General features: G+C 46.7%; 1 protein-coding gene, 1 long non-coding RNA gene and 1 pseudogene across 3 annotated transcripts; 1 reads left to right on the top strand and 2 right to left on the bottom strand.

Moving 5' to 3' along the window:
• Positions 1-26029: 26029 nt before the first annotated feature.
• Positions 26030-37036, bottom strand: LOC129547106 (uncharacterized). Its single transcript, XR_008684014.2, has 3 exons — positions 36977-37036; positions 29883-30060; positions 26030-27371 (listed from the first exon to the last, which is right to left on the bottom strand). It is a non-coding gene; the product is annotated as an uncharacterized LOC129547106 (long non-coding RNA).
• PXYLP1 (2-phosphoxylose phosphatase 1) lies at positions 36520-116828 on the top strand. 2 transcript variants are annotated; one of them, XM_055412747.2, is made up of 7 exons: positions 36520-36678; positions 37077-37225; positions 75496-75627; positions 99802-99960; positions 100781-100907; positions 109619-109758; positions 114468-116828. In XM_055412747.2, the coding sequence occupies exons 3-7, from the start codon at positions 75549-75551 to the stop codon at positions 115403-115405; spliced, it is 1443 nt and encodes a 480-aa protein (XP_055268722.1). In that variant the 5' UTR covers positions 36520-36678; positions 37077-37225; positions 75496-75548; the 3' UTR covers positions 115406-116828. The 2 variants fall into 2 exon arrangements, with proteins under 2 accessions (XP_055268722.1, XP_055268728.1); XM_055412753.2 differs by lacking the exon at positions 37077-37225 and having other exon boundaries at positions 36521-36678.
• Positions 85678-86279, bottom strand: LOC148778872 (large ribosomal subunit protein eL15 pseudogene; annotated as a pseudogene).
• Positions 116829-118069: the final 1241 nt, after the last annotated feature.

Below are 118069 nucleotides of genomic sequence, written 5' to 3'. Positions count from 1 at the left end.
GACATGACTGAAGTGACTTAACACACTCGCAAGCCTTTGGAACTGAGTTTGGGGACTCCCTACTAGGTGGGTTAGGCAAGCTGGACTAGGAGATCTTCCTTTCTCAGCTTCTTTTGCCACCAGAGACCATCCTAAACCCCACTCTGTTGGTCATACACCCTGTGCCATCCCATGGTTCTGAAGTTCATGATGTGAAGAAACAGGTCCCCAGGGGATCAACTCAGCAAGGGTGGTGGTAGGGGGTAGCGGAATGGGGGAGCTCAGGCAGCAGCATATAGGGCCCCACAGTTCTGCTTCTCAGAGTGATCCAGGCATTATTCCTGACCTGAAGCTGCCTTGACTTGTTCTGACTCACTTGGAAATCCTGTGAGTTATATAAATATGTTTATTTATTTCGCTGTGCTGGGTCTTAGTTATGGCACGTGGGATTAACTTTAGTTGCAGGATGCGAACTCTTAGTAGCAGCATGTGGGATCTATTTCTTTGACCAGGAATTAAACCCCAGGTCCCCTGTCTTGGGAGCTCGGAGTCTCAGCCACTGGACCACCCGTGAAGTCCCTTCTGTGAGCGATTTAATGTTCTCTAAACTTTGCTACATGGACAGCAGCACAGGTATCACCTGAGAGATTATCAGAAATGCAGACTCTCAGGCCCCACCGCAGACCTACTGAATCTAAGTGTGCATTTTAACAAGATCGCCAGTGGCCTGAGTTTGCATTAAAGTTATGAAACTAACAAATTTCTCAACTCCTCCTAAAGTTTTCCATGATTTGTGATTAAGAATCCACTGATGGGGGTGCACATTATTGGTGCCCTCCATGTCTTAATCCATATATTGAAAAGATTGGACTAGATGATTTCTAAGGCTCTTCCCATCATGACCTTCTGGCTTCTTTGAATTTTAAAAGCCTCTCCCTAAGGGGCTCACTCACTTTCAGCCTTGCCAATCCTTTTTCAACCTAAATCTCAATCTTGTTGCTTCCCAAAAAGTACAGCTATTTATCTCGACTTGTGTACAGTGCAAGCAGGCATCCTTGCACCAGGCAGTTGTGGTTCGGTCTTGTTTTTCTTGTTTGTTCGCAAAGTGCTTCATTTGGATCTAAGGCGACAGGTTCTTAGAACTGACACAAAAAGCATGATCCATAAAAGGAAAAAAATGATCAGTTCAGTTCAGTTCAGTCGCTCAGTCCTTGGATTTACATAAAATGTAAAACCTTTGCTCCTTGGATGACTCTGTAGGGAAGATAAAAAGACAAGCTACAGGATGAGAGAAATATTTGCAAACCACATATTCAACAAGACTAGTAGTAGTATTTATAATAGAATATATAAAGAACCCTCAAAACTCAACAGTTAAAAAAAATACAGTTCAGTTTGAAAATGGGCAAAAGACATGAACAAACATTTCATTCATATACAAATGGCAAATAAGCACATGAAAAGGTGTTCAACATCACTAGCCACTAGGGAAGTACAAATGAAAACCAAAATAAAATATCACTGCACACCTATCAGAATGGGTGAAATAAAAATCAGGGACAACACCACTGGTGAGGATGTGGAGAAAAGGGAACCCTTGTGCGCTGTTGCTTGCATGCTAAGTCGCTTCAGTAGAGTCCAACTCTTGGCAACGCTATGGACTGTAGCCCACCAGGCTCCTCTGTCCACGGGATTCTCCAGGCCAGAATACTGGATTGGGTTGCCATTTCCTTCCCCAGGGAACCTTCCCAACCCAGAGATCAAACCTGTGTCTCTTAAATCTCCTGCATTGGCAAGCAGGTTCTTTACCACTAGCGGCATCATGTGCAGTTAGAATGTAAATTGCTGTAGGCATCGTGGAATACAGTGTGAAGGTTCCTCAAAAAATTTAAAAGCGGAAACAATCCAGATGTCCTTCAACAAATGAGTGGTTAAACAATCCATGTCACATGCACACCATGGAACACTACTCAGCCATATAAAGGGATGAACTATCAATCCATGTGCCAACCCAGATGAATCTCCAGAGAATGTTGCTGAGTGAAAAAGCCTATTCCAAAGGCTACACACTGCTTGATTTCACTTATATAGTACTCTTGAGAGGACTAAATTAGAGAAATAGAGAACAGATGAGTGGTTTCCAGGACTAATGAGACAGGTGGCGGAAGGGAATTAGTGTAGCTAACAGTCGGCATCACCGACTCTGTGGACATGAGTTTGAGTGAACTCCGGGAGTTGGTGGTGGACAGGGAGGCCTGGCGTGCTGTGATTCATGGGGTCACGGAGAGTCGGACACGACTGAGCGACTGAACTGAACTGAACTGAACAGTCACAGCAGCACAGGTCCTGGGAGTGGTATTCAGTATCTTTACTACAGTCACGTCAGTCTCCTGTTCGTGACCTTGTTATATCATTCTACAAAACATTACCATTCGGGAGAAGGGGGTAAAGGTACTGAGGATTTCTTACAACTGCATGTGAATCTATCTATACTTATCTCAAAATAAAATGTTTCTTTAAAGTGTCCAGTTTAAAGAATAATATACGATCATAGTACTTACAGGGAACCACAGTGACCCGACTTTGTTTATGTCTCCAACTCCCATCACCCAAGGCTGAGGGCTGGCCTAAGGCATGTGCGAGTAAATAAATGTGCGGGTTCCTTCGATCGCTCAGCAACATCTGTTTCCTGTGCTTCAGGTGGATGCGCTCTGGGTGTTCGGGGGGTTCTTTAAGAATTTTTAAAAACCATTTTATTTGGGTACCTCTTTATCGGTCTGGGTCAGGCCTTAGTTGTGGCGGGCAGAGTTTTAGTTGCAGTATGTGGGACCTGGTTCCCTGACCAGGGATGGAACCCAGGTCCCCTGCACTGGGAGCATGGAGTCTTGGTCACTGGACCAGCAGGGAAGTCCCCACTCTGGGTGTTTTTAATTTTCCTTCTAGCATGCCATGTGCCTCCACCTAACTGAGACCACAGTGCATTCTGTCAGCTGGGGACATCTGAGTTACTGGCACCATGTTTTCAATGTATTCACTGAGATCTTCATGGTTTATATACATAGATAGCTCAGTGGCTTGCCACCCCCTACACACACACTGGCCTGCCCTTTCCTATGGCTTTGCCAGCTCTGGTGTTTTGGGGAAGGTCAGGAGACAACTTCCATCAGGCAAAGTTACCCCAAACTTTGAATACCCCAAGTGACACACCTGCCTGTGTCAGGTGTGACTTCCTCCTGGCCTTCCTGGAACCTGTCTCCACCTGCGCTATCTCTCAAAGCAACAGGCTGCCTTTGGGGAACAGGATGTCCCACTCGGTTTTAAAGTTCTCGTGAGTGTCTAGACTTTGTTATAAGATCCAAGTCCAGGGACTTCCCTGGTAGTCCAGTGCAATATGCGGGATGCAGGTTCAATCCCTGGTCAGGGAAATAAGATCCCTCATGCTGAGGAGGAAACTAAGCCCATGCATCACAGCAAAAGAGCCCATATGACCAATGAAGACCTAATGCAGCCAAAAATAAAAATAAATATTAAAAAAATCCAAGTCCTATTCTTCATCTTCTCCATGACTTGACACACTCTGTTAGTCCTTAAAGATGAAGAGGCAGTTTTGGGGAGTCTCTGTCATTTAAAAATCACTCTCTGCTCTGTGTTCCAGCCCCTTGATGCTATTCACTTGCTGCAGAAAAGATTTTCCATTGTGTCCCTGCTGGACACACAGGATTTTAGTACAAGGGCTCACCCTTCAGGCTTCCCCTCCTTACTGATTTCAAAACTTTATTCACTCCAACCACTGAAATTTACATCTGTTCCACAACACTCAAGAGCAACAAGGCCTCTGTGACAGTCAGCCTTTGATATCATGGATCTGAAGATTCAACTAACTGAGAATAACAAACATTAAGGAAAAAATATATTCCAGAAAGTTTCTAAAGCAACACTTGAACTTGCCACATGCTAGCAACTATTTATATTCTAAGTATTTCATAGCTTTTACATTGAACTTGAAACTATTTACATGGCATTTATATTGTCCGTCAGTCAGTCAGTTCAGTCGCTCAGTCATGTCCGACTCTCCGCGACCCCATGAATCACAGCACGCCAGGCCTCCCTGTCCATCACCAACTCCCGGAGTTCACTCAAACTCATGTCCATCGAGTCGGTGACGCCATCCAGCCATCTCATTCTCTGTCATCCCCTTCCCCTCCTGCCCCAAGTCCCTCCCAGCTTCAGAGTCTTTTCCAGTGAGTCAACTCGTCACATGAGGTGGCCAAAGTATTGGAGTTTCAGCTTTAGCATCAGTCCTTCCAATTAGATAGTATAAACAATCTAGAGATGATTTAAATACACGGAATTCCATGGGATTTTCCAGGCAAGAGTACTGGAGTGGGTTGCCATTTCCTTCTCCAGAGGATCTTCACGACGCAGGGATTGAACCTGGGTCTCCCTCACTGTAGGCAGATGCTTTACTGTCTGAGTCACCAGGGAAGTCTCTATTCTTTTAACTCAAGTGTAACCTGGCTTTCAGCCCCCACTTAGTAGGACAGTGAGATCCCCAACATAACTCATGTTTGGGGATACCCTCTCTTTTCCAGGGTCATGCAAGAAGCCAGTGGGATTTACACAGTCCTAAATTTGGCCACCTCATGCGACGAGTTGACTCACTGGAAAAGACTCTGATGCTGGGAAAGGTTGGGGGCGGGAGGAGAAGGGGACGACCGAGAATGAGATGGCTGGATGGCATCACCGACTCTGTGGACATGAGTTTGAGTGAACTCCGGGAGTTGGTGATGGACAGGGAGGCCTGGCGTGCTGTGATTCATGGGGTCGCGGAGAGTCAGACATGACTGAGCGACTGAACTGAACTGAAAAACTTGAGGAAACATCTCTGGACTTCAGGTCATCACAGCCACCACTGAGATTCTCATGGTCCATGTTATCCATTTAAAATGGGTGAGGTCACCTCCTCCTGCCTTGCTTGGACACAGCATTTGCTCACTGCTGCTCCCGAGTCACATATACTAAGGCCCCCTCCCTGATATCTGTGTGCCTTCCCTCGGGACCGCTGGCCTGAAAGTGAGGTGTCATCCCATCCCCTGAAGTCACCCACACCCAGATTCCAGCGTCTACTTGTCCCCCTCATGGAGAACCAAGCTTAACCCCCTCCACGTGGCTCTGTCCATCTGGTTCTGGGTCACTGGAGGTGGTCTGCTCCTCACACTAGTACTCACCTTTCTGGGGAAGCCAAAAGCATCTTCCTACAAAGTCCCCGAGACTCTGCCCAAGGGCTTCTCAAGGTGCAGGAGAGTGTGGGGATGCAGGCCAGAAGTGACCAGATGCTAACGCCCTGGGAGCAACTTCAACCAATGACAAATAGCCCTTGGCAGATAAAAGTCCACCAGCTCCTGACAAAACAGTGCTGTATCTCTCACAATCTCCCAGGTGTCTGGGGGTGGGGGTAAGTGATTTCCCTCCAGCTCCTGCTTCACTCCCCAACCCGTGACTCTGGGGATTGCTTTCCAGACTGTCCCAAATCCTTATTCTTGGGACCTGCTTCTGGGGACCCTTACTGAAGACTCCTGGAAGTTTCTGTCCTGGACTCTGAAACCCCAAAACATTGACATCCCCAGAGGTAAGAAGCCCAGGCCCTGTCTGCCCTTATCTGTTCAGAGAGGCAGAATGAGGGAGAAAAATGACCTTCTCCTTCTCCAGAGGGTCTCCTGCTGCAGAAAGCATACAAGAAATGAACAACCAATCCATTTTCTTGCCATAGAACATTCACTCACTGAACGTCCAGCCTGATCCCCTGCCACCACGGGGAGAGAAAGAAGAAAAGTGAGACAATGCAGATGACCCAGACCTCAGAAGAGCATTTACATGTGTGGGGTGGGAATGGATACTAGCGGAGCACTTTGTCTGCTATATGTATTATACTCACCACCCCTGGTATTTGTTGGGACTCACAGGAATGCCATGATGTGCTCAAGCTGAAGGTCCCACTGTCCTACCTTGGGAGGATCAGGCATTGGCCAGCAGAGCCTACTGTGCCGATACATGGTCTCTGGGCCGCTAGGAGGGCACATTGACCACAGCGGGACTTAATTTGACAGGACCAAAGCTGGATTCTCTGCCTTGGCTGAGTTTGTTTGTTTGTTTAATATTTATTTATTTTATTTGGCTGCACTGGATCTTAGTTGCTGTAGGCCAGATCTTTGGTCTTCCTTGTGGCATGCAGAATCTTTAGTTGTGGCATGTGAACTCTTAGTTGCAGCTTGTGGGATCTAGTTCCCTGACTGGGGATTAAACTTGGGACCCCTGCACTGGAAGCACAGAGTCTTAGCCACTAGACCACCACTGAAGTCCATTGGCTGAGCTTTATAAAACCACATACTCTAGCCCCACTTAGTCCTTCTAAGGAAGGTGTGGTTCAGAGAAGATGAAAATGACCACTCATAGGACAAGTCAATAACAGTGCAGGGAACACCCGATTCACTGCCCACCTGAGTGACCCAGGAGTTCCAGGGGTCACACACAGCAGAACTGGTAGACACCATTCTGTAATTCCTGGTGGCTCAGACAATAAAGAATCCACCTGCAATGTGGGAGACCTGGGTTAGATCCCTGGGTTGAGAAGATCCCCTGGAGGAAGAAATGGCAACCCACTCCAGTATTCTTGCCTGAAGAATTCCACATATAGAGGAGCCTGGTGGACTACAGTCCATGACGGGTCGCAAAGAGTCAGACATAATTGAATGATTTTCACTTTCACTTTCATTCTGTAATCAGGTCAGCAAAGGTCAAAGTCACTGAGTTTGGGGACTCAGAGTCTTGTCGGTGCCACTATTGGTGGCTGTCCCCTTATACTGGCCTCCCCGCCTGTTTCTTGTGTAAGAGAGCCTGGCGGAGCTGGAAGTCTCTGCTGAGACAAAGTGTAGGCTGTGTTTGGTTGAGCAACTTCTCAAAGACACAGTCTGTGCAGAGTGTACCTTCCCTGGCTTTCCCCTTCTAAGGACCAAGAGCTTGCAAATAGTGCAATGTGAACCATGCATTAAAATTTTATACACTAATATATATTTTACTGAACTTTTTAATAACCCAGGGAGAAATGGTTTTAAATAATTCAATATGGTGTTGGCCCCCAGCTGAACTATGCTACAAGTAACCATGTATAAAATATGACACTCATATTGCATACCTTAATAGAACAAATGTTTATCTTGATAATAAGCCATTTGAATTCGAGTAATGTGGGAGTTACGGTTGCCATGGCAAGGTCTTGTTAAGGTTTTACACGAGACGTCAACGGCAATGGCAACATAAATGCATGTGTTCACCTTTTGCTGTTTATAAATGAACCAAGTGGACAGTGAATGGCTTATTCATCAATAAAAGTTTTAAATGCCATTTATGAAGCAATTGAATGGCTGAAGAAGTGTGTCGCCAGTGATGTATGTTCTTTCTCGGAGCCAGCTTCAGGATTTTACAGAAAGAGCAGTGTGAGGATGGAGGGTCCCTTCCCCACCCAACAGGAAGGCCATTGTCAGAAGAAGGTGACTCGGCACACAGTAGGTGCTCAGGAAATTCTCATCAGATGACTCTTTAAACAACTGCCTTAAGAAGAAGAATTTAAGAATCTGAGTGGTTTCCAAACCTGGCGACGTATCAGAACCACCTGGACTTTGCATTAGAAATACAGATGTCTAAGCCCCACCCAGACACCGAGTCAGACTCTCCAGATCTGCAGCCCAGAAATCCCATCCCAAGACCACGGTAAATTTGCCTTTCATTACATTTCTGTAAGATTTTTAGGCAGAAGATCTTAGAGTTGGAAGAAACCCTGGAGATGACCTAATCCAACCCTTAAAATCACAGAGCAAGTTTGTGGGAAAGCTGGGACCCAAATCCAGTCTTCTGGCTCCTATGCCAAAGTTCTGAAATTCTTTCCAGTAAGACTGGGCCTCCTAACTGGGGCATGTGTCCATGGGTTGAATTAGTTAGAGCTCTGTGGGTTACAAGTGAAAGAAACCCAATGCAAGCCAGTTTAACCCCCCAGATTATACAGCTTCAGGTATAGCTAGATCCAGGGACTTACACAGCCCATTGGGACTTTTCCTGTTTCTATGTTTGAATTCTGCTGTGCTTTGGATTGATTCATTCCCTAGTTTTTCTCTTCTAGGCCCCAAAGTGTCCAGGCTGTCTCCCAGCAGTTTAGCCATTCTAGCAAGAATAGGCCTTCTTATTCTGAGACTGGAGATAGATGGGTTCCGTGCTGAACAATTTCAGAATTATTATGGACAGAAACTCCATAATAGCAGAAACTCCATCATCCAGGATGATGGAGACGGGGTCTTGCTCAGATGAGATAAAAGATCACATATTCCTCATTCTCAAAGTCAAGAAGACTTCCTCAACTACACATGCACTTCCTCAAAAGGGGAGGGGGCATCACCTTACAGTAAGTAAACTACCCCTAAGCCTCTTTGCTAGAATTCATCTTGGCTAAGAAACACACACACACACACACGGTGGGAGGATCTTGAGATGAACTGAACATGGACTCAGAACCAGGTAAATCAAAATGACTGGCCAAAGGGGATCCAGAAGAAATGCCCCATTAAAGTGATTCAAGCTACCATGAGGGTGCGATTCTCTGAATCTGGCAGTGTCTAATCACACATACTCTACTCTTTCCTCCTAATAAACACATTACTTGTTTCTCTACTTTCTGTCTTTGTCAGAATTCTTTTCTGCAAACCCAAGAAGCCAGGGCCTTGTCACTGACCACTGGTTTAGTAGCTAGGATTCAGTGCTCTCACTTCAACAACCCAACCTCAGTCTCTGGGCAGGTAGTGACGTCACGCTTTAAGCCGCTGCAGGCCGAGGCCACTGGACACCCACCCCGGAAGCGGAAGCAGAAGTCCTAAGACTGATGCAGATTGGCTCAGCATGGGTCACGTGTTCACTCCTGAGTAACCACTGGGCTCAGAGGAAGGAAATTTGATTTAGGAGGTCTCGCCCCCAGGACAGAGGGCAGCATCTGACTGTGGACAGAGTGGGGAAGAATGGTTCCCTCAGAGAGAAACGGAATCATCAGTACCAGAAAGGAAGGGAGACAGAAAAATAGCAGAATGGCTGTCTCCACACGGTGACTGCGCTGGCAGGATGTGGAGTCATAGGGAAACTCGGACCTCCTTCTGCAGCTTCTGTTTTACTTACGGAAAGAAGTTTAACACACAGTGTTACGTTACAACAAGCCCAGAAGTAGAGTGCAAAATTCTCATGAATTTTTAAGACATAACAGGTAGCGTAAAAGAGCCCCGGAGCTGGTAGCAGGTGGTACAGGCTCACCCCAGACTTCCAGGAGCCCCAGGCAGGGCTCAGAAGATCCGCTCACTGGTGGAGTCTGGGTGGGGTGGGGAAGGTTGAGCTACAGGGTCTGGTCCTGATATGTGACTTTGAATTATTCATTATTTGTTCTCATGATAAATCTAGTATCTCCCCATCCTGGTTATAGTCACTCCATGGCAGTGCCTGTTCCTTCTCTCTCCCTTTGGGTAAAAGAATTTCAGAGGGACTTCCCTGGTTGTCCAGTGGTTAAGAATCCACCTCCCAGTGCAGGGGACACAGGTTCGACCCCTGGTTAGGGAACCAAGATCCTACACGCCGCGGGGCAACTAAGACCCAACACAGCCAAATAAAGAAATACTTTTTAAAAAAATTTCAGAAACCACTCGCACCTCTAGCCTCAGATACTTTGCCTAGACTGAGTCTCACAAAGGCAGAAATGGAGTGCCCCAAGCCTGAGCTGAGGAGAACTAGAGGTTGAAGGTATAGCCCTGGCCCCAGCAGGCAGGATGTGCAGTGCAGCTGTGCAATAAGGCTCCTGGCTTCCCTTGCTCTTACTTTGGCATCTGAGCTGGAGAACACTGGTGTGATGCCATCTACTCAAGCCACGAGGTGCCAGGCCCTGTTCTTGGACATTGAGCTATTAAAGATGAATACAACAGTATCTTTGTTCTCAAGCCGACCCCCTCCAAACTCCCACTAGTCTGAGAGCTGTTTTTGTTTGTTTTGTTTTTGCCAGAAAGCTGGGCAGGTTCTTCAGTGTCAGGATCTCCATGTACAGTTGTGCAGGTTGAGCACTGCACCAAGGCCCCAACTGAAAGGCAGTGGGATTGAAGTCCAGTCAATACTCCTCTTGCTTATTTATGAATCCTGACCCAGGCTGTGTCTGCCTGGAGGAAAAGGCACAAAACCACCCCATGGGCTAGCGGCAGCCCTCACGGGACCATGTTCCCAAGACCTGTGTCAGAGCTGAGGAGGAAGCTGGACAGCAGAACCATGGGGAGCCTTGAGATGCTAGCCCAAAAACCAGGATCTCCAAACCCAGCAGCAGGGAGAGGAGATAGCAATTGTGTGTCAGTGAAAAAGGCAGAAGCTTTAGTCAGAAGCTAGAAAGAGCCTGGAAACCAAGACACACGAAGTCAAAGGAGGTGGGTGAGGGGGCAGGATGTGGGGCAATCTACCCAGGAGGGGAAGGGCAACTGCCCATTGGCTCTCTGCCCGATCCTGGGCCCTCTCCTGCCCTGCTCAGTGCTTCAAGGACTGCCTTCCCAGCCCCTCCTGCCCTCTGGCTGCTGGGCAGTGCTCTGTGCAAACTCCAGCCCTGGCCGCATTCCCTTTCCTTCATCTCCACCAGCCTCACTGTTTCAGAACTCAATCCAGGGGGCACCTGGCCGAGGGCAGCGTTTCTAGCTCACAGCAGATGGTACATCTCTCCCCTGGTCCCCATGGTCCCCCATGCTTCCCTATAGCAACAGACAGGCAGCGTTGTTGTAAATTGTAAATGGACTGATCTGTCAGTCCCCTCCCCACCACCCAGCAGGGGAGAGGGGCCCAGTTTCTTTGAGGAGAGTCTGAATGGCAAGATTTCTCAGCAAAGCTATCTGTCAATAAATTTTCAGTTCAGTTCAGTTCAGTCGCTCAGTCGTGTCCGACTCTTTGCGACCCCATGAATCACAGAACGCCAGGCCTCCCTGTCCATCACCAACTCCCAGAGCTCACTCAAACTCATGTCCATCGAGTCGGTGATGCCATCCAGCCATCCCATTCTCTGTCATCCCCGTCTCCTCCCACCCCCAATCCCTCCCAGCATCAGAGGAGTACGTCAAGGTTGTATATTGTCACCCTGTTTATTTAACTTCTATGCAGAGTACATCATGAGGAACGCTGGGCTGGAAGAAGCACAAGCTGGAATCAAGATTGCTGGGAGAAATATTAATAACCTCAGATATGCAGATGACACCACCCTTATGGTAGAAAGTGAAGAGGAACTCAAAGGCCTCTTGATGAAAGTGAAAGAGGAGAGTGAAAAGGTTGGCTTGAAGCTCAACATTCAGAAAACAAAGATCATGGCATCTGGTCCCATCACTTCATGGGAAATAGATGGAAAAACAGTGGAAACAGTGTCAGACTTTATATTTTTTGGCTCCAGAATCACTGCAGATGCTGATTTCAGCCATGAAATTAAAAGACGCTTATTCCTTGGAAGGAAAGTTATGACCAACCTAGATAGCATATTAAAAAGCAGAGACGTTACTTTGTCCGTCTAGTCAAGGCTATGGTTTTTCCCATGGTCATGTATGGATGTGAGAGTTGGACTGTGAAGAAAGCTGATCGCCGAAGAATTGATGCTTTTGAACTGTGGTGCTGGAGAAGACTGTTGAGAGTCCCTTGTACTGCAAGGAGATCCAACCAGTCCATTCTAAAGGAGATCAATCCTGGGTGCTCATTGGAAGGACTGATGCTGAAGCTGAAACTCCAATAAATTTTAGATTTCAGAAATTGCCATGGAACGCAGAATTGCCACAGTCCCCACCTCAAACATTTTAATCACGCAAAAAGCTCCATTTACTGCTTTGGACTTTTTAGCACATGCACCATCAAGAAGCATAGAGGAACTTGTAAGGAAAGATGCCAGCCACCCTCCCGGGCTCTTAATGGGGCTACTCTGAATTCTTCCAGCTGCTCTGCTGGTGGTTCACTCTATATCTCAAGACAGTATGACTTTAACGTGCTTTCTAGAATGATCAATTTTAGATGTCTATTAATCAGCTTCCTGATTAATCTGAGGTCAGATATTCATATGCATTCCTTGTTTGGATGACTAGAAAAGTATAAATACTACCTTTATATTTCTACTTCTAGACCCATCATCCTTCCCCACTGCCTTTTGACTTTCCCTTGGTGAGATGAAAAATATTCATTTCCCTCTCTATGCCTTCCTCCCAGCCCTGCTAAGCTTTACTTTATTTTTTCAAGATTGATGTTCTGTTCCACAACTATAAATAACATTTCTATTCTTTGTTTACAGGCCGAGTCTAAAAATTGAAAATGGAGGAGCAGTTTTTGCATGACTGTGATTAGGCCAATACTGATGGTGGTTCAGCCAGTCACTGTAACAACATACTATGAACACACTGTCTTTCCTGTAAGCCTTTTATTTGTCCTGGAATTTCTGCTTGCCTTTCTTTTCTTTGTCCTATTTGTCTATTTCATAAGCTTACTTTTATTTCCAAACTTTTGCTCATAACAGATACTCTAATGAGCAGAGAATTATGCTGAAAAGATTTAATCACTAACCAACCCAATTTAATTCAATATATGTGGATTATTCATAGCAGATAGTGACCAGAATGGACAAAGCACTAGCCCCCAAAGCCAGGGGCAGATGGTAGAAGCCCCTCTGTTGTGCCAGGTATTAACTCCTGGAGTCTGGATCTGCATCATTGCAAGGTCCAGCTGCCAGGAAGAGGCTGGGCAGGGAAGAAGCGTGGCTCACGTTAGCTGCTATTTAACAACCAATTCAGAAGTACTTAAACTGGCACATCCTGGCTAAACATCGGGCCTGCCAATGAGTCATTTTCCCCTAAGTCCTCCAGCCATCAGCTCCATCTGCACTGGCTACTTTCTGGGCTTGCTGTCCAGCAGCCATTCTGAATTCCCCTGCCCAGCTGTGCTACAGGGATCCCCTGTGACTCAAATTCCACGTCTCCTTTCTTGGTTGACCCTCAAGTTTTGCTAAATATAAAGCCCAGTGTTGTCATATGATATTCAGTACAGGGGATGATATTAAACATATTTAACCATCAACTAATTCAGAAATCTTGGTTACTCAGTATCTTGTTACAAAGTCACACAAAGATTTTGCTGCTTGAAAATCTTGCTTATATAAACTGACATCAGTGACACCACAGTTGAAGAATTACTGTATTTTCAATAGCTTGAAAACCATCAAACAAGAGAGAGGTTCTCGGGAGTTCCCTGGAAGTCCAGTGGTTAAGACTCCCCACTTCCACTGCAGGGGGCACAGGTTCGATCCCTAATAAGGGAACTAACCAGGGATCTGCATGCTGTGTGGCATGGCCAAAAAAAAGTGAGAGAGAAAAGGGGTTCTCAGCAGTCCAACCATAGGTGGAAACTCTCATCCTTCTCTCAGGAGGCCTCAGCTACTAGGAGTAAGGCAGGACTATCCAGTACGTCAGCAACACCATTTTCAATCTCGATATAAAATACCAGAAGATGATCAACTACGTTCTTGCTATTGAACTAAATACTAGAGTGCAAACAGAAGTTCTGAAATGGTCTTTCTGCATTCCAGTGGATAGTCTTAGACCATCCCTGAGTGCCCAGCTCCTACTTTAGGCGCCAATGCTTTATTAACAAGCATTTACTGAATGTCTTACATGGTCCAACTTCCCACCCTCCGGGAACTCGCTGTTTAGAAGAGAATATAGGCCAGAGAACAGACCGTTATAACACAGTGCTCAGTGATGTGACAAAGGGAACACAAATGACTGTGGGAGCTCTCCAGAGGAACTTCACCCAAAAAGGAAAGCATAAGCAGTTGTTTAGATGGATGCACAGGTAAGTGGTTGGATGGGTAGATGGATGAATGGGTGAACTGATAGATAGGTAGGTCGATAGTGGGCAAATAGGTGGATGGATGGAGGGGTGCGCAGATGAATGGGTAAATCGGTGGGTGGGTCTATGAATGCACATACGGGTGAGGCGATATCAGAGTTGAGTGGGGATGAAAATGCAGTCCTGATTCTTCTCGAGTGTAAATACCCGAAAGTCGACTCAGCACCCTCAGCCTAGTCATCTCTGTATTCCAGGGCCTACCACAGGCCTGATACATGAGGAGTATTCAAGAAATGTTTGGCGAGTACGTGACTCCATTAGAAGTAATGAACATCAGCCAGTTCAAAGAGTTCAGCCAAATCTCACCCCCTTTTGGGTCTCAGTTCCTTGTGTAAATCAGATATGAAGAGACCTGCCATGGGAATTTCTAATGTTTTTGGTGCTAGAGAAGGGAGAACGGGCTTAGGGACCTGTTTTAGATGCGCCATGTGACAGACCTCAGGCCGCCAGCATCTTTCACTTCACCCCCTTTAAGCCACACATCCTTGCCCTCTCTGAAGCACTTCACACATTTTATCTTATCCAACACTGAGACAAGTGTTACTATAATTATGTCTCTTGAACAGATGAGGTGACTGAGGCTCCGAGCGGGTAAGAAACTTTGAAGTTGGATCCATTGGTGTTGAAATTCTGGCTCTACTATGTAAACTTGGGCAGGTGATTTCACTTCTTGGAACCCCTCACCAATGTAAAGATGAAATGGGATAAAACATTTAGAGTGTTCGGTCTACAGGAGATAATTAAAAGTGATTTTCTTTGTTGGCCAAGCCAGGAAGGTGCAGAAATGAGGTTCTGCTCTTTTTACCAACCATGCTGAAAACTTGAAGTCAAGAAAGATTAAAGTTCTGCTTAGGCTATGGTGCTTCAATTATATGTGAGGAAGATTGCAGTAATACATTTCAAGACTTGTAATGTTTAGAATAACTAAAACAATCAATGAGCTTCTGTACCTACCCCAGCCCTAAGGTAATGGGGTTCACCAGTCGTTTGAAAAAAGCCGCCTCTTATGCGACCCTTCTGTGCTATTTCTTTCCCCCGCTTGCCCTCTGGTGGGGAAGGTAGGCACAACAGGTTCAGTATCTAACCAGCGTTCCATTTAAGCCTGCCCCGCGCGCGACTGCTGCCAGATGCCGTCCAGCGGCTGTTGTTAACACTGCAGCTCAGGAAAGGAGTTTGTGCAACGGAAAGGATTGAATGTCCCTTGCCTGAACATCACTTCCGGATTTGGTCCCTCACTGGCTGTGGGACCTTGGGCATATCGTTTAACTTTCCCGAACGTTCGTTTCCACATCAACAGAATGGGTACTACACCTACCTCAGAGAGTTTTCTTGATGAATAAGATAACTGAGGCACAACTCCTAACAAAAGGTAGGTGTGCCATAAAATTTAGCTCTTCTTCTAATAAAATGAAAATGTTAAATAGCATGATTGTATTATCACAAACTCGCTTACTGATTTCATGGCAGAATAATGCGCCACAGGGCAGGGCCGTTTTGAGAACAGGGGAAGGAGGGAAAAGGAGATTGTTAGGAAAACCCAGGGCTTCAAGCACAGTTGGGGAATGTAGGTGCAGAGTGGGGAAGACATTCAAGACCCAGCCAGTGACCTTGAGATGTGACCTCTACTTGTGTTTTTAGGACACAGGTATGTGAAAATCACAGGACACAGCAGAATCCAAGGCATGAATGGCAGCAAGTGTTCCAAGAAGGAATATGGGCCAGGCCAATCATGGAGGGCTCCCTGGAGATGGGGGTATTTAAGCTGGGATGGGATTTGGAGAATAAAGAAAGGCTCTAGGGGTATCCCAAATCAGGGAGGGGAGGAAGGATGAAACAGAGCAAAGGGTCCAGCATCTTCATGAAGGAGACCAGCAAGAGAGAAGGCAGGAGCAGGAGGTCAGATCAGACCACCTTGGGGCCAGGAGCTTCACCTGGGCCCTCTGGATGGGGAGAAGCCAGTGCAAATGTTCAAACAGGAGCTGGCATTTGCAGACACTGTGCCCAGCTGCTTAACTTGGCATCTCTGTATAGGATGGATGGAAAGAAGACAGACTATATTTGGTCAAATGCACAAAGAATTCAAAGTTACAATCCCTGAACCTGGTGTTAGGGAGGAAAAACAAAGGGACACAGCTGTCTCCTGGAGCTTCCACTTTACAGCAGGCTCTCCTGGGCCTACTGCTGAGTGTTATTCTTTCATACTTGGCCGGACCCCTGTGGAAGGCTGCAGCTGCCTCATCAGGGGCAGCCAAGCAGCAACCCCTCCCTGCTGCACTGCGGCAGCAGCTTCTATCACCTTGAGGCAGTGGGACCTGATGCAGGGCCAGTCCTAGCCCAGCTGAGCATCAGGGTCATCTGGGAGACCTGGGGCCCTTGTGGAAACACAGACTCCCAGCTCCAGCTCCAAGCAACCAAAGCAGAATCTCTGGGATTTGGCCCTACACTCAGAATTCCTTTTTTGTTTTTTTGGCCCAGTCATGCAGCATGTGGGTTCTTAATTCCCAACCAGGGACTGAACTCACGCCCCTTGCATTGGTAGCATGAGCCTTAACCACTAGACCACCAGGGAATTCCCTGGACTTAGAATTTTCTCTCTTTAAGTATCCTAGAATGCAAAGTCAGTGTTATTTTTTTGAAGTTTACTTATTTTTGGCTGTGCTGGGTCTTTGTTGCTGCACAGGCCACTCTCTAGTTGCAGAGCGAGGGCTTCTCATTATGGTGGCTTCTCTTGCTGTTGATCACAGGTTCTAGGGTATGAGGGCTTCAGCAGTTGTGGTTCCCAGGTTCTAAAGCACAGGCTTAGTAGTTGTGGCACTCAGACTTAGTTACTCTGTGGTATGTGAGATGGTCCCAGATCAGGGATCGAACCCACCTCTTCTTCATTGGCAGGCAGATTCTTTACCACTGAGCCATGACAGAAGCCCCTAGACTCAGAATTCTAAATATCTCTACAGGTGATGGACATCCTTATCCAGGCTCAGGATACTTGGTGAGCAGGGAACGAGCAGCGATCTGGAGTCAGACAGAGTCAGGTCCCATTCCTTTCAAGCTGTGCTGCTCTGGTTGCTCTGGGCAAGTCATTTCACCACTTTAATGCCAGTGTCCCACCCACAAAACTGGCCTGAAAAACTCTCCTAGAGGATGATCGAGGCTGTCAGCAGGGAGTCCGGCACACAGCAGGTAGTTAGTAGATGAAAGATTAAACCTGGGCATGCCCAGGGGCCCTGACTGTCCTTACTTACTCTCCATACATAGAGCCTATGAACTGATAATTCAGTCTCCCCAAGAAGAAGTGGCTGGAAATGACTTTGGGGGAAAAGAGGGAAGTCCCCAGGAAGGGCCTGACGCAGCAGATCTCAAAAGCGAATGTTGAGATTTGGCCTGGGTTTTCCATTGGGTGTGACACCATCCCATCTGGCTGGACCTGGAAGAAACAGTGGGGCAGCCAGGGCTTGTCCCTAGGGCCTCACGTCCCTTCAGGGGCTCCTCTTCCCTTTGCTCAAGCAGACTCCCAGGCTCTCTCACCAATGCAAGTGTGTGCATTCATTCTTTTTTGGTTTTGTTTAAATGTGGTTCAATTATCACTGCTGACATACCTCATTAACATGAAATTCTTCACCATACATACTAATCGCAGTAAAGTTACCCTCTCCCTTCCATGGGGGTGGGGAGAACAAGAACTACTCTGAAAGATAATTTTCACTGAAATCCAAACAAACTTTCTTAAAGGGACAGTGACAAGATTATAAATGATATGAAAAATGACATTTTAACATTTGGCCATCAACTTAAGGAAGTGGTTTGCTTATATAAATTTTTGTTTCCTTTTTGGCTGTGCTGGATCTTCAGTGCTATGCATGGACTTTCTCTAGTTGTGGAGACTGGGGGATACTCGTCCTTGCTTCTCATTGCAATGGCTTTTCTTGCTGTGGAGCACAGGCTATGGGCCCACAATCTTCAGTAGATGTGGTGCATGGGCTTAGTTGCTCTGTGGCATGTGGGATCTTCCCAAACCCCAGGGCTCAAGGGCTCAAGCTCGTGTCCCCTTCGCTAGCAGGCAGATTCTTAACCACAGGACCACCAGGCAAGTCCCAAATTTTGTAATTTGTCAATAATTCTACCGTCACAGTTCCCAGACGCCTTCACCTCTCCGTCTCTCCTTTCACCTCTGGCTTAGTTCCCAGGGTCACTGCCTGTATTCAGCAGTTTCCCAGCACCCAGGGAACCCAGGGACTATGGGTGGTTGTGGAGTGACAGTTTAGGGTGACCTGAACCAGGGGCTAGAGGCAGTGTGCATCCTGAAATACAGTGAGGATCTGATCACTGGCTGGGTGTAAGAAGACAGGAGGGAATTGAACCCTAAATATTCATTGGAAGGACTGATGCTGAAGCTGAAGCTCTAATACTTTGGCCACCTGATGTGAAGAACTGACTCGTTAGAAAAGACCCTGTTGCTGGGAAAGACTGAAGGCAGGAGGAGAAGGGGACGACAGAGGATTAGATGGTTGAATGGCATCACCGACTCAACGGACATGAGTTTGAGCAAGCTCCTGGAGATACTGAAGGACAGTGAAGGCTGGTGTGCTGCGGTCCACGGGGTCGCAGAGTCAGACACGACTGAGCGACTGAACAGCAACCACTTCTGGTCTGGACAGGGGAAAGCCAGGAAGGGAATGGGGTGGGAAGGGTGTTAAGACACACAAGAGAGGGACCAGGTTTGGGATGGGAGAAGGTCATTAGCTTCTCAATGGGCAAGAGGAGGAGAGAGATATATCAGGATTCCTGTTGACTCCCAAATTCAACAGATTCAGTACGGACTTAAACACACGGTGCGGTGTTCTGTTCTGTATGTATGTTTTCTTCTCCCATAAGAGAAGTCCAAATGAGCATGCAGGGCAGGTGTTGAAGTGCGGGCAAGCTATCCAGGATCCAGACCCCTCCCATCATTTGCGATCTACCACTCAGAACGGATCCTTGAAGTCAGGTCATGATCCAAGTTGGCAGTGGGGTCAAACACGACATCTCCCTCCAGTCAGTGAAAAGGAGGAAGGGGAAACCCAAGTGGAGGTGACCCCAAGGGAAGTCTTCCCCACTCCCTGCTCTGCAGCGTGACGAGTTCACCTCAACTGGACCAAGTCATGGAGCCACAACCACAGGCAGCGGAGGCTGGGAAATACCATCTTTTTGTGTGGACGACAACGTATCCCGGTAATCATCAGTGATCCGTTACTAGGTAAAAAGAGGAGAGTAAATGCACCCCGCAGTCCCTGTTATAATCATCTTCCCCAAGAGGCCAGAGCTTTCCAAGGAGAGGCGTGGCGTCAGAAATGATGGTTATGACACCAGCGTTGCTCAGCGAGAGCACCCAGAGTGAAAAGATGCCTGGAGAGCCCAGTAGAACTGCTCTTTCAGGGGCGGGCGGGGAAGAGCTGAGATGCAGGAGGGGTGAGGTCGCGAAGCCCTAGGACCCGGGTCTGGAGGCCAGGCCGAGTTTCCGGCTTGGAACTCAGCGGAGAGGGGAGTGGCTGCGGGGTGGCCGCTAGATGTCGCTGCAGAGAGGGCGCCCGCGGTGTGAACCGAGCCGGTTTCGGTGCAGCGGAGACCGCGGCGGGGGCCCGCTGGAAAGGCTGCGGCTCTGGTGCCTGGACCATGAGCAGAGATGACTTTTCCAGATCTTGGCTGAGGACAAGAGGAGAAAGATAGGGCAGCAGCTGGAAATGGATCACGAGATTTAAAGAGGGCTTGGGTTTGTGTTTTTCTTTCCCTCTCCCAAAGACCGAAAGAGAATCGAGTCTTTAAATCCAGATCCAAAGAAGTCAGTGGAGATAGTAGTTGAAATGCAGAGAAAGGAGAAAATAGAGGAGTGAGGAGGCAGAAGAGGTGAGAATTGCAGACTCGGGAGGTTTGATTCTAGGAAAAGGAGGCATCTCTTCCATTGAGGGAGACGGACTGCCGAAGGGGCTGGGCATGGCGGAGGCGGCATGCGAGGCCGGTGTCCCAGGTTAAACAGTGGTTTCTAAAATCAAAACGGGAGCTTCAAGTGGCGGTACAGTGATTGGGATTCCGCGCTTCCAGTGCCGAGGACGCGGGTTCCATCCCTGGTCAGGGAACTAAAATCCCACATGCCGCACTACAATAAAAATCATATAAATAAGTAAAATCAAAACTGGCTGTAGTTCCTTCCCCACCACCATCCTCCCCGCTCTGACCCAGAGGGTCAGAGGCGGGAGGAGTTTCTCTTCTTCCCCTCCTCCTGGCAGAGGCTGGGGCACCGCAGGGACTCACAGGAGGTGCCCCGTTGCTTAGCCGGAATACGTGGTCTTTGGCCACGATGTAAAAGGACGACTGGATGTAGGTGTAGAGTCTGGGGAGGGCTACACTGCTCTGAAAACGAGGTGGGGAGGGGTGCTGCCACTGCTGGGCTGTGAACAAAAGCAAAGCAGAGGGGAAGGGAGGAACTTCCCTGGCGGTCCAGTGGTTAAGACCCTGCACTTCCAATGCAGGGGACGCGGGTTCCTGATTGGGAAACTAAAGATCCTGCATGCCCTGCGGTGCAGCCAAAACAAACAAATCCAAAAAAACAGAGGGCAAAGAAGAATGGTGCCCTGGAGAGGTGCTCTAATTGGCAAAAGTGGCTGAGGGAATTTTATGAACAGGAAATCCTAATGTTCCACTTTGGGTCGGACACTACTGAAGTGACTTACACAGCACAATAGTTGATTTACAATGGTGTGTTAGTTTCAGGAGTACAGCAAAGTGATTCAGTTATGAAGTGTTAGTCATTCAGTTGTGTCTGACTCTCTGTGACCCCACAGACTGTAGCCCGCCATGCTCCTCCATCCATGGAATTCTCCAGGCAAGAATACTGGAGTGGGTAGCCACGCCTTCTCCAGGAAATCTTCCCAACCCAGGGATCGAACCCACATCTCCTGCATTGCAGGCAGATTCTTTACCATCTGAACCACCAGGGAGGGCCCTGATTCAGTTGTGCTGGTACCTATATTTATTCTTTTGACAGACATAACTAATGGATCATTGCACTCTTCTCTGGTGAACCTTAAAGCCGTCTCAACCGTTTTCCTGGGAAGTCAACACCAATGGATTAGATCAGAGGTCAAAAAGTATGGTCTTCAGGTAAATGTGACGCTCTGCCTGTTTCTCTAGTAAAGTTTTACTGGCGCACAAACACACCTGTTCATTTACTTACTGTCTGTGACTGTTTTCCTGCTACAAGGGCAGAAGTGCATAATTGTGACAGAGCTGGTATAGCCCAGAAAACCTCAAATATTTACTCTCTACCTCTGAAGGAAAATGTAGCTTGATCAGAGTCTGCATGAGAGATTAAATACAATTGATTTCCTTGGATTCAAGGAATACTCTGCTCAAGATCAACTGAATTTTAAAAATTTTTTCCTGTTTTTGTTTTCTTTTTCAACATTGAAAAAGTGTGCCTTTGTGCTAAGTTGCTTCAGTTGTGTCTGACTCTTTGCAGCCTTATGGACTATAGGCCACCAGGCTCCTCTGTCCATGGAATTCTCCATGCAAGAATACTGGAGTGGGCTGCCATGCCCTAATCCAGGGGATCATTCCCACCCAGGGATCAAACCTACCTCTCTACATCTGAATTGGCAGGCGGGTTCTTTACCAGCTGAGTCACCTGGGAAGCCTGAAAAAGTGTGACAAAGTAAATTGTCAAAAGTGCAGTTTTTCAATGTACAACCAATAAATTTTCACATATGAATATATTCACGTAGCCACCACCCAGATCATGACAAAGTATTGAGTTGACCTAAAAGTTCTGTTGAATTTTCTCAAAGGAGGTTTTGAAAACCCTGAATGAACTTTTTAGCTAACTTAATACATGTCCCTGGGTCGGGAAGATCCCCTGGAGAAGGAAACGGTAACCCACTCCAGTATTCTTGCCTGGAGAATCCCATGGACAGAGAAGCATGGTAGGCTACAGTCCACGGGGTCGCAAAGAGTCGGACACGACTGAGCGACGGAACGGAACAGAACGGAATACATGTCCAGATCCCAGAAGGTTCCTTTGCACCCCTTCACAGTCAGTATTCCCCAACTGGAGGTCACCTCTACTCTGACCTCTATAACTTACTATTTTGCCTCTTCTTGGACTTCATGTGGATGGAATGATACAGTGTGAGCCTTCTGTGTCTCTTTTCATTCATTGTATGTCCATAAGATTCATCTGTGTTGCTGCATGTATCACTACTTTATTCTTCTTTCCTGCTGTGTAATATCTTATTGTATAGATATCCACAGTATTTTATCCACTGTCCTGTTGATGGATACTTGGGTTTTGGGCTATAATGGAAAAGGTTAGTATGAACATTCTTTTGTGGGATGTATGCGTTCATTTCGCCTTATTATAGACCTAGAAATGGAATTTCTGTTTCGTGGAGTACTTATCTTTAGCAAATACTCCCCAAATTGAATCAGTTTATTAAAGAAAGTGAAAGTGTTAGTCACTCAGTCGTGTTCAACTCTTTATGACCTCCATGGTCTGTAGCCCACCAGGCCTCTCCATCCATGGAATTCTCAATTTATACTTATGTGCAAAACTGCACTTAAACAGCATGGAAACCTTAGTTGCTGGAGGGATGGCTCCTATGGAAGAACACTCAGGTGTTATTGAATAAATAAGGGAAATGGAAGAACCAGTGGCCCTGGAGATCACAGCAAGAAGGTGGCCGTGCTCACCTGGTACAAATGTGGATCAACTGGATGTCATTAATGCAGTACAAAATAGACCGTGCCTCCTTGGGCCACCGGAACCTGAGGAGTCCGGATTCCAGCTGGTCTGGAATTCTCTGGCCACTCAGGATGATGCCTTTCAACACTGGCTCACAAAGTCATATTCACAGGGGACTGATGTACCCCTCTTCCCCTGGAAGGGGGTATATTCACAGAGTGGGCTTCTGAACTGGAGTCAGGAAGGCTCTGACGGAGTCAGTGGGCTTAGAAGGCAACATTTTAATCATTCAGCTGCTTAGGAAGCACGAACCTTAACCAGAGAAATCTAAAATAACCTCCCACCCCATGGCTAAGTTTCCTCTCTATGGCAGGTCTGTCCAGGACCCTCTCCAGGTCTCCCTTCGTTGGATAATAGCATAGTTTTCTGCCTGAGGCCTTGGTTTTCTTTGCCACTTAGTCTGCCTCTGCTGCTGCTTCTTGAACTTAGTTCAGTTCAGTTCAGTTCAGTTGCTCAGTCGTGTCCAACTCTTTGCGACCCCATGAACCACAGCACACCAGGTCTCCCTGTCCATCACCAACTCCTGGAGTCCACCCAAACTCATGTTCATAGAGTCAGTGATGCCATCCAGCCATCTCATCCTCTGTCGTCCCCTTCTCCTCCTGCCCCCAATCCCTCCAAGCATCAGGGTCTTTTCAAATGAGTCAGTTCTTCGCATCAGGTTGCCAAAGTATTGGAGGTTCAGCTTCAACATCAGTCCTTCCAATGAATATTCAGGACTGACTCCCTCCCCTGAATTAGCTTGAGTCTCTCTATGCTACTCTGGAATGCCCACAAGATATCCCCTGTGGATTTCATTCATCAGATTTTAGGGTTTGGGGACTTGATTTTGTACTTGCCATGAGCTTGGTTTAGGACACACTGAATTTCTGTCCCTTTTGGGACCTGGGAGTCCAGCAGGAAAATAGACACACAAGTCAAGGGCTTAGGAAATCTAGTAGGACCAGGATTCAGATTTGGTAAAAGAAGAGACTGAGATCACCCAAGGTACATAAAGGGGAACAGTTAGAAATTAACCCTGGGGAACACATCAGAATTTTAGGGCAGAACCAGTAGAGGAACAGAACCTAGAAAGAACCATACACTTTTAAAAACTAAGAACATACTCATCAATCTTGCCAACATGTCATAACTATTCAACGCACTTGAATATTTGCTCAGAAGCCTTTGTGTTATTAGTATTGGTACCTAGAAGAGCTTCTCTGTGAATTAGGCATCACAGAGGACTTGGGATCTGATGACCACTCTGAGACCGCTGATGGTCCACTCTGACTACAACCACTCACAGAGTGATTTGAGGAAATCTCTTGCATTCTGGTCCCCAAGACTGGAGAGCAAAGTTTGCTTGGACATCCCCCAGCAAGGCTGAGATGTGTGACTGCATGATTGAGAGCTCCAGAGCAGTGAGGACTTGCTGCTTGAGGGACAGTACCCAGCTTTGTGTGAAGAATAAAGATTTACTATGTGAAGACACAAGCCTTGTCTGCCTAATCTCCATGTTTCCATTACACATCTGACCCTGTTTGGTGCTCCTGAAATACTTGTTGGATGGATGGATGAACAGATGAACGGATGGGTGGATAAGTGGATGGATGTTTGAGTGGATGGATGCATTGTGTGGATTAAGGGATGGATGAGGGGATAGATGGAGGGCAGGGTGAGGTTTTAGTCATCTGTTTTCCAATATGGTTAGGTTTCCTGCCTTACTCCTCTCCCATGGTCCAAACAAGCTGGACCCACCAAGAAAACATAGGCCCTTTACTTAATATGTTTAACTTCAGGGATGATACAGATTTTGTTTTCAACAAAATGTTATGTTTACTCAACAAAAACATTGCATGTGTGGAACTCAAACCTTACAAAAATAAAGGTTGAGGGATTAATAATAAATGTGAGTATAAAAACTTCTAATACATTTATTAATATATAGTCTTTAAAAGAACAATAGAGTACCACTCAAAAAAAAAAACCCAACATCTTAATGGCATTTGAAACATTTTAGGTTAGCAATAACCTAATATATAATTAATTCACAAGAAATACTTTCAGAATCTAGTTCTCTGACATTTCAAAAAGATTCTTGTACATCTGCTTGCCTTACTGAAATTACTGAGCATGAAAAACACTGTTTTTCATCCGCTTCATTCCCCATGCAAATATTCACATCTTTCTGACATTATGATCAGGGTCCCCAAGTCATATCTGAAGTGACACACCATTTGTCCTGGTTCCATTCTAATGGGGCTCCTGAGTGTGGAAAGGGGACTCAGGAGTCCAGCCACATGGATCAGCCTTTTGAACTAGAGGGATGCAATTGGGGAAGAATTCCTGTACCTGCCCCACCTAGTCCACAAGGCTTCTGGGAGAATCTCTGAAGAAAAATAAATGAGAGACTCTTAGTCACTTTCCAGGCCCTATGTAGCTTCTGTGCAGTTTATGTTATGGGTATTAGAAGAGGATCATCCTTCCAGACTGACTGTTACTTTCAGATCACATGATGTCACTCACCTGCTCAAAGGGCTTGGGCCTGTCCTCTCACATGGTGAATGTAAAAAAGCCCTCCCCATGGCCTGCAGGGCCATCTGTGATCTGACCCCACTAACTCTGAGCTCAGCTCTTACAATACTTCCTGTACTAACTGGGCTACAACCTGCCAAATTTGATCCCACCCCAGGACCTCTGGACTTGCGATTCCCTCTGCCTGGAATGCTCTTCCTTCTAATATACCCACTTCTTCAATTCTCTGCTCAAAGCTCCATCCTCACAGACAATTACTCTTCAGCCCTATCTAAAATACCATCAAAATACCATCCACCTCCTCCTCTATTCTCTTGCCTTAATTTCTTTTTCTTCATGGCAGTAATTTATTAATATTCTTATTTCTGTCTCCTCCACCAGAAAGAAATGTCCATGAAGGCAGCAAACTGTCTGTCTTGTGTCCATGGCACTAAGAACATGCATGCATGCTGCTGCTGCTGCTGCTAAGTCGTTTCAGTCGTGTCCAACTCTGTGCGACCCCATAGACAGCAGCCAACCAGGGTCCCCCATCCCTGGGATTCTCCAGGCAAGAACACTGGAGTGGGTTGCCATTTCCTTCTCCAATGCATGCAAGTGAAAAGTGAAAGGGAAGTCGCTCAGTCATGTCTGACTCTTAGCGACCCCATGGACTGCAGCCTACCAGGCTCCTCCGTCCATGGGATTTTCCAGGCAAGAGTACTGGAGTGGGGTGCCATTTCCTTCTCCAAGAACATGCATAGGTGCTTGTAATAGTTTTCTATTGCTGTGCAACAACTGATCATAAAGCTAGTGGCTTAAAACAACACACATTTATTATCTCAGTGTTTGTGTGGGTCAGGAATCCAGATGTGGCTTAGCTGAGTCTTCCTCTCCAGGATTTCTCATGAGGCTGCAGTCAAGGAGTTGGCCAGGGGTGGAGTCTCATCTGAAGATATGATTGGGGTAGAAGCTGCTTCCAAGCTCACGTAGTTGTTGGTAGGATTCAGTTCCTTGCGGATTGTTGGAACGAGGCCCTCACTTCCTTTCTGGCTGTTAGTGAAGTGTGCCCTCAGTTGTCAGAGGGTCTCTCCATAGTGTAGTTCACTACACAGCATCTTGCTTCATCGAAATCTTCAGTTAACAAGATAGAAGTTACATTTTATGTAACATAATCACAGAAGTGTCACCTCCTTTGCCATTTTCTACTGGTTAGAAGCAAGTCACAGGTCACATCCTTATCCGTACAAGGGTGTGAATATCAGGAGGTGGGGATCACGGGATATTTCAGAGTCTATCTGCCACATCACTTGCTTCAGTTCAGTGCAGTCGCTCAGTCGTGTCCGACTCTTTATGATCCCAGGGACTGCAGCACGCCAGGCTTCCCCGTCCATGACCAACTCCCGGAGCTTGCTCAAACTTATGTCCACTGAATTGGTGATGCTATCCAAACATCTCATCCTCTGTCGTCCCCTTCTCCTCCTATCTTCAATCTTTCCCAACATGAGGGTCTTTTCCAATGAGTCAGTTGTTTGCATCAGGTGGTCAAAGTATTGGCATTTCAGCTTCAACATCAGTCCTTTCAATGAATATTCAGGACTGATTACCTTTAGGATTGACTGGTTGGATCTCCTTGCTATCCAAGGGACTTGCAAGAGTCTTCTCCAACACCACAGTTCAAGAGCATCAATTCTTCAGCACTCAGCCTTCCTTATGATCCAACTCTCACATTACTTGCTTAGTAAATACCAAATATTATTAACTCCAATGCTGAAAGGTGATACTGGGCAGGAGAGCTGTAACATTTAAGCTTTTTCAATTCCTCTCTTGTACAATATAGAACAGTGAAATTGAGTTGTTTTTTGTTTTCTTTCCCCCTCAGCCTCCTTCTAATGCTTTGTGATTAGCCTCATCTACTAGCTTGTGTAGACTGCCCCAGGTTTTGAGGACTCACTCAAGAGAAGTGACGCACATACACTCAAGAATCCTACAACCCGAAAATCACCATTCACAGAACTTATTCTTTATCTGCCAGGATCTCTGGAATTAATGACTTGTATCTTATTTATTCCGTGCTGGAAGTGGTGTTCTTCTTGAATGGGCACTTTGCATTTATGAGGTCTTGCAGCTAGCCAAGTTAATAATGCATCTAATGAAAAAGAAAGAAAGAAAGAAGCATGGTTCAGTTGGATAGATCTTATTAATATGATTCCATTTTAAAAGGGCCATTACTTCAGAGTCTTCATGTCTGGGATGCCGTTAAAGAAATTTTTTTTTCAGAGTCACCATGACAACAGAGAGATTTCCCCCACTCCCCCTCACACACGTACTCCCCTGAATCAATTACAGATTTGTCCATGTAAGGTACTGGAACACATCCAGCTTATTGGGAATTCATTTTTGCCTCCTTTGGCAAAAACTCCAACTTGTCCAAAGTGAGCAGGAGCCTCAAATCCATCAATATTTACTGATGAAGTCATCGCCATTCATTAACAGGGACTTGATCAGCAGACGTTTATTGATTGCCAGGCATGTGCAAGGCACTCTGGGGAATTCAGAGCCATCACTATCTGAGAAGCTCACAGGCCCACTGCTGTGACAAGCCACAACCGCATGAAGCAGCAGGAGCTGAGTGGGGTCTACCTCTGGGTGGCACAGACCCTGCTCGGGCACTTGGGATCTGCACACATGACCTTGCTGGAGAATCATGATGTCATGATGTGCATGCTGAACACTTCTGCCCTGCAAGAAGGGGGCAGGCATCTTGATCTGGAAGGGAGGGCTGTCCTGATGCAAAGCATGAGACAGGGTCACAGAAACCTGCCCTGGGCCTTGATGTTATACAGACTCAACCACTAAATTGCTGGGTCATCCAAGCATGTCACTTAATCTCTCTAGCTATTGCTTTTATCCCTTACATGAAATGGGATTATGTTTTTTCCTGCTGAACCCACAGGGATCACAGTGCTGTCTGCTGCTTGTTTGACCAGATGTCTCCCCAGACAGGCCTAGGAAGCTGCTCAGGCAGTGACGATTCACTGCTGTCTTTGAGGCCTCAGTGTTACCAAGTCCAAGCCTGATCTGCTTGCCACGTGTGTGTGTGTTAGTCACGCAGTCTTCCTACTCTTTGCAACCCCATGGACTACAGTCTGCCAGGTTCCTCAGTCCATGGAATTCTCCAGGCAAGAATACTGGAGTGACTTGTCATTCTCTTCTCCAGCAGATCTTCCCGACCCAGGGATCAAACGGGTCTCCTGCATTGCAGGCAGATTCTTTACTCTCTGAGCCACCAGGGAAGCCACATGACAGGCCAAAAAGTTGTGTGACAAGGTGTTGAGATAAGGAATAACAACTTTATTCAGAAAGCCAGTAGACCAAGAAGATGGCAGACTAGTGTCTCAAAATAACCATCTTATTGGGGGTCTGGCCAGTTTTATAGAACAAAGATGGGGAAGAGGTGAGGGAGTAAAGTAAAAAGCGAATTGATCTTGCAAATATTTTCTGGAATGGCCATTCTCAGGACAAGGATGTGTTAATTTCCTTTTTCTTGCAGCCATTCACAAGTGGACAGGGTCAGGGTGTTTCCCTGAACAAAGGCACTTTGGTTTAACTCTCAAGCAGAGGGACAGAGTTCCCCACAGCAGGCTGTTCTATATAGCGTGTTAAGTTTCTTAAGTCAGATCCAACCCTTCGCAACCCCATGGACTATAGCCTTCCAGGCTCCTCTGCCCATGGGATTTTTCAGGCAAGAATACTAGAGTGGGTTGCCATGCTCTATTCCAGGGGATCTTCCCAAACCAGGGATCGAACCCACATTTCTTAAATCTCCTGCGTTGAAAGGTAGGTTCTTTACCACTAGCACCACCTGGGAAGCTCATTATATATAGACAGTATTCTTTTAGTGAACAAAACAAACAAACAAACAAAAACCCCCAATATGTAGTCAGATTTTATTCTTCCCAGTAACACCAGCACAGTGCAGGCATGTCCTAGGCACTCATTGGGGAGTGGAGGCTTTTTGCAAGCTCTCCATTCTCTACCCACTCCTCACACTGCCCTTGTCACTCTTTCAAAGGGACTTGGGTCCATCCTATCTTTGGTTCTCCAAGACAGCAGGGAGAACTCCAGTTGTCCCAGGTCTGCTTTCCACCCCACCCCAGACTATGGCTCAACTCAACCTCTCTACTTCGGACCATTTTGTAACCCTCAGAGGATTCAAAAGAGTAGGATAGAGTTTTGGACCCAGGTATGATGGATAGAGAGAAGGGCACAGAGGAGGGAAGGGTGAGGGATATTTCGCTCTTTGCTCCCATAAGATGTGTGATAATATACTGGGTGCTCTGGGCATTGAGGGAGCAGCTAGATCTAAGTGCTTTAGTTTCTTGGGTGGAAGGACTCTTTTGAGCCCCCTCCCTCAAGGGGAAGTGAACAAGTTTCTCATTAAGCCTCAAGCAGAAGAAACTACAGGAAGATGACATCAAAGCAAATCATCATCTAATCACTTAAAGTCATTGAAAAGAGAAAATTATAAAAGCAAGCAGGGGGGAAAAGGCACATTATGTAAAGAGGAAGAAAGAGAAAAATAACAGCAGATTCCTTGTCAGAAACAATGGAAATAAGTGTTAGCGCATGTGTATTCAATCGCTCGGTCATGACTTACTGTTTCGTAGCTCCATGGACTATTGCCCACCAGGCTTCTCTGTCCATGTGATTTTCCAGGCAAGATTATTGGAGTGGGTTGTCATTTCCTCTTCCAGGGCATCTTTCCAACCCAGGGATTGAACCCATGTCTCCTGTGTCTCCTATATTGGTGGGTGGATTCTTTACCACTGAGCCACCTGGGAAGCCAGAAATCAGTGATGCAACAACTTTAAAGGACTGAAAGACATAGGCTGTCAACCTAGGATTCTATACCCAGTGAAAATATCTTTCAGAAACAAAGGTGAAGTCAAGATATTTTTCAGACATACAAAAGCTGGAAGCGTTTATCACCACAAGACATATAGGGTAAGAAATGTTAAAGAGAACCCTTTAGGCAAAAGGAAATGATACTGGATGGAAATATGAGTCTACACAAAGAAATGGAGAGCACCAGAAATGGCAAATATGTAGCAATAAAATGACTTTCTTATCTTAAAAATCACCTTAATAGAGAAGATGATGGTTTAAAGCAAAAGTGATAACAATGTATCATGGAGTTTGTAACATTTGTAGATATAGGGACTCCTCTGGTGGGCCAGTGGCTAAGATTCTATGTGCTCCCAATCCAGGGAACCCAGGTTTGATCTGTGGTCAGGGAACTAGACCCTACATGCTGCAACTAGGAACTCATATGTCACAATCAAAAGATCCCACATGCTGAAACTAAGACTCAGCACAGCCAAATAAATAAATAAAGCTTTAAAAATAAATGAGTTTTTTTAATGTAGACATAAGGTGTATGAAAACAGTATTTCAGTGGGTAGGAGGGCTAATCAAAGTATAGTTTAATATGTTTCTTATACTATTAATCAAGTGGTAAAATAATATCACAGTATGACTGTGATAAGCTAGAAAATGTATACTATAACCCTAACACAACCACTGACAACAAAAATAAATGAAGAGACATAAAAAATAAGCAAAGGAGTTAAAAAGAAATCATAAAAAATACTCAACAAAAAATAAATAAAAAATGTGTAGAATGGGACAAATAGAAAATAGTAAAATGATACTATTAAACCCAACCAAATTATTAATCTCATTAAATAAAAATAGTTGAAACACCTCAAATAAAAAGCTGAAATTGTCAGGTTGAATAAAAAAGCAACATACAACTTATACTCACCAAAAACCACTTTAAATATAAAGACAAATAGATTAAAGGAGAAGGGATGGAAAAGATTGTACCACATTATCCTAAAGAAAACTGGAATGGTTATTTTAACATCAGATGAAGTAGATTTCATATCAAAGATATTAAAAGGGATAAAGAGATAAAGGGGCAATTTATGAAGTATACATAAAATCCCAATCATCTCTGTGCCTAATAAAAACTTAAAAACACATGAAGCAAAAATTAAAAGGTCTGAAAGAAAAATTAATTATAATAATTATAGTAGATGTCAACCACTCATTCAATAATTGATAGAAAAGGAGAAAAAATTTAGTAAGAATCTAGAAGAGCTGAAAAACACTATTTACTTAATTTGCATCTATGTGAGACTCCACCCAATAATAGCAGAATGTACATTCTTTTCCATTACTGTGATTAATTTGGGGCAAATTGATTACCCTTCTGTCCCTCATTTCTCTGAGCATAGAAGTCTACATTGGCAATGGTGTCTTTCAGAATTCCAAGGCTATTTCCTAGCTTCCATCTTTTCTATTTTCAGTCCTGACTGGAGTCGGGGGTGTTAGCTGGGCCCCACATCTCTCATGGGCACTAATCTCCCATTTTTTTATTCCAAGGGGTCACATGATTGCAGAAAGCTCCACCAGATCCCCACTCCCCTCCTGTCTCCTTTCTGCTTGACTTCTAATTGTAAAATGAGGGGGATGGGCTCCAGGTCCATTCATCCAACTTTAACACATATCTTCCTGGCACTGTTGTAGATAAAACAGCTGAAATCCTTGTTGTCCTTTTATGATTTCCAAATAAGATTTGTGTGAGTTCATCCAGTGCTTATTTGTTTCTTTTTTGCCTAGAAACATCTTTTGGTTGGGCTCAGATTTTAGAGGACAAAATGAATATTTAGACTTATGATTCAGTAAATTACTTCAGTTCTTTGTGATTTTTTTTTGGCTCAAGGTCAGGTTTGAAGCCATCTCTTATTTTTTATTTAACGTGGTTATTTTGTGTTCTGTTCTTCCATTTGCCTTTCTAATTAGATTTCACCCAGCTAGATGGTAAAATGAGTTTGCCCTCCCTGATTGCTCTTCGGAGGGGCAGGGACTTGTATAATAAGCCTGTTGGCGTGGGGAGATGAGGTTGCAGCTGGTATCAAGTACAATGAATCATGCATATACATAAATGATGGAGCACAGACCGCCCCAGAGCAGGGAGGCCCTGACGACAGTTTTGAAAATTATACATGTGTTAGGGAGAATGCAGGAGATTTGAAAGAACCTGAGAAATTACTTTTAACTTTTTGCAAGGTATTTATCTCCCTGAGGCCCTGGGGTGGCCAGCGGTGGAATGGAAGCACGTATGGGTTAGTCTTCCCAATTTAAAACTTGGTTGGATGTTTACTGTATTATTTGACACTTATCATGGGTCATTTAAATTTTCATCTTTGTGTGTACTTTGTCTTTTCCCAAGTTTTTACAGTGAGTGGATACTTTTATAATTAGGGAAACCCAAGGTAAACAGAACTTAAAAATAATATCAGTAATCTAGATACTGTGGTGAGCACAAAAGAAATGTTTTCCATGGATGTGTAATTCTGTCGTAAGGCAGGCTATGAGCCGCACAGACCTTTGGAACTTAGAACCTGATGACAATCGACCACCTCACCCAGGTGCCTAGGGGCCTCCCTGGTATCATTGTTACCTCACACCCCGTCCTAGACTTCTTGTTTTCCCCTAGTCAATCCTTTCAGGCTAGGGGCAGTAGCCCACTGTTTCTCTAAGTTTACAGAGCAGGACAAAGGAGGTTGTACAAATATTTGTTCAGCTTTTTTATGCTCAACGGATTGAAACTGAATTGAAGATGGGCACCTGCTCCCAGCTGCTCCAGGCGGGGGCTGCTTGCACAGAATGACAGTAAGTACTGCCTGGCAGAATATTCATGACTTGGCTGAGTCTAGGACTATTTTTATAAGATGGGAGGGTTCAACTTTCAATGAGTTTTGAGTTTCCCTGGGGGCCAAAATGTGTATGTGGGAAGGACAAAGTCTGGGAACAGAAGGGGAAACCAAGGTTACGAGCAAATGGTTACTTGTGCTTTTCCTTTCTCCTCTGTTTTGCAGTCATTAAGGGGCATGGCTTGCCCCCTGTCACATGAATAATGATGATGAAACATTACTCTTTTTCAGGGACCAATGTGCCAGACACTGTGCTGTGGGCTTGTGCTACTCAGAACTCTTTTGGTTGCACGTTATGGAAAAACCAATTCTAGTCTGCTGGGGGGAAAGCAGAGATTCACTGGACAGGTACTTGAAAAATCCAGGTCCTGGTTTTAGGCATGACAGGAAGCCGCCATTCGACTGTTTTCCTCTGGGCAGTCAGCTTTGGCACAGCCACCCCAGGTGCTGACCAGGAGGCCACCAGCTGCTTTAGGCCACATCTTATCTCCTCACCAACCACAAAGGAAAGAGGGTGAATGGCAGTAATAGTTTTGAGATGCTTCCTCACATATATTTCCCCTGTAGGAATTTTTTTTTCTCCTTCTAGCCCCTTCCTCCTTTAAGTTCCAGCCAAGGAGTGTTACTATGCCAGGGGCCAGGATGGGTGGGTACTATTCAGAACCCAAAGTCCACAGGGAGGAGGGAGAGGACACCACCTCCAAGAAAAAAGGGGGATTGAAGCCATCAGAGAATCGGGGAAGCGAGGAAAGAGACTGAGAGGGAGAATCGAGGAAGAATCTGATGCCTGGTTCCCAGAGATGCCTGAGGCCACCTCTGTACCAAGTCTAGACTTAGGGAGGGGGTATGGTAAAAACACAGGAAGTTGTAAGCAGAGGGTCTTGTTTCCCACTTCCTTTTTGGAGCTCTGCCCCTGTTTGGAACTCTTTTCTGTTTGGAAAATGCCCTGGGCCAACGCAGGAAGCTTGCAGGCAGGTGAACTGTAGTGAGGTGTGTTTTGTGGGGAAATGGTTAGCAGTGGTGCCCCTGGGTCCCCTTCAGTCCTGTTGTGACAGAGAAGGGATGCAGAAGCAGGCATCGTTGGGGCTGAGCAGGTAGCAGGGAGAGACAGAACCACCATGGGGTCACAGTGGCTGGGAGGACAGGATGGACAGGTGACCCAACCAGAGTTAGGCCAAGGCTTGCGGGAATGGTGGGCAAGGAGAAGCAGGTTTTCTGCTGGCCTGTGGCTGTGAGGTTGTGAGCCTGGATCTGCTGAGGTCTTGCAGAGAGCCTGAGAGTACAGCTCACATGGAAGGAAGCAAAGCTGGGAGATAGAGCGTCCCTGAAGGCTTTAGTTTCCAGACCTAAACCCAGGCCTGAAGCAGATTTCCCCTATGCTTTTAATTTACGTAAGTCAATAAATTCCTTCTTGTTTAAGTAAGTGCCAATTGGGTTGTCTGTCATTTAGAGCAGCGCTCCTTAGCAGCCTTTTTAAAAATTAATTTATTTGGCTGTCCAGGTCTTAGTTGCTGGATCCAGGATCTTTGGTCTTTGGTTGTGGCATGTGGGATCTAGTTCCCTGACCAGGAATAAAACCTGGGCCCCCTGCACTGGGAGGTCAGAGTTTTAGCCGTTGCGCCACCAGGAAAGTCCCCCTAGCAACCTTTTTGGCACCGGGGACCGGTTTTGTGAAAGACAAGTTTCCCACAGAGTGGGGAGAGGGGTAGGTTAGGATGATTAAAGTGCATTACATTTACTGTGTGCTTTATTTATATTATTATTACATTGTGATAATTTTCCTATGAGAATCTAATGCTGCAGGTGATCTGACAGGAGGCAGAGTCAGGTAGTAATGTCAGCAGTGCGGAGTGGCTGGTAATTACAGAGGAAGCTTTGCTCATCTGCAGTGCTTCTCACCTCCTGCTGTGCTGCCCAGTTCCTACTCAGGTTTGGGGACCCCTGATTTAGAGCAGAAAGGGCCCTAACTGCCCTAGCTGCAGGGAAGAAGCAGCCAGCAGCAGGGAAGGTGTCGAGCCTGGATTTGGTGAGAGGATAGTCAGTGGGATTGTGAAGGAAAGGAGGACAGGTGTTGGGTGGGTAGGGTGGCCTGAGAGCCAGGTGGGAGAATCTGGGTGATGCTAAAGGGGACAGTGAAACAGTTTTGTTCTGGGAGGTGCAGTTCATGCCTGGGGAGCGTTGTGTCAGAGGTCGGGGCAGGAAGGAGCTGAGCACAGCCTGGCATCCCAGGAATGGGAAGAGAAAGGCAGGTTATCAGGGTTTAGAGGCTAAGGCTCCCTGGACCTTGAGCCTTCAGCTGAGGAAGGCAAAGCAGGAGACTGTGAACATGGTGAGACCATTGAGCAGATACATTTGGGAGCTGGCAAGAAATAGAATTTGGTGCTGGGAGTGCTGAACTGAGACAAAAAGTTCTGAGCAGAAAGCCAGAGTCAGTAGAAATGTGGGTAATGTCTCTGTGCTGAGTGTGGATTTGGGAGCCACCAGCACAGGAGTAAGAGAAGAGGCCATGTGAGAAACGCCTCCAGAAAGTGCGCTCAGGTCAACAGTAAATACTTAGGAGCCCATTTTGCTCAAGACCAAATGCTCCAAGGCACGTAGGGTCACCGTAGTCCTGGAACTGATACCAAAGGCCTCTCTGACAGTCACAATTGGTCAGATTATCTTGAGCAGAGAAATCAAGCAGTAATCCCCACCAGCTAGAGCCCAACATTTGAGAGAAATGACCCCTCTCCCCCGCCCCCATAAAGTATCAAATCAAGTTCAACTGTAAGCCTCAAGCGTGTCTAACAGAGAGTTACAGAAGTCAAGTGCTCAATGGCTTCCCGGTAGCTCAGACAAAGGGTGGGGATGGAGGCTGCCAGGATGGCGACCTCCGCAGGGCACCTAGAGGCCACCCAGAGGGAGCAGCCTGGAGGTCTACAGTTGACACTCAGGGCCGGATGTGGTTGGGGCCGGAAGGGAACAAGGAGTAGGCTGGGGGCGGGGGTGGTGGTGGTGGGGAGGGCAAGGTGGCCAGAATCGTGACAGTTTGGGTCTATGAGGCTGCGGTCACCCAGTATCGGTGGGTCCCCAAAACGGGCGTCCAGCTCAGCACCGGCTCAGGCCCACGGCCCACGGGCACCCCACACTAGGGCTCCGGGCCCGGGCCGTTTCTGCGCACCCGACCTAGGCGTGCGTCCACTCCTGATCCCAAGTCCCGCGCAGTTAGGCGCGCAGAGGCCCTGCGCTCAGGTGGCCGCGGTCCCCGCGCACTCAGCGTGCCCGTGACCGCGACTTTCGCCCGCCTAGCCCTCCGATGGCTGCCCCGTCCCTGGGGCCTGTGTTTGGCCTCCTCCAGCCAGTGTCCTCTCCGCCGCTCCCTTCCAGCAAGCCGGGCCGCACCGCAACGCCGCCTCAGGGGCGGAGCTCGAGGGCGCCCAGCGCGGGGCGGGCCGGGCCCCGCGCGCCGCGGGGGCAGTAGGGGGCGCTGCGAGATGTCGCGCTGCCCGAAGTCTGTGCGCGCCGCCCTCGCCTCCCCCTGCGCCCGGCCGAGCAGGCGGCGAGCGCGGAGCCGGGCGCGCTGCGGCGGAGCCGGGCCGGGCCGGGCCGGGACCATGGGCGGAGAGCGCGGCGCGGGCCGCGGCCGAGGCGACTGCCTTTGAGGCTGAGCGGAGCCTCCCACTGAGGCTCGAGGTGGGCGGGTGTGCTGGGGCTCGGGCTCGGACACCAAGGGGGTCTTCCGAACGCGCCAAGGCCGGGAACACCGGGCAGTGACTCCGGTGCGAGGGGTGCGGGTGAGGTCAGGGGCGCGCTTGCGAGTACCAGGTCTAAACCCGGCTACTAAGCTCCCTCCTCCATCCCCGCCTCTTCCCCAAACCCCGGCCCCAGACTCTCTCCTTCTCCCTAAGCCGCCCCCCCAGCCCTCGCGCCCGGATCCCAGTCCCCGCCTTCTGATCCGCCGCCCTCTCTCCTCGCCCCAGCGCCCCCTCACCTGGCCTAGGATCCTGCCGCCCTTTTCCCAAGTCCTTGCCCCGCACCCCGCGGCGGGTGCCTCCCCTAAACCCCGCCGCCTCCCGCTTCTCCACCTCCAGCTCCGCACCTCGCCTGCCTCGGTGCGCGGTCCCGCCCCTCCGGCCCGCGCCGGCCGGCCCCCGCACTCCTGCCGCCCGATTGCAGCCGGAACTGGAGCTGCCCTGCAAGATCCCCCTTCCCCGGCCGCCGCGAGCCCGCGGGTCGCCAGGTAAGCAGGCGGCAGCGAGTTCTCGGCGGCCTTCCTCGGCGGTGGGGCCGGCTGCTCCGGCCGCTACCTGCGCGCGGCGCCGCGGGGAGTCCCGGGGCCCCTCGGAGGGGTAGCTCCGCGCGCGGGTGAACGTTCCGGGATGCTCAGATCAGGACTGCGGGGTTTCCACCCCGCGCTGTTGCTCTTGCTCGCGAACTTGTCTAGGTCGCAGCCTTTTAAAGCAGCGGGCTTTGTCGTACTCGCGAAATTGGATGTGCTTCGAGCTGGCCGCGTTCTTGGCGGCTGCAGCGGTCTTTCGAATGCTACCTGTGGGTGGGTGGTTGAAGGTTTAGCGGTGCAGGAGGCGTTGGAGCCATATTTTACCCGCTTCGGCGGGGCGTTTCGGTGGTGGTGGTGGCGGGAGGAGAGAACATCCCCGCCCGGGTGGCTAATGCCTTCGTGGGAAGACAGGGTGCTTTGTAAGCATTCGAAAAGTAAAATCACGAGAGTTGTGGGATCAGATCGCGTGCGAATGTGGAAGCGTGGGGTGGGCGACTAAGGGAGCCTCAAGAAGGCTCCACAAGTTGGGGACATTTGTTGCTATTTGCAGAAGGCCCGCGGATGAACCCGAGTGTGGAACACGCTGTGCTTGGCCAGCCTCACAAACGTGAGGTGACTGCGGACCCGGCTCGGCAACAATTCCTCCTCGGAGGTGTTGGTGCGCTGATCGGACATCTCTGGGAAGAGGGTTTAAAAAAAAACAGGTGGTTTGAAAAACCTGTTTCCTGGAGACAGGTGGAAATGCAGGGTGACAGAAAACCAGTGCATGAACCCACCCCATCCATTCTCCTGGCTTTCATTAAGTTTTGGGTTGAATGAATTGCCTATTTTAGAGAGGGCTTCTCTGGTGGTTCAGTGGTAGAGAACCCGCCTGCCAATGCAGGAGACAGGAGTTCAATTCCTGTCTGGAGAGGGAAATGGCTACCCACTCCAGTATTCTTGCCTGGGAAATCGCGTAGACAGAGGAGCCGGGTGGGCTGCAGTCCATGGGGTCGCAAAAGTAGGACACGACAAAACAACGACTGTGTTTTAGAGAGGATATGTAGGAGGCATGTCTATTTCACAGGTTAGCTCCTGGCCAGCCCCCCATCACTGATACCTGGGAGGCTACTTTTGGGCACCAGGGACTAGGTGGGCCACCCGGCCTTTGCAGCTCCGCACTTCGAGCATTTGTGGAAGGGAGGAATCTGCAACTCATTCTTTCCAGTCGTTGGTTTGAAGAGTATTTAGCTCAGTAGTTTTCACCATTGAATAGTGAATTAGTAAGTAATTAACCCCCGGTCACACTGGGGCTGGTAGGCTCCCTCTGAGTGCCCACAAATTCCTGTGGGTGTTTCCTCAGCCCTCCCCAGGCTGCTGTGTGATGAGTTATTGAATGTCAGATGCCCCACTGCCCAGGAGGGTGGAACCATCTTGAGCCCCCAGCACCCAGGCTTCCACTCTCTAAATGACAGGTCCTCAGTGTTTGTTTAGTAAATAAGTGGGTGTCCCTCCTGAATCCAGGCTTTCGGAGTCCATAACCCATGTTTTCCCATTGTGCTGCACTGTCTCCAAAATGTCATCCTTCATCAAATTTTAAAGAAATATCTGAGTGGAAACATTCATTTCTGTGTGTATTGAGGGCAGAGAGCTTAATTTATGGGTCCGACTTTGACAACTGGTTCTCTAACTCAGGGGGGACTCCAGAGTTTTCAGGAAGAAAAGAAATTATCTTCATGCCACAATTGAAGTGAGCAGGTGATGGCCACCGTGGGGAACTAAGGCTCCCTGGTGAGGGGTGAGTCCTCCACGCCTTGACCTCTAGGGCCTTGAGCTGTGGCCGCAGCCCCGTTCAGAGTCCCTCATCCCTGTGCATAACCAGGGGGAAGCCACTTGAGGAGTCCCGCTGGCTGCTTCAGATCACAGCATCTTCACACCAGTGGAGATGAAGGAGAGAGCTTCATCTCCCTGGGGAGAGCTAAGAACACCCCTTCTTGCACTTTTCTGGCAATCTGATTTGCTCTGTTGAGGAGAGAGAGGCTGGTGTTTGGGGAAGGTGTTTCTGACTGTGGGGGGTGGCCATGACCCACTGGCAGGGGGGTCAAAGTCCAGCTCTGCCGCCTCTTTCAAAGGCCAGCCCTGGAGAGAATGGCCAGAGGCAGCAGGGGTGGGAGCAGCCTGTGTCCCGCTTTTTCAGGAATCTGGAAAGGATTGGAATTTGGAATGTCACTCTGAAGCGAGAACCTGTACTACTTGTAGGTTCAAAACTGTTGTGGGCTTATCTTCCTCACCCAGACTGTCTCTGCCTCCAGGTCTGGCTCATACCCAGGATTCCTGCAGCTGTTTTCTAGAAGAGGCTTAATTAATGCCTGAGGTCTGTAAGTGAGAGAGAGAAGTGGAGGGAGGGAGGGAGGAAGAGAGGAAGCTTGCTATCTGGAGGAAGTAGGAAAAGGGATGATAGAATAGCCAAGGTTCTGAAAACTCCCAGGGGTAGACTTCAGCCCTGGAACAAGGTTCTTGGTTGGTGGACAAGGTGTCGTGGGCCCACATTCTAGGGGAGGAGTTACCTTTAGGAGCAAATTCGCTGAGATAGGGAAAATGGCCTCACAGTTACCTGAAATAAGGTGTGGCCCACCTTTCTGCTTCCTGGAAGGCCATGAAAGCCAGGTGAGAGCTGGACCCAGGGAGGTGGGAGAGCACGGATCCATCTGAAGTTGTGACTGAAAGGTGTGCCCCTTTGGAAAAGGTGGCTTGAGCAACAACAACATTGCTCTGGGTCCAGCCTGGGGGAGCCAGCTCACACCTGGGATGCTGAGGGGCATGGCCAAAAGAGAGACAGCTGGGAGAGTCTGAACCTGTGCTTGGGGCTTCCCTGGTGGCTCAGCAGTAAAGAATCCGCCTGCAGTGCAGGTGGCACTGGAGACATGGGTTCGATCCCTGGGTAGGGAAGATCCCCTGGAGGAGGAAATGGCAACCCTTTCCAGTATTCTAGCCTGAGACTCCCATGGACAGAGGAGCCTGGTGGGCTACAGTCCATAGGGTTCCAAAGAGTCAGACATGACTGAAGCAACTGAGCATGCTCGCACATACCTGTGCTTAGCAGGTGGAGAAGAGGCAGCAGCAGCCTCCCTGGGATTCTTCCTGAGCCTCCTGGGCAGCCTCAGGTGGAATAGGACCTGCCAAGGCCCCTCAACCTGGAGATCCTGCAAGGCTGCCGTCTGAGTGCAAAAGACAGGAGGGCCAGGGTGTCCTCACTGAGCCAGATTCTCCAGCATAGTAAGTAGCCTCCATCTTTAGAGCCAGGAGCCTGCTCTGAATCTTCTTGGGCCTTTGTAAGGGAAGCCACTGGCTCTGGGAAAGATGCAGGGCTGTCAATAATGAAAAGAGGAGCCATCGCAGGAGCACAGTGGGCGTTAATGATGAAAGAACTTGGAGGAGCCTTGTGATGTAGTTCTTGCGGCTAGGAGGCAGCCGTCACCCATGTCCTCTAGGCTGCCTTCTGTCTGCAGGCAGTGCTCCACCAGGAGTATCTGGGGTTCCTCCCTGCACCCCGGTCCCTATTCCACACCCCCTGCCACTGCTTCCCCCAGCCCCATCTTCCTGAAATGCACACACTGATCGAGCCACCTCTGTGCTGGTAGCAGGGTAGAGGAGAGCTTGGGCAACCCAAATATCTAGCGGCAGTGACTTAGGAACTTGAAAATTCTGTGTTTGCATAGTCACTCCCCCAACTTATGCATTCATGTTTTTGTATTATGAGGCATCCTTTTGTCATCTGCTTACCACTCTCTCTGTCTCTGTGTATAACCAACTTCCAGAGAGAGCCACAATCAATAGCATAGAAACCATAGCTTTAAAGAACAGATTAAGATGAAAATCATCGCTCTTGGTTCTGAACCTCCCTCTCCTCTCCTCTCCACTCCTGTCTGTGGTTAGCATCATCATTTACACCCAGTTTACAAATAGTTTGAATACTATTTGTCCTACCCCTCAATTACGTGGAGACATGTGTCTTTCCAACTCACAGAAACCACAGCTTACTTTCCTAGATCCACCTCATTCTTGGATCCAACACCAAACTCCAGGCCTTCCGAGACAGAGCAGTATCATTTTGAGCTTTTTAGTTATAAAGTAAAATGAAGTTCTTGCTTCCTAATTGTGTCAGCTGCTAATATAGAAGAATCTGAAGTTAGAGTAAGATTTACTGCCTCGTAACCTTCTGTGCTTCTAAGATGAAAGATTAAGGTAAAATTGTTAAAAATATAGTAGAAATGTCTGGAAGCTCAGAAGTGATAATGGAAGGACCCAGGCTTACAGAAGTAAATTAAGCTTTAAACATTGTTACGGAAATGTGAAGAGATATAAATAGGACCTTCCATAGAAGAATACATAACGTAGAATTTAGACAAGTATAGATTGATAGGTATAGAAATTTTATCTGTCCCTTTACTGAAATATATTAATCATTATGATATGTTCTGCTTATGTAATAGCTTACCATTTAAATAGGGAGCTATGTTCATGATCTTGTTTAATCCTTCTAGCAGGTCTGGGATCTTCTTAGAGATGAGGACATTGGACCACAGGGTGTTTAAAAGGCTTCCCCTAGAATTCAGATCTCTTGAGTGGAGAAATACTATGTACCTAGATCTTCCTGCTACAGTGGCTTGATAACTCAATGTGGTTACTTAGTTATGTAAAAATTATGGGTGGTCTCCTGCTTAGGTAAAAGTAGGTAATGCTTTTCTCTAAAATGTTCTGTAAGTCAAACAACACTAGTATATGCTCAGCATCATCAGAAACCATCTGGAAGGATTTTTCAGGGTGTGTGGGTGTCAGAGGCTCTCTGATGACTTCCTGATACTAACATTCCTGTGGGTGTGTACTCAGCACAGTGCCATGGGTCAGAGTGTAGGCCCTGAAGCCAGACTGGCTTTAAATCCTGGATCTGTCATTATTAGGTTGTACCCTTGGACAAGTTACCCAGCCTCTCTATGCCTCCGTTTTCTCTTCTGCAAAACCATGGTGATGATAATAATACCCACTTCGTGGTATTACTGTGAAACTGAGATGAGACAGTCCATGACAAGGACTTAGAACACATAGTACATACTTAAACGTTAGCTGTGGGGTTTTTGGTCTTTATTTTTTTAACCATTCATTCCTTAATGCTCTTGCTGTTTAGTTACTTAGTCGTGTCCGATTCTTTGTGACCCCATGGACTGTAGCCCACCAGGCTCCTCTGTCCATGGGATTTCCTAGGCAAGAACATTGGAGTGGGTTGCAAAACATTTTTCGTACCAACTGACTGCACTGAGATGATGGATATAGGATGATAAGATACACATAGCCTCCTGCCCATAGATGGAGAAGGCAATGGCACCCCACTCCAGTACTGTTGCCTGGAAAATCCCATGGATGGAGGAGCCTGGTAGGCTGCAGTCCGTGGGGTCGCTGAGGGTCGGACACGACTGAGCGACTTCACTTTCACTTTTCACTTTCGTGCATTGGAGAAGGAAATGGCAACCCACTCCAGTGTTCCTGCCTGGAGAATCCCAGGGACGGGGGAGCCTGGTTGGCTGCTGTCTATGGGGTCGCACAGAGTCAGACACGACTGAAGTGACTTAGCAGCCTGCCCATAGAATGGAGGACATCATACACAAGTTCACGGTGAAGGACAGGAATAATAGCAGAGGCATTTCCCGGGCACTCACCTGACTCCAGGCCACTTTTCATGGCCTCGAGAGGCCAGAGGATAGCCTGTGAAGGGTTGACCGAGGCAGGAGGGGTGGGGCACAGGGTGTGCTTCAGCTGGTATACGCTGGTGACGTGGCCTTGCCCGCTGCTGAACACAGGCAGTCATTTGACCATGTCTGACACATGCTGGTTGTTCATGTTTTAACTGTCACTCTCGGCCTCGGCTTGTTAGCGGGAGGCATGATAAGATACTGTGACTCGGTGTTTACTCACCTGGTTTATATTCCTGGTCCTGGTTGATGGCACCAGATGCCCTGACCACTTTTCTGGGCTAACTGTCCATCGCCCTGGAAACCCATGATCCCGCTGGAGACTCAGTCCTCTGAGTGACGAATGGCACAGCTGTTCCTGAGAGCAGGTCAGGGACTAACCTGAGGCAGAAGGCCAGACTACTAGGGAAAAACGAAATTCAGCCGAGTAGATGTGAAAATCTAATTGGCTTTACTCAAGAGTCCTGAATGGGCAGCACCCCATCTAGTAAACAGAAGGGTGCTCTGAGGGGCTGTGCAAAGAGACGGTTTCTATAAGTAGGACGAGGGAGTGGCAAGGAGGCTATTAACATAAGAAAATCCAGGGTTGTTTCAGGCCAAGTCACGTTCTTCTGGGCGAGGGGCAAGGGTCTATCTTGTAGTTTATCTCTACTTGCTCTGGGTGATAGAGAGGACTCATGTGACAGATCACCTCATTGGTGCTGGCCAGAAAACTCCAAACTGGCCCATGAAGATGACATATCTGGGGGAGGCTGAAATCGCAGTTAGGTCAAATATTAAATCTCGGTTTGGTGTCATGGGCTTTAGCACAAGTGATACCATTTTGGGCCTGTGGTTTTGACACTGTTGTGTGTCCTGTGTCTGCCATAGCTGGAACCTTCTGGATCTGAAAGTCTCTGGGAAAGTGTTAACAGGCCTGAGTTTAATACTTGGTCCTGGGAAGGGAGGTCCCTCCTCCTCAGACCTCACCCTCAGTTGCTCCGTGTGTTCTACAGAGGAACTTCAGTGTGGCAGCCTGCCCCACTAGCAATGGCCTCCAGCGCTGGGGGGAGGACTAGAGGAGCCTGTGATTGCAGCCTCAGAACCTGAGTGCCTCTCTCTTCGTGTGATTAGCACACCCTCTGGTCTCCCCTGGAGTTCTTTGTACTCATAAGTTGGCAGTCAGACTGGAAAGCAGATAATCAATCCTCTTAATGAGGAACCTGCTTATTTTATTCATTAAAAGAACTGTTTTGTTTTTTTTTTTGGTTGTGTTGGGTCTTCATTGCAGCACACAGGCTTTCCTGTAGTTGCGACAAGCAGGTCTTCATTGCAGCACACAGGCTTCTCGTTGTAGTGACCTCACTTGTTGCAGAGCACGGGCTCTAGGCTCGTGGGCTTCATCAGTAGCTGCAGCACGCTGGCTCAACAGTTGTGATGCCCGGGCTTACTTGCTCCATGGCATGTGGGATCTTCTCACACCAGGGATCGAACTCGTGTCCCCTGCACTGGCAGGTGGATTCTTATCCACTGTACCAGCAGGGAAGTCCTAGTTTATTTATTTTTAAACTTTTGGAATCTGAGGTCAATGAGGCTTTGTCTTTTTTTCTTAAAATACTTTCCCCATACTTGGAAAGTAAAGAAATGGCCAATAATACCATTTACTGAAAAAGAAAAATTATTTGTGTGTAGGCAGCATTGAGTTAAAAGGAGGAGAACCTTTACTTTCCAGTTGGCTCCCCGACTGCTCTGACTTCTCTGGTTTTGATTTCCCAGATGGGGTTGAATTTTGTTGCCAGTTTGTCTCCCCTGCAGTTCTTAATGGAAACACACACCTGAGAATCGAAGTTTGGGCATTTAGGGTTGAAGGTCATGGCATAGACATTTGACTTTTTGGGCTCTGTCTTCAAGGTGAAAAATGACTATGTCTTTGAGAAAGAGAGATCCTAATGTCAGCAGGCAGGAGGGTCTAAGGGTCTAAGCCAGCCTGTGTTATCTCGGTTCACAGACTTTCCGGCATGTCTAAGTCAGCGGCGTGTGAATTTTTATATTCTCCTCTTGAGCATCTTGTTCTAATGACTGCTGATTATCTTGAAACAGCTGCATTAATTGATGGTGTTTAGGGACTCAACATGAAGTAAGTAATTGCAATTGGCTCGGCCAAGCACAGCACGTTCTTGCTATTTGCTTTTTAGCTTGAGTGGTGTTTGCTCTATGTGTCCAGTGCCAGAAGGGGAGTTGGGAACTCCTTGCCTCCGTGCTCACCCACCACCATTGCTCACACACCCCCAGATCATCTTGTGCCACCACAGCATCTGTTCCCACAGCATTCAGATTGTCTGCCCATGGGCCTGTCTCCGCAGCTTGACTGGGTGCTTCAGGAGAGCAGGGGCTACACCCAGCTCATCTCTGTATCTTCCTCCCTTAGCTCAGGAACTGGCGTGAAATAGACCCCAATAAAGGCTGGGTGAATAAATGAACGGGTGAGTGAATGAGTGGTTGTGAAGCAGGCTTGTGTTTGGCTGCAGAGTAACCTACCTTTGTGGCTTAAACAAACAATGGCTTGTTTTTCTTGTGTAACAAGATGTTTGAAGGTAGGGGGTTGCTGTCTTTGGTTTCAACAGCAGATATCTGTCTAAACTGACACACTGTTCTTTTTCCTGGCCTTTTCTTCATGATGGCAGAATGGCTGCTGCAGGAAGGAAGTGCCAGCCACCTTGATACCTTTTATCAGGAAAACAGACATTTCCCCCACAACATCCAGCGGACCTCCTCTAACATGTCAGGGCCAGAACTGTGTCACATGGCCATTCCCAGTTAAAAGGGTCATATGAGTATTTAGCATGGCACACTGCTGCTTAGAAGAGTTAGATAGGCTCACCGCTGAAACAAACAAACCAAATGCAGTTGACCCTTCAGCAACACAGAGGTGGGGCACTGACCTTCCCCTACCCCCAAATAAAAAATCTGCGTGTAACTCTAGCTGGCCCTCCACATCCGCAGTTCCACATCTATGGGTTCAACCACCTCAGATTGTGTAGTAGTATATTTACTATTGAAAAAGATTTGCCTGTAAGTGGAGCCATGTTCAAGGGTCTACTGTGCATTTAGTGACTCAGATATTATGGACATAAACTGTTTGCTCACACAGTGTCCAAAATGGCTGTTCCCAATAAGGGAGGTAGGGGCTCTTTTCTAAAAGGTGATTAGGGATCCAAGCTCTTAAGGCTGTCATGCTCATTTGCATCAGTCAGCGAAAGAGGAACGAACATGAAAGATGGAGGATGGAAAGATTTTATGGGCCAGGCTTGATAGAGAATTACTCCCACTGACGTTGGCCAGGGGTCAGTCATATGACCATACCTCCTATGAGGGAGGCTGGGAAATGTGGTCCAGCTTAGTGCCTAAGAGGAAGAGGAGATGGGTTTTACGGTGAACTGAGAATGCCTGTGACACTTCCTCACCACCACCCCCAAAGTGAAAGTGAAACTTGCTCAGTCGTGTCCGACTCTTTGTGACCCCATGGACTGTATACAGTCCATGGAATTCTCCAGGCCAGAATACTGGAGTGGGTAGCCTTTCCCTTCTCCAGGGCATCTTCCCAGCCCAGGGATCGAACCTAGGTCTTCTGCATTGCAGGCAGATTCTTTACCAGCTGAGCCACAAGAGAAACTCAAGGATACTGGAGTGGGTAGCCTATCCCTTCTCCAGCAGATCTTTCTGACCCAGGGATCGAACCAGGGTCTCCTGCATTGCAGGTGGATTCTTTACCAACTGAGCTACCAGGGAAGCCCACAACCCCCCACCAAATCAGGATTCTGTTAGTAAGGAATAAATGAATATCGAGGGGCAACTGGAGGTGTCTGTCTTGGAAAGAAATGCTGTGTTAAGAAAGCTCCAGTCAGAAATAGTCTTTCCTCCCAGATCATTTGTCTTAAATCCCAGCTTCTGTTCCTACCTTTGGAAACTGGGCCAACAGAATAATGGAAGTTCCTCATTATCACTCTTTCTTGACTCAGGCTATGTTCTTAACAGCTTTGAGGGAGTGAGTCCTAGTTGGTTCCCTTCAGCAGTTGGAGGTTACTCCAAAAAGAATGGCCTTCAGCTTCCTTGATACCAGAGGAACCTTCAAGAACTTTGAGCCCATGAGAAGTGCTTGTGTCCTTTCAAGTGGCCCCACTCACCTAGTCTCCCAACGTGTCTCTTCCCCTCCAGCCCCCACCCCGAGAGAGGAGGAGAGGCCACAGCGGAGTGGCCTCTGCTTCCCATTTGAACCCACTGAAAAGCATTTTCCCACCACTTCCTGCAATTATTTTTTTCAGTAAACTTGTTGGTGAGCGGTTCATTGATCTGGTGGGTTTTGGTGTTTTGTTCTTACTCGGTCTGTTGTAGGTTTCAGTGACAGGTGCTTCTCCATCCACAGCATCCTTGGTATCTTTCTTCCCTCCCTCCCTTCCTTCTTTCCAAAGACACCTGTTGAATACCTGCTGCTTCCTCAGCTTTGCATCCACCCAGCCTTCGGGGAGGTAGGCAAGGAAGCCGACACAAGCCTGTGATATTGAGAAGTGTTGTGGGAGGGCTGAGGTTGCCCAGTGTGGGGGGGACCTCACCCAGCCTTGGGGTTAGGGAAGGCTTCCAGGGGAGGTAGGATTTGGGCTGAGTTCATGAATGAGTGAGAATTAAACAAGATCAAGAAGGCATCTGGGCCAGGAGAGTGAAATGGCACAGACACTGAGTTGGCAGAAGGGAAACTTAGGTTTTGGGGCAACAGCAAGGAGTCCAGTGTGCTAAAGTTGGGGTGGGGCGATGTGGTCATTCATTCTTTCATTAAGCACTGCAGTGCTCCAGGTCCTGGGGTTAGAGCAGTGAACAAGGCAGATGAAGTCTCAGCCCCAAGGGGGCTCGAGGTCTGGGTTCTAAGAGGAGGCTGGGCTCGGCTGCTGTCCCAGACTCAACTCTCAAGGGTTTGCTGTTGGAGACTGAGTAGGATGTGGGCCCCAGTGCTTGTGCCATCACCTCTTGTGCCCTGTCCCTCTGTCTCCAGCTCTTGTCTGGTCCTTTGCCTAAATGATCCTAGAATTATTCAGGCTATAAAAATAGAAGCTGGCACCAGAACACCAGCATGTAGTTGGTGAGAAAAGCTGGAAACTGTCATTCTGTATCAAGATATGTGCCAGCTAAGCTTTTGGTGGAGCACATTCTTGGAGCCCCAAAGATAAGGTTCTAAAGTTTGCTTACATTTTTTTTTTCCTCCTTTAAACTCATACCAAAACTTCTGGCCACTTGGCTTGGGATAAATATGTCCTGGTTGTGCCTGTTCCCTACCCTATGAGCACATTGAAATGAACATTTGATGCTGAAATCCATTAAGTGAGGATTGGCCTTGCCCTGGGCCAGCCTGATTGGAGGGGCTGAGTCATCTCCATAGGACGGTCCATTCGGGGTTATGTCTAGGTGAGGACCATGGTTAGCACTACCTAAGAACGGACCAGCTGTCACCAGCCTATAAAGTTTTGTTCGTCTCCCCATGGAAATGAGGGCTGAGCTAGGGTTTAGAAGAGCCTTCTCTGTGATGAATGGGCCCAAGGGTGTTTTCTTTCTTTCTCCCTTCCCAGCCCTGTTTGTTAAGGTGGAATTGACAGTGCTGGGGGCAGGGTGCAGAGAGAGGAACTTTCATGCTAGTCTAAGCCCAGGGCTAAATGTAGGGCACTTTGAAGTAGAAGGATCTCAATCTGTAGATCAGTCTTGTGGTGTTTCTGGGGTACCTTTTTGGTGCCAAATGCTATAGGGAACATGCATAATGATAAAATGAAGAGAAGGAGCATCATTACAACTTGGGATGTTCTGATTTGTGATAAGAAATGTCTTTTTGTTCTTTGTCACTGTTTCTGACACAGAGTTCCTCAAAGCCTTGACATTTCCTAGGGGAGACTGGAAAGGTGTCTTTCATTATGTGAATGAGGTGAGTTGAGCCTCCAGGTAACCTAAGGTTGGGGACTGGTTGCCAGGAGAACCAACCTTGTGATTAGAGGATTAGAACTGTCAGTAATACCACCTCTGATTTCTGGGGAAGAGTGGGGGGGATGGAGGTTGACTCAGTTACCATTAGTCAGTGATTTAGTCAGTGATTTAGTCAGTTATGCCTAGGTAATAATGATCTCAGTTTTTGTCTTTTAAAAACTTTTTAAACTTTGTCTTCTTTTTTTATTTTATTTATTTGGCTGCACTGGCGTCTTTGGTCTTTGTTGTGGCTTTCAGGATCTTTAGTTATAGCACGTGAACTCTTAGTTGTGGCATGTGGGATCTAGTTCTCTGACCAGGGATCGAACCTGGGCCTCTTCCATTTGAAGCATGGGGTCTTAGCCACTGGACCACAAGGGAAGTCCCTCAGTTCTTGTCTTAATTTGAAAGAAAAGTCAGTAAAGAGATGGAGATAGTAAAGTGGGTAAAGTGTTTCTTAGAAGCAGAGTCATGTGAAAAGGACACACAGGCAGGCTCAGAGGGTGCGTTGCACCTTTGACTTAAATTGCTAATATAGGGATATTTTTCCTGGTTTTCTCTGGCCAGTCATCTTGCTCATTGTGTATAGCTGTGTGACTCAGGATGCTCCCCGATGTGCACATACAGCTTTTAACCAAGATGGATTTCAGCGTGAGAGTTTCTGGGAGGCTGGCAGGACATATTATTGACTGGTACCCTCACCCTTCTCTGATGCCCAAGGAACCTTTCTCTGCACGTGTAATTTGGGAGGTCTCCTTGATCCAAGGAATGAGAAATATGTGGGCTCCCTATCTTTTTCACCCAAGCAGGACACAGCTCCTCTCTGCTCTTTATCTTGAAGTATCTGTCTTCAGGAGACAGAGTCCAGCTGCTCAGCCTGGGGCCCATCTATCTGCTGGCTCAGTGATGCCTCTATAAAAACCCAAAGGATGCAGTTTGTAGAATTTCCAGGTTAGTGAACACATGGAGATGTAGGAAGAGTGGTACTCTGGGAGAGACCGTGAATGCTACAAGACGTTTTCCACATACCTTGCCACATGCATCTCTTCCATCTGGCTGTTCCTGAGTCATATCCTTTGTAATACACTGGTAGTTTAGTAAGTAAATTGTTTTCTCTGAATTCTGTGAGCCACTCTGCAAATCAGTTGAACCCAAAGAGAGGGAGCTCATTGGAACTTCAATCCAGAACCAGTTAGAAGCACAGGTGACAACCTGGATCTACAGTTGGCATCTGAAGTGGTGAGGGACAGCCTTGTGGGATTAAGCCTTTAACTTGTGAGAGCTGAGGCTGTTTCCAAGGTAGGTGGTGTCAGAATTGAGTTTGTCAATGGAAGACAGTGCATAACTTAAAAATTGAGAATTATGTTTTATATGGTGGACAAAACTGAGGACTTAAGCCAGGGATCCAGCATCTCAGATAGTTGTGAGAGACTGCCCCCAAGAGGTCAGGGAGGGGTCAGGGTATATAGGAGTTTTTGCTACAAAGATCAGGTAGTTGGAACATCAAAAGATCACTGCAAATTAAAGAAAACCAGATATCTCAATTTAAAGAATTTGACCCTCTTCTGGGTATGGGAATCTGTAAAAGCCAGGGCTCATTGAAATCATTCCTTTGATATGCAGCTCAGCCAGTATCCTGTGCTTTCTCATCCTGAGTCTCCTCAGGGTGCACCTTGGGTGGCGGGGAGAACACCCAGCTGGTGTCAGACAGAAAATTGCTTTGTGCTGTGGGAAGAAAACCCCCTGCACATGGGAATTAGGTGTAGAATCACTACTACCCTAAGTGCATCCCAGAAACATCTCATCCATTCCTTTCCACAAACCAGGGAATGGGTAATTTCACATTCCACTGAAATCTAAGCTCCAAGTGGGTAGGAATTTTAGGCTTATTTGGTCACCACTGATCCCATTTCTATGACTATACTTGGCCTATAGCAGATGCTCAGTAAATATTTGTTAAGTGAATATTTGAATCACCATTTTCAGGTGAGGAAAGTGCAGCTCAGAGAGGTAAAGCAACTTGCCTGAAGCGCCACAGCCTGGGTCTCAATCCCAGGGAGGTATCTCGAGCTGTGGCTTGGGGTTCCCAGCCCCACTGCCCCAGGAATATGGGTTACTTATGAGATAGCACTGGCCAGATGCAGCACAGCCGTAACAAAACCTTGAGTTGAGTGACAGTGAACTCAGGGCCCAGAGGGTTGTCTGTCTTCTTGCTGCGAGCATCTTGCTACGAGCGTCTTGCTACAACTCAAGGGTAGAATGAACATTCAGGGGTGTATCCATCCGAAGACAGTGATGTTTCTTTAATACCGCCGTCATCCTGTCATGCGTGCCTTCCGGAACCTGCTGTGGCTCCCTGCTCCCACAGGAACCTACTCTGGTCCCAGTCATCCTCCACCTGTTCACTGATGAGTCAACGTGTAAAGGCTGCCAGCAGTCAACAGTTCAGAGGGCTTGGCTGTGCCCCCGCTTCTGCACCACTACCCACATCACTTATCTACTGCCAAATGCCTGCTCACATCAGGCGTGCCCACAGATGTCCTTCCTGCCCTTTCAGTTTTAACACAGATTCTGCTGAGTCCCTGAAGCCCTCTCTGACCATTCCAGCACAAGCCACCGCCATCCCCGCCCCCACCCCCTGAAGCCTCCGTCTGTTTGTACAGTGCATTTCCCAATGGCGTTCCTAGAACCCTGATGTCTGCAGTGATGGGGCTTCTGCCGAGTGGTGCATGAAGCCCCTCCTAGCAAACTGCCTTTATCTCTCTTCCACATCAAGTTCCATGTTGCATTGAGTTTTGAAAGGGGTACTGTTTCGAAACCACTAATCTCTTTATAATTTATCCTGTACCCACCTTGTGACTTCATGCTTAACCACGTTGATAAATAAACTTTACAACTTTCTTTTTTTCCTGATTGTAATAGTAAGACATGTCTACTTAAGGAAATTTGGAAAATGCAGAAAATTACCAATGAGAAAGAAATCTTCTAAGATGCCACCACCTGCTTAGAGTTTCCGGTCAGTCTTCTGTTTTGTGATTTGTTTTAAAGAAAATTAAGATTACCTGTAATCCCAGCTATAAGCACCCGTAACATTAAGGACATTTTTTTCTCTTTCCTGTTTTTTAAAAATATTGTTCTTTGTATTTTTTTAAAAAATAGTAATAGGTTCAAAGTTCTGAAGAGTAGACAATAAAAAGTCCCACTCCCACTCCTGTTTAAAACCACTCAGTCCAGGTTGGTTATGTATCTACTTTATAACAAAATTGGGTTCACACTATATGGGCTGTATTAGGGCTTGCTTTTTTTTTTTTTGATTAGCAGGCTTCCCTTGTGGCTCAGCTGGTAAAAAAAAAAGCTGCCCACAATGCAGGAGACCTGGGTTCGATTCCTGGGTTGGGAAGTTCCCCTGGAGAAGGAAAAGGCTACCCACTCCAGTATCCAAGCCTGGAGAATTCCACGGACTGTATAGTCCCTGGGGTCACAAAGAGTCGGACACGACTGAGTGACTTTCACTTTCACTCTACCATTACTAAACCTTTTAAAATCTGTACCCAACACGCTGCACAAAAGGAGCACTAAATATGTGAGTAGATATTGAAAAGTATACAATCGAGGTTAATAGTCCACCCCTGTTAGTTTAGAGGGCTGTCTCCTTCCAGACCTTTTTCAGTAAGTTTGCACGTTGTCTTAAAATTTCCATAGGTCCGTTGAGATATGCAAATGTACGTTTTACCTACATGAAGTTTTCCTGTATCTGCTATGCCAGCACTCTCTCGAGTCTTTCACTGGGCAGTGTCTCCAGAGGTTTGTCCATGCCCGCACCTAAATCTACCTCTTCCTTTTAAGGCTGAATCATATTCCATTGTATGGACAAACTAATTTTCCAGCCATTTCTATACATGAGAACTTTTCAGTTTTCAAATTTTTATAGTTATTCTTATTGCTGCTTTGTACACTTGAGTGAGCAGTCTTGGGAGCTAGATACCCAGAATATGAATTCTTAGGGCAAAGGGTATGTGTGTTTATTGTTTTAATAAGACCACTGGTTCTCTACAAATTCCACTCCAGTTAACCCTCTCATGAACAGTGTGTGAATGAACTCATCCCTTTTGATTCTAGTGTGCACCAAAAATGAACAGTCTTTTATTTTTTTGCCCATCTGAAGGATGAAAAATACCATGTCATTTTAAAATTTATATTTCTTTCCATCCTAGTTTTCCAAGCATATATATATATATATATATATACACCTTTAAAAAATTTAGCCATGCAGTACATGATTGTATGTTTTTTTCTTTTTCACATCACATTCCATTAAAATTTTCACATTTTGTTTTCCCAATCATTGTATTGTCAAAAGTTCAGTTGTTCAGGGGTGGTGTCTAACTGAACTATTGCAGATCACCTGGAGTTTATTTCTGTCCTTAATCTCCAAAGACCCTGGGAATGACAAGGAAGAGAAAAGAATCCCTCTGCAGAAAATTGACCCAGGGTCTATCCAGGAAATAGGGGCCAAATTAAAATCTGAATTAAATGTTTGCTCAGGGTCTCACCCCGTAGGTATTTGGCAGGGAGGCACATGAGCTCTTATTCTGTATAGGTCTTTGATACCATGTGTTCAGTGTTAAGAAGCTTCACCCATTTCATATGTTCCATTATGAAAAGCACTCAGATTTGTTTGTTGTTCTTTGGTTGGAGGATTACGATGCCGCCAGAGTAACATCCATGAAAACATCCAAGAAAGAAAGAAAATGAAGTCGCTCAGTCGTGTCCGACCCTTAGCGACCCCACGGACTGCAGCCCACCAGGCTCCTCCATCCGTTCAGTCACTCAGTCGTGTCCGACTCTTTGCGACCCCGTGGACTGTAGCCTACCAGGCATCTCCGTCCATGGGATTCTCCAGGCAAGAATACTGGAGTGGGTTACCATTTCCTTCTCCAGGGGATCTTCCCAACCCAGGGATCGAACCCGGGTCTCCCGCATTGGAGGCAGACGCTTTAACCCCTGAGCCACCAGGGACCCCATGGGTATAGTCCATGAAATTCTCTAGGCCAGAATACTGGAGTGGGTAGCCTTTCCCTTCTCCAGGGAATCTTCCCAATCCAAGGCTCAAACCCAGGTCTTCTGCATTACGGGCAGATTCTTTACCAGCTGAGCCTCAAGGGAAGCAAAACATCCAAGAGGCAGTGTGGTATAGTGGGAATGCACTGAACTGGCAAGACAGAAAGCTAGCTTCAGGTTTCAGCTTTCCCCCCGACTGTTATGTGGACCTGAAGAAGACACTTAACCTCTTGGGTTCCCCAAGGTCTGTGTGGTTTGAGGATGACCAAGGTGTGAGTAGACTTGGAAAGCCTCGTGGAAGATAGGCGAGTAGCTAACAGGCTAGTTCTAACTCAATGAGAATTCTAAGAATTCGAAGCTTTTAATAATGAGGTTGGCTGTTGTGGTGTCATAAAAAAATTAATATTCAGTCTTTGTCCCAGGTTCTGGCACACAGCTCTTAAAACCCCTGGAATCTCCAGAGTGCTAAGTCTCCAAAGTATTAGCCACTCAGTCATGTCTGACTCTTTGTGACCCCATGTAGCCCTCCAGGCTCTTCTGTCCAATGGGATTCTCCAGGCATGAATACTGGAGTGGGTTGCCATTTCCTTCTCCAGGGATCTTCCTGATCCAGGGATTGAACCCCGGTCTCCTGAATTGCAGGCAGATTCCTTACCATCTGAGCCATCAGGGAGTGTCTTTTATATGCTGATGAGATGACATATAACTGGACAGAGGCTTTAGGATGGGAGCTTGTGCCCAAAACACCAAGATAGGATTAAGGGATTTTAATGATCAGTTCCAAAGTGAATAGGAACTCAAAAGCCTCTTGATGAAAGTGAAAGAGGAGAGTGAAAAGGTTGGCTTGAAGCTCAACATTCAGAAAACAAAGATCATGGCATCTGGTCCCATCATTTCATGGGAAATAGATGGAAAAACAGTGGAAACAGTGTCAGACTTTATTTTGGGGGGCTCCAAAATCACTGCAGATGCTGATTGCAGCCATGAAATTAAAAGACGCTTACTCCTTGGAAGGAAAGTTATGACCAACCTAGATAGTATATTAAAAAGCAGAGACATTACTTTGCCAACCAAGGTCCATCTAGTCAAGGCTATGGTTTTTCCAGTGGTCATGTATGGATGTGAGAGTTGGACTGTGAAGAAAGCTGATCACCGAAGAATTGATGCTTTTGAACTGTGGTGCTGGAGAAGACTCTTCAGAGTCCCTTGGACTGCAAGGAGATCCAACCAGTCCATTCTAAAGGAGATCAATCCTGGATGTTCATTGGAAGGACTGATGCTAAAGCTGAAACTGCAATACTTTGGCCACCTTATGCGACGAGTTGACTCACTGGAAAAGACTCTGATGCTGGGAAAGGTTGGGGGCGGAAGGAGACGGGGACGACAGAATGAGATGGCTGGATGGCATCACCGACTCGATGGACATGAGTTTGAGTGAACTCCGGGAGTTGGTGATGGACAGGGAGGCCTGGCGTGCTGTGATTCATGGGGTCGCAAAGAGTCGGACATGACTGAGCAACTGAACTGAACTGAACTGACTCTTGCCTGGAAAATCCCATGGGCGCAGTCCATGGGGTTGCTAAGAGTCGGACACGACTGAAGCGACTTAGCAGCAGCAAGCAGCAGGGGAGAGAGGAGAGCCGGAGGTAGAGTTTAGTCATCAGTGCCATTGATTTAAGCACTCTTGCCTACATAAAACCTCAACAGAAAACTTTAAACAGTGAGGTTTAGAGACATTCTAGGTTGACCGACACAGAGAAGTGCTGGAACGGTGTTGAGCCCAGAGAGATCGTGTAAGCCGTGTGCTCTTGCCCCACATGTTGCCCCACATGTTGCCCCACATCTTTCTTCCATATGGCTGTTTCTGAGTATCTTTTATGATAATCTACAGTAAATAAAAGTTACTTATTCTGCCTCCAGATTCATGAGTGCTCGTAACAAATGATAAAACCTGAAGTAGAGGGGTTACAGGAAGCCTCCTATCTTTGGAGCCAAAGCAGGGCAGAAGTGGGCAGCGTGGGGGCGGAGACCTGTGACTGGCATCTGACATGGGAGTAGTCTTGAGGACCAAGCCCTTAACCATGTGGGATCTGAAGCTGACTCTGGATGGCCAGCGTCAGAAGCAACCTGAATTGTGGGACACCCAGCTGGGATCAGGAAAACTGGTGGGTGTGAGAAAAAAGCCCCGTACATTTGGTATCACAAGTGTTGTGAGTAAAAACAGCTAGGCTGAATATCGTCCATCTCCAGAACTGTTCTGACACGCTCTCAGCGGACTCTGTGCCAGGTTTTGTTCAGTGCTGGAGACACACTTGTGAACAGACAGAACCCATCCCTGCTGTCAGGTGGCTTACAGTCAAGCACAGGAGGCAGTGGGCCAGCCAGGAATTTCAGCAGCTTGGTTATGTAATGATAGTCCTGGGAAGTGTCATGAAGGAGAAACACAGGGTGATCCGAGGGTATCAGACAGGATGCTCATCTAGACAGGAGATGGGCAGTTACCCTGAGAAAGGAGAAAGTGATCCTGGAGCTGGGATGCAAGGGCTGACAGGGAGTCAGCAAGGTGGGAAAGGCAGCATGCTGGCCAGAAGAAGGTACCGAGGGTGAGTCGCTGATGGTTAGAGTGAGCTTCTTCTTTGTTCATTCATTCATCCAACAAGTAGTGATCGAGCACCTGCTCTGGGCCAGACACTGTTCCTGGCACTGGGGATACAAGATCAGGGAGCAAGACTCAAGTTCCTAGCCTTCGTGTCATTCAGTGTTGGTGCAAAACGAATCCTCAAGCTGGGTGCTTAAGATAATCATCTTTTTACTCTCATCCTCGTGGTCTGGAGGTGGACCAGACTCAGCTTATGCTTCTGGCTCGGATCTCTCACATAGTCATTCAGGGGATGGCTGATCTGGAATCGTTCAAAGGGTCCCTCGCTCACAGGTCTACTGTTGGGCATCCCTGTCCCCAGATGGCCTCTCGTGGGCTTTCTCCTGTGTCTTGGCCTTGGAGCTCTGAAGCATGTGGCCCAGGAGAGAGCAAACGAGACAAGCCAGGTGGAATCTGCATAGACTTTCTGAGCTAGTGTTGGAGCTCACCCAGCATCGTGTCTATGCCTTTCTACTCCTCAGGCAGTCCCAATGCCTGTTCCCAGGACCCAGGACCACCTTTTGGTGGGAAATGTGACAGATAATTTGTGGATGTGCATTAAAACTTCCACTGCTCTTATGCTTTGCCCTCCTGAGCATTTTAGCCTTGGCTTCAAACTTACCTGCCTGCCCTGCCCTCCCTCACCAGAGTCCTCCCAGCAAGATAAACCTAATGGCCCCTTGCAGTCCCACCTCCCTTCTCTGCCCAAGCAGCTCCAGAAATGTACAGTTTTCTCCACCTCAGGCCCTTTCCTATGAGGGACTGTGCCCCTTGTGAAGTGGTACCCCATCTGCCTGGCTGCCCCATCTCCTAATTGGGTTGTCAGAGGACAGGCATGGATACAGGTCCCAAGTCCCCAAGGAGCACAGCTCTTTTGTGGGGCTAAGAGAGGACCAGGATGGCTGGGGGCTCTCATGCATGGACTTGAGGTGAGGCTGGGTCTGTAGGCTGTGGGCAGGGTTTGGTCATCATCCACAGAGCATTATGGGAAACCACTAAAGGGTGAACGTTCAGATGGCCACCTGCTGGGAAGATGCTAGAAGACCGTCCTTCTGGGGATGACAAGATTTTGCATTATAGCTTTAAATGAGTCTGTTAGAATGGTTTATTTTTCTTATAAAGGAAGATACCATAGATGTCCCGAATTTGAGAGGAAGATATTTCTCCATCCTGATTCAATCAGTCGTAACAAGACTACGGCAGTCTGCACTTAGATATTCCTGGGTTGGTGGGCAAAGCCAGTCTTCCATAACCAACAGTTCACAGCAGTGTTACAGAACACGATCCACAGCAAACATTTCCACCACCATGATGTCCTGTAAATACACACAGTGGTGCCCAACTAATCATGCAGCAGACTTCGGAAGATGACTGTGAAAGCCCTAAATATTACAGGATAGCTCTTTGCCCTGTTTAGTAGACATACGTGAAAACTCAATTGTAAGGTGAGAATACAGAATAAGTATTTGCTTTTTGGCATTCTCAAAAGCACTTGCGTCAATACCTTCTTCCTTCATGTTTCTCATAAGCACCCTTTGGCTTTTTTTTAGAACCACTAGTAAAGTACAAGTATGACTCACTCTGGAAAACTGGAAAGGGCTCGCCATCTAGTGAGATCTCACCTTCTCTCAGTTTCAAGTTTGCGTTCAATGCAAGCAGCATATACCAGATCACAGAGTGATTTAAAGATGTAAATAGAACTCTCCAGAAAATGTTGCCTGATAATAAGTTTAGGGGTTAGCCCCAATCTATATGTTTAAATATTCCTATAAAATGCTTGCTCCAAAGCAAAAGCAAAACAAAACATGATATTATTGGTGTATTTTTCATGTAGGTGGCAGACCTATGAATATAAAGGAATTAACCGTCACTGAGCTACTATGACTCAGTTGTTTCATGATATTTTGCTTAATCTTTATCAAAAGCCTATGTATATGGACACATAATTGTTAGGAATTGTGTTAAGCTACTATAACAAATAAACTTCCAGATTTCAGTGGCTTAACACAATAGATTATTTTTCATTTCCCAAAACAGTCTGATTTGGTTCCAGGACAATGATATCGAGGATGGAGGTGTGTTAAAGAGGCAGAACCTGTGTTCCACACAGATTTGGGGTGCCAAGCTTGTGGAAGCTCTGTTTCTGTAGCATGTGACTTTCACATTTACCTTTTCCTCTTTTGGTCATTTTATTATTTTTTAACACTACACATTCGTATATACTCAACACCAATTTATAGCCTATCTTCTTTTTTCTTTCAGTTTGATCAATACAGTTGACATACAACATGGTATAAGCTTACGGTGTTTAACATAAGGATTTGGTATATATGTGTATTGCAAAATAGTCACCACAGTAAGTCTAGTTAATATCATTTACCTCACAATGTTACAAAACATTTTTTTCTTAAAATGAAAACTTTGAAGATCTATTCTCTAAACAACTTTCAAATATGTGACAGAGTATTGTTAACCATAGACATTATGCTGTACATAACATCCCAAGAACTTATTTATCTTATAGTTGGAAGTTTGTACCTTTTGACTGCCTTCGCTCATTTCTCCTACTGCCCATACCCTACCTTTGGCAACCACCAGTCTGCTCTATCTATGAGTTCAGTTTTGTTTTTAAGATTATTCCACATATAAGTGAGATCATATGATATTTGTCTTATTTTGTTTGACTTATTTCACTAACCATAATGACTTCAGCGTCCATGCCTGTTGTCACAAATGGTAGGATTTCCTTATTTTTCATGGCTGAATAATATCCCATTTTGTGTGTGTGTGGTGTGTACGTGCATGCATTTGTGTGTATAAACAACCTAAGTATCCATCAGCAGGTGAATGGATAAAGAAAATGTAATGTGTATAAAGATGTGATAGATACAGAGGTGTATCTTGTTTATTGTAAATAATGCTGCTGTGAATGTGGGGTGCAGATGTGTCTTCAAGAGTGTGATTTTGTTTCTTTGAGACATACACCCAGAAGTGGAATTAGTGGATCATATGGTAGTTCTGTGTTTACTTTTTTAAGGATCTACTGTTTTCTCTAGGGACTGCCCTGAGTTACATTCCAACCAGTGTACATCTGGGTTTTTTTCTCCATGTCCTGACACTTATTATCTTGTGTCTTTTTTGAAAATAGCCAGTCTAATAGGTGTGAGGTGGTATCTCCTTGTGGTTTTGATTTGTGTTTTCCTGATGATTAGTGATATTGAACATATTTTCATGTACTTGTTGGCCATTTGTATGTTTTCTTTGGAAAAATGTCTATTCAGTTTCTCTTCTCTATTTAAATCAGATTGCTTGTTTTTCACCATTAAGTTGTGTAAGTTCTTTATATATAATTTGGATATTAACTCCTTATTTCATATATGATTTGCAGATGTTTTATCTCATTCATTTTCATTTTGTTGATGATTTCCTTTGCTGTGCAGAAGCTTCTGAGTTTGATATAGTCCTGCTTATTTATTTTTGCTTTTGTTGCCTTTGCTTGTGGTGTCCAAATCCCCCCCCAAAAAAAATCACTGCTAAGTGATCTTGAAGCTTATTCCCCTATGTTTTCTTCTAGGAATTTTATAATTACAGGCCTTATGTTAAAATCTTTAATCCATTTTGAGTTAGTTTTTGTGTGTGGTGTGAGATAGGCATCCAGTTTCATTCTTTTGCATGTGGCTATCCAGTTTTCTTTTATTGAAGAGGCTATCCTTTCCCTATGCTTCTTTGTTGTAAATCAATTAACCATATATGTGTGGGTTTATTTCTGGTTCTCTATTCTGTTCCATTGATCTATGTGTCTGTCTTTATGCCGATAGCATACTGTTTTAATTACTATAGTGTTATAATGTAGCTTGAAATCAGGAAGTGTGATGCCTCCAGCTTTGTTCTTTCTCAAGATTGCTTTGGCTAATTGTGTTCTTCAGTGTCCCTTACAAATTTTAATTGTTTTTCTATTTCTGTGAAAAATGACATTGGAATTTTGATAAAATATGTAGTATGAATATCTTAACAATATCAATTCTTCTAAACTATGAGCATGGAATATCTTTCCATTTATTTTGTCTTCACTTTCTTTCATCAATATCTTATTGTTTTCAGTGTACAGATTTTTTTACCTCCTTAGTTAGATTTATTCCTGGTATTATTCTTTTTGATTCAGTTGTAGAAGGGATTGTTTTCTTAATTTATTTTTCTGATCACTTGTTTTTAATGTAGAAAGGAACTGATTTTTGTATACTGATTTTGCATCCTATGACGTTACTGAGATTGTTTATTAGTTCTAACAGTTTTTTGGTGGAATCTTCAGGGTTTTCTGCATATAATATTATGTCATCTGCAAATAGAGACAATTTTACTTCTTCCATTCTGATTTGAATGCCTTTTAATTCTTTATCTTGCCTAATTGCTCTGGCTAGGACTTCTAGTACTGTACTGAATAAAAGTGGCGAGAGTGGGCATCCTTGTCTTGTTTCTGATCTTAGAGAAAAAACTTTTAGCTTTTCACCATTATATATATGAGTACCATTGACTTTGAGGCTTGTATTTCATTACAACTTAAGAGGATTCAATCTAAATGGAACTTATTATAGTATTATTCCCTACTTTATTGGAAGGGTCAGTCAGTTCGGTTGCTCAGTCACGTCTGACTCTTTGCGACCCCATGGACTGCAGCACGTCAGGCTTCCCTGTCCATCACCAGCTCCCGGAGACTACTCAAACTCATGTCCATCGCGTTGGTGCTGCCGTCCAACCATCTCATCCTCTGTCACTCCCTTCTCCTCCCACCTTCAATCTTTCACAGCTTCAGGGTCTTCTCCAATGAGTCAGTTCTTGGCATCAGGTGGCCAAAGTATTTGGAGTTTCAGCTTCAGCATCAGTCCTTACAATGAGTATTCAGGACTGATTTCCTTTAGGATTGACTGATTGGATCTCCTTGCAGTCCAAGGGACTCTCAAGAGTCTTCTCCAACACCACAGTTCAAAAGCATCAGTTCTTTGGTGCTCAGCTTTCTTGATAGTCCAACTCTCACATCCATACATGACCACTGGAAAAACCATATCTTTGACTAGATGGACCTTTGTTGGTAAAGTAATATCTCTGCTTTTTAATATGCTATCTAGGTTGGTCATAGCTTTTCCTCCAAGGAAAAAGCATCTTTTAATTTCATGGCTGCAGTCACCATCTGCACTGATTTTGGAGCCCAAAAAAATAAAGTCTCTTACCATTTCCATTGTTTCCCCATCTATTTGCCATGACATGGTGGGACTGGATGGAAGGAGCTGAGACTAAATAGCAATTCAGATCCTTCCAAGATAAATGTCTGTGATTCTATGTGACCATGTTCTTAGCTCTGTTTTTGCTCTACCTGTCTCTTCATACATGCAAAGGAGATTAAAAAAACCACACCAGTTTTGAGAGTTTCTCAGAGCATCTGAATCAGAGAATTTTTGGATCTCAGCATATGGATGCTGTGACAAGTCATCCCCATCACCCCTCCACAGCACCTCCAGCGGGTAGCTGCCCATTTGACCACCTCCTTAGGTAGGAGGGCTAATTCCATATCGATATTGGTGCTGCAAGCCTCACACTGAGCCACCCAGCAGTTTTCTTTCTTTCTTTAATTTTTTTCTTTCTTTCTTTGTGCCTCTGCTGGGTCTTTGTTGTTGCACTTGGGCTTTCTCTAGTGGTGGTGAGTGGGGCTACTCTTCCTTGTAGTGCACAGGCTTCTCATTGTGGTGGCTTCCCTTGTTACAAAGCACAGGCTCTAGGGCACGAGGGCTGCAGTAGCTGCAGCACACAGGCTCAGTCGTTGCAGCTTGAGGGCCCTAGAGTGCGGGCTCAGTAGTTGTGGCACACAGGCTTAGTTGCTCCCCACCCAGCAGTTTCCTGAAATGTGTTTTAGCGGCGTAGAGCTCCTGCCCGCCAGCACCAGCAGTGATAGTGACCCACGCAGGACCTGGGGCCCCATGCCCCGTCGCAGCTGAGTCATGCGGTGGGCCAGCGGTGAGCACGGGTTTGTCAGGGCTGTCTCGGTGAGTGTGCTCCCAGCCTGAACAAGGCCTCCCTGGGAGGAACGCCTCAGTCTGTTGTGTGGACAAGTGCTCTGCTCATGGACCTGTCCATAGGAAAATTCTATTTCCCTGCAGTATTGTTAACATAGAAAAAACAGCTTTCAAAAAGCGTAAGTGACCTTGGCAGCCTGTACTTTCAGGCATGTCTGATTCACCTTGCACAGCTGAGATTCTCAGGACATTGTAAACCTTTTTTTTTTTTTGCCTTTAAAATTTTGACTTTATCACTGAAATCTTCAGTCGTATACCACTTACATTTCCAGTTTTACAGCCCTGCCTTTTCAGTCCTTTTGTGCTTTCCTTGACATTTTAAGAAACTTTTAATTGACACAGTTTGCTTGCAAAATAGAAAGAATCAGCTATATTTTTAAGTGGTTTTGTGGTGAGTAAGGCTCGCCAACTGCGTGTTCTCCTTTTTGTGTTGAGGTACTTATCATTGCTCTTGACATTCTAAAATAAGAATGCCAGTTTCAGATGCAGTGCCTCTAAAACTTAAGAAAGAGCAAAGCAGCCAAGTTGGCTGGAACCCAGACATCTCCTCAAATGTCAGGGAAAAAAAACCACTGAAGATAAAATAAAAGTGAAAATCCTGGTTTGCTAGATTATTTATTTCAGTCTGTTCTGGTCCTGAGAAATAGCTCTCACAAGTTTATCCTTCGTCGAGCTGGAAAAAATCTCAAAGGGGAAAGTGGTGGGTACCTGTAGCTCAAAAATGCGGAGGGGGGGGGAAACACTTTACTTACTCAGGGATTTAAAAATACTAATTCTGCAGATTATCTGCCTCAAAATCCTGTTTGGGGAGAAATGACAAATATTTCATGCTGCATATTTAAGCACATGTGAATATGGAATAAAAGGTCTTTTTAGTAGAGCCTGTAGTCTGTAGGCTGAGGGATGCTGTTCTGCTGGTTATACCCGAGCAAACCAGCACTGATGCTCCTTAAACATATAATTATGACGACATGTGCTTTGATTGCTAGATCTGAAAAGGGCTGCTGCTGTCATCAGATGACTGGGTTTGAGAATAATTTTCTAGAATAACTGTGTGTGTTGTCAGATCTTCTCCGCCCAGACAGAACTCCGATTCTGTCCAGGTCTCCACCGTCTCCCTCCCTGTGTGGGTCTTATCCTGCCAGGAGATGAATCCTGATTGATTTTACCCGATCTCTGAGCTCCATTCCTGGTGCCAGCGATTGGTTTGGGGCATGGGCACGTGACACAGTTCTGGCCGTTAGACATTTGGGGAAGTCCACTGGAGAGTTTCTGGGAGGGCATCCTGGCTTCCAGTAGAAGTGTGCAGGATCGTCCCCTTCTGCCTCTGCTTAGTGCCAGGTGTGATGCCTGGAAAGTGATCAATATCTGTGACTCTTGAGGGGAGCCGTCCTAAGCACAGGAGAAGGCAGAAGGCCCAGAGATGGAGAGATCCTGGCTTCCTGATGTTGCCTTCAAGTTGCTGAATTCAGCCACTCTGGAGCAGCAGTTCCTAACATTGTGAGTCATTATGTGAGCATGCTGATGGGTCCCTTTGCATTAGCAGGGTTTTCTGTTACTTGCAGCCAAGCCATCTGGATAGCTACATGAATACTTTGAGATAAAATAAAACATACAGCTCAAAAAGAACAAAGGTTACCCAGCCATGTCTCATTTATTTCACATCTAAGAATGATGCCCAGCCTGGTCAGCGATGAGCCTCATGCAGTTCACCATGAATATGTGTGTGCTTATTCATAACATCCCTCAGAGGGAGGCCCCATAGAGAGGACCAGTGTTCTTTAGAGGTAATGGTGAACTCTAGTTAGGGTACTTCTCTGGCTGCTTTAAAAGAATTGAGATAACCATGACTTACAAAGGTTGTGAGATACATTTTAGTGACAGATTTTATTTTCTTGGGCTCCAAAATCACTGTGGATGGTAACTGCAGCCACAAAATTAAAAGGTGCTTTCTCCTTGGAAGAAAAACTAGCCAACGTATTAAAAAGCAGAAACATCACTTTGTTGACAAAGGTTCATATAGTCAAAGCTATGATTTTTCCAGTAGTCATGTACAGTTGTGAGAGTTGGACCATTGAAAAGGTTGAGCTCTGAAGAATTGATGATTTGAATTGTGGTGCTGGAGAAAACTCTTGAGAGTCCCTTGGACTGCAAGGAGATCAAACCAGTCAATCCTAAAGGAAATCAACCCTGAATATTCACTGGAAGGACTGAAGCTGAAGCTCCAATACTTTGGCCACCTGATGTGAAGAGCTGACTCATTAGAAAAGACCCTGATGCTGGGAAAGATTTATGTCAGGTGAAGGGGGTGACAGAGGATGAGACAGTTGGATTGCATCACTGACTCGATAAACATGAGTTTGAGCAAGCTCCAGGAGATAGTGAAGGCCGGGGAAGCCAGGCATGCTGCAGTCTATGGGGTTGCAAAGAATTGGACATGACTTAGCAACTAAACAACAAAAAGTATGAACTGGTAGATGGTCAAGGGGTTGGGTGGACTATCCCGCAGGGTCGTCTAGGGTTCTTCTGTGTCGTTCACGTGGATGTTGTCTCCATGGGCATCAAGAAAGCTGGCTCACCACTACTCCAGTGTTTCAGAGTGTGGGGTGGGGAGGAAGGAAGGGCAGAGTGGGGCAGTGTAGGCAGCCTCCTTTTACCCAGAATTGCACAGATTACTTACAATCACAATTCACTGGGTGGAACCTAGTCACATGATGATATGGTCACATGGTGATGACTAGTTTCAAGGAGTCTGGGAAGTAGCTGTCTCCAGCTGGGTGGCCATGTGTCCAGCTGAAACCTAGAGGATTCTGTTGGTAAGAAAGTGAGAATAGACACTGGAGGAGTGTCTGCCACAGTGAAGAAGCAGACGTGTGAACGTGACCACAGCAGAGTGCTAGCTGCCACTCTCAGGTTGTGGAGCAGGCGTGTGAGCCAGGAGGCCCAGGCTCCCTGAGCAGCCTGGAACCTTGTGCCAGTTCTGACCTGCCCTTGGCCTGTCTTCCCAGTCAGACAGGGGACTTGTACCAGGTAGTGTTTAAAACCTCTTCAAACTCTGACTTGTTCTGGCATGGCCCCCATGCACAGGCATTCTGCCTCTGGAGTGGGTGCAGAGACAAGGCAGCAGCAGGCTGAGCAGCCGCATGTGGGTGGTGGGTGTTAAAGCCATAAGAGAAGTCACTGCTGACCTTTACTGGGAGCTTACTAGGAGCCCGGAACTGGGCTGTGTCCCTTACGTGGATTGACCCCGTGAGCCCTTACACGCCCTGTGAGACGGATTGTTCCATTTCATGGATAGGGCAGCTGTGGCTCACGAAGGGTTAGAGGAGACCTGGCCATTTGACTCCAGAGCCCACAGACTTAACTCCATGTTGTGGATAGGACTGGGACTGCAGTGAGATTTGTGAGGTGTGGCCAGGTCATGGTAAGACCGGAAATCAGGGCCAACTTTGGGGGTGATCTACAGCATTGATTCTCCCCCTCCATGGTGACCCCATAGCCAGGAGGGGTTGTTGCCACTCTGTGTCACAACTGGGCATGACACTGTGGATCACATCACCCTTCACCAGCACAGGCTATTCAGGAGGAGAGTATTGCGGGTGAGAGAGGCATCCGGTGGGGTCAGTGTGGGGCACAGTGCAGAATGTTCCATGGGGGCTCATCACATGGCTCTCAAGCATCCTTTCAAGTGTCGCTACTGCTGAGAGGGGCAGGGAGACCTCGGCATGCTCCTGTCCTGTATTCCCAGAGGAGGCTGTGCTGGGAAGAGGTAGAACCCCAACCCTAGAAAAGGAGGGTCAATGCCTGAAGCAGGCCTGTCCCTCAAGCCGACACTGCTTGGTGGCCTGGCTCCTGACATCAGAAGCTGCCTCCTGCTCCATCCTGGAGGTCAGTGGTTATGTGCTCAGAGGGGACTACAGGAAGGGAGGGGGCACCCAGTGGTGTACAGAATAGTCCCCTGAGTGGTGGGATTCCTTGGTTTTGTGGGCAGGCTGGCCTCAGTGGGGGGAGTGAGCCTCTTGAGGCCACCCACCTGTTGGCACCAGACCACAGGCAAACCCCACATGGAGGAGCAGACCCAAATGAGATCAGGGCTCCCTGACCCAGCCCCAGTGGGGTTTCTGGGCAGCCAGCGGTCTCCGGGCACAGCAGACTCACTGAACGTGAAGCTCTGGGGTGGTGCTCGGGCTAACCCACCTCCCTGTTCAGGGTCCCCTCACCCACAAAGATGCAAGCCCTCCTCCCACTCCCCTTGAGTCAGGATGGTCTCATTTGGGGTTGTTTCTTTGGTTCATTCCTAAAATGCAATTATTTTCCTAAAATGCAATTACAAATGCCTCAACTCCAGGCTGCTCTTGAAGACTGAACTTGGGCAGAGCCTCCTGCACAGGAAACCTGCCACCCTCTCTGGGCCTAGGTGGGTCGACCCCTCTCTCCCCAACTCTGCCTCTCGTTGATGGTTCTAGTGTCACAAGTCTAATGGGCCATTTACTCATTGCTCCACTGACCAGACTGTGAGCTTTCTTTTTTTTTTTTTGTTTTAATGCTTAAAACCTCAAACATCCACAGAAGCATGGAGGATTATATGATGTGCCCTCTAAGATTCATCACCCAGCTTCAGAAGTTGTCACAGTTTGCAAGTCTTATTTTGTTAATTCATCTTTGACCTCTCCCCACTGACTCCACCCCCACTTCCAGAATATTTTAAAGCAAATCCTAGATCTCATATCCTTTCTCCTGTAAGTACATTTCAGATACGAGCTTCAAAATGGAAGAAACTGTGTCCTGTATCCTGCATCCTCGGCACTTTGGAAGTTGTTATTGTTTAGTTGCTAAATTGTGTCTGACTGTTTGCAACCCGGTGGGCTGTAGCCACCAGGCTCCTCTGTCTCTGGGATTTCCCAGGCAAGAATACTGGAGTGGGTTGCCATTTCCTTCTCCAGGGATTATTCCTGGCTCAAGGATCAAACCCATGTCTCCTGCATCAGCAGGCAGATTCTTCACCACTGAGCCACTAGGGAAGCACACTTTGGATGATGCCTGACACATATTGGCTTCAGGGAAATAAGCGTTGTTTTGAACCAACTGATTGACTGGATGAATGAATTGGTTTCAACCTTTAGAGCCCAGCCTGCACATTAGCTGTCACTTGAGAAGCTGGAATGTGAGTGACAGCTGGGAGCCCACAGCCCCCATGGCGCTTTCCAGGAGGTTCTGGAATCTATCAGGCTCTCACTCATCAGACTTTAAGGTTGGTTTATTCTTAGCCAGGCATCTTTGATTTTGCAATTAAACCCCACTTTGAGGTCACCTTGGAGGTGGAGGACGATGAAGATGTAGCTTTTACCTTTGGTTCATATTTAGTTCACAATTATAGACTTTAGGGTTTTCTTAATTATAATGCTATATTTACTTGGGCCAAAATGATTAGGACTGAAAAAAAAATCAAAGTATATAATACATCTGAGGCATTTTCTTTAATACCATCTTTCTATTCCTGGTAATGGTATTTTAACTACACAAATGAGATAATTGAATGCACGTTTTTCTTTCAAACGGTCTTGGTCATGTTTAAAACCCTAAATTCTGTACACTTTGAAGGGGACTCTGAGACTGGAGTCACTAGACGTGGCATTTCCAGCTTTTACAAGGTGACAGTCAGGCCAGGGCTTGGACTTTGGAAATCTCTGATGATAGAATGGTAGCTTGTAAAAATGCCTTTGAAATATTCCTTTTTTCCTCTTAATTCAGAAATGGTATTTACCATAATACTGTAATGAGACCTGCCTATTTCCTAGTGCTTTTTCTCAAAATTGCATTCTAAAGTATTTTCTTTCACTCTTCAAATCTATTGTAAAGTTAAATTAAGGTGACTGAGTTTTCTGTTTATCTGTTTTCTTTTTTGCTGCTTCATCAGGGATGCAGAGTAATAATTCTATTTCTGGATTTAAGGTATTTTTTACTTTGTGGGTTTAGCAGTGGGGACTAAAACTGTGCCCAGTAGACATTTGATGACTGGTGACTGTTAGATGTTCAGCCCACAACATGAAGCATTTTTTTCCACTGAAGTATTTATAGGGGTTGGATTTGGTTATGATGCCATATTGAGTCAAGAGCATCTTCCATGGGCAGTGATGTCTGAGGATTAGGAGATGTGGGAGCTATTCTGAAGTAGGACACAGTCCTACTCCCCCTACTGATGGTGGCAGAGACTCTTCCTGTGGACTTTGCTTTCTGGGCTGTGAGTGAGCAGACTGTGGAGTCTCTGCTGAGGGCCGAGTCCCGGCTATCACTTGTGATGACGTGGACAAGTCCAGTGGGGTAACTAGAGGAGTTGCAGGAGTTGCACCCCAGGAGTGTGTGTGCTCCAAGCTCCCGTGTAGGGAATATGCAGGATTAAGACCAGAAGGGAACCCAAGGAATGCCTGATTTCTAGAGTGCCGGAGAGCCTCCTTGCCAGGGATGGAGAGGAGAAAGGGACTCTGGAGAATGAGGCTGGAGCTCGAGCCACAGAGACAGAGTCCCTTGGCTGGTAATCCTGTCTTCTGACAGAAGCCGAGACACATGTTCCAGGCTGGAAAACCTGTGGCAAGGCGGGACACCACAGATGAGTCAGCCCTGAGGAAGGCTGGCATGGTGGGGGCGGGGACAGGAACAAGCTGCAAACGTGGCTCCCCACTAATGGATGGGGCTGGGCCAGTGAATAGGGAAGTGGCGGTGGCCAGGATTTGGAAGGGGAACCACAGTGTGCGGCAGAAGCAGCAGCTCAGGGGAAGGGCAAGTCTTTGTGTTTAGATGGTGGAGTTTCCCTGGTGGCTCAGATGGTAAAGAATCCGCCTGCAACGCAAGAGACCTGGGTTTGATCCCTGGGTTGGGGAGATCCCCTGGAGAAGGGAATGACTACCCACTCCAGTGTTCTTGCCTGGAGAATTCCATGGACAGAGGAGCCTGGCGAGCTCCAGTCCATGGCGTCTCAAAGAGTCGGATGACTGAATTACTAGCAGGGGGTGAGTGTGATTTCTCCAGAGCTGGGGAGCCAGACATAGCACATCCCCGCTTTGTGCCAAACGCTGTGTGTATTGTGATGTTTACTCCTCACTGCCCTTCTGCTCGTTTATACTGTTATTCCCAATCTTATTTAAAGATCAGTGTCCTGAAACTTGGCGAAATACAGTTGTCAGGAGGTCACACAGAAGGCAGTGGTAGAGCGGGGAACTGACACAGCTCTGCCAGCCTCTGAAGCCTCATGCTTTCCGCTGTGTTGGGGCTCCCCTGGGTCTTTTCCACTGAAGAAGTGAAGAAGCACACACTGGAGCCAGGCACAGGCTTCTCACATGGGCACACACCTGTGTACACACACTGCTTACACACAGCGCTTACACACGCATTGGGATCCTAGCTCCAGCTGCAAACACAAACTTCAAAGCTTTGTGAATTTTGCATTATGTCATTGTTATTTAGCTGTTTAAAAAGAAAAGAACAGAGCATGACCTTCCTCTCTGAGTTTTCTAGGAAAATAAGTTCCAGGAGAACAGCATGGAGTTACTTATCTCAGGGCTTGGAGTCAGGGTGCTGCTCCCTCCCCCTTCCCCTGGGCTGTGTACACACCACACTGGTGCTAGCTCAGATAGAAGTAATGAGATTCTGACCATTATTTGCCATTTGGACTGCCAACGAGAGTCAGAAAGTAGGGGCACAGAAACCCAGAGCTTATCGAGGGGAAATGTTAGGTGTTCCCACGTGAAGGCTCGTGTCATCAAGTGAAAAGCCTCAGGTTTGTGGCGATGTCAGTAGCTGGAGAACTAAAAGCAGTAAGGCAGTCACATGATCCCAGCCATCTGGTTAACCCAGCATATCCTCAGTATTTTCAATCTAGAACTAAATATAGCCCCTTTCCCAAAAAGTCCTGAGCATATTGAAGAATGTGGATGAGATGGAGCTTTGACATGTGGGGCCTGCAAAAAAAAGATGAGGATATGGAAATCTACAGATATGGAAATCTACACCCTGGCTTAGAATTTCCTGGTAAAGACCCAAAGTGTTTTCTCTCCGTGGGAATAGCTAGTTTTTGCTTTACGTGTATCAAGCTTCCAAAACTTAGTGGTTGAAAACAGCAGCCTTCATATTTGCTGTGACCTGGGGGTTGGCCACACAGTTCTTTTAGTCTGGGTTGACTCTCCATCTACGGGTGGTGTGGCTGGACTAGAAGGTCTGGGATGGCTTTGCTTACATGTATGGTGACTGGCAGACAGCCTGGTTGTTTAAGAGAGCCTCAACCGGGAGTGCTTGCCTTGGCCCCATGTGGTCTCATCCTCCAGCAGCTCGCCTGGGTGTCTTCACACCTCGGTCTCGGTGTTCTAAAAGCAGCCAGGGAGGGCAGTGTTCTAAAAGCAGCCAGGGAGGGCAGTGTTCTAAAAGAAGCCAGGGAAGATAAGCCCAAATGCATAAGTGCTATTCATGCCTCTGTTTGCAGCTTGTTTGCAAAGCTTAGAGAGCTTTTGGCTTGTGGCCAAAGCGTAGACCTTGTCCAAGCTTAGAGTCGGTCTGGGAGGAGACTTTCCAAAGCCATGAATACAGAAAAGCAAGAACAAACAAACTGGGGTCCATCACTGCAACAAATCAAGCCTGTCTATAAGTCTGAGATTTAACTTAGCAAAAGCAGTTTTTTCTACTTGACACCCATGTGAAGATGACCCTGAAGCACATTGTGATTTGTCCTCGTGTAAAATGGCAGTGTCAGGAAAACCATAGGTGGCCTCCTTAGCAGCTCTAGCAGCCTCATCTCCCAGTGAGGGTGGTGATAAGTCTCCCAAGAGGCTGGAGGCAGGAAGTGGTTGAAGGGCCAGACCTGGCCTAGTACCAGAAGAAAGTTCTCACCTCACACACCCAAGTGCAGAGCAACCAAGAGGCAAGTCTGGTCTTCCAGCTGCAGAGGCCAGAGACACCACCAGGCTGAGAAATTGGGGGTGGGTGGTTTCCCCAGGCAGCAAGGTTTGCATTGCACAGTGAGATGCTGAAGATAGCTTTTGAACTGGAGTGACAGAGCGATGGATGGGGATAAGAACATGCGACCATTTCAATACTCACGTAGCTGGAGGAACCAACAAACTGGTTAAGAAACTATTCCTATTTCTCACGAGGAGGGAGGAAGCAGTAGAGTGAACTGACAGAGATGAGTAGGGGGGACTTCCTTACTGGTCCTGTGGTTAAGAATCTGCCTTGCAATGCAGGAGACACAGGGGCTGCTGCTGCTAAGTCGCTTCAGTCGTGTCCGACTCTGTGCGACCCCATGGACGGCAGCCGACCAGGCTCCGCTGTCCCTGGGATTCTCCAGGCAAGAACAGGGGACACAGGGGCACACGGGTTCAATCCCTGGTGGGGGAACTAAGATTCCCACATATCGAGAAGCAACCAAGCCCGTGGTCCTCGGACCACGTGCCACTACCAGAGAGCCTGTGTACCACAACGAAAGATCTCGTGTGCCGCAGCTAAGACCTGATGCAGCCATATTAAAACCAAAGAAGAAAAGGATTAGGTAACAAAGCTCGTGACATCATTTTCTTTTGAATACCCACCGTACACTGAGATTACACTTATTTAGCCTTTGATTTGGTCCTCACAACATCATTAACCCCAAATTACAGATGAGGAAACTGAGTCTCAGAGGTTTAAATAACTTGGCCCATGGTCACCAAGCTTGGGGTTCTGACCCAGGTCTGTCCACCTCCAGAGTGCTGTGGACTTCATCTGCACGTGCTGCAGAGGTGGTCCCCACACGAAAAGCAGAGCTGCAGGACCCTCCTAACAGAATTCTGACGGACCCTAGAGGCCATTTGCCAAGCAGGAACACTTGAAGATGTTTATGTAAAGGAAAAGGAGCCATTCCAAATGTGGAATTAGGCTCAAAAGAAGGCAGTAACAGAAAGGAGAGGAAGATGTGGAGGAGAGCTCTAACGTATTTATTGTTGGGGGTACAGGGACACCCACCCAAAGAAGGTATTTGCTCGGAACCTTCTCCCTGTTCTGTGATCTAATCTCTACGCACACACTCCACTCACCTTCCCCAAATTAAAAGGATCCCCTTCTAAGAGGATCATTGTAAAGTAAACACATCTAATTGGGAATGACCGAGAGTCGAGACGTTCTGAAATCCACAGGCTAGTGAGCCGGAAGCAGTGAGCCGTCCTGGGTAGCTAAGAAGCTGGCACGTGCCGAGAGCCACCCTCTTCTGTGTACGTCCGTGGGTGGCAACTAGAGTCAGTATGCGGATGTGGGGGTGGCCCTGAAAGGCAGCAGAAAGAGCTGTAGAGGCACACCTGTCATTTCATATCTGTCATCACCACTTAATAACCTCCTGCCCTTAAGGTTCGGTTTTTCTGCTGTCAGGTTCGAAATCGCCAAGCCTGTCCCCGGGGCATGTCATGGGAAACCCAAGGGAATGGATGGTTTTGAGCAGTTAGAAGCTCCTGGTTCCTGGAGCAAAGATTAGAGGCTTCCCCCGGGGAGGCTGCTCTGAGGGAATGAATGCTGACATTCCGCCCAGGTCGGGTATGATTTGGAAATACTGACCAATATTTGCAGCTGAATGGCGGTGCCTTCTGCATTCATCCCTGGGGAGCTTGGCCGGGCAGCTGAACCTGTCCCAGGCAAGGGGTGGAGAGGCTGTGACTTGGATTTGACTTAGGTGGTTTTCTTTTGCAGCAGGGTGAGCGGGGGACAGTTACTGTGGAACCGTCAGATGAGTATTGCCAAGGTCTCCCTCAAGGTCAAGAATACAAGAGAATGGACTGTGATGCCTCCCAGACACCCCAGGCAAGGAACTCTGCAGCCTGGATCAGAGGCCCAGAGCCACTCAGGCTTGATGCTTTACCTCTGGGAATGGGGTTTGTTTACAGGAGGGCTTTACCCTCTTTGTTGCCTCAGGAGGGCAAAACTACAGGCTGCACGTCAGTGGGCCCACATCCTGTCTCATTGTGATCTCAGCCACCTCGGGAGTGCAGTGCAGAAACCCTGGCCTTGGGCCCCTCACCAAATGCAGATTCTGGTGAGCTGTCTTCAGGGTCTGTGGGTGTCCTTGCAAACACCCCCAGGTGGAGGCCACAGGGAGTTTCAGTTTTGGAAAGAGCAGACATTTATTTGGAGTCCTAATGGTTGGATGGCATCACCGACTTGATGGACATGAGTTTGAGTGAACTCCGGGAGTTGGTGATGGACAGGGAGGCCTGGCATGCTGCGATTCATGGGGTCGCAAAGAGTCGGACACGATTGAGCGACTGAACTGAACTGAACTGAAGTGTGTTAAATCCTAATGGGACCAGCCAGGGTAATGTGTTGTTTAAGCCAGAGATGTCAGAGAGCTTCTGAGGCTGTTAAGTCCCTACCAGGACAAGGAGGTGGGTGTCCCCAGGAGGACACATTATCTTCAGACATGAAGCACTGGTCCCTGGAAAGGAGTGGTGGGTGACTAGAGGGACAGAAGCAGCGCTCACTTGCAGGTGTAAATTGGGATTCGTTTGTTAACAGGGTTGCTGGACGCTGGACATACAGGCTCATTTGTGAGGTTCAGTGTATTTTCATCAGTCTTTTAGCCAGTGTTGTCTTGTGGTAGAAGGTCTGTCAAGTTCCTTAAAGGAGTGGTTCTCAAACTCCCCTGTAGGGTCCTGGGTGTGGTGGTAAGGTGAGTGGGTGGGGGGCAGCAAGAGACCCCAGGGCTCTGGCTTCTGCCTCATTCCCTGCATAGGTTCTTAAAAATACAGCCTTATTGAGATGCAATTCACATACAACTCACCCAAAGTGTGTAATTCAGTAGCTTTTAATATAGTCATGGAGTTGCGCAACCCTCACCATGTTAGCAGGTGAGCTTTTATCTGATTGCTTTTCTATTGTATTTGAAGGAGAAGAAGATTCTGCTGCTAAAATCAGGTTTGAAATAATGGTTATAATCTTGCTGTGGCTGAGAACCTTTTCTGAAGAGGCTGTGATTTTTCAAGTTCTATTTTAAACCCCAATGAGAACCAAAAAATAAATTTGGTATCTAAGAGGTGGGGTAAATACCCATAGCAACCATTCCCTTTTTTTTTTTCACGGAATAGACATTTAGAGCCACATTTGGCATTTTTGTGAAGTCCTTTTGCACAGTCCTAACATGGTCAGAGGAAATTAGAATGGTGGGTGGGGCTGTGAGATGACACATGGATGCAGCTGAAATGGGCCCAGTGATCCAGGTTGGGGCGGAGGTCTCTAATTAGCTTATGGGGCTGCTTAATGTAGGAACATATCTTAGACACAGTCCACCTATCCCTAAAGGTGTTAAAGTGGAGCATGAGGCAGTGATTGATGTTCAGGTTAATTACTGAGCTCAAAGACGCAGGGTCATCATAGCAAAGTGTTCATCAGAAATGGTTGAAGAAGAATGGGGTGTTCATTTCCTGGTCCTTGTAAAGACTTCTTAGGTCTGGCATACGGTAAATGCTTAATAAACATCCTGTCCGTATTTCTTTGCAAAGGCCATGCTGTAAAATCTCCTTGCCTATTGCGATGAGATAAATGAAGCCTTCCCCAACTGTTTCTGCTCATTAATTTGAAGGGTGCCTTCTCAGCCAGGCTGATTTGGGGGCAAAGACATCAGCAACAGTGCACAACTGTTCTCCAACCGGGATTCACACTGCCCTGCTGGAGAACGGGGCCGATCAGATTCTTTTCAGTTGACAAACTTGGTTTTCCACCTCAGAAACATGTTTCTTGCCTCTCTTCTCTTCACAGGACGTGTTCCTGATCTGGGGTGAAACCATGAAGAGAAGATAAAATAAACAATAATGCTTTTCCGCAATCGCTTCGTGCTGCTCCTGGCCCTGGCTGCGCTGCTGGCCTTCGTGAGCCTCAGCCTGCAGTTCTGTGAGTGTGGTTATGGGTGCTGGGAGGGTAAGGGGGCTTCTCTCTGGAGTAGAAGCCCCCACGGGAAGGAAACACATAGGTCCCAAAGCCTTTGTTCTTTTTTTTCTTTCCCCTTTTTGTAAATTGAAATATAGTTGATTTACAATGTTGTTAATTCCTGTTACACACCAAAGTGATTCAGTTATATGTGTATATGTGTGTGTGTGTGTGTGTGTGCTGTGTGTGTCTGTTTGCTCAATCATGTCGACTCTTTGCGACCCCATGAACCGTAGCCTGCCAGGCTCCTCTATCCATGGGGATTCTCCAGGCAAGAATACTGGAGTGGGTTGCCATGCCCTCCTCCAGGGGATCTTCCCAACCCAGAGATCGAACCCAGGTCTCCTGCATTGCCGGCAGACCCTTTACTGTCTGAGCTACCAGAAAAAGAATGCGTGTGTGTGTATACATCTTTTTTAAAAAATATTCTTTTCCATTATTGTTTATCATAGAATATTTTTTTAATTGGTGGATAATTGCTTTACAGTTAGTTTCTGCTGCACAACATCATGAATCAGCTGTAAGTATACATATATACCCTCTCTCTTGAGCCTCCCTTCCACCTACCTGCCATCCCACACTCTAGGCCATTACCTGTGTTCTTTAAATAAACAGTCCTCACTGTTTCAAAGAACTCAGTCTTTTTAGTGTTGGCGCTAGTGGTGGGTGGGGGCACATCTTTGCTTGTGAGGAGCAAGAGCAGTCACTTGGCCTCATGACATACTTTTGGCTTCTCCCTGGATTCCTCAGTTGCCTGGTTATTGCTGGATCCTTAGTTCAGGTTCCCAAGGTGAAGACAGTGAGTGGTCAGCTTGTGTCCTCATGCTGGGCCACACAGCAGAGGTGCTTGGCTTGGGGGTTGAGTGTCCATTATCAGAGAGGGTGGAGGGATTAGGTTCCAGTACCCAACTGGGCAGCAGGGACTGTGCAGGGGAAGCCCGGAGTGGTGAGGCAGCAGCATGGCTGAGGAGGCCAGTCCACGGGCCTCACCACCTGCCCTCAGCCCATACCTGGAGGCCTGCGCTCAGGCTGAGCCCCAAACCTATGCCCCCTACTGCTCCCTAAGGGTGGTGGTCCTCAAACTCAGATCCAACCAGGCACTTCCTTGGTTGTAACCCTTCAGCAGTGGCTCTCTGGGAGGCACCTTGCCTTTCTGGGACCCCTGTCTCACCTTGAACCCTACATCACAGCCTTGCTGAGTGGCTTGGCCTTCTCTGCACATTCAAGCTGTTCTCTGCCTAGAGCCGGTCCATCTGCCTGGACTGTTCTCCTCACCTCCCTTCTATCTGCCTCCCATCCCATCCTCTCTGCCACATGGTTCATTCACCCCTTTCTCCTTCAGGAAGCTTCCATCACTTCCCACCTGGGTATGGGCTTCTTGGTTGTACATCTGGGGTTCTCTGAATCTGCCCCACTCCTTGCGCTAGCCGTGAAGTAAAATGAAAGTCGCTCAGTTGTTTCCGAGTCTTTGAGACCCCCCTGTAGCCTGCCAGGCTCCTCTGTCCATGGTATTCTCCAGACAAGAACACTGGAGTGGGTTGCCATTCCCGTCTCCAGGGGATCTTCCCAACCCAGAGATTGAACCCAAGTCTCTTGCATTGCAGGTGGATTCTTTACCATCTGAGCTACCAGGGAAGGCTTGCGATATCATAATTTTTTGGTTCTGTGTCTTTTCCTTCTACAAGACTGGCTGCTCTTTGAGAACAGGGCCCATTTCTGCTTCCCTCTTTATCACAGGAACCAGCACTGCCACCTACATAGGAGGTGCCTCAGGAGTGTTTCAGTGAATGAATGAATCTACACCTGCTCTGGAAAGCGGTGAACCCTAGTTCTCTATCCTTCTGGTGCTGTGTACTTGTAAGCCAAGGAAGTATCTGTGCGATGCTGGTAATTGGATTTTTGCTGCTGCCTACCTGTGAAGGCAATAGCAAGCCACTCCAGTACTCTTGCCTAGAAAATCCCATGGATGGAGGAGCCTGGTAGGCTGCAGTCCGTGGGGTCGCTAAGGGTCGGACACGACTGAGCAACTTCACTTTCACTTTCACACATTGGAGAAGGCAATGGCAACCCACTCCAGTGTTCTTGCCTGGAGAATCCTAGGGGCGGGGGAGCCTGGTGGGCTTCCGTCTATGGGGTCACACAGAGTCGGACACGACTGAAGTGACTTAGCAGCAGCAGCACCTGTGCTCCACTTTCCACCTCATCCCCGGTGGGTGGGAAACAAGTGCGTGGCCCTCACCACAGCTTAGGATATCTCTGGGAGGAGGGGGCATTACTGCCATAGTCTGCATGGTGCGAGGAAGGGCAGGTGGCCAGAGAGGGGGATGTTCTGAGTGTGCCAAGGGACATGGGAAGGACTTGGCATTCAGAATGAGTGGTTTGAAGGGAGGAGGCTTTGAGCAAATTTCCCTGCCTCACCTCTGATTTGTGACATTCCCTGCACACATCTAGTGCATATGACAGGCACTTCTAATAGCAAAGAGAAGTAAAAGTACTTACTTTATCCTTCCAGAATAGGAAAATAGATTAAGAGAAGGTGGACGTAAGAAGTGTAAAGATACTCTAGATGGCTAATAAACTGTAAAAAAAAAAAAAAAACTTTTCCAGAAAGTGTGTTTGGAATCAGTCATTTAATTGTTTGTGGCTTTTCATTAAAAATTTTCCATCCTTTGCTTGTAGGATGTTTCAGTCAACCTTGGTTCTTAGTTTAAGACACTGACAGGTTCTGAGATGTGAGTGTGGGTTACTTGTGTTTGCTGCGTCTCTCTTGCATGAGGTGGTTTCCATGCCACTGAATTGGCCTGTGTGTTTTGCTTATATAACTCCTCTGAAAGTACCTTCTGTTTTAGGAGAGCCAATTTTCAGCCGTACTTATTTTAGGGAAAATTTTTCAGGATAAATTGGCCAACCTGGGTCTGAGGTCTTTATTCTTCAATGCGTTGGGAGTTTGGAAAGATATTAAGATATGGACCTTCTTACTGCTCTTCTGCTTCTAGGTAAACTGTAACTTTGGAATTTAACAGTTTCAGTGAAAATTGAGTTAAATTGCTTTATTTATTTAATCACTTTATTTGTTGCTAATTATTATACTGTAAGAAACTGGACTAATTCATAATACAAAGATGTCTGCCTAAGTAACACTTATATTTTCATTCTTACCCTAAAATATATGGACTTTTTTTCTTCTTTATTTCTTTTGACTAATTTTTGAATATCCGATTAGCACATATAATTGTTTCAGGTAATATATTTGAGACAGTCAAATGGAACTTGGCTTTCTTATGTTTTAAATGAATAGTATAATTTTGTTTTCTGTGATTGTGTATTTTATTTCGACACTTTGGTAGTTTTATTTGTCTGATGTTTTGAATATGAGAAAGTTATGACCCAGGTTGAAAAAATCAGGTTGCTTAAATAAGTGTTTCATACTCTCAGTACAGAAAGTGTGTGTGTATACTAACATATATTTATTAAGTGCTTATGTATGCTGGAGATTTTTCTACACTGTTGGGGTGGAGGTGATTGGGAGAGGATACACAAAAGATTAAAGTACAGTTTGTAGTTTTCTCAAAATATGTTTATTTTAAATGGTAATAATGACTCACTTTATGCTAACAGACATTAATAAGAATGATTCATTTTGTGTTTTCAAGTCCTTAATGTTTTTGAGTTTGGAAATAGACTGATTCTGAAATTCCTGATACTCGAAGAAGGGAACAAGTCAGGCATAAATATCATTAGTTATTCTAGTTAAAATAAGTATAAGTGGGAAAACAACTTCTCAGATTGCGGGATTCCTGCAATGTGACAGGAAAAGATACTGGGTTATGAAGACTTGTGGATGCTTCCTTATTTTGCTGCTTTTTCTGCTCATTTGTAATCGTCCATTTTCCTGCTTCAGCCCTTTCCTTCATGCTCATTTTGTGCTCATTTTTACCACCTTCCAAATGGTCCCAAAATGGCAGCGTGGCGGGAGCCCAGCTCACAAACCCTGAAACCACAACCTTGGGTTTGAATGCTGCTCGGCCACTTAGCTGAGGTGTGCCTTCGGCAGACGTGGCCTCCTGGAGCCTGTTTCTTCGTAAAATGAAGTTCATTGTTGCTGCTTTGAAGCATTGGTGTGAGAAGGGAGATTTTGTGGGAAAACCTTTGGCTCGGGAAGTTCAGTCAGTGTAAACAGTACAGTGTCCTGTCACGATGCATCCTCAGAAACCAGAGCTCTTGATATCCCAAAGGCTGCTTCAGCCATTTGTGGAGAGAGCTTTTGAAACAGTGTGTGTGTGTGTGTGTGTTAGTCGCTCAGTTGTGTCCAACTCTTTGTGACCCCATGGACTATAGCCTGCCAGGCTTCTCTCTCCATGGAATTCTCCAGGCAAGAATACTGGAGTGGGTAGCCATTCCCTTCTCCAGGGGATCTTCCCAACCCAGGGATCAAACCGGGGTCTCCTGCATTGCAGCAGATTCTTTACCATCTGAGCCACCAGGGAAGCCCCTTTAAAATAGTATATCATGCATTTCTTTCTTTTAAATAAGAGTTCATCGGCCGTGATAGGGGGTCAGTCTACACTGGTCATCAGTGTCTTGGGCAGGGCCCTGGTGGACCAGAGCAGGTTTCTAAGGGAAATGTCCATGGTGGACTGGAAACTCAGCTTCCCAGGTGGAAGGGGGCAGTTAACCTGCCAAAGTGAAGTTGTTTTCAGTATCTGAAAAGCTCTTATTTCTATCTGGTATCTGTAAGGGGAGTCAGACCAGCTCTGTGTGGCCTGGTGACCATGGAGACATATTTCAGTTCAGCGGCAGGTGAAGCTTCCTGACTGTCAACGTCATGTGGAGGTGGACTGGCAGGATGCACACCCTGGAGCATCGCTCTGTGAAGAATAGAATAGTAGGCAGGTCACTGGACCTGATCCCATTTAAAGCCTTCTCAGACTCTGAGGTTTGGGGAATTTTATCATTCCTTGTTGACCCAGTACCTTGAGTCGGCATAGCGCTGTCCTTCAGCAAACGTTCCACTGTATGCTGAGCCCTTGGGGTTTCATCTCTCAAGGGCCAAAGGAGCTGTCTGTCAAGTGAAGGAGAATCCTGAGCAGATGCTTGGCACACAATGTACAGCGTGCTCAGACAGGAAAGAGGTGCTCCCCCCAAGGAGCTGGGAAAGAACGTGGACTCTGGAGCCAGACTGCCTGGATCGAGTCCCTGCCCTGCCACTTACTGACTGTGTGAGCTCAGGCATGTTTGCTACCCTCTCCATGCCTCATCTGTAAAATGGGGAGGGGGACAATGAGAGTTTCTGTTTCATCGGGTTGGTGAAGGATATTTTATAATACACCTAGAACAGTTCCTGGCACATAGTGATCACTATATGCATGCTTGTTGAATAAAATGATTGAGATGAATTATGGCAGGGTGACATGGGAGGATGGAGGACAGGAAGCCAGCCCACGTAGCAGGTCAGGGAAGACTCCCTCCCAGGGGAGGTGACATCCGAGCTCCAGCCATGAGGGATGAGTTGGAGTTGTCCATGAGGAAGCTGGGAAGGGTGTTTTCCTGGCAGATGGAGGCAGGTGTGCCAAGGCAGAGCAAGAAACAGCAGGGCCAGGTTAGTCACCTGTGTGTAGCTGTGAAGGTGGACTACACCAGGGCCACTGACATCACCATGTTATACTTTGAAGATACTAGAGCCCCTGAAGCAGGAGGACAGCATGTCATCAGATTCGTGTCTGGGAAAGGCTGCAGTCTGGTACAACGTTTGCCAAAGAGTGGTCTCCTGAGCCCCTTGATTAGAGTAGCCCTGGGAGTTTGTTGAAGTGCATGTTCCAGAAACAAAGAAGAACAGATCTGTGCCCCTCCCCAGAGAGTCAGAACTGTGGTTCTCCCTGGGGGTGCTAATGTACACAGAAGTTGGGTGCTGCCCATTCAGAGGCTGGCGGGAGACAACTCGGGGGCTACATCCCCCCTCCAGTTGAAGGCTGAGGATGGCTCTGATGAAGGTGTTGGGCCCGAAAGGAAGGAATAGAGCTGAGAGTATCAGATGATGCCACGGACTTAGAGCTGATCTGGTGGTGCAGTGCAACTAGGGTGGAGAGAGGGGAGAGTGTGACTCAGAGGCCTCATAGGCTGCCCCCATTCATGTGTCCGTGCTGTCACCCACACAGTCCCTTCTCCATCTGGGGTGAGTGTGCCAAAGGCGGAAGGACATGCCCAGAACACGGTCTGGGAGGTCAGCCGTGTGGGGCCAATGGCCCCCGAGTCTGGACCAAGAGACTGGGAAGAGTGTTCTGAGCAAGGAGAAACAGGAAGCTGGATGGGCTGGGTGGGGGACAGGGGAAGAGCTGGGGAGCTGGTGAGGTGCATCAGGGCTGTTGGTGGTACCAACAGGTGCAGTGGGTGCAAGTCCTACTGGAGGTGATTCCAGGGCCTGAGCCCAAGAGGAAGCCCATCGGAGCCCCTGTTTGCAGACCCTGTGTCCAGCATTCCCTGATCTCCCTGGAGCCCATGGAGGCTACTCCAGTCCCACAGCATGTGGGCTTGTATTTTTTGGCCCAAGCAATGTTTTCACTTTGGAAAATTTATTTACCAATGTTTTTAAACTAGGCAATTTCACATAAACTTCTAGCCCCTCTTTTAAGAGCCAGACTGTCCACAAGCCATGTCCCACAGTCCTTTGCAGGGACCTCAGCTGCAACCGGCTGCAATCTGAGTAGGGGTGGTGAGAGCACCGTGCTGAGCCCTGACAGCTCCGGAGTTTGTACTCCATGTGCCTGCAGAGGGGAAGGACAGGGCGAAGGTGAAATGTGGGTAGATGGAGGAAGAGAGGCCATGAAGAAGACAGGGCAGCAGCAGGGAGGTGGGGCCCTGAAGCCAAGGGGGCAGGGGACCCACCCCAGGTTCTCAGGTGGGCAGCTGAGGAACCCCAGCCTAGCCCGCTTTTGTGCATGTATGATGTGTGTGCAAGTGGTATGTGTGTGTGTGTGTGTCAGTGGTGTGTTTATATGATGTGTGTAAGAAGTGTGTGTGTCAGTGGTATGTGTATGTGATGTGTATGCTGTTTGTGAATGTGTAAGTGATGTGTGTTTGATATGCATGCCAGTGGTGTGTGTGTGTGATGTGTGTGGTGTGTTTAAGTGGTGTGTGTATGTATAAGTGGGCTTCCTGGGTGGCTCAGTGGGTAAAGAATCTGCCTGTAATACAGGAGGTGCAGGAGATGCAGGTTCAATTCCTGGGTCAGGAAGATCCTCTGGAGAAGGAAAATGGCAACCCACTTCAGTATTCTTGCCTGGAGAATCCCATGGACAGAGGAGCCTGGCGGGCTACCGTCCATGGGGTCACAAAGAGTCAGTCACAAATGAAGCAAATGAACACAAGTATGTATCAGTGATGTGTGGGGTGTGTGTAAGTGGTGTGTGGTGTGTGTATATGTGAGGTGTGTATGTGTGGGGTGTGTATAAGTAAGTGGTGTGGGGTTTATGTAAGTGGCGTGTGTATGATCTTTTCTTGGAGATTTATTTTGTTTGATTTTTAAATATTTATTTATTTTTGGCTGTGTTGTGTCTTTGTTGTTGTACGGACTTTTCTCTAGTTGCAGCGAGTAGGAGCTATTCCTTGGTGCAGCGTGCGGGCTTCTCATTGAGGTGGCTTCTCGTTGCGGAGCACAGGCTCGAGGGTGCATGGGCTCTGTAGTTGCACCTCCTGGGCTCTAGAGCACAGGCTCAGTAGCTGTGGTACACTGGCTTAGTTGCTCCGCGGCATGTGGGATCTCCCAGGATCAGGGATCAAACCCTTGTCTCCTATATTGCCAGGTAGATTCTTTACCACTGAGCCACCAGGGAAGCCACTTGTTTGATTTCTGAGGATTTTCAATTTAGTTTTTCTTTGAATGTTTTGTGTGTAACTGCCACATAGAGTTAAATATCTTTAGGTAGAAAAAAAGTTCTGTAGATAAGTGACAAAAGTTAAGTTAGACAAATCAGTGTCTTAAGTTCATGTCATACTTATTTTGGAGTAGGTATGTACCAGGTGGGCCTTTCCATGAACTAAAAATGGGACACATTTATGTCTGTGGATCATTTCTAGTTTTCTTCCAGGCTAGAGACATTGTTTCTCTCTCTCCCTCTTTCTTCCTTCTTTCTTTCCCTCTTTCCTAGTTTCTGATCTTAGAGAGTTTCTCCTAAGAATAAACTGGAGGATAGAGACATATGCTCAAAGATGTTAGTTGCAGCCCTGCTTATAGTAGGAAAAGGGGGTCAAGAGCCAAAATGTCCAACAAGAAATATTCCTGCATCCATTACACCATATTTACATAGACATCTCAGTATTGACTTGAAAGGTTGTCCATATATATTTGCTAAAAAGACATGTGGTACCTTTATGTGGGAGTGTGTGTGTGTGTATAGTCAGCAGTTTTGATTAAGAAGGTGAATCTTCCTTTTTTTTTTTGGTTTAATAGTCATTTATTCTGTTATTATATAGTTGAACAAACTCTACACACAAAATAATATGGTTTAAGATTTTTTTTGAGTTGGAAGGAATTTGACTCTTAAAAGGTTTTGCAAGCCTGTTTTCTGGAAATCACTTAAGTGGGCCTTTTTAAAGACCCTTGAAGAAAAAAATTGGTTCAAGAAAACCAGAAATTAAATTTCAAAATCAAACTATTTATGAAGATAGCAAGCCAAGAATTGGGGTAATTCCGCTTCTGTATTTCCTACACTCAAATCCACCCTGGGAAACAGAAGCCTAGTTTACGGGAAGACATGATGGAACAAGCAGAATGAGGCGGTAAGGGCAACCACAGCTGGTGGCCCATCAAGTCTGGAATGGTGAGTCTGGTTGGAGTAGGGATGGAAACTGCAGACAAGACAAAGTTGGAGGCCAACTGAACTTGCATTGACACCAACAACATGAGTTTTCTCAGTAGCCTTTTAAGAATGGAGTGACTTGACCCTAGAGAACAGATTATACTTAGCAATGATACTTTTAAATATAACCACCCCTATTTCCCCCATCCCCTAATGTGGCTTAGAGTTCATGATGCTCACAAACTAATACTACAGATAAAACATTTAACTTTTTGATCCAAGTTTTTCCTGTCATCCTACACTTGAGAGGGATCTGATGAACACCAAGCTCCCAATCCTAACATCACTACCTTACAAACCTTAGGGCTAGTAATGCCCCACTCACTTATCTACTATTCAATTTCCATAGGTTTTAATCGACACCGGTGTATATACGACCATTTTGCACTAAGTTCAGTATTCTACAGATCCCAAAGCCTGAACCAGGAGCTTTATATGAACTTCAGTGGTACCATGGAGGCCAAGGCAATTTAATTTAGGTAAACCAGGATTTGATTCGTTTGTCAGAACCTTCTTGCAACAGGTCTATTCAATTCTCTTAAAAATGGTGGCATTACTTTACCTTTTGCCTTTCAGAAGCAGCAGTTACACAAATGTAGTATTAGATTAAGCCTAAACGTGGGCCCTAGTCAAAAACTTCGTTATTTTCTTTGTTATTTTTTGTTATTTATGATCATGAGAAAGGATCAGGACACCCTTCACATTTCCAAGGAAAATCCAACTGAAAACATTGTCCCTGCCAAACTCCATAAAACTGCAGAGTATTGCATCACCCCATTAAAGCTGCAGGTCTCACCACATGCATTGACAAATCTACAGGGTTAAGTTTCTGCACTCCTCTTTTACAGAATTTTACACCTATTGTACCAAACAGCATTTTAAACACAGACATATCAACTCCCTAATAAAGCAAAAACAAAGGCATTTCCCTTATTAAAAACAAGATATACCATCTCTTCATATACACTTATATGTGTAAATGTAAGTAACTTCAATAAGTTCAAACATGATTGCACTTTAACTTTCATAATTTGACAATGCATTCAATGAAGCAATCTGCAGACAACTAGTTTTAACAGATAAATTAAAAAACACTTTTAAGCAGACAAGAACGTCCTAAATTGTTTATTAGGTAAGAACTTTACAAACATTACTTATATTAGTGGTAGCGGTGGAGCTGGAGAGTACTGCGCCTTCTCCAAGCTGCACAGCTAGAGCCACCAATAGTGTGGTGGAACTTGTGGCCCTTGCCCAGGCGGCGGCTCTTTCTGCCTGCAGACTTCAGCCCCCGCATCTCCCTGTGCTTGTGGACTGGTTTGGTGATCCGCTGAGTGTCAGGGTTTCTTCTGATAGCTTTATGGAATGGATCAATGAGGATAACCTCAAAGAATTTGTATGTAGAATCTTCAACCCAGTAGGAATTCAGGACCCTCAGGGCCCCACAGTGGCGGCCCCCGCGCCCCTCTGCAACGGACTGCAGGCTTCGAGCAAACTTGAGCTGGTTGACACCATGGTGGACAGGCTTGCCGTAGGTGGCAGCCTTAGGAACTGGGCGTTTGCGGCCTCCGCGGCGCACACGGATCCAGTGTGTGACAGAGCCTTGCAGCCCAGCCTGCGCGCCTTGTCTGGCCGGGTGGGGCCAGGGGTGCGGTGCAGCGCCGAGAGCTGACGGTCCCGCCAGCTGCGCACCCGCAGCAGGAAGCGCATCACACCCGACTGCTTCTTCCTGCACAGCTGCTGGATGTCCTTGCAGGCGCCCATGTGGGCTCACCCTGGTGGCTGCCGCCTGACGGAAAGGATGACTCCCATTTTAGAAGACAGCAGGACTCGTTAGTAAAACTAGAAAGTGTTAGTAAAATGACTCAGTGAATTCAGGAGAGTATGTGCCGATTGCCAAGATTGTACGAAGAGAGACAAATAGGAGAGGAAGCTGCGCGACGCTGACAGTGGAGGAGCAACTGAACAAGGTGAGCCCGGGACCCAGCGGGAGCCTGCCTGGGCGGAGTTCGCACTGATCAGCGTGGGCCTCATTTCTCGTTGTCTTGGCAACGGGGCTCCAAGCTGACATTAATAATAATAATAATAAAAACAACTTGAAATGAGACAAGTGGTAATCAGACGCACAGCCCTGTGATATTGGCAGCACCCTGCCTTGGGGGAAGGGGTTGGAGGGGGACGTTTGTGAGACTGATCAGAAATGAGATCTTGAGGGGGACAGAATCTGAATCCTGAATAAGAAGATGCAGTCAGGAATGCCCCCAGAGACATTGGAACCGTCTCACTGTGCTTGCTGCCAGTGTGGCTCCAGCACTGGGTGCCTCACTGGGGCCCGGCAGAGCCGGCTGCCCAGGGTGAGAGAAGCAGGGACTCAGCCACAGTGCAGGCCCTCTCTGATTTGTCTGGTTCTGGCTCCAGCATCGTCTCTTGCCCTTCCCGCCTCCTTCCTTCTTTTTTCTGTGTCAACTGAGGGGCTAGACCACACTGCCCTGGGGTCTGCTTTATGGGGAACTCGGAACCCAGCTCTGCCTCTCCCCAGCCCCAGCTATCTACCAGAGGGTGAGACGACCAGTCTTCACAGTATCCAGATACCTGCAGGCACGCCCCCCCTGCAGCGCATGGTCTCCCACTCAGGTGGCCTCCCTAAGACTCTCCCATCCACCTGACCGCTCTTCTTTTTTGACTGTTTTCCTAGAAGCAAATGACCAACCTTGACCCTCTTTCCTGGACTGTTGGTTTGGTGGTCTCAATGGGATACAGACCTTTGAGACACAAATAACTTTTTGCTCCTGGGGAAGGGGCAACAGCGTTCTTGAGCCATAGTGACCCTGTCACCATTGGCACCGGAGCAGGGACTGGAGCACCATTCATCTCCAGCAGGACTTCCAGCCACACACACTGCGGCGCTCACTGTGGGTTCTCTGGGTGGTAGGAATATGCATGACTCACTTCTTTTTTTATACCTTAGCATTGGTGCCTATTTTAGGATGAACACATGTTTATATGAATTGTAACAATCCTTTTTCGTTTTGTAAAATGAAAAAATCTCTACTCGAGGGTGTTGAAATTGGAAGCCTGTTTCCAGGTGCATTGCGTCCTTAACCTGAGTCCATGGACATCTGCATTGTCTCACATGGTTTCAGAGGTGCTATGAACCCCCAGAAACCAAATGTGAAAGACTGTACCCAGTCCTTTCTCAGGGCTGAGGATCAATAGCTCTTACCAGATTCTCAAATGTAAGGTAGAGAGGATCCAGGCCCTGAGGTGGTTGAGGATGGCTGGGGCTCTTTTCATAGTTCTTTTGGGGGCTCGGTCTTGGATGTCTGTCTGATTTCTAGTTTCTGTCATGATTCAGAGTCTTTGGCACTTGCAGCATCTAACCCGAGGGACCCTGTTTGGTCAAGGCCAGTTTGCAGTGGCCCCAGAGGAATGTGAGGAATGTTTCCTGGCCCCTCCAGGAGGCTGCAGCTGAGCTTGGGCTCAGGTCACAGTGGGACCCCTGCCCCTTGCACTCTGGCCACCCTTGGGGTTAGGTCTCAGTTGTCAGAAGGGGGTCAGGCAGGGAGGAGATAAGAACTTGGAACAGCCTAGGGCAGGAGCTGAGTCCTCAACCCTGTGAGCACCCCCGCTCCCACTGTGGGGCTCTGGTGGTCTGGCTCTAGTTTTTATTTGAGAATCACATACATTTTTATACTCAGTGCAGGCTAGAGAAAGAAAGAACATTAAAGACACTTTAGTGGATTGAGGAAGCCTAAGGGAATTATGGAAGTTGTCTGTCAGAGCAACTCCAGTAAAGAGAATTCAGGGCAACTAGTTGTTGAATAACCTACAACAGGAAGATGCTGAATCCACCAAAAAAAATATACCCCACATCCAAAGACAAAGGAGAAGCCTCAACAAGACAGTAGGAGGGGCACACTCATGATAAAATCAAATCCCATACCCACTGGGTTGGCAGCTCACAAACTGGAGAATGATAATACCAAAGAAGTTCTCCTACTGTTGTGAAAGTTCTAAGCCCCCACATCAGGCTTTCCCAGCCTGGGGATCTGGCAAAGGGACTGGGAATCCCCAGGGAATCAGACTTTGAAGGCCAGCAGGATTTGACTGCAGGACTTCCACAGGACTGGGGGAAACAGATTCCACTCTTGGGGGACACAAACAAAATCTTGTGCACACCAAGACCCAAGGGAAAGGAGCAGTGACCCCACAGGAGACTGAACCAGACCTACCTGCTGGTGTTGGAGGGTCTCCTGTGGAGGCATGGGTTGGCAGTGGCTCGCTGTGGGCACAGGGGCACTGGCAGCAGCAGTCGTGGAAGGTGCCCCTTGGTCTAGGCCCCCTTGGAGTTCACCACTAGCCCTACCGTAGAGCCCACAGACTCCACAGCCGGGTCACCTCAGGCCAAGCGACTAATAGGGAGAGTGCCGCCCCCTCCATCAGCAGGCAACTGGATTAAAGCTTTACCGAGCATGATCCTGCCCATCAGAGCAAGACCTGGTTTCTTCCACCCACCAGTCTTTCTCATCAGGAAGCTTGCACAAGCCTCTTATAGCCTCATTCACCACAGGGAAGACAGAATAAGCAAGAAGAACTACAGTCCTACAGTTCAGTTCAGTCGCTCAGTTGTGTCCGACTCTCCACGACCCCATGAATCACAGCACGCCAGGCCTCCCTGTCCATCACCAACTCCTGGAGTTCACTCAAACTCATGTCCATCGAGTTGGTGGTGCCATCCAGCCATCTCATTCTCTGTCGTCCCCGTCTCCTCCCACCCCCAATCCCTCCCAGCATCAGAGTCTTTTCCAGTGAGTCGACTCGTCGCATGAGGTGGCCAAAGTATTGGAGTTTCAGCTTTAGCATCAGACCTTCCAATGAACACCCAGGACTGATCTTTAGAATGGACTGGTTGGATCTTGCAATCCAAGGGACTCTCAAGAGTCTTCTCCAGCACCACAGTTCAAAAGCATCAATTCTTCGGCGCTCAGCTTTCTTCACAGTCCAACTCTCACATCCATACATGACCACGGGCAAAACCATAGCCTTGACTAGACGACCTTGGTTGGCAAAGTAATGTCTCTGCTTTTTAATATACTATCTAGGTTGGTCACAACTTTCCTTCCAAGGAGTAAGCGTCTTTTAATTTCATGGCTGCAATCAGCATCCGCAGTGATTTTGGAGCCCCCAAAAATAAAGTCTGACACTGTTTCCACTGTTTCCCCATCTATTTCCCATGAAGTGATGGGACCAGATGCCATGATCTTTGTATTCTGAATGTTGAGCTTCAAGCCAACCTTTTCACTCTCCTCTTTCACTTTCATCAAGAGGCTTTTGAGTTCCTCTTCACTTTCTGCCATAAGGGTGGTGTCATTTGCATATCTGAGGTTATTGATATTTCTCCCGGCAATCTTGATTCCAGCCTGTGCTTCTTCCAGCCCAGCGTTCCTCATGATGTACTCTGCATATAAGTTAAATAAGCAGGGTGACAATATACAACCTTGACGTACTCCTTTTCCTATTTGGAACCAGTCTGTTGTTCCATGTCCAGTTCTAACTGTTGCTTCCTGACCTGCATACAGGTTTCTCAAGAGGCAGGTCAGGTGGTCTGGTATTCCCATCTCTTTCAGAATGTTCCACAGTTTATTGTGATCCACACAGTCAAAGGCTTTGGCATAGTCAATGAAGCAGAAATAGATGTTTTTCTGGAACTCTTTTGCTTTCTCCATGATCCAGTGGATGTTGGCAATTTGATCTCTGGTGCCTCTGCCTTTTCTAAAAGCAGCTTGAACATCTGGAAGTTCACGGTTCACGTATTGCTGAAGCCTGGCTTGGAGAATTTTGAGCATGACTTTACTAGCATGTGAGATGAGTGCAATTGTGTGGTAGTTTGAGCATTCTTTGGCATTGCCTTTCTTTGGGATTGGAATGAATACTGACCTTTTCCAGTCCTGTGGCCACTGCTGAGTTTTCCAAATTTGCTGGCATATTGAGTGCAGCACTTTCACAGCATCATCTTTCAAGATTTGAAATAGCTCGACTGGAATTCCATCACCTCCACTAACTTTGTTCGTAGTGATGCTTTCTAAGGCCCACTTTACTTCACATCCCAAGATGTCTGGCTCTAGGTCAGTGATCACACCATCGTGATTATCGGGGTTGTGAAGATCTTTTTTGTACAGTTCTTCTGTGTATTCTTGCCACTTCTTAATATCTTCTGCTTCTGTTAGGTCCATACCATTTCTGTCCTTTATCGAGCCCATCTTTGCATGAAATGTTCCCCCTAGTATCTCTAATTTTCTTGAAGAGATCTCTTGTCTTTCCTATTCTGTTGCTTTCCTCTATTTCTTTGCATTGATCGCTGATTGCAGAAAAAAACCACACAATCCAGAAAGTTAATCAAAATGAAAAGGCAGAGGGTTATCTCCCAGATGAAGGAACAAGATAAAACCCCAGAAAAACAACTAAATGAAGTGGAGATAGGCAGTCTTCCAGAAAAAGAATTCAGAATATTGATAGTGAAGTTGATCCAGAATCTCAGAAAAAAAATGGAGAAGATGCAAGAAATGTTTACCAATGAAAAACTAAAGAACAGAGATGAGTAATACACAGAAGAACTAAAGAACTAACAGTTCTTTAGAAGAACTAAAGAACAAACTGAGATGAATAATACACTAGAAGAATCAATAGCAGAGGAGCTGAGACAGAATTTCTGTGAGACAGAATGGTGGAAATCAGTGCCACAAAATAGAATATAGAAAAAATAATGAAACAAAGACAGCCTCTGGTACAACATAAAAACACACCAACATTTGTATTATAGGGGTCCCAGAAGGAAAAGAGAGAAAGGACCCAAGAAAATATTTAAAGAGTTAGTAGCTGAAGACTTAACTAAACTGTGAAAGGAAATAGTTAACCAAGTCCAGGAAGCACACAGTGTCCCAACCATGATAAACCCAAGGAGGAACACATTGAGACACATAGTAATCAAATCGACACATTTTAAGACAAAGATAAAGAGAATTCAAGAAACTTTTGAGCTTTGGGGAGGAAGAAATCGCAGAAATCAGGTGACAGGACTAGGGGTGTTTAACTTATAAGAAGGTGCCTTAAATAGTTGGGTGAGCTGTACTATTTAAGGGAATCTTGGCTTCAGGGCTGATTCACGACAGATTTGAGTGATGCAAGGGGGAAGTGACTACAGTCCCTTAGGAAGGTGACCAGCCCAGGGCTGAGGTCCCAAGAAGGGTGAAGCAGACTCTGGAGCTAGGAAAGTGAAAAGCAGGTGGTGGGGCCACACCTTGACCCCACCAGGTTCTTTGCTGGTCCAGTCAGTGGTGAGACCTGTGGGGCAGCTGAACCCAGAGTGGTGGAGACAGAGATCAGCCAACACTTGCCCACCTGCCCTGGGATACCTGTGGATCCTAGATACCTGACTTCAACCTGCCAGGGTGTCTGTATAATCAGAGGAAGAGTTGATAACTAAACAACAGCAGGATAACTAAATGACTAGGGCAGGGATGGCAGGAGGCCGAGGTTCTGGGGTCACCTGATTCTTCCATGTGGGGAAGCTGTCTTTCCTGGAAAGGGCCTTTATTGACCCAGTTTGGCTAGTGCCAGGTCCCATCCCTGGGGACTATCAGCATGGCAAGGACAGGGTCCTGGAGAAGGGTCATGACCACCCCCACCACAGCATGGGGTTGACCTGGGAGAGGAGCCATCTACAGAAAGGAAGGAGAAATGGTGCTCTGACCCAGGAATGGGCCCACAGTGCTCCATCAGAATCTCCTGTAAAGGGCTGCATACAGTGGGTTCTGAATGCTAGAGCAGGTAGGGAGAGGCCTGGAAGCAGGTAAATTCTTGTCCCCTGCCCTGGGCCAGAGCCCCCACATGGAGTGAGGAGCTGGAGATGGTGGGCATGGGCTTGGTGCCCTGGACGAGAGGCACTGACCTGTCTTCGTGAAGCCACAGTGATTTCTAGGTGATGACTGGCTGCACACACAACCCGCTGAGCATGTGGAATAACTAAGGGGCCTGAAACCAAGGCCAGACAAGGAGCTCGCAGCCTGGGGGCTAGGGTCATGATCTGATCCTGACTCTGGCCTCGTTCTTTCTCTCCTTTCCTCTCTCCCATGAGGGCCTTCAATAGAATAAATAAAAATTAAAAGAAGCAGTTCATTGTTGGATGAAACATCTGTCTTCAGACGTGTTCATCAAGTTGGCTGCTGAGCTGAGACTTGTTGATAGACGGTATTTCTTCCGAGCTTCCCCTTGATCACTCTTGTGGTGACTTCCCAGTATCTCCTCTGTATCCGGTTTGTTTCTGCATTATCCCTACACCCATACCCCCAAACCAGCCACCAGGGTGTGCAGAAGCACGGTGACTGAGAAGGACATTTCCCCATATGCTTTCTGCTCCCTTTTTCTTGTTTAATATCTTACCACCCTCCTCAACTGGATTGTAAGCTCTGGCAGAAGGACAGCAACCGTAGTCTTTTATTCTCTGAAGAATTCCCAGTAGATGCTCAATAAATGTTGGGCAGCTGGATGGGAGATGCCTAAATACCAGGCCTTGCAGGTCAACAGGCTTACAGGGCAAGTGACCCCAGGCGAGTCCCTTGAGCTGCCTCTGCCTGAGACTCACGCCTGACTGATGGTTGCTCTTCCTAGGATGAGGTGAGGTATAAGGCTGGAATAAGCTGCACCAGCCAGTTTGGTTTGAATTCTAGTCACAGGGATGTTTGGTAATGAGGCACATGGATCCTTCCTCTGTGCATTGAGGAATTGGGGGGTGAGACAGGGGAGGGGCCTACACGAAACAGCATCTGATTGTCTTACTCTGGTTCTAAGAAGTTTGATAGTTGCTTTTGCATGTGAGGGGGCCCTAGGGACTGCTTTAGAGATCATGTTCTCTGCCATTCTTTGACCTTGAGACATCACTGGCATCTTTTTACACAAGAAGGTTTATGGATGTGATGACAGGGTGAAAGTGATTATAGATGCGATGAGCAGGTACAGCAGACATAAATGGGAGAGACTCATATCCCCAGGTGGCGTATGAAGTCTTCTATTGGGAAATCACACCACAAAGAAACCATGTGCCCGTTGATACCAAGTTAATTGTTCATAAAAGGTGTCTCCTATTGTGTCATTGTGTTGGCCGCAGCAATACAGTGGCCCCAGGGCACTCATGTCTGTTCGTGGAGCTTTTTACACCTACGTGACACCTCGTTATTCTTCCATCTGTTTGACTGCCCACTGATCCTTCTGATGCACCTACAGTTCCTTTTTCTTGCCCAGTGACATATGAGCTGAGTGGGATCAGCAGAGTTCCTCTGTGTCTTCAGGGCAGTGGAGGAGCTGGGGAGGCCTGCCAGAAGAAGCCGCATCCTCCAGCCCCAGGATGCTCCCTTACACCTAAGTCTGCCTTTAGCCCCCTTTTTTCTGTAACCTCACATCACAGAAATGGGGGTGGCAGCTCTCTGGGATCTCTCTTATAATGGCACTAATCCCATTCGTGAGGACTCCACCCTCTTGCCTTAACTACCCCCCAAGGCCCCACCTCCAAATACCATCACATTGGAAGTTAGGGTTTTAGCATGTGAATTTGGGGGAACATGAACACTCAGCTTGGGCTTCCCAAATGGTGCAATGGTAAAGAATCTACCGGCCAGCACAGGAGACCCAGGAGATGCAGGTCGGTCCCTGGGCCCAGAAGATCCCTGGAGTGGGTACTAGCAACCCACTCCAATATTCTTGCTGGGAAAATGCCATGGGCAGAGAAGCCTGGCAGGCTACAGTCCATAGGGTCGCAAAGAGTTGGACATGACTGAGCACGTCAGAGCACAGCACAGCAAACACTCAGCTTATAGCAGTTCCAACAGGCCTTACCCCATGTGATCTCAAATAAACCAGCAAACTGTGAGGACTCTGGGATGCTTAGGGACCCATGCCCCTCTGTCCCAGGGTCACTTGTATTATTATGTCTCCTTTGCTTCAACTAAGTGGCCCAGATTCAAAGGGAGTGTGCCCACAGGCATGGCCAAGGGGCCAGCACCTGCTACTGCTTAATAAAAGAGCAGAATCAAGGACTGAGGGGTGCCACATGGCTGGAAGGGCTGGGTCACTAACATGCTGCCTTAGGACATGTACTTTTTGTTCCCCCCTTCTTTGTTTTATTTTTAAATTAATTTATTTATTTTAATTGGAGTCTAATTATGACGTGTACTTTTTATTGTCCACTTGCTCTGGCACAAATTCTCCCCACCATGGTAAATGACCTTTGGACGCTTGAGCTGTGTGTTAGCAGTTCCACGCCTTCCTAACTGTTAGAAAGAAAGTGGGTTTAGGACAAACTGAAGGGCTTCTTTAGTTGGTGAAGGGCCAACACTAGCTCTGTGGTGGTTGTTTCATCATAAGTAATGAATGAAAATATGCTTCTTGAAAAAAAAATATAATTATCTCTAGACATGATAGAAATATACACGTATTTGTATACATATAGAATGTAGATAATATGTAACATATGCTTATTGTAAATACATATCAGTATCTACATATGTGTGTGTATGTGGATTTATAAAACAATGTAGACAGTCACAGAAAAACAAGTGAAAACACTTCTTTACACCCCATTCTACCCATTTCCCAAAGGCACTTTTGGGGAATGTCCTTGTAGACATTTTTATGTTCATTTACATAATAAAAATGCCTATATATTCATATACTTACGGTTAATTTTTTCTTTCCATAAAAAGGATTATGTAAATATCCAGTGACTTGGTTTATTCACAAAAGTCAAAGAATCTTTTATTCTTTTTCTTTCTTTTTAACCTTGGCAGAATATTCCACTGTGGGTGTTCTACTGATAAAAGATATTTAGGTCATTTCCCTTTTTTGTGTTGTTATATACAGTGCTGCAGTGAATCTCTTTGGCCATATGTCTTGTTGATGGGAATTGATATTTTTGTCGAATAGATTCCAAGAGATAGAATAATAGGGTCATGGATAAAGTACATGTAACATTTTGGTGGTGACTGGCAAATACTCCTTCCCAAAAGTCCTTTCAACTTGCTCTCTCGCCTGAAATATAGGGAAATATTTAGGTTTCAAAATATATAGGTTTCAAACCCTGGCCAATACCGATATTATTGTTAAAATGTGGATTTCTAATCTGATGGGATGGAGGGAATCCTATCCTATTGTTTCATTTGTATTTTTTTAAGTATATAATATTGAACATTTTTTCGTATGTTTATTGCCCTGGGATTTATTTTTCTATAATTAGCCTGCTCATATCCTTTTTAATTTTTCAATTTTAGGAGATTTGTGCACTTCAAATATTAAACAGTTTGGTATATATGTTGTAAATATTTTCTTCTCGGTGGATTGCTTATCTTATACCTTTGTTTATAACATGTTTGCCAAAGGGAAACTTTAACTATTAGGAAAATTTGTAGAAGTAGTTAGGGAATTTAAGTTGATTTAGACTGGTGATTGAACCCTGTTTTAGCTATTGTTCAGATGTATGCATTTATATTATATGATGATTAATAAGAAGTTAAACGATTCATTATTGTTGTTCAGTTGCCAAGTCATGTTCAACTCTCTGCAACCCTATGAGCTGCAGCACGCCAGGCTTCCCTGTCCTTCACCATCTCCCTGAGCTTGCTCAAATGTATGTCCACTGAGTCAGTGATGCCATCCAGCCATCTTATTGTCTGTCGTCCTCTTCTCTTGCCCTCAATACCCAGCATCAGGATCTTTTCCAGTGTTATTGGCTCTTCACATCAAGTGGCCAAAGCATTGGAGCTTTAGCTTCAGCGTCAATCCTTCCAGTGAATATTCAGGGTTGATTTCCTTTAGGATTGACCGATTTGATCTCCTTGCAGTCCAAGGGACTCTCAAGAGTCTTCTCCAACACCACAGTTCAAAAGCATCAGTTCTTCAGCGCTCAGCATTCTTTATGGTCCAACTCTCACATCCGTATATGACTACTGGAAAAACCATAGCTTTGGCTATACAGACCTTTATCAGTAAAGTGATGTTTCTGCTTTTTAATACACTGTCTAGGTTTGTCAGCTTTTCTTCTAAGGAGCAAGCGTCTTTTAATTTCACGGCTGCAGTCACCATCCACAGTGATTCTGGGGCCCAAGAAAATAAACTGTCTCACTGTTTCCATTGTTTCCCCATTTATTTGCCATGAAGTGATGGGACCAGATGCCATGATCTTAGTTTTTTGAATGTTGAGTTTTAAGCCAGCTTTTTCACTCTCCTCTTTCACCTTCAAGAGGCTCTTTAGTTCCTATTCACTTTCTGCCATTAAAGTATCATTTGCATGTCTAAGGTTGGTGATATTTCTCCTGGCAATCTTGATTCCAGCTTGTGATTCATCCAGTCTGGCATTTTGCATGACGTACTCTGCATATAAGTTAAATAATCAGGGTGACAATATGCAGCCTTGATGTTGCTGCTGCTACTGCTAAGTCACTTCAGTCGTGTCCGACTCTGTGTAACCCCATAGACGGAAGCCCACCAGGCTCCCCCATCCCTGGGATTCTCCAGGCAAGAACACTGGAGTGGGTTGCCATTTCCTTCTCCAATGTGTGAAAGTGAAGTTGCTCAGTCGTGTCCAACCCTTAGCAATCCCACGGACTGCAGCCTACCAGGCTGCTCCATCCATGGGATTTTCTAGGCAAGAGTACTGGAGTGGCTTGCCATTGCCTTCTAATTTGGAACCAGTCTGTTGTTCCATGTCCAGTACTAACTGTTGCTTCTTGACCTGCATACACATTTCTCAGGAGGCAGGTAAGGTGGTCGGATATTTCCATCTTTTTAAGAATTTTCCAGTTTGTGGTGATCCACACAGTCAAAGGCTTTAGCGTAGTCAGTGAAGCAGAAGTAGATTTTTTTGGAATTCCCTTTTCATATGATCCAATGGATGTTGGCAATTTGATCTCTGGTTCTTCTGACTTTTCTAATTCCAATTTTTACATCTGGAATTTCTCAGTTCACATACTGTTTGAAGCCTAGCTTGAAGGATTTTGAGCATAATCTTGCTAGCATGTAAAATGCATGCAATTGTGTGGTAATTTGAACATTTTGGGGCATTGCCTTTCTTTGGGATTGGAATGAAAACTGACCTTTTCCAGTCCTGTGGCCACTACTGATTTGCTGCCATATTGAGTCAAGCACTTTAACAGCATCATCTTTTAGGATTTGAAATAGTTCAACTGGAATTCCATCACCTCTACTAGCTTTGTTTGTCGTGATGGTTCCTAGGCTCATTTGACTTCACACTCCAGGATGTCTGGCTGTAGGTGAGTGCCAGAGTGGTTATCTGGGTCATTAAGAATATTTTTTGTACAGTTGTTCTGTGTATTCTTGCTACCTTTTCTTCATCTCCTCTTAATGATTCATGGGCACACCTATTTTCACATATTTCCTCAGTTGGTGATGCTAAAAATACAACGATTGTTATTGTAGGTAGTTCCAAATTGGGAACTCTTTGAAAGATTGAGTACTACTAACCTAGGAGATGGACTTACATCTGCTTGTAAATAACTGATAGAATGTATGAACCAAGACTCATTTGGTTGAAAGAAACAGAAGCCCAAGTGAGACGAGCTTAAGTAATAAGCAGACTTTCTCGACTTACAAAACTGGGACATCGAATGGGCACTTCAGCCACATCTGGACCCAGGGCCCAAGAGGATGGATGTCCTCAGATCTTCCCTCCTCTTTCTCTCTGATAATTATCCTCATTTATTGCTCTGGCCACTGCAGCCAGAGGCTGTCCATGGAGGGACAAATGACTGGGGCAGCCTTGGGTTTCCGTTCTTAGATATCAGTGTCCAGGAGAAAAGGAGTCCCCTCCTCTTGTCCGTATTGTACTTGACATTGTGATTGGCAGTTCAGCTGAACCACATGGCAGGGAAGGAATGGTTCCCCAACAGAAAGAGGGGTGCTGTCTGGACAAGCATAACGACTGTAGTGTCCATCCATGACATCCAGCAGATGGGGGTGTGAGAGGACCCGGCCTGGGGACAGATTGGTGAGATTGAGATGCCTTCCCTCCAGCACATACACCTTCGGCGGTTGCTTCAGCCTTGCCTCAGGTCTGTGGCTCTCTTCACTGTAAAATTGTCTCTTGAGAATTAATGAGCAGATACCCATGCTTGGGCTCAGGGGGCCCCAGAGTGCAAGGCAGATGGTATTAAATGAGATATGACAGACACATGTCTAGCACTTCATAGGCACTCGGTAGATAATGACTTTCCACCTTAGTATTTACCAGAATTCAAAGGGTATTCAGAATGAAGCGTATTGCATGAAGTTAGTAAGTTCTTCCTTCATCACTGTGGGTGAGGCCCCCTGTCTCTGGGTGGCCCACCTGGTGTCGCATAGATAATTATTGACAAGGGGAGGGGGAAGGTGTTGAGAAAGAGGCAGGGCTTGGAGGGGACTCAAGGCTTCCCTGGTAGTCCAGTGGTTAAGAATCCGTCTGCCAGTGCAGGAGACACAGGTTTGATCCCTGGTCAGGGAACTAAGATCCCATATGCCACAGAGCAACTAAGCCCGTGTGTCAAAACTAGAGTCTGCGCACTGCTATGCAGATCCCATATGCTACAACTAAGACCCAATACAGCCAAATAAATATTTTCTAAAGATATTTATATATAATTATGGGTTTCCAAGGTGGCTCAGTGGGTAAAGAACCTGCCTGCAGTGCAGGAGACACCGGAGATATTGGTTCAATTCCTAGGTCGGGAAGATCCCCTGGAGGAGGGCACAGCAACCCCCTCCAGTATTCTTGCCTGGAGAATCCCATGGACAGAGAAGACTGGCGGGCTACAGTCCCTAGGTTGCAAAGAGTTGGACGTGACTGAAATGACTGAGCACAGCGCACATACATAATTATGCCTGATTGTTTGAGTGTACTCCGGGAGTTGGTGATGGACAGGGAGGCCTGGCATGCTGTGATTCGTGGGGTCACAGAGAGTCGAACACGACTGAGCAACTGAACTGAACTGAACTGTGTTGTTATATGACAGAAAATGGCATAACATTGTCAAGCAGTTTTCCTTCAATTAAAAAATAAATTTAAAAAAATTTTTAAAAAGAGTTCTTGAATGGGAAGCTGAGATTTTGCTATCGATGCATTGAAGTCCAGCCTAATTCTGAGAGAGAGGTAAATTCCGGTGAAAATCTAGCCGCCCTCTGGGGTCTTCTAGCTGGCACATGCCCTCCATGATCACATGTTTCCTGACCTACTCTGCTTTCCCTGCAGTCCACCTGATCCCAGTGTCGGCAACCAAGAATGGAGTGACCAGCAAGAATCGAAAGAGAGTCATGCCTGACCCGGCAACGGAGCCCCCCGTGATGGACCCGGTATATGAAGCCCTTTTGTACTGCAACATTCCAGGGGTGGCTGAGCGCAGCATGGAAGGTAGGCCGGCTGTGCAGCCTGATGTGGTAGCGTCTTCACACAGCTTCCAAGGAGCTAGACAGCCAGGGCTCCGATCCTGCAGTCACCACTGGGCTATGTCCTTGAATGAGTTCCCAGGTCTTAGTTTCCTCATCTGTAAAATGGGCATAACAAGCCATCCCTACAGGGCTGCTGGGACAAGTAAGGAACTGCTTTGAGCAGCATGAGGTGCATGAGAAGGCCTCCACAGTTGTTTGCCGTCATCCTGATTTTCAGTGAGAATGAGCAGAAAGGTGGCCTTGAAGGGTTCTAGGGGGTCACTCTCAGCTCAACCCTTTCCCAGGTAGGCTCTCTCAGGGCTTAGGACTCCCACATCATACCCCGCTGGTGTCTGGCATTAAAGGTGTAGGAAAATATGATTTCTCTGTTGACTTCTGCTTTTCTGAAAGTATATCAAAGAAGATGTTGAGTATTTATCACTCATCTGCCCAGTCTTGTTTCATAAGAGAAAGACTTAAAGCAGAAGTCGTGGTTTCCAGTACTTCCATGGGCCTCCCCCTAGTCTGTGGATGTGAGTGAGGCTACCTGAGCAGTCTTGCCGCCACTTCACTGATCTCCGGCCCCCAGCCACACCCCAAAGCCTCCCTGTGAGTGCTGGGGCTCTGGGACATGAGCAGCCTTCTCACGTTCCTCTGCCCTTCCTTGTGAGGTAGTCAGAGGGCCCCCCTCGCTCCAACCCAGCATGGCACCCTTCCACCATGGTCACCCCTCCCGGCCTCTGCGAGCTGAAAGGATAGACTGTTCCTGAGTGACAACCAGGCAACGTGCTTTTCTCACGCAGGCCATGCTCCCCATCACTTTAAGCTGGTTTCTGTGCACGTGTTCATTCGACACGGGGACAGGTACCCACTGTACACCATTCCCAAAACGAAGCGCCCGGAAATTGACTGCACTCTGGTGGCCAACAGGTAAATCACACTTTTCTTAAAAGTCATTGAAAAGAATCTCTCTTCAGATCAAAAGAGTGACTGGAAAACTATTCAAAACAGGATGACAGGATGGGGGAGTGGCCTGCACACATCCAATGGGTACTGTTTGCCAGGATTTAGATCTTCAGAACGATCCTGCAGGTTAATCCCATTTCATAGTTGAGAGGACAGAGGCCCAGAGAGGTGAGGACACCTGTCTGAGGCCACACAGCAGGTAAACTGAGATTTGAGCCCTGGCCAGTCTGCTACCTACAGTCTCCCGCCCTGCTGTTGTTTAGTGTAAGAAACAGTTGAGACATGGTGCAGTGAGCACTGGGCCAGGAGTCCTCAGACCCTGGCGTGGCTGTTCCATTCAGGGCTGCAGGTAAATCCCTCACTCTCTCTGGGTCTCAGCCTTCTGTTTCTGAAATGGGGATGATGCTGCTGACCATGCAGAGTTGGGGTGAGGAGTGAGTGGGGTGATAAGGCTACCAGCTGCGAAGTCATCTGCAGGGAAAGGATTACGTCAGGCTTTTCATTCTTCACAGGAGGAGAGACAACCTGCCCTTGGGTGGCAGCCTTTAGGATGAAAAATACTTGAAAAGACAGTAGAAGTGAGCGTGTGGAAATGGCATGGCTCTAATGGGAGAGGCACGGTTAGCAGTAAAGCGATGGGCCAGGCCTCAGCAGGCGTGTTGGGGTCTCATTATCTCCCAGGTGGAGTTTACTGAGTGAGGGGAGGAGACGGGGAAGTCCTCCGTGGGGAAGATGTTATGGTGATGGAACGCTGTGGGTGGAACCATTGCCTCCCAGCAGCCAGGGCTGTCCATCCACAGTGGACTGCAGTGTGAACCCAGGAGTTCCAGGTTAACCCTTTGCATCTCAGCCTTCTTACTGTCTAATATCCCAGGGAAGATGAAGTGAACCATTTTATGTAAAATCATCATGAAATATCACATGACTCTAGGCTTTCATTTCCTGCTGTCGGTCCCAAAGCTCAAAGCCTAGCAATTTGTGTCTTCTTTTCTGTGTTTAACAAGCATGAATGCATGTCCTCATGTCCCACAGCCTGGAAACCCTCCTGGGTGGAGTCCAGCCTGTGTACAGTCATTGGCTTTCTTTCTCGTCTCTAGCCCTCTGTGCAGCCTTTCTCCTGGGACCCTCTGCCCCTGCCCACCACTGCCTGCTGGCTCTTCACCCTTCAGGCCTTTGCACCTACTGTTCGGCTTGCTGGTCCCCTTCTATAGCTCCTCCAAGACCCTCTGAGATGGCACCCCTTCCAGGAAACCTCTCCCACTGTGTTAGGAGGGCTTCTCTGCTTGTATCAGGCACCACCACTATCTCACTCAACTTGAAAAGGGGGATGTACAGGAAGGGCCTCAGAACAAAATATGTAATGACCAGACTTTAACTAGCCTTACGATTAGGGCAGGGATAGAGGCCACTTGCTGTGCTGGGTGTTAACCCTTTAGTTACTGGGCTGGAGCATCCAGGGTGACGGGAGGGCAGCTGGGGAAGTGACTTCTCTCCTTCGGCACAGCAGAGGTTCAGTGTGTTAACAGCTGACCCAGTCTTGTCATCGTACAGGACATTGAACAACCCAGGGACAGATGGACCACTGGGCCTCTGAGCTGGCTGGACCCAGAAAAGCCTCAAAGGCTTTGTGGGAGGTACCCTGCTCCAGTGGGCAGCTCTTAGCTTCTGCTCGCCTTTCTCTGGCTGGGCTTCAGATTCTCAGGTGGGACAATGGGTCTGCCCCCAGGTCAATCAGCTGATGCTGGAAGGCCCCTGGGCACCCTGAGGGCTCTGGGGCCCCCTGGCTCTTCCCAGGGAAGGAGCCCACTTGGCAGTGCCAGCAGCTGGCCTTCTGCCTACCAGCAGGCTCTCCTCCCAGCATCCTTGTTCCTGTCCTCCCGTACCACTGGCTCTGCAGGGCATCGGGTCTTACTCCTTCTATATCACTGGTGCCCAGCCCGAGCCTGGTTGTTGGACTGGGTTGGTTGCAGAATGAATTCAGGAGCCCAGTAAGAATCACAGGACATCATTGCCTCTCATGCATCTATCATAGCAGATTGGAGCCTTGGCTGTGAAATCCTTGTGAGGTCTAGCTGTGGTGATGCAGAAAAGTGCAGAACCTGGTCCCCGCTGAGAATTTGAGCAATGGTGTTTCATTCACTGCAGCAGCCTGGCGTCTCCCAGGCCTGCCCTTTTTTCCTCTCTGAGTGGTTATGGTCACAAGGCCAGGTCAGGTCCCAGGGCCCCTCATTCTGCCACGGCGATGGCAGGGGCCCTGTGACAAGGCCCCTTCTGCAGCTCCCACCTGAGAGGCGCTGTTCCCAGGAACCAGCTGCCTCAGCCACCTCTGCGTCTTTCCCTCTGGTCCTGATGTTTTGGCCTAGTTCTACTATTGTAGTCCACATTCTGTATTTTCAGGACCTACTTTCAGTCTTTTCTAGAAAGTGGGTAGAATATACATGTTTAATTAATTAATGGCATTTAATGAATTCCATCCTTTATAACAATAAATGTTGACTTGTCATTATAAACACACATTTAGCATAAGAGTGAGGAGGTGTTCCAGCAAAGGGAATCCACTCTGGGACTCTTCGTCCCCTGGAACTGTGGATCTGGGTCACCAGCTGGGCCTGCTGCGTTCCCAGGTGCCAGTTCAAATCTTCATGAATTATTAATTTTATAGCCTCCTCTGAGGCAGAGCATTCTGAAGTGCGCCCCTTACTCCCATCTGGTGAAGGAGGCTTCTGGGCTGGCAGGTGGGGGTGCACAGAGCTGAAACAGCAGGAGCCAGACACCCCGATGTTTCCCTTTACAAGGACACCTCCCATGACTCTCAGAGTCTTTATAGTGGAAGCTGCCTCTTCATGAGTAGTTGTGGGGCTCAGGAACATTGTCCTGCAGTGAGGTGGAGGTCGATTTGAGAATTCAGCATGTAGACAGTAGCTGAAGCTGTGGGCTTGAATGGTATTACACACAGAGCCTGTGGGGTGAGGAATGGGCCCAAAACAGAGCCCTGAGAGCACCAGTCAATTATAGCACCGAGAGAAAGAAGGGTCCCCGAAGGAGATAGAGAAGTTGCAAACAGGAAGAAGGCAAGAGAGTGATGTTATAAGGGCTGAGGAAGGAGTTTCAGGAAGGGGGAGTGGGGAGGGTAATCACATCAAATAGAGCAAAAAGGCCCAGAAAACCAAAGACTGAGAAAAGAATATTAAGTTTATATTTTTAGCATTCAACTTTATTAATAATATAAAATAATAAATTCTTTAATTGGCATAAACTGTAAAAATCTGTGGCATGAACTTGTTCTGGTTTCCAGCCACACAAGCTTTTTTGAATAACAGTGTCACTGGTCTTATACCTCTGTCTGCTTGTCTTGCTAGTCTGTGCAGAACTCAATAATTGCTCAAATGATGGCTAAAGCACAGTACATTTTCTTATATGTGTGTGGATTAGCCTCAGGGCTTCTGTCTAGAGCTTTGTGTAATAAATAGGTGTGAGAATGTATATAAAATGTAAATAAGAACTCTGAAGAGAATAGTTTGAAGGCTTAAGATGGTAGCACTGCTGGCTGTTTCTATTTTCAATGAGGATACAATAACATGGGTATTTCCTGAAGAAAAATTCATCATCACAGATACAGTCATTTCTGTGCATGCTGTTATAATAGAGAGAACCAAGGAGAATTCTCTGATGGGCCAGTGATTAGGACTCAGTGCTTTCATGGCCATGGGCCCAGGTTTGGTCCCTGGTCAGCCTGGTAGGCTACAGTCCATGGGATCGCAAAGAGTCGGGCACGACTAAGCGACTTCACTTTCACTTTTCTCTACATATGAACCTTTAAGTTTCGAATTTTCGAAGACGTGAACATGTGTTCGCATGTCCAGTCATGTAAGTTAGTTCACATGTCTGCCGTCCATTGTCATGTGTGTGCAGCCTATACACATGGTTGTGCTTTTGTGTACTTTACAGTACTATACGGAGTACAGTAGTACAGTAGCTTTATTTCAAGCCCAGGATGTCTGGAATCAGAGTAAAAGCAGGGGTGATGTAGCTGGTACTATCTTACTTTTCAAGGTACTGTATGGTAAGATTAAAAGTCTTTATTTTTTGCATTTGTTTTTACATATTATTTGTGTGAAAAGTATTATAAACCTATTGCAGTACACTACTATATTGCTGATTGTGTTAGTTGGCTTCTTAGGCTAACTTTGTTGGGCTTGTGAATGTGCTGTCAGAATAGAACTCATTTGTATGTAGGTGACTTACTGTAAAAAATAAAAAGGCGAGCCAGGAATGCCTTGCCTTAAATAACAGAAGTTTGATCTCTTGCATGAAGGTCTGAGATGAGTATTCCAGGTTGTATAATTTTACTTTACTTGATCATTCAGGTTCCTTCCAGATTGTTGCTCCCACCATGTCCTAGGGATGTGTACTTGACTAAACCTGGATTGCTGCCCTAGGGATGAGTACTTGACTGAACCTGGGTTGCCGGGGTGCCTGAATTGTGGCCAAGAGGGAAGGAAGAGAGTGTGAAGGGGGCACACCCATGATCTGAAAGCCTAAACACAGATTGGCATACATCCTTCCATTCCACTGGCAAATACTTAGTCATGTGACTCTATTTACCACTAGGATCTCAAAAATGGGATCTAACCAAGTTCCCAAGAAGCAGAGAATGGTTTTTAGTGTCTAACTGTTAAAGAAAAACCAGAGATGAAGAGCAGATAAAGCAGTAAAACCAGATCTTATTGAGGAGTTAATACAATCGGGATAGAACTGAGCTCAGTTCCAGATAGAGCATAGACAAGTGGGGCTTTTTAGCCAAGGAGCAGGGTGGGGGTCAGTGGAGGGAGAGTTACTATGAGGACACATCAGGGTGAGGGGTTCTAGTTAACTGACTCCACAGGATTCTTGATGAAAGCAGACAAGGGTGATCTGATCACCCCAAGAGTGGGAGATTCTGGGCTTCCCTAGTGGTCCAATGGTAAAGAATCCGCCTGTCAATACAGGAGTGAAGTGAAGTGAAGTCACTCAGTCGTGTCCGACTCTTAGCGACCCCATGGACTGTAGCCTACTACGCTTCTCAGTCCATGGGATTGTCCAGGCAAGAGTACTGGAGTGGGTTGCCATTTCCTTCTCCAGAGGATCTTCCTGACCCAGGGATCGACCCCAGGTCTCCCGCACTGTAGGCAGACGCTTTACCGTCTGAGCCACCAGGGAAGTCCAATACAGGAGACATGGGTTTGATCCCTGATCAGGGAACTAAGATCCCACATGCCTCGGGACAACTAAGCCCATGCACCACCACTACTGAGCCTCTGTACCTGGAGCCTGTGCTCTGCAGCAAGAGAAGTCACCTTAATGAGAAGCCCTCACACTAACTAGAGAAAAGCCTGCATAGTGACAAAGACCCAGCACAGCAAAAAAAAAAAAAGGTGCGAGATTCTCGCTAAACTGACTTTAGCAGGATTTTTGCTACAAATGGGCAATGCAAAGACAGGTATAAATCCAAAGATCAAGGCCTGGTTGGGAAGAGGGTTCAGAGTAGACTAAAATTTGACCAAAGAGAGTCTGTCATATAAGTAAGGCTCACTTACAACTGCCTTTATTTTTAATATTTCCATCGAAATCTGGATATTTTAATAAACTATGGGAACTTTCTCTATTCATTGCTGCAGATTATAGAAGGCTTGGACTTTTCTTGAAGCATCTAAGTGTGAGGCACTTCCCAGGTGAATTAATTTACATGTGTTTTTGAGATATCTACTGTGTGCTAGGGACCCTCTCAGCTCCAGGGATGGAGCAGTATGTGAGGTGGGAAGAACTGACCTTGAGAGGCTGTGGGGTGGCCTGGGCTGTAATGGCTTGAAGTAGGAATCTTAGTTCTCCTAGCAGGGTTTGCACCTAGGCTGCCGTGCTCCCTAGTTCTTGTCTGCTTTGAAGAAAGAATTCAGCAAAGAGATGAAAAGTAGTGAGACAACTAAAATGTTTATTAAGAGAGAATATATGTGCAGAGGAGGCATGGCCTGGCTCAGAGAGAGAGTCCTGTGCTTTTGGAGGCAGTTCTTCTGGGTTTCCTCTGGCCAGTCATCTTGCTTTGCCTGGCTTTAAGTCCATAATTGGTCTGGCTAAGGGCTCTCCCGTGTGTGCACGTGCATCTCTTAGCCAGGATAGATGCCAGTGCAGAGGTCTCAGGGAAGTTGACAGAACGTATTACGGTCTAGCATCCCCTCTCCTAAGGATCCTTTCTTTGCATGCATAGTTTGGGGGTCTCTGACCTCAAGAAAGAGAAATTTGTGGTCTTTTTATCTTTTATCCAAGCAGGACTCCACTTCCTCTTACTCCTGCCTTTATCTTTATCTTGAAATATCTATCCTCAGGAGACAGATTCCAGCTGCTCAGTCTGGGGCCCATATTTCTCCTGCCTCAGGACCTGATCATTCAGATCCAGGACAGGCCCAAGGACTCAGGTTACCTGGTCCTCTTCCTGATTAAAAGACTCAGTCTTTTTTTTTTGTAATTAATTTATTTTTTATTGGAGGCAAATTATTTTACAATATTATATTGGTTGGTTTTGCCATACATTGACATGAATTCGCCCCGGGTTTACATAAGTTCCCCCTCCTGAACCCCCCTCCCACCTCCCTTTATCCTCCCTCTGGGTCATCCCCGCATGCCAGCCCCGAGCATCCTATAACATGCATTGACCCTGAACTAGTGATTCATTTCACATATGACAACATACGTGTTTCAATGCTTTTGTTATATTATCCGTAAATGAAGTTTTTCTTTCATGAATTGTCATTTTTCCATATCAAAAACAGGTTTCCATGAATATAGTTAGATATTAATGTATCATTAAGCAATCAGATTCCCTGAAAACCTAGAACCTCCCAGCAAACACTTTGAGTGGGGAAATTTCATTTCTAAAATTGGTAGCAAAGCTTTCTTGGATCCTCAAACATCACCAACCTGAAATAATGGCCTGGAGCAGAATATTTGACTCCTGTTGATAGATAGCCTTTGTTTATGTGGATTCATTTCGGCAGTCTCATTATCAGTCTGGACATTTTATTTCCCAGTTTGCAAATATATATGTGTTTCAACCTCAGGGAAAATAACATCCTCTGTTTTTATGGAAAGCCATAATGTCTTGTAGCAATACAGGGTGATTTATTAGACTATATACTGTATGTTAGGATTAGCATTCTCTAAAACATATTTTTGTAATGGGTTTTTTTTAGCTTTATGTTTTCGAAAGATAATAAACCCATTTTGGCAGCCATTGTAAAAGCACTGCCAAAGTTAATTAGGTTTTCAGACAGCAGGGGTCTGCCATTAAACAATTTATCTTTGCTTCTTTCCATGCTGCTTTAGTTTAGTTGGGAACTATTCTATCTGTCCACCTCTGTTCAGCTGGACAATGTATAAACAGTCATAGGCCATTTCATTATTCAAGGGAAAGGTGTGTATATTCATAGGTCATCTCATTATTCAGAGAAAATGTATGTATATATTCATAGGTCATTTCATTATTCAGGGAAATTGTGTATTTGTGATTAGACTGATAAATCTTGATTTACCACATGTGACTTCATGGCAGAAATATAAATAATATCATAAATTTCATAAGATCTCATAAATAACCTGGTTTTTTTCACTCTTCATTATCGCCCCACATTCAGTGAGATACCATATGTGCAAAATGCATAGTGAGCTGTAGAGATACGGGTTATCCTAATCAGTTTTCTTCACAAGAGATTTTCCAGAGGTCACGTAAGTTAAGGATTAAAGGTTCCCCAGTGAAAGTTGCTGCTGCTGCTGCTAAGTCACTTCAGTCGTGTCCGACTCTGTGTGACCCCATAGATGGCAGCCCACCAGGCTCTGCCATCCCTGGGATTCCCCAGGCAAGAACACTGGAGTGGGTTGCCATTTCCTTCTCCAATGCAGTGAAAGTTGGGTTGCCTTTTCTCGGAGGAAGAGACAGCATGCGGAAAGTCTTGGAAGGTGCAAGAACAAGTGTGGGATACGGAAGGCAGATGCTGTGTGTGGCCAGAAAACAGCACTGGGGAGCCTTGGGCCTTGGAGTGTGTCAGGGCCAGAGTAGACTAGTGGCCGCCTGAGGCTCCTTGGAAAGGTGGCACTGTGGAGGAGCGGTGACAATTAGGGTTGCCTCCTGTGTTGAGCTCACTGTCTGTGAAGAAGGCAAGATTAGGCTGCAGGAAGGTCAAGGAGGAGCCCACGCCATCTAGACAAAAGCTCCCTGAGCCAAAACCTACTCAGGGATGCAGGGATAGGAGAGAGCAGCCCAGGAGGGCACATGGGCAAGGGCAGTGGAGGGAGAAGTCGAGGACGACCGCCAAGCTCTGCTTGGCTGCCTGGTTAGGTCGGCAGCCTCCTGGAGGGGGAGACAGGAGTGGTGGGGGCTGGGGGACAGAGGGCGTGAGGTCAGTGCTAACCCCCACAGGGCTTGAGAATGATGGGCACTCTGGGAGATGGCAGGGGCTCAGGCTGGCCTTACGGAGTAGGGGTTTTATATGTAGGTGTCAGCAGGCGAGTAATCATGAGATTGGAATGTACTGTTATTGCAGGTGAGAAGGGGCATGGCTCACTCGGGATACTGCTTGTTGCAGTTGAAATCGTTGTGGACTTTTTCAGAGCACGTTGACCGCTAACTCTCTGTGTTGTTTCTTTAGGAAGCCGTATCACTCTAAACTGGAGGCTTTTGTGAGTCACATGTCGAAAGGACCCGGAGCCTCTTTCGAAAGCCCCTTGCACTCGCTGCCTCTTTACTCCAGTCACCAGCTGTGTGAGATGGGAGAGCTCACGCAGACAGGTGAGTCCATCGACCGTTCTTCCACTTACTCTTCCGCCCACTCCCGTGTGTGGTGGCCGCATGCAGCGGGGCCTCGGGTGAGACGCTGTGGGCGCGGGGGTGAGTCAGCAGCTAGTACCTCAAGCAGCTGTGAGCCCACCAAGATATCTCATTAAACACTTCTTTTTAAAAATATATTTATTATTTTGGGTTGCACTGGGTCTTCATTGCCGTGTGCAGGCTTTCTCTAGTTGCAGCCGGTGGGGGCTACTCTTCATTGCAGTGCACGGGCTTCTCATTTCAGCGACTTTTCTCATGTGTGGGCTCAGGAGTTGTGGAGCACAGGCTTAGTTGATCTAAGGCATGTGGGATCTTCCCGGACCAAACAAGGACCAAACCCATGTCCCCTGCTTTGGCAGGTGGATTCCTATCCACTGCTCCAACCAGGGAAGTCCCATCTGATTTCTAAATATTAAAAATAGCCTTTTCTCTTAATATTAAAAAATATATATATTCATGGAAGAGAAAGTAGGAATGACAAGCAAAAGGAAGACGAATCTAAAGCACTCATAATCTCACCAAAGAAATGAATAACCTTTAGTGTTAATATCTGTATACAGTTGTGGTTATGCACACACACACACACACTCATTCTCACAGGTTGTATCTTCCTGAGCACTATTTTGTAGCCCACTTTTTCACTTAATAATATATTGTGATAATCTTTCCCTACCAATGAATGTTCATCAACAACATAATTTCTGGTAGCTGCATATTCTTCCACTATAGATAGGCCATGATGTATGTAACCAGTTCCATGTTCTTAGATACTTAAGACAAAACAGCTAAAAGGTTTTAATGCCCCAGATCTGAGGTACATGCATATGGAGCCCCACCACACATGGAGTCTGCAAGTGTGTTCCTCACAAAAGCCATCTCTCCCCCTGCAGCCCTGTTGATACTATTGTTGCAGCAAGTACACTGTCAGCATAGGTTGGTGAGTTAACTGTGGGTTGGGACGAGAAAGAACTGGTGCCCCCGAGAGGTTCCAGCTTTCTACTTCTTCAGTCTGAGACCTCAGAGGACCTTTGTGTGGTCACTGGTCTTTCTGGAGGATTCAGAATTACCTATAGGCCATATTCTGTTTCTTGATCCACCAGCATCTTAGGACCTCAGCTTGGATGGAAAGGTCCATCAAACCCCATTGGTTTCCCCATGGTTTGAAAACTGTTATTATTGGGGAGAATGATAGTAAGTGACCAAGTGGGGCAAGATGAAGGCTCTGGAGGACTAGCGTTGAATAAGGAGTTTTGTCAAAAGCTTTTGCTAATTAGTTCCACGTGCGCAAGCTCTGCATTAGTTTAAAACAGGAGTCCTGGGGTTTCCCTTGTGGTCCATAGCTAAGACTCTCTGCTCCCAATGCAGGGGGCCCGGGTTCAGTCCCTGAACAGGGAACTCTACCCCACATGCCACAGCTGAAGATCTTGAATGCTGCAACTAAAGACCTGGAGCGGCCAAATGAATAAATAGTTAAAAAGCAAATAAATAAAAATAGAGGAGTCCTTCTCCTACCAGAACCAGAGCCCCTTTTATTAACAAGTATTTTGCGGTGCTCCCTAAATTCAAATACAACCGTTCTATATACATAACTTTACAAAACAGTTATATCAGGCATCCTACCTGTGATATGAAGTAGACACAAAAGGAAATGATTTTATTATGTAATTCTATATATCTCAGTATAAATGTCTGAGCACACCTTTGTTAGAATAGAGAATGAAGTAATCAACTGCTTGCACGTAAGTGTGGATGGGTGTGGTGACAGCTGCAAATGCAGGCTGATCAAAGGATGTGCGTTGATGACTCTCAATACCCCATATATCAGGACAAGATTTACTTGACAAATGTGATTGAAACAAAAGACAGATGTCCCTTAATTTATTTCTGGAAAATTCAGTAGATGTTAATGTTATGCAAAAATGATTTTATTTCTGTAGACACAATAAAAACAGTTTTGAAATTGAAGTATTAAAACAGGATTTTCACGTATGGGAATGTCTTGTACATTCAAAAGTTATTCAGAACAGAGAGCAGTTCCTTGTGAAGACTGTCCAACCCTTGACCCCCACCCACAAGGGGTCAGCAATGTTCCTCCCCGTGTTACCGTGACAACCCAAACCCTCCCTGAGGGCAGAACTGTGCTTGCCGAGAACCACTGGAGACGAGTAACAGAAACCAACTCAAGCCAAAAAAAAAAAGGACATTTATTATAAAGACTGAGGATGACTCACAGACTCTAAGGGGAAGAGTATGACTAGGCCTCCAGAGACTGGTCCCAGCGATAAAAAAGCTGTCTGTCCCTGCCGCTGTGGTTTTGCTGTGTGTGTCTGTCAGAGGAGACAGTCCTGGCCACATGTAGAGATGAACTTACACATTCACGTTCTTGAGAGAATCTGATGGCGTCCTTGAGGGTGAGTGTCCATCAACTAGCTGGGAAGTCAGAGTAATTGCATCAAGTAGTTTATTCATTCCCATCTTTCTTTCCAATTGACCTGTTATCATCAGTGTTTTTAAAATTAGCCTTACCCTAGAAATCTTATTTGTGGTAGTTTGCTCCTATTCCCTTGGTCTCTTTTAATGGTCACTTTTATCTCCTATTTGAAATTTTGCATCGCTGTTAGAATAATCATTTATAAGTGGCACACTTTGGGGGCCTCACAGGAACCACGTAAGATGCAGTTGATCATTAGTGTCTTCTCTGTCCCAGGTGCTTTAGCAGCTGCCGTGTGTAGGGGAGAAGGGCAACTGGATGGCACAGCACATGGAAACCCCTGAGGGTGCCGCTGCAAGCTGCAGGTTCTTACAGAATAAACACAGGCTTTGGAGTAAACAGACCTATGAAGTGGGGCATGTAACATTCCTGACAGAGCTGGTGGCAAGTTGCATTTGATAGTGTGTGTAAAGTGCTGAGCACAGTTCTAGCACATGCTAGACTCAGCAAACGCAACGAATGCCTCAGAAGTCCAGCAGCCTATGTGAACAGGAGGGAATGATTAATTCCACCTGGGGGAGAAAGAGAAGGACGGAAAAGGAATTATAGTATTGGAGTCAGGATGAGGATTTCACTGGGAAGAGAAAGGAAAGGACAGGAACCAGGTTGTGAAGATGCAAGTTGTGTTTGGAGAGGAGACACCCTGAATGGGTAATATTTCGGCATGGGAGGAGGTGATGTGAGCCGGGACTAAGACCACAGGTTGGGCCCACACGGAGCTGGAGTTCTGGCTCGGCCACATCTTAACTGTGAATGGCTTGGGCCTCAGTTTCCTTTTGCTTTCTTTGTTGGGCTTCTGTGAAGATTAAAGGAGAAAGGTCTGGTGCACAGTAAGCATAGGTGGCCTCAGAATGCAGGGTAGGCCCAGAAGGAACTGGGGGCCAAACAGAGATTCTGGGTGTTGGCCCCTCTGTGCAAGTCATTTGGAAATGCTAAGACCTATCCCTTCCCAGGTCTCTGAGGGGATTCTGCTCTCTATACTCTCCATTTAAAGTAGGATCTAGGTAGTCTTCATGTTTTTTTCCCCTCTGAGCTGTTCCCCTTCCTGGGCCAACACTGTTCCCTCTGTCCCACACATTTCAGCCTGACATTGTCTTGTCTTTGTGGTTGGGCTTTGCAGACCAGTCGGGCATCTGAATGAGTGGCTTCACTGGTCCCAGGGCCTGCCCGTGGTTTACACTCTCAGGGAACTCAGATCTCACACTGAAAGGCCATCCCGACATCCTGTTGGCTGGAGAGTGGGCTTGCTCTTATCTTGGATTGCCTTCTCCTACTTGAAGATAAGGCTTTTTCAGTGTGTTGTTTTTTTTTAATTGTACTGTGGCATAGTTCCTGAGTGTAGTTTAAAACTGTAGCTACTAAATGGAAACGTAAAATTCATGCTGCTACCCATGTTCTATCACCACCCCCCATTTCTGTGCCCCTGTCACCCCCCAGCTAACCATTATGCGCCCTTCCAGAGTTTCTTTATACAAAACACAGGCAGCTGCCTACACACGTTCTTATTTTCTCCCTCATTTTTCTTTAAAAGGAGTATAGTAAACACACTGTTCTGCAATTTGCTCTTTTTTCCCCCAAATATTCCATCTCGGTACCTGAGAGATCATTCCATATGTGTGCAGGGAGAGTATCCTTGCTCATGGGCAGGTAAAGGGCAGGACTGGGCAGAATGGACCCAGAAGGTGAGCAGAGAGCCTTGGGCTGGGAGAGTAGGGAGTGTGGCGTGAAGAAGGGAACTGGGCAGCCAGGATTTGACTTGTTCTCCTTGCCTGGCTGATTTCTGTGAGCTCCCAGGCACTTTGAGGAATGATTTGTCCCTGGGCAGGAGGGAGAAAGCTCTCCTTAGGCTCCGTCAGCTCCTGCACCTCCCTTACCTCTGAGCCCCACCAGTCACCACCCTCCTCCAGAAGAGGGATCGAGGCAAACAGATGATCCCTGTACTCCCTGGAAAGGCGTGGGTCCAGAGGACAGGGCCCCACTCTGCTCGTCCCTTTGTGCGTACTCCCTTCTCATGCTGGTGGGAGCCCCTCCTGGAGGGTCCCTTGCAGTGGGGGCCAGGCTCGAGGATGTAACCATACAGTGTCTGAAGCCTTCCAGCCTCGGGCGAGCCTCAACTCCCCTGGCTGTCCCTTTCACTGAGCTGGTAGTGAGGCAAGTGTGTGGCGCTCTTGTGTTTCAGGGGTCGTGCAGCACCTGCGGAACGGCCAGCTGCTGAGGGACATCTACCTGAAGAAACACAGGCTCCTGCCAAGTGACTGGGCTGCAGAGCAGCTTCACCTGGAGACGACCGGCAAGAGCCGGACGCTGCAGAGTGGGCTGGCTCTGCTCTACGGCTTCCTGCCGGATTTTGACTGGAAGAAGGTTTATTTCAGGCACCAGCCCAGTGCTCTGTTCTGCTCCGGGAACTGCTACTGCCCACTGAGGAGCCAGTACCTGGAAAAGGAGCAGCGTCGGCAGTACCTGTTACGCTTGAATAACAGGCAGCTGGAAAGGACCTACGAGGAGATGGCCCGGATCGTGGACATCCCCACCAAGCAGCTCCGGGCTGCCAACCCCATAGACTCCCTGCTCTGCCTCTTCTGCCACAATGTCAGCTTCCCCTGCACCAAGAACGGCTGTATCACCATGGACCACTTCAAGGTGATCAAGACGCATCAGATAGAGGATGAGAGAGAGAGGCAGGAGAAGAAGCTGTACCTGGGCTACGCGCTCCTGGGCGCCCACCCCATCCTGAACCAAACTGTCAGCCGCATGCAGCACATAGCAGAGGGCAGGAAGGCAGGGCTCTTCACTCTCTACTCTGCTCATGATGTTACCCTGGCCCCGATTCTCAGTGCCTTGGGCCTTACAGGAGCCAGATTCCCACGGTTTGCGGCCAGGCTGGTCTTTGAGCTCTGGCAGGACAGGGAGAAGCCCCAGGAGCACTCCGTCCGGATCCTCTATGACGGTGTTGACATCACGTTCCACACTTCATTCTGCCAGGACCACCACCGGCGGTCTCCCAAGCCCATGTGTCCCCTCGAAAATTTAGTCCGCTTCATCAAAAAGGACATGTTTGTGGCCCTGGCTGGTGGTAGTACCAATTATTACGAAGCATGTCACAGGGAAGGATTCTAAAAGGTACACAGTGCAGCACTGAGAATCTATGCCAATTCAAAAGGATGGGGAAGGTCCACTTCTAGTTCTGTCGGCTGCTAAAGGTACAAGGTGGTTTTTAAAGGCCGGAAATCATGCTTGGGGCCCACGTGGATTTGGGGTTGAACAGGGAGTATGTTACTGTAATTGGGTACGTGAGTAACTTGAGACACAGTGGTCAGTTCACAGAGAAAGGAAGGTACTTTATCCCAGCTAGACTTTGCTTGGATGCCAGAATAATATTTCAGTGCCCAAAGTTGCCAATTCAAATGTGCATTCTTTTGATCTGCCTTGGCACTGTGTGATGGAACCAGCAAACCTCAGCCAAACCTCCTGTTCATCTGGGACAACCTCACCTTGTCCTTGTTCAGTGAATGGTTTCCTGACATGATTCATTTAAAACAGGGGTGGGCAAACTTTTTCCATAAAGGGCCAGATAGTAAATATTATAGACTCTGGACCAAAAGGCCACCTATGGCACCTGTCACAGCTGCTCGACGCTGCTCTTGTAACATGAAGGCAACCACAGATGAACCATGAATGAGTTAAGTGTGGCTGTCACAGGCCACACAAAAGAGGCAGTGGGCCAGCTGTGGCCTGAGGGCTGTAGTTTGCTGACCCCCATTCTAAGAACCAGGCTGTACTACAATTGCACTTTCAGCACTTTTTGAGAGAACCAGTTGAATACCCAGAATTATTCAGTGGTGCCTCCAGTAACTTCTGCTAGAAACACAGAATCTGGTCTGCATCTGATATTATAACAAAACCTGAGGGGAAACAAACGTTGAATCAGAATGAATCATAAAAAAATTATTAGAATAATACTTGATGTTCATGATGATTGTGGTATAAGATAGTTTCAAGTATGTCTTCAATATTTGTCTGCTGTAGTCTATTTGCTGTACATGCTGAAATTTTTGTATTCCATTTAGTATTTTTGTAGTCTAGGAAAATATTTTCTAAGACCAGTTTTAGATGTGCTCTTATTCCTATGAAATATTCAATTTACTGTGTCTGCTTGGTGGTTAGAAGGGAACTGGAAGCTGATTCAGGCACTTTCTCCCAGTAAAACTAATGATGGCTCATTCCCTTTGACAAGCAGTAGAATTGGATCAATTTTTAAACCATTTTCATCAGTTTCAAATGGTAAATTCAAATTGATTTTTAAATAAGTTTTTGGAAGAACTTTGTTACTAGATAGTTAAATAATCTTTATAAGGTATTTTATATACTAGAAGCAATTATAATTAAATCTGTGATTTCTGCCTAAAATGGTGCTAGTTCTGTGCAAAGAAATGTAAAGTGAGATTCTCCAATGTTGCTGCCATTCCAGCCTTTTTTGTCTGTTTTTGTCCAGTGTTTCATTTGAATACATCTGTTTCTAGTAATAAATTTTTGAAGAATACTCATACATGTAACTCATGGTTTGTACCTATAAGTCACTCTGTTTCTTTTCAAGTGAGTTTTAATTGTTTTATCTTTTAATAAATAAAAGCATTTTAAATTAGAAAACTCTACAGTACACATGGGGAAGGGAGGCCCAGTGTGACCAGCAGCAGGCCAAACCGGGCCTGCTAGGGTGACCGGAAGGGACAGAGTCCTACCCTGGGCCAGAGGGGCTGCAGCTTCCTTCTCTGACAGCAGCATCAGGATTTGGTGGTCAAGGGTGTGTCACAGCTGGTGGCCTTGGACTGGGTGACAGTTTATCTCAAAGTCTTCTTTTATTGCTGAAAATTGTGTGTTGTTCAGTCAATAGGTCATGTTCAACTCTTGGTGACCCCATGGACTGCAGCACACCAGGCTTCCCCGTCCTTCACTATCTCCCGAAGCTTGCTCAAACGCATGTCCCTGGAGTCGGTGACGCCATCCAACCATCTCATCCTCTGTCGTCTCCTTCTCCTCCTGCCCTCAATCTTTCCCAGCATCAGGGTCTTTTCCAATGAGTCGGCTCTTATCAGGTGGCCAAAGTATTGGCGCTTCAGCTTCAGCATCAGTCCTTCAATAAATACTCAGGGTTGATTTCCTTTAGGACTGACTGTTTTGATCTCCGTGCTGTGTGTTGTCTCTTGAATATTTAAAGCCTATGCAAGGTTTTTTTGTGGTTTTTTTTTTTTTTTTTTGCTCCCATTCGCAATCTATCTGAATCAGAACTGCTAAACACAGCTTGTAGATTTTAAAGTAAAAGTGAATCAGGAGATATTTTAAAAATCAATTTTGCAACATCTGTTTTGGTAAAGGTGGATATTTTGCATAAGAGCCAACATTAAAAGTGCAGAGGTTTGCCTCCTAAGACACTGGGTATGCATGGCATTAAACTAGCCTCCTCAGTATCTAGTTCTGACACATTTTATTTCTATAAACAAACACTGAGCACCCAGCTGCAGGTGCTGGAGTTTGTCGTTGGTTTCAGGGCAATGGTCTCAATGACTTAGATTATGGCAAGTGTGGGTGTGCACATGTTCAGCTTTGTTGTTTTCAAGATTAAAATTAATACATGCACACTGGCAAACAGTCAAACAATACTGAAAACAACTTCAAAGGTGAAGTTCTCTAATCCTACCTCCAGAGAGAACATGATGAGCTGCTTGAAAAATACTCTTCTAGAAATTTAACTTGCAGATACAGATATATATATAATTTTTAAAT

This window comes from Moschus berezovskii, chromosome 1, assembly GCF_049115385.1.
Source record: "Moschus berezovskii isolate FMDL1 chromosome 1, NW_MosBer_1.0, whole genome shotgun sequence".
Lineage (NCBI taxonomy): Eukaryota > Metazoa > Chordata > Mammalia > Artiodactyla > Moschidae > Moschus > Moschus berezovskii.
Note: the sequence above shows the minus strand (reverse complement) of the source record. Positions and strands in the feature narration are given on the sequence as shown.

What these genes read in the sequence shown, in the direction of transcription:
- PXYLP1 (XM_055412747.2), top strand. Translation starts at nt 75,549, where the DNA reads ATGCTTTTCCGCAATCGCTTCGTGCTGCTCCTGGCCCTGGCTGCGCTG. An exon ending in GAGCCTCAGCCTGCAGTTCT is followed by an intron (nt 75,628 to 99,801) that starts GTGAGTGTGGTT and finishes CTTTCCCTGCAG; the next exon opens with TCCACCTGATCCCAGTGTCG. An exon ending in GGGAGAGCTCACGCAGACAG is followed by an intron (nt 109,759 to 114,467) that starts GTGAGTCCATCG and finishes CTTGTGTTTCAG; the next exon opens with GGGTCGTGCAGCACCTGCGG.